This window comes from Sturnira hondurensis, unplaced genomic scaffold (genome assembly GCF_014824575.4).
Source record: "Sturnira hondurensis isolate 20B ecotype Veracruz unplaced genomic scaffold, ASM1482457v3 Scaffold0021632, whole genome shotgun sequence".
In the NCBI taxonomy this organism is placed as follows: Eukaryota; Metazoa; Chordata; class Mammalia; order Chiroptera; family Phyllostomidae; genus Sturnira; species Sturnira hondurensis.
Window position 1 is genome coordinate 4,226,117 of NW_028094263.1, and position 121,896 is coordinate 4,348,012.

The following is a 121,896-nucleotide window of genomic DNA, read 5'->3' on the forward strand; positions in this document are numbered from 1 at the left end:
CTGCTTTTTTTTGTGCTGGACAATCTTGTCATTTCATGCTTCTGAGCTTAGTTTCCACATTTCTAAAATGTTCACAAATCTGTGACACACGCGATGGGGACAAAGCTGGGACCCGGCTGGCAATCAGTACTGCTTCTATGGGTTCACTTGAGCGTAACCACGCTAGCTGTGCTAGCTCTTCGGAACAACCTGCGATCAAGGTTGCCAGCAGATGGCTGGCCGACAGCCTTGACCTCACGGGGCCTGCCACAGTTTCAGGAGATGAAAGAGACCTGGGGATCAAATGATGGGCTCAGATCCGTTACTACAACTCCCAAAAGGCATTTCTTGTATTATTATTTTTTTTCGATGGTGAAACTGGAGGCAGTGAGGTCAGAGATGCCACTTCTCTTGGCTGTTAAAGTTCCCGGGTTCACAGCTCTGCTGTCACGGTGAGGGGCTAAAGGTGTCAGTGGTCGGGGGAGGCTAGACCAGGAGAGCAGAACCCCAAAGTACAATATCAAGAGGTGCCCCATTTGCAGATCCCTCCTCGTGTTTTTCTGTCTTGGATTTTCATCCACTAGCAGACAGCTGGCATTTCCCAGCTGTCCTTGGGGTTCTGTCTACCTGGGCATATTTGCAGGCTCTGGATGGCAGGGCAGCCCTGTGAATTTTTGCAGAGGAGTATACGCTAGAAAAAGGAGAGTGAGATCACAAGGAATTCAGTAGCACCCTAGATTCTTCCTCTTCTCCCCTCTGTGCCTCTCCTCCCTACCCCCCAACTCCTACTCCAGCAATGTCATTTTTCCTCCTTAGAGTAGCTGAGGGAACCTGTCAGAGCCAGGCCAGAAGCTTGCTTTTCCTGAAGAGACAGTGAGTGCTTAGCCCTCACCAGATGGGAACCTGTCGGTGCAGCAGGCAGATAATTACCCTTTCAGGGGTGGGAGGCCTTACCCTGAATGGAAATTCAGGCGTTTGCCGCAGCTATGGCCTCACAGCCACATCTGGAGGCAGTGCACGCCACGCAAGCAAGATTTAGCTGGGTCAGTCCGCAGGAAGTGCTGGGCAGTCGAGGTGGAAGGAGCGGGGTGTCAGAAGATGGGGCTCCCTACCCCATGAGGCAGTGAGGAACTTGCTGGACCCACACCTGAGGTCTCTCCTTAGAGACCAGTGCCAGCCAGCCCAGCCTTTCCACCCGCCTCCTCTAGGAAGATCCAGAGCTCAGGGACACACTTAGGTTGGGCAGATTTCTCCTTATTTAATGGAGGAAAATCCAGATGGTTAAAAATGGAACTTGCTGCCTTGTAAGGTAATGAACTTCTCATTACTAAAGATATTCAAGCAGTTGCTAGATGGCTAGCTTCCACAGATGTTACAGAGTTAACATGGTGGGAGTGAGTGCCTGTGCCCTCCAAAACTTTTTTGCTTCTGTGGATTCTTATGAGAATAAGAACATGAACTTGGAGTTGTCATCGGTCCAGGGTTTCAGTCCTGTCTCCACAGTTAGTTGGATGACCACAGGCAAGGTACTTAATATCTCTACTTAAAATAAATTATATAAACATTTTATTTTCCTGATAATCGATGATCGCCGTTAAAAAATTTATTGTGGACACTTTCAATCACACTACGCATAGTTTTAACTTATCCTTGTTAAAAGCTATAGGCTCGAGTCTGTTAAACCGTGGCACCTTCATCGGTCAGATGGAATAATAGTGAAACCATGAAGATGATGCAAAGATGAAATAAGAAAATGCACATAAAGTGCTTAGTATTTCGTTGGGCATCAAAAATGAGGTGATGGCTGATCATTCTTCCAAACCAACACTGTCCAGAGTGAGTCACTTACGAGATTTTTAATTTTCTAGTAGTTACATTTAAAAAGTAACAATAAGCAAGCGGCTTTGATTGACTTATGTAACCCACCATATCCAAAACATTACAACTTCAACATGTAATCCATGTAACAATTATTAATAAGATACATGGGCAATGTTATTTTTGTAGTGAGGTTTTGAAGCCTGGGGTGTATGCGCCACCTACAGCCCGTCTCAGTTTGGGCCACATTTTAAGTGCCGCAGAGTCACACGCGGCTGCCGGCTCCCACACTGAACCGCGCAGCTCTACAGCCTCCGCCTCGGTTCTTCTTGGGACTGCCGCAGCTCCGAGAGTTCCTTCTGTTCAGCAGTTTAGGCCGTTCGTGATGTTCTCTGTTCCGCTCGGTTTCATCTTGTCTCACTGCTTTGCTGGGCCCGGGGTAAGGGCCCAAGAAGTGCATTTTGATTGACATCCTGGGGAATCCAACAGTGAACGAAGGTCACCTGCTTCCTTTCTACCTTCTGGCTGAAGTGATGCTTTGCACTGTGTGGACCATAAACATTAGCCGTCTGTTATTGTGGCAGGAGGCACTGAGGTTCTGATGCCATCCCCTGGCCGGGGGGTGGGGGGGGGGCTGGGAAAATCATTCAGCACTCTGAGCTTCACCTTCCTTTGTTCTTAAAATGGGGTGCTAGTTTCCACCCCGCCACCCTCAAAGGAGCACTACAGTGCTCAGGTGAGATGTTAGATTGACAGGGTTTTGAAAACTAAGATTTATACCAATATCAATATGGTTCTACTGGTACTGAACTTAGCAGCGTGCTTGAGCTGGACTTGGGGAGGGATGGCAGCAGGGCGTTCCCATGGCCCCAAGGCCTGAGCTTGGCTTGCCCTGCCTTTGAGACTTGAGCTTACGAAAGTGTTTTGTGTTCGGTTGGAGTCGTTCAAGAAACAGGACAGACGCAGTGAGCTAAGGAGAGCAGGGTCTATTAAAGGGAAATAAGAGGGAAGGTGGGGCCAAGTGAGGGAGGATAAGAGGAAAGTGGGGCCAACCAAGGCAGGTTGGGGAGCCAACCAGAGGAGGTTGGGACCCGCTCGGTTGTTCTTAAATCAGGGTTTTTAAGCGCAAAAACCTGTGGTTAGGGTATTAGAACCTGATTGGCTAGCGCTGGTTGCTGGGTGAAAGCTGCATCCTGTTACCCCGGATAAGCCGACACCAGACCCTGATCTTCCTGGACAGGGTCTTCAGGCAGCTTCCCACGGTGCCATTTTCTCGCCCGGTGATTTTCATTCCTCCTAGGCCTGCCTAGATCCAACATTTTGAAAGCTGCAAAGCCCTATGTGAGGATCCTTTTATTATACACGAGAGTGGAGGCGGCAGAGGGAGCCCTGTATTTGACAAACTAATGGGGAGTTTTGTTTTACTCTGGTGCAGGAAATGCAAGTGGTGAGACAGACCTGCACTCATGTAGGTTCCTGTTACTGCTCCATGTTGAATCTGCACAATTTCCTGAAAAGAAGGAGCTCAGACAGAAATCACAGAAACCACAGTGACGGGTATTTCTTTAACCAACTGATTCCAGCAGAAGAACCGGGAGAGACCTTGGGGAAGGTCCTGTGGGAGCTCTTCTGCTTCTCAAAGGGCCTCCTGGTAAATCTTCATCTGTGAGGATTTGGGGGAGGTGTTCCTTTGGAGCCTTTGGGTGCCTGTTTCTAACTGCCTTGGGCCATGATTCCCATGCCTCCCGCTCTCCTCCTGTTTGTGTCCCAGACGAGATTTTCCTCCAGGAACGGAGGATCCAGATTCTGAAGACCCGAGGAGGAAGGACTTCTTTCCGGAAACGCTCCCGGTGCTTCTGGCACTTTGCTCTTTATTTCTTCATTTTGTGTCCTTTGTGCCGAGGGCTGCCTATGAGTCACATGTTTGGGTGTTGAGGACTGAGAGTTAATTTGTACATTTTTGCCTAATAACTGGAAACTGGCAGTCGCAGCCCTGGGGCAGGGGGGAGGGGTGCTGGGAAATGCTTCAGTATGCTATGGTCCATTGTCCCACGTCTGAGGGCTGTCAGGACTTGGGCCTTCTCTCCTGAAGGAGAGGATGCAGGCGGCAAAGGGAGAAACAAGGAGCCTAAGTTTGGGTTTTCTGGTTGTTCTATGGGCCTAAGGCATGGGAGCTCATCCTGCCCTCCTTAGGGGCCTGTTAGCTCAAAGCCTGTCTGAATAGAGGAGAGCCACACCCAGACTTGTATTGATTGGCCTTAAGTGCCTTTGAAAGAACACAAATGCTTCTTCTTCTTTTTTTTAATTACCATAGAAATATCCTCAAGAGGCCCCTACGGGGTAGCTCAGTTGGTTAGAGCATCGTCCTGATACACCAAGATTGCGGGTTTGATCCCTAGTCTGGGCACATACAAGAATCAACCAAATGAATGCATATATAAGTGGAACAACAAATTGATGTTTCTCTCTTTCTCACACTCAAATTAATAAATAAAACATTTTAAACTATATATCCATAAGAGGGATTTCTCAGTTTAGAACATGTCTTGTTCTAAATTCATGCTTTCTGCAAATATGCCAAGTATCTGTTCTGTACCAGATTGCATTGTAGGTGCTTTATTAGTTTAACCTGTTTTTTAAAAGGCATTGCACCAATTCATCTACTTTAGGCTTAAAAGGAAGTAAAGAAGAAAGCCAATGCCTCATCTGACGTACACACAAAACAGCCACTCTTGGGTACAGAAACCTATCCTGCCCTTCTAAATTAATCACTGAGGGAAGTCCTGGGTTGGATTTCTGTCATATCTTTTCCTCATGGTCCTTTTTTCCCTTAAAGAAGATGAAAATGAGCTAGCGCTTTGCAGGTTAATGCAGAAAGCTAAGAATGAAGTGACGAGGCATGATGGTGGATGTTTCCTGCAGAGCACTGAGAGTCTTCTGCCCCCAACCCCAGGCATGCCAGTTGGTGATGGTCCCCATTCTGGGATGAGTGGGGTACTTGCTTTAAAAAATTTTTAATTAATTAATTATATTTGAGTGGGAGGCTTTCCCAGAGCAGTTGCTAACTGCCTGCTGAGCAGAGCGCCCTCTGGTGGAAAACAATGCCTACACATAAAGGCAGCAGAAAGCACCAGAAAATCCAGCCAGTGTCCGGAATAAGTAATAGGTCAGGTTGCATTCAGTAATTAACACATAAGAAAGAAGCCAAGGCTTCTGGAGCACTTACTGAGTGTACCGCTTGGCTTCAGACACTGGAATGTTTAGTCTTCCCGAAGACTGATGGGGCAAGTGGTATTATTTTCATCACTTCCGTTCAACCAGGGCTGTAGGGGAGCAGGGACACTGAGTAAGTAACTTGTGTAAGGTCACAGAGGTGGTGGGTGGCAACCCCAGCATTCAACTCAGGCCTGGTGGCCTCAGAGCCCAGTGATTACCTGCCACCCACACCTGCTGGCTCTGAGCACTGAGAGCTGGGGCTCTCCCACTTTCTGCGTGGCCATGGGCAAATCAGTCTTGGCTTTCACGGGCCTCGGTTTTCCCTTTGTAAAATTAAGGGGCTGTGGAATTGGACAAGAGAGCCATTCTTGTAGCCTGCGATCAACAGACAGGAAAACGCTAGGTAACAGCCTCTAGGATGTGTGGCCTGAAGGACTGAGAACTCACTAAGTGTGAGCTGCCCCCCCGCCCCCCCCCACACACATCGGCCCCTGTCCCCTCACGTCAGAGGACAAAGGTGAATACAGTCAGGAAGCTTTGCTAAGGCCCGTTGGTGGTTCTGCGTCCTCCCTCCCTGTGAAGAGGCCTGAGTGCTTGTCTCCAGAGGCAGAAGGAAGAGCAAAGGTAGTGGGGAAGGTTTTGCTCAGTCCGTGGAGGGCTTGGGAACAGGCAGCTCTGGAGAAGGAAGATGGTGGGCCCTGGAGCAAGCTGCCTTTTGGCCTTTGGTGGGGGGCGGGGGGCTTGGAATCACTTACTGCTCTTTGAGGAGGGTGGTCAGGGCAGAGGGCACCTGACCCACCACATCTGAGTTTACCAAGGGCAGCCTGTCTGTGAATTCGAAATAGGGTCTAAACTGAGGCCCATAGGTGTATATCAACGGAGGAGAAACTGCATCTGAGCCCTGGCTGGTGTAGCTCAGTGGATTGAAATGGGCCTGTGAAGCAAAGGGTCGCTGGCTCAATTCTCAGTCAGGGCACATGGCTGGGTTGTAGGCCAGGTCCCCCGTAGGGGACACATGAGAGGCAACCACACATTGATGTTTCTCTCCCACTTTTTCCTTCCCTTCCCTTCTCTTTAAAAATAAATAAAATATTAAAAAATAAAAATAAACAAAAGCTACCTCTTCAACATAGATTATAGAAAAAAAAGTGTATCTGTTCTTGTGTGAGCATTTCCAGACTTTTCTCAGCTGAACATGGTCTCATATTACACATATTAGACATTCCATCTGATCTCATAGTGGTGACAGTCAATTTCTGGGAAAAAAATGAACAAACAAGCCAAACAAACTTTGAAGAGGAGAGACTGAAGCTGGGAGGGAAAGTTCTAACCCAAGCAAGACCAGTACTGTATAATGAAATGTTACTGGCCTATATTGTCCCCTCTTCGGTGCTATTAGCTTTGTGGGTCACTGTAGGCACGAGTTTGCTATCTCCAGAGGCCAAATGTAAAAATGTTCTGTGAACATCAGAAAAATCGTTCCCCCCGAAATTTCTCTTTGTTTTTTGTAATTCACGTAAGAACCCTCTTCCCTTCCCGCCTCTCCTCTCTCTGGCCTCCTCGTGGCCAATGAAGTAATCAATTGTCCCTCATTCAAGAAGACAGACGGGACAGCGGCCTGGCCTCTCTGTGTTCTGTGGAGCTTGATGGAGAGGGCTCCCAAATCGTCACTGGAGCGGGGATGTGGAGACGGCAACACGGTTTCAAGCGCTTGGGGTGTGTAAATAAATAGAAGATAAGCTCCCAGTTTCAGGAGCCGAGAGTGTGTATGTGAAATCATTGCTGTGAATATTTTTGAGGCTCTCGGGCCTGAGACGCCTCTGTTTCATCTACAGTCTGTTCAAAGACCTGGGTTTGGGCATTGTCCGCACTACTGTACTTCCTAATGTGTGAAACTGGTTAAATTTTTAAAAAATGTTTTGTTTACTTTTAGAGAGGGGAAGGGAAGGAGAAAGAGAGGGAGAGAAACATCAGTGTGTGGTTGCCTTTCATGTGTCCCCTACTGGGGACCTGGCCTGCCACCCAGGCATGTGCCCTGACTGGGAATCGAACTGGCAACCCTTTGCTTCACAGGCCCGTGCTCAATCCACTGAGCTGCACCAGCCAGGGTGAAACTGCTTAATTTACTTAATGCTGCCTGGCACACAACAGTTGCTTAATGAGTATGGACCAAATGAACAAATGACCAGCAATCCACCTGTCTGAGCCTTGCCCAATACTTCTCCAACAGGCTGTGATCACGTAGATAAAATTGTTTCCCAGAGAGCGTCTCAGACTTGCTTTTACTTCCCAGGAGTTGCCTGGGGAGCTTCTCAAACGCACATTCTAACTCCAGAGGCCTGGAGTGGGTGGGCCTGAGTTCCTCGTTTCCAACTAACCCATGGGGATGGCTATATGGACCACACCTTGAATAGCCAGGTCCAAGACTCTGCGTGCCGGGAATTATTAATATTATCTCTTCAGCCAACGGGGTCCTGGTAAACTGCAAGGACGAACTGACCCAGGGTCCCACCACCGAGGGCTTCAGTGTGAGAACCAGGGAAGTCCTGGGTGAACGCAAACAAGCTGGCCACCCCGTGTCAACAGTGGCAGAGAAAGGGAGGCTTTGCTTCGGTTCGAGGAGCTGTGTGAACCGAAAACAAAACAAGACAAAAACAAATGGGCGATGCTATTTGCTAGGGAGAGGAATATATTCCCACCTTAGATCAATGGGTTCTCTCTCCCCATTTTTCCACAGAGGACCAGAGACGTTGGGTGACTTGGCTGACATCACACAGCCCCTCAGGCACAGGGCTGGGGATAGGGATCCTGCCTCCGACCCCCTGCGTAACTGGGTGCTTTCTCCACCGGTCCCCATCGCCTTCTCCAACATACTCCTCTCTATCAACATTGTATGTTTATTTAGAAATTGGCTTGTTTGGAGACTAAAATTTGACATAGCTGATTTTGGTTGTGAGAGTTCACGTTTTCCCTCTGTTTTGGTTTGCTTAACCGTGTTGGAGAGGGGAAAAAAAAAACACTGCAAAGTAATAAAAACACAATGAAGCTGCTAAAGTGGTTCAAATGCAAAGCTTCCAGAAATGCGGCAACATCAACTTACATAGATTTATTTTGTAACTCAAGATAGTAGATTAGAAACCCATGAGGCTTACTCCCAGGGATTTACAAACCCCAAATAAATAAACAGCTGGGTTCTGTCTCTTTCCAGGCTGCCTCTCCCCGAGGTGGGGCTGAGAGGCTGGGAGAAGCACCCTGTTGGGCAGATTGCTGCAGGCTGTTCCTGTGCTCCTTCGTGAAGGTGAAGGTCGTTAGAGAAGATGTCTATTGCCAGGACTGCGGTGTGTGCGGCAACTGCAGAGCGCCACTCGAAAACCTTTGTAGTTTATCTCGCACAAAACAGGTCTTAAAAGAATGTTGCCTTTTATTATTAACACTGGAGAATCCATGCAGAGAGTTCCCACTAAACACGCGAGAGCTAGGGGGCCCTCGACCTCCAGATCCTTCCAATTGTGCTGAAGATTCAGGCAGGTTTTTGTCGGGAGGGTACAGGAGGAGAAGGGGGGATGGACAGAGAGAAAGCGAGAGAGAGACTGACTGTGTGCAGCCCCAGTCAGTGCTCTGTGCAAATCTGTTACCTGTTCCAGGACCCAGAGAAGAGCAGGGTGTCTCGGCCCTGCTCACAACCAGGTGAGTGGTCAGCTCAAGTGGTGGACGCTCCGCTTTTCAACCAGCGTGGCTGGCTGGGAGCTTTTGCCTCTACCTTATTGTAACTGACCAAGCTACAGGCTGAGCGCACCACAGGTTCATCCAATGTTTTTAGCCACAAAGTGCACGTGTGTGTATGCATGTATCTGCCTGAAAATATATATATACACACCAGGATGCCTTACACAGAGGAACTATGGTAGAACAGAAACACTGAAAAAGTCGTTTCCTTGGGTCCATCGACAACCCCTAAGAGTGACAAAAGGACATTTCAACTTCAGGCTTCAGGTTGAGCGAGATCCGGGGAAGCGGCTTCCAGAGTCAGGGGTCTGCTGGGCTGACTGGGTGACACCTGATCACGGTGGGAGGGAGGCGGGCAGCCCCAAACTGCTCTCTGGGGCTTTCCTGGGTGCTCAGGTTGATGGCTGGGCTTGTGCGCACTCTCGTTCTAGAAGCAGAAACCCCTGGGTCCTCGCTGGACAGAGCCACAAACCTAAGAGCGCTGGCTGAAGAACACTGGGGTCGCGCCCACAGCCCGCTCCAGGGGCCCGTCTCACACCCGGCCTCCCCGTTCCTCTCCCTGTTCCCACATTCTTGTTGGTTCCTAAGAGTTGTAGAAAACAGAGGGTCCCTGCGTCCTTCCAATCTCTGGGCACCACACAGACGGCTCCTCAGAGCCCTATATCACAGGTGACGTTCCTGTCACGGTGACGAAGCCTCGTGGACCTACCCTCCCACCTCCCTGGGGGGATCACCGTGAGCGTGCCCAGAGACACCGTGTGGAGCAGGTGCCTGCCAGCCGCCTGTTCTCCTTGGAGACTGTATGCCTGGGGGGGGGGGAGGGGCCTGGAAATCCGCAAGCTCTGCGGTCGATCACGCACACTACGTGCGGTGCTACTCTGCCTTCTGGGACTGTCAGCCCCACTCGGAGGGCTGACCACGAGACCCCGATGTCCCCTTCCGGTCACTCTCCTCAGCCGCCCAGCCAACCTGCTCTAAGCCTTGGAGTAAAACTCCTGGGCGTATCTCCCGAGAACGGTCCCAAGGCTGGCTGGGACCCAGCCGTAACTCGGTGAGTGCCCAGCTCTGTTTCTAGGCTGCCCTGGGCTACACTTTCTGGCTCCAGGCATCCAGAGACTCTTCATGTCCCGAGGCCTCTCTTAATGACACATCTTCAGTTCTTTTTGCTGTAAACAAACCAGGCGACCTGCTGCCAGACAGCTCTACCGCCCTCCCCACTGCCATCCCAGGCTTAGCCAGGCTTCTCCGGCCCAGCCACCAAGGCACCTGGCCCTTTCCCGCCACCTGCGGGCCTCCGTGAGGCCCCACCCCTTTCTCCCACCTCCCTGTTCTTCCCGTTGGGGAATCCAGAACAGCTGGCAGAGCTCCCACTGGGAAGAGGTGTGCTGAGTTTGGGGGTGCAGCAAACAGTGCTGTGTACTGCATTTGGCCACAACAGAAACTGTCCCCCTGGCCAATTAGACGCATAAAGCTCACAGACACTGTGCTGGTCAGGCAAGAGCAAAAGGCCCCCTCCTGCCAGCCAGGAGTGCGGGGACCCGTCATTTCAGTGCCTGGCTGCGCTCCGCTCAGGAAGATGGCTCTGTCACAGACCTTTCTGTCCCTCAGAAGTTCGAAAAGAACCCTATTCTTTGGGGGGCACTCTTTTTCTCAAATTCTGACCTTCCCGTAGCTCCCCGGCTTATGAGCTCCAGCATGTTTCCAATCTGATTGTCTCTAGTGTCCTCACCACGGATGAAGCGGGGAGTGTGTCAAGTGTTTGGCTGCGTCCGGTTATTTGTGCACTCCCGAGCCCCGCCCCCCTCAGGAGGCCGGGCACTTTAACTTCCTCCTCTACGGCATCTCCAGTGACAGGCAGAAAAAGGGGTGACTGTGATTTACTGTTTATTCACTGCTGGTATTTTCACTTTGGGTGAGGGCGAGCTGTAGGTTTTCATTTTAACTGCTCTGCGGAAGCAGCCCTGACTCATCTCTGGGACAGAATTCCCTTAAAAGCAGCTTACGTTTGGGAGCCTAACAGCTCTGCCCCCCAAACTTCCAGCATCTGGGGAGACGGAAGCAATTTTCCAGGTCAAGATTTTACGTCGAGAGTCCCTCCTTCCCGTGTAGGTGTCCTCCGTCCCAGCCGTTCCAGGGGCTTTGCTTCTCAACACACTCCCACTGAAGTTCTCCGCTGGATATGTCCCCACAAACCACCCTGTTTCTCATGGCGATGGAAATCCAGCTTGGAGGAGGCAACACGGTAGTTAGGAGAGTTCTGCCTTGGGTGGTCCTTACTGGTACTGACAGAGGAAAAGGCCAGTGAGTACAATGGACACCAAATGTGCCCCTGGAATCAAGGGCCCCCAACGGCTCACCTGGCCAGGGCTGGGCCACAGCTGGGGCGAGCGGGCTGCACCCACATCTGATGCAGAAGGTACTGGTTCTCAGCAGAAAGGGCAAGTTGAGAGAGCAAAGCCTAAAGATGCAATTTCCCCCACACGATCTTTCCTCTCCTTTGGTTTGCCTCCATTTGGCAGCTTGACGAAGGGCGCAGACAGCTGCACCTGTGTCTAGCAGATGGACAGAACTCCTTCTCTGGACTTCCAGAGTCACAGAGGCAGTGGCCGAATGCACCGAATCCATAGCCATGAGGACCAGCTCTTGAGTCTATGGGCCCTGGAATGTGGCGGCCCCAACTGGGAATTCAGTTCTCTTGTGTCGTGTGCAGGGGTGTTAGGTGACCAGGGGCAGGGCATCGGGTCACTCCCAGGGGGGAGGGGCCTCTGGGACAGCTACTGAGACCATTGAGAGCCCCAGAACAGGAGACCCCTTGCATCAAAAGAAGATGAAATCAAGTTATCGTTCCTTAAAAACTCAATGTGGTTGCTTTTCTGCCCTTGCTTCAGTATTGGGGTGTGATGGCCAAACCGTAGCTCTGGCCCCTCACGCCCCTGCCCCGTCTTCTTTGCCAGGGTGTATTCAGAGGAGGCCAAGAAAAATCACTTCTCCACTTTGTTTTGATTTGTTTCTTTTGGGGTCCCTGGGTCTTCCATCCTACCCTTCCAAGGGGTGACCTGGCCGTCTCAGAACTGCTCTGCCTCCACAAAGCCCTCCTTCTCGTGGCCCGAGGGTTCGACCTCTGTGTAGGTGGAGTGGTTGGGATGGTTTCGGAATCTCATGGCCGGCCAGTGGTGAGATCTCCGCTGTGGGGACACAGACCAGAGTCAACAGGCATGGCCTCACCCACTGGGGACCTTCCCCCAGGGACAGCACTGAGACTCTCTTCACAAGGGAACTGGGGGCCCACGGAGAGCTGGGTGACGTTCAGGGCCCCTCTCTCAGAGGACTCCCTGCTCTGATCCCTCCGGTGCTGGGAAACCTGCTGGATAGCAGGGCTGCAGGACCCCAGGTGGAAGCTTTAGCAACAGACAGAGTGGAGCCCTGAGACGGTGGGAAGTGAGGAAGTAGGTGAGAGAAGGAACAAATCTGGGAGGCTCTGGGAATGCCAAGACAACAGTTCCTACATCGGGGTCAGCGGGGGAGCTTGTGAAAATGCAGATTCTTGGGCCTGCCTCAGAACCCTGGCAGCATCCCCATGAGCACACCAGATGGGCCAAGGTTTAACAATGACCAGTTAAGATTCACAAGCAACGGGGGAGCCTAAACAAAAAGGAGGAACCACCTGGCCTCTGGGTAATGAGGTCACTGGGCTCCTGCGCCCTGTAAAGGAGACTGTGGTCACAGAGGTGCTGCCACTGTGCCACGAGGAGAGGCAGTGAGAAGCCGAGAGTGGGGCTGGGACAGGAGCTGCTGGGCTCGGTGGCCCACCGCGCAGGGGGCTGGGCCTTACTGTCATGCTGGCTCTTCCAAATTCTGAGACATGCGACACTGTGGCATCCTCAGTGAAAGCTCCCCGAGAAAGCAACTCATTACTATTATGGTTTGTCAATTCTACTCTAAAAACCCCACACAGCTAAGAGGCAGAGAGACCTCTCGGTTCTATGATGGCTTTGAATAAACGCTGGGGCTGGAGTTTGGCCACGAGAGGCCACCCCGCCTCAGAGACGGGCTGCCCAGCCCCTACACAGGCACGTGTGGCACTCTCGCCTTCTTCCTTTGCCCTGGGGCCTCATTTCACAAGGGGGGGCCCAAAAGCAGGCAGGACAGGAGGGCTGGAATAGCTGAGGTGCAGAGCCCTGGGGGTTGGGGACTAAGAGGGCACTAGCCAGCGTGAGATTGCCCGGGGGGAGTCAATGACAGTCCTTCTGTGGGAGCAGGAGCCAGGCATGTGGCCGGTGAGGGATGAGATGGGGAGGAGCAGGTCCTGAGCGGCCAGGGGAACACTAACGCAGGGGCAGAGGGCAGAGCTGACCTCGATGAAGAAGAGCGCGGCGTTGGAAGTGGGGTGGCCGCTGATGTAAATCCCCACCAGGACGATGGCTGCCACGAGGAGGACCGCCAGCACGATGCCCACAATGGTGCCCAGGTGTACCGGGGGGCCCTTTGTCTTGGGGGACAGGTTGTTCTGAAGGCCTGTGAAAAGAGCGTGAGGGAAGGGCAGCTGCAGGGGAGCAGGGGGGTGGGGCCTTGGCGTCCTGGGCCCCAACGACAAAGTCCCAGAGATAAAAGCTGACAGAACCTTGGGTCTACTTATCAAATACACGACAGGGTGTAGGGGGGCTGGAGTGGGTGGGATCATGAGCCCGGCGTTAACATTCTCAGCGTGGTTCAGGCGGCCTTTCAAAATCACTTCCAGTTGCCCTGGGAGGTGGCTCCGTTGGCTGGAGCATCAGCCCAAACTCCAGGGCTGCGGGCTCCTTCCTGGCTCGTGGCTCGCAGGCGCCAGTGAATGCGTAGGTGGGCAGAGCAGCAAATCAGTGTTTCTTTCTCTCTCTCTCCAATCAGTTTTTTTTAAAAATCACTTCAAGTTGCCCAAATGTCGATTGAATAAGGATCATAAAAGTTCTCTCCCACACCCGTGCCACATACGTACTTTTAAGGAATTCACAAAGGCTGTGTGATGGTGAAAGGCTTGGAGCTAGAATCTGGCCGCCTGGGTTCAAATCCAGACGGATAATAGTAACTGCCTGCTGGGGTTACTGTGAAGGTCAAAACGAAATAATTCTCGTCAAGTACTGAGGACCATGGCTGGTATCCTAGGGCGACCTCAGTAAGTGTCAGGTATGATGATGGCAAAGTGACTGTGCCTCTACCTGTCACTGTCCATAACACCAGACCGTGACCTCCTGAAGGGCAGTGTCTAATTCATCTCTACGTCCCCAGTGCCTAGAAAACAACAGCCGACCCATCAGAGGAGTTCAATGCAGGGAAGGAACTCGGCCCTCTGCGGGCTAGTAAGCCAGCAGGCACTCTCCGAGAACACCCCGAACACTTGAAATATATCCCAAGGAGAAAACTGAGTGTCTCCATACACTGCTAAGCCGGAAGCTCATGCAGTCCCACCCTTCCTGTGTGACTGAGGTAATGGAAACTCAGAGGTGAAGTGATTTGCCCAAGGACACGGTCAGTGCCAGCCACTAAGAAGCCTAGCTTCCGTACACCACCTGGGCTGGCTGTGTGCCTCCTCTCCCTATCCGAAGGGGATGTGGAGATAATCAAACAGAGACAGAGGAGTATGCAAACAACAGGGATATCTAATCTTATTTACATGGCTAGTGGGTGGGATGGGAGTCAACGGGGATGGGGATTTTTAAAAGGGTGTTTGTTGCCTGTGCATCCAAAATCATGGCCCTCCCCAGCCCCTCCTCCCTCTTCTCTGTGAGCAGAGGAAACCCAGGAGAGAAATGACCCTGGGGGCGCGGCAGCACACAGGGTCTGTGCCTCCATCTGCCAGCAGGTGGGAGAATTGAGGTGACAGGCCTCCAAGCTGGCCTCCCCTGACCTGGCAATCAGCCAGCCAGCAGCCGGCAGTGACCCTGCGGATCTGATGGTCAGGGCTTGGCCTAACTAACGCATGGTACGGAGGAGGGACCGTGGGCCAGCTGCACCCACACTCGCCGACGCAGGCACCATCACACCTGCTGCCCACAGAACAGTAGCCCCATCTCTGTGCCGCATTCACAGCCTCTCCTCTCCTGCTGGAACCCCAGACCCCCCGGGCCCCAGGGCGGGAACCACCTCCACCTCCTCTTTGCAGTGTGCAGCGCGCGCCGGAGCCAGCTCTGGGCAACAGGCAGGAGAGGTGGGGCCCCCTCACCTCATCAGAGAGATTGGCCTCCCAGGTAATCCTGGGGCAGGGATCCCACTTTCTGGCACCCAATAAAAATGGTGGCACCCAACTTTTCTGCACTCTCTGCCAACCCAGGTGGGGACTCATAGGAAAGCTGATGTGAGATAAGCTGCCTCCACCCCTCACTGCGAGGCCCGTGGGAGCAAGAGGCCGATGGCCACTGGCCTGGCCCCAGCATGTCTGCCCACACGCAGCGCTGCCTCCTTCTCCCTCTCCCGGTTCAGGGTGGTGGATATTCAGGAGCAGAGAGGTCGGGAGGAGAACCACAGGAGGTTCCTGACTGAGATGGGAATGTCTAAATGTAGACACAAGTTCTGTCAATCCAGGGGGCCTGCGCCCTGGAAGCCCCTACCTTCCCACCCAGCAGGCGGTCTAGGAAGCTCAGGCTGCAGTTGTTTCCCCCTCCCCCACTCAGAATGAAGCAAAGAGGCCAGGTGACTGCTGCACCCTCTTCTGGGGCAGGCAGCTCTGCACTCACCGTCTCCTTCCGCATAGGGGTTCAACTTGGTGTCATCTTGGGAAAAAAAGGAAAGGAGGAAAATTAGTGGAATCGTACGGCCTTTGTCACTTTAGGTCTGGATGAGACTGGAGTTCAGTCCACACCTTCATGTCAGAGGCAAGGAAACTGAAGCACAGAGAGGGGAGGGGACTTGCCCACAGGTCACACAGCAGTGTAATGGTGGAAGGCCATGAATAAGCCAGCTTTTCCTAGTCTCATATTCATTCGCTCAACAAACACTTAGTGAGTGTCAACTATGAATTGTGCGCTGGGAGTGGGCACTGAGGACGGACACAGTCTTTGCCATCAGGGAATTAACAGGTGGCGTGGAGGGAGGGACTATTAAAATCCAGCCTAATGAAGCTCTGATTGGGGCCTCACCAGACAAAGGGAGGCAAGAAGGAGGGGAGCATTATGGGGCTGGGAAAAGGGGTCTAGGCAGTGGAAAGAGCATGGGCAAGATCCAGAGGCCGCAAGGACTTGGCCAATTGAGAAATAAAAAGCAGTTCCATGGAGCTGGAGGTGGAGGGGATGGGAGCAGGGGGTGTCGAGAGTGAGGCGGGGGGTGCGGACACGGCTGTCAGGAAACCAAGCTGAGGACCTTTCAAGTTCTCCTGAGGGGCAATGAGAAGCTGAGGCAGGTTACGTATGAGATGGGGTGAGCAGGTCACAAGGTCAGGTTGGCCCGGAACCCTCCTTTAGGGTACAACGCGGAGGGCAGACTTCCACCTCCAGGTGTGTGTCCTGAGGCTTCCTAAGTAAGATCCGGTGGTTGACCCTTCCTGGGGTTCCTCCCCGCTGTCACGTGGGGAAAGGCAGGCAAGAGTTCCATGTGGCCAGAAAGCTCTGGAGGACTGCCGGTGCCCGTTGTAAACCTCGGAACTCTGAGCAAATGGGACGAGTCACAGTGCAAGGCTGCCAACCCGCGCATCCTGTCCCCTTTCTCCTCCAGCACCTCCACCATCCATGTCATTTCAAAGGCTTTGCTGGCTCCCCTCTGTTCACAGGTGTTCAAGGCCCTTGCAATCTGCCCCCAGTGGTCTTTCCTTATGTCACTCGCCACAGCTCAAGCCTGCTTCGGTGGTTACAACCAGCCGCCCAAGGCTCTCCGACACCCTCGGCTTGCACGTCTCTGAGCTGCTGCACGTTCTGTTCCTCGCGCAGGGCATGTCCTTCCTCCCTTCCACTCTCCCTCTCTCTCAAGTCCCAGCCCTGAGCGGCCTGTGCTTGAAGGGTGAGCGCTGGGATTAGGGTGTGGCAAGTGAAGCAAGGTCTGATCCTGTCTTTACTTACGATTTGATATTTGGGAATTTGGGGCATCAGTTTTGGTTTTTACAAATATTACATGGAAGTATTATTTGTCCTGACTACTGCTTTTTTTGTGGGGGATTTCCTCCTGACTTTTAAAAAAGATTTCATTTACTTCCTTTTAGAAAGAGGGGAAGGGAGGGAGAAGGAGAAGCAGAGAAACATCAATTGGTTGAAGAGACACATCGATTGGTTGCCTCTCCCACACCCCCAACCAGGGACCCCACCCACAACAAAGGCATGTGCCCTGTCTGGGAATCGAACCTGTGACCTTTCAGGTCGCAGGCCAGTGCCCAATCCACTGAGCCACACCAGCCAGGGCTCCTGAAGTTTTTTACCTGCCTTGAGTGCCTCACCCTAGTCCTGGCCCTGTCGCTTCCCAGAAGACACATGGGTGTGTCCTCCTCGGTGTCCCATTGCATCTGGTACCTGTTTATGCCGCATCTCAGGTCCCATAGTTCCCTAGACTGTGGGCTCCTCAAGACCCCGCCCGGTCACACCCCAGCCCTGGACATGGCATCCTGCTCTGCTGTTCATTTCCAGTGAGTCTTGAAATATCAAAGTGTCACAATAGATAGTGGAAGGATAAACTGTGAGAATATTTTTTAATGGTTCCCTATAGAGGAAAAACTAAAAACTGAACTTTTTAAAATATACCTGCCTTTGTAGATTGGACTTTGGATCTATGTAAATCATCATTTAACTATTACATAATTATAAAGAAATCAAAATTTAAAAGCACTCTTAAAAACTGAGAGCAAAACAAAACAGCAAGCTATAGACATAATAGAAAGCTATGTTTTCTTCAGGAATTTCAACAAACAAGGTATTTAAACACACTCGGAGTCTATTTTGTGACTGCAAGTTGAAAATAACGAATTGGTTAATCAAAACGGACCAGAGTAACCCTAAACATCACTGGGAAAATTAAACTTAATTTGAATCAACTTGTTTCAAATCTAGAGCATTGAAAATCCATTGTAGCCCCGTCCACATCTGCCCCTGGCAGATGGAAGGACACGGCGCCACCTGCAGCCAGTCCCTCTGACAAAGTGACTAAAGGTGGCCACACCGAGCTCAGGACAGCTTCTCTCCCACTCACCCAGGGCTGGTTCCCAGCTCCCATCTCGTCGGGGTCCGTGGAGCACAGATTGGTTCCCTAACTGGTGGGGAGTGGCAGAGGCCCATGGAAACTCACAGAGTGAAGAACACGACCCGTGTTTATCGGACAGTTGATCGTTTTTCTGCAGTTAGTTCTCACCTCTCGTTGCTATCCAACTATTCTGTTCAGCAGCTCACCAGGTAAGCAGCTTTTCCACGGCAGCTTTTCCAGGTGAGGGCCTGTCTCTCCCTGTAGGCTTTGCGGCGTGGGCTTTGTGGCAGCTGGTTGCCACTCAGAGGTCGTGCTGGTTCACTTGAGTGGGTGGCCTTCGATGTCGAGCGAATGGCTGTTAAAACCCAGCCCCACACCTGCCAGCGGCCGGAGCCCGCTGACTTCCGTGCTGCCTGACTCAGGCCTGCAGAGGCAGTCCCTCTGGCTGGAGCGCCACGTCCCCTTCCTTCAGAGCATCCTCCTGTCCCCTGAGAAGAGACGGTCCTTCACCCGCCCCCCGCAAGCCTCCGTGTGCGGGTTGTAATCACACAGGCAGGAGGGCAACTGAAACCCATCCTGCCAAGATGTCCTGAGAGTTGGGTGTGCAGAGAGTCATCATCAAAATGTTTTCTCCTACACATGCAACTTGGTCACCTTTGCCACCCCGCCCAGGACGGGGATGGCAGGAAGCCACAGCTGCCTTCACTCTCACGCTTTCTTCTGGGGACCGTTACACGGCACACAGAAGCGAGACGCACTCCTGGCCCCCAGGAGACACACACACACACCATCACACCGGCCAGCAGAATGCAGTGCCTGTGTGTGGGGACCACCCAGCCTGGCAGGAGCCGCGTAATTCAAATCAGATTGGGAGCTGGTCCCCAGATGTCCTGTGCTGGGCTCTCCACTGGCCGCAGCCGGCTTCTGGCCTCTGGTGCTCTGTGGCTCACCTGAAGGGCTGGGCAACCCCTAAGCACCAAGCTCTGAGGGCGTCCTCAATGAACATGTAGAGTTAACTTGGGGGTGACCGGCCAGGGGGCTCTTCCTTTTCACTGACGTTTCCTTTCATTGGAAGGTCACCTGGACTCAATTATTAACTCCCTGAGGGCAAGGTCTCCTCCTGCTCCTCTTTCATGTAATTTATTTAGTGCCCCACTGCACCGCGGGGGAGCCCTGCTCTCACTTGCTGGGGCCCTAACACCCTCCTCGCTATTCCTGAGCAGCTTTGGACTAATGGGAACCATCTGACTCTGCCTTGCTTGTTCGGCCTTCCCAATTTTTCCCTGTGCCCCGAGTCCACGAAGACCTTTTTCAGTTCCTTTCAGCCCTGAGAAGAGCAGCAGGATCGAGGGGCAAAATGGCTGCTTTGGGGGCCAGATGAGACCTGACTCTATCTCTTCCCCGGGCTGTGTGACCTTGGGCAAGTCATCAACCTCTCTGAACCTTAGCAGCTCCTCTACAAAATGGGGATAAAAGAGAATCACCATACAGGACCGTTAGGAAGATGAAGTGAGCATTAAGGCGTGCACAACGATAGCACCCTGCCCGGCACGTGGTCAGGCCCCCACAGGTGTTAGCTCTTCCACGGCTTTGCCTTCCTCTGATTACCCTCTGGGCTGCTGCCCCAGTCCTCCAGGCTGCGTTGGAAAGGTGAGGGCTCCACCACTTACCTCCCTCATGTGACCCTGAGTAACCTTTGTTGCCCTCTGAGCCGGTTTTTGTATCTACAAAATGGGACTACGGCTGAATAGTCTTTTAAAATAGTAACTTCTTTCTCTGCTCCTTTCCTCCTTTCCCTTTGCCCCTTTCAAGCAGGTGTCTGGCTCAGGGGAGGTGGTAAGAGCCCACAAGTCTCTGTCTTGGCCTGAAGGCAAGGCGCTGAAGCTTAGATTGGATGCACTGAAAATGGATAAGAGAGGAATTTCTTACACACAGCCAGAGCCCCAAAAGGGCCTGCACAGGCTTCTGGAGACAGTGCGTGGTGCCATCAGCTCGATGGACCGCTGGTGAGATCCGCCCCTCGGCCCACCCCAGCCTCAGGATGGCAGAGGAGCCTCTGGGGACAGCCAGGCCTGGAGAGGCAGGGACGGGTCAGCGGCAACCAAGATGCACACAGCTGCCCTACTCTGACCCCTGTGCACAAGGTCACAGGGCAGGGAGCTCTGCCCCAGAAGTTCTGGGGGCGGGCTCTCTGCCCTCCAGCTGGATGTGGGTGGAGAGAAGTTACAGAAAAACAAGGCAATCTTTCTGCCATGTCTGAGTGTTGACACCGAGTCTGTTCCTTCTGCAGGAATGATAAGACCTCACAGGTTCTGTAAGGGTTGCTGGGAAGATTAACTGAGATGTTATATGAACTACCTGGCCCTGGGCTGGATATTCCTGGCTCCCCTCACCACAGTGAACTTCACCCTGGGCTGGTGCGGCTGTTAGAGTCTGGGTGTGGAGTCCACTCGTTCCAAACCCGGTTCTGCCTCTCACCGGCAGGTGAGTCCCACTCTCTGAGCCTCTGGTCCCTCATCCGGGGCAGGACAGGGCAATTCTCATTCCCTGAGGTGACCCCTGTCAGAGGTGGTAGTGCTGCAGGGCCACAGCCCTTCCCCATGGCTTCTCTCCCATCCCCCCACGGCTACCTTCCGTGGTGAGGCTGTCCAGGAAGAGGGAGGAGGAGGTGGTGCTGAGGTCTCCCCCCGAGGGGCTGAAGGTGCTGTCAGGGGAGGATGCGTAGTGGTCTTCATCCTGGAAGTCCTCACACGTCCGGCCCTCTGCCTGTGAGAGAGACCCGGCTGCCCTGGATGGAGGCCCCGCCACTGGGCACGCCGCACAGAGGAGTTTGGCGGGGGCACGTCCATTCCTCGGCGGCCAGAAAATTTAAGATTCCGTTGCATGGTCCAGGCAGGGTGATCTAACCAAAGCTGTGCCTTGAACACCTTTACGCCTAACACGTTATCCTGGAAGCATCTTATCTTACAAGGCAATTTATCTTTCTACTGCTTCACACCTTTCCCAAGGAAGGAGCCGAGACACCAGTTTTAAATAAATAGGGCAGATCTGTACACTCGCCAATGGCCAATGTCAAGAGTGGGCTGCTGGGCAAGATTCTTTTGAGGCCAGAAAAAGACAGCTCACCCAGCCTTACTAATAAAACAGACAGGGAGGGGTGCTGGGGAGCAGAGTCTGGGAGTGTACGTTTAAACACTGGCACCAGGCACCTTCTCCATCTCACCAACTGTGAGATTCAGGCCAAGTCATGAACCCTCTCTGACCCGGGGGGCACCGGCCCCAGCTCCTGGGGCCATGTTAGGGTTAAATCAGAGCGGGTGTAGGGCAGCCATTAAGTAGCCAGAGCTGCAGGAAGAGATGGAGAGGGGAAGGGAGGGGACAAGGACGTGGCACATGGGTGACAGGTGTGTTAAAATCAGGTGTGACGATAGGACACTCCCGCCCAAGATCAAAGTGCGGGACATTCTGAAAAATGTCTGCAGTGAGAAGGAACCTGTGTGGGATTCTAAGTGGGAGGCGCCTGAAACAGTCCTCCTTCCTTCTAGAAGGACTGCCACCCTCAGAAGCCTGAAAGCTGGAGTCGCAACCGCTTCACAAACATCACCAGGGACACAGCCGCCCAGAGGATCCCAGCCCCAGGTGGAGGGGACGATGTCACCAAGAGCCAGAGACGCCTTGAGGAGAGCTACCAGAGAAGGGCCTGGCTGTCCCCGCGAGCTGGCTCACAAGCCTCTCACCTCCTGGGCGCAGCCGTAGAACAGCCACTCCTGGCGGTGGCGGTCAAAGCCACTGGAGCATCTGTGGGGGGAACCAAGGGCAGAGGTGTTGTGGCAGCGGCGGGGAGTGATGGAGAAGCCCTCCCCATCACTTCCCCCGTGCAGCCACAGCTCTCCCATGATGGCAAGGAGGGGGCTAGCTCCCAGGGCTCGGGCGGCCAAGCCCCCCAAGACCACTGGGCAGGTGCCCTCAGAGCCAGGAAGCTGTGGAATCGGAGGCATAACCTCCTGCCCCATCTAGTCCTTCTCCAGAAGGAGGGGAAGGAGTCTGTGAAATCCCTCCCTTCCTTCTGGCCCAGCTCCCATGGACCAAGGCCTCAGCTGCCCAGATGGTTTGTGTAGGGGGCTAGATAGAGACTGCCTGATGTGTAATGACCTTTCAGGCCTCCTTGACTTGGGACTGTTCTGAAATTGCTAAAAATCCAGGGAATTCACATACACGTTCTCATCTGGGGAAGACTTGTTCATTCACAGAGACCCCCTTTTTTGGTGGAAGGGCCTGAGCTTGGCCAGGAGAGGCTGGGGGAGGGTGGCCATCAGCAGCTTTGGCCAGCACCCCTGCATGATCAGCGGGGGGCAGGAGTGAGGGTCCTGCCACAGGCTGGGAGAGATCAAGAACGGGCTGACCAGGGTTTCCTGGGACGTGGTGCGGCTCAGCTGGGCTGGGAGACGCCAAGCCCTCCCCTAGGGAAGGGGTGGGGGCTCGAGAAGGAAGCAGAGGAGGCCCTCCCTGGCACCACACTCAAATTTCCAGTCTTCGGTCTTTGGCGCCAAAGGAATCCATCAAGCCCTGCTCCAGTGCAGGGACATCTGCATGGGAAAAACAGCATCACGCGCCACCAGTAGGGAGAGAATTCATGGCTAGTTAACTTAAGTTCACTCTCTGCACCAGCAACCGCCTGCCCATCTGCCCGAGGCCAGCCTTTCCCTCTGGAGATGTCCCGGAGCTGCTCCTGCAGCAGACAATGTACGCTGCTCTCTCTCAGGTCCTCTGTGCCCGTTACTGTGGGGGATAGAGGATTAGGGGCCCTATGGGGGGGGGGTGGAAATTAAAGTTTCTTTTAGGCCACAATGATTCTTTCAAGGACTGAGGTTTCAATATAGGTGTAGGAGCATCACATTCCAAGCGCTGAGCCAACAAACCCAGATTCAAGGGAGAAAGGCATGAGAAGTGCCATTTGCTGAGTGCTCCTGAGTGCCAGGGGCTGCCCCAGCCACAGGCCGAGCCTGCGCCTTCTCACGGGACCCTCATGATGGCGCAGCAAGGCAAGGGTTAGGCCCCTTTTATTCTGAGCCGAATCCTGGAGTTACGGTCACCCTCAGACTCCTGAGTGGGAGGCAATGTGGGATGACAGGAAAACACCTGTCCTGGTAAGTGAAGCTGCCTAAGTCAGATCCAGCCCTAGGGCAGGGAGGGGAAGCCATGCGTGGCCTCAGAGGGCAGAGCGGGCAGAGGGTTAGCCAAGAGCCCACGTGGCGATCGCTGCAGCTGTTGGTGGGAGGGGGCNGCTGAACCAACAAACCCAGATTCAAGGGAGAAAGGCATGAGAAGTGCCATTTGCTGAGTGCCCCTGAGTGCCAGGGGCTGCCCCAGCCACAGGCCGAGCCTGCGCCTTCTCACGGGACCCTCACGATGGCGCAGCAAGGCAAGGGTTAGGCCCCTTTTATTCTGAGCCGAATCCTGGAGTTACGGTCACCCTCAGACTCCTGAGTGGGAGGCAATGTGGGATGACAGGAAAACACCTGTCCTGGTAAGTGAAGCTGCCTAAGTCAGATCCAGCCCTAGGGCAGGGAGGGGAAGCCATGCGTGTCCTCAGAGGGCAGAGCGGGCAGAGGGTTAGCCAAGAGCCCACGTGGTGATCGCTGCAGCTGTTGGTGGGAGGGGGCACGGTGGCCGCCCCAGTACACCAGCCCTGCCCTCTGACATTTTAGAGACCTGGATCAGCTCTTGGTTGGAGATGAGGCTCCAGAGAGCTGGCGAGGAGGGTCCTGCACTGGGGTGAGCCCGGGCCCATGGGCATCTGAGGACCAGAGGTTTCCAGAACCACATCAGCCTGGCATACTCTGATGAAGCCCCTCTGTCCTGTAGCTGACATTGCCCCAGCTAAGACAGAGTCCACGCCTGAGGCCCTGGCCCCCCTTAACCTGGCCAACCCGCAGTGAACGGGCACAGTCTCTGGGGTTGGGGACACGCATTACACGGGCTGCGTCAGTGCGAGGGTTTGCTTCCATCTGACTCACTGTGCAGCTGTGTGCACGGCTCAGCTGTTGCTGGGTGCTGAGTCATGCAATGACTGCCAGGCCCCGGGCTCCAGGGCTCATCTGAGGTCGTCTGGCTGATCTCCCCTCACGGAGATAGTGGCTGTCAAACTCAAAAGCACACACGAGGGACCACGCTGCAGGCCACCACTCCCAAAAGAACCAACCTGGGGGTGGCCCTATGTGTATTCTCTCTGAGGCTCTGCGCCTTTCACGTGATGGGCTCTGAACCCTTTGCAAAAAATGCCATTTGGTATTTGAGGAGTGACCATAACAGCGTGTGGCTCACCCACCTTTCTCTGAACCACATGACCCCAGCCCATTTTACCGGGAAAGCAAACTGAGTGAGTAAAAGCTGTGGGAGGAACAGCTGGGAAGCCCAGTGAGGCCCCCTCTCTCCTCCCAGCCTGGAGCTGTGTCCTGTGTGCTAGGCAGGCTGCCTGTAAAGGCGATGGCTCCCATCTCAACCCCGGGATGTTGGAAAGGGGCGCGGGCAACACTGACAGCTGCGTGACAGCTGCACGGAACTCGGGGACTCCGTAGTTTCCATTTTTTACGATTGCCTTAAAGGCTCTTGGAGGTCACAGAGCAGCCCACTCTCATGAGGGACCTGGTCCCCAAAGAAGTTATTGTTTCCTTCCTTCCGCCATTTACTTATCTTGGACCTGAGAACAGGGCTCAGCTTCTGAGTCGGATCTGTGAGGAGATGATTTCAGAACAAGGAGTGGAGGATGAGCTGGATTTAAGAACTTTATCCCTGAACCTGCATCTCATCCAGAATTTTCTCTGCTTCTAAAACCAAGTAAACACAGCTTTGTTTGCCCCCACTTTCCTCAGACGCCCGGCATTTCCACGCCCCCAGGTTTCAGGAAACCCCGCGGCAGTCTCAGAAAGATCTGGAGGTGGCGTTTGGGGGTCACGGGGCTGTTACCCAACAGCCATGGGTCTTTGGGTCATCCCCAGTCTCTGAGCTGGCAGACGGCATGCTTGTGTGCAGATGAGGCACCGTGTTGAAATGCAGGACTCTGGGCTTCTCTCCCAGAGATTCTGATGCCGGGGCCTGGGCACGTCCCAGGAATCTGTGAGCCTTAGCTGATTCTGGAAGGCTTGCAAACTATGGACCTCTCTGAGAAGCCCTGCCCTGGGACGAACTAACCCGTTCCAGGTGTGAGGAGGGAGCTGCAGTAGCCGGAATCTCCGGGAGCCTAATGTCATAGGGACCCTGCCATGCAGGCACCTTGATTGGCCACAAGCCTCAGGGAGTAGCTCACTTCTGTGGCCTTCTTGTCCTAAGGGTCAGAGCAGACCCTTGGCCAGAGATACCCTCATCTTGGCAATGAGGCCTGAGTCAAGGAGTGGGGCCGTGCTACCCTCTGCCCCTCCCCCACAGTCTGCCTGCAGGAACCAGAGGGTCAGTCTGGGCACAAACCTCTGGAGGACATGGCACCAGCTGCAGTTGAAGGTCAGGTCTGAGGACACGCAGGCGTCGCAGCTCCGATGCTGCAGGCAGGCTGCAAGAGAGAAGATAGTGGCCCCTTTAGCACCAGGCTTTCCACGGGCCTCCAATAGGTGCAACTTTCCTGAACGCCGAGTCCTTACTGAACCATGCAGTCTCTGACTAGCAGGGGCCCTAGAGGTCACTGGTCCCGCCCTCTTCCTTTCCCCCTCCCTCCTTCCTTCTTTCTATCTCCTGGGAGTTCAGACCCTGAGCTGGTGCTAGGGATTGAACAGTAAGGCCTTTTTTTAAAAAATTTTTATTTAACTCTTGTTCAAGTACAGTTTTCTTTCTTGTATTCCCAGCCCTGCCCCCCCACCCCAAACAGTAAGGCCTTGTCCCTGCCTTCTCGGGCCTTGCAGTTATATGAGGAGACAGACACTAAACAGATAATCAAACAAAGATAACCACATGATTATTATTTTGATGAGGTTTATGAAGGAGATAAACATGGACAAAGAAATGTCACCTAGTCTGGGAAGTTATACTCCAGGCCATTACCTACAATTACAGGGCTAAAAGGGAGTTTTTAAAAAATTGAGCCCTGGCTGGTGTGGCTCAGTGGGTTGAGTGCTAGCCTGTGAACAAAAGGGTCACTGGTTCGATTCCTGGTCAGGGCACATGTCTGGGTTGCGGGCCAGGTCCCCAGTGGGGGCATGTGACAGGCAACTGCGTATTGATGTTTCTCTCTCTCTCTTTCTCCCTCCCTTCCCTTCTCTCTAAAAATAAATAAATAAAAGTTTAAAAAAAACAAAAAATTGAGATATATTTAACAGATATTGAGTAGGTTTAAGGTGTCCAACATATTGATTTGATACATTTATATTGTATATGATTGTTGTTGCAGCTAACACCTTTATTATGTCACAGAATTATCATTTTTTCATGGGGTGGGAACAACTAAAATCTAGCCTCTTAGCAAGTTTAATGTTTATAATACAGTTTGGTGTCTATAATCACCGAAATGACTTTTTAAGATGTCCTGGTTTGACCCCAGGCAGAGCCGGCCAGGGGCGCTTTGGCCGAGTGAAGGGGCGGCCTCGGGGGCCTGCTCCTGGCCTCCGTCCACCTCCTCACTGGCCTCCTCCCAGGGAGGTCTGAGTGTCCCTCTGCGAGGGCAAACCAGACACGGACTTCCATTTCTTCTTTGTCCTCTCCTTGGATGTGGGCCACCCTAGGGGCCATATGGGCATCTCTGGGTGCCCAGGCTCACATCTTACTTGGGAAGTTACTTAACCTCTTGGTGCCTCAGCACCTCATTTATACAGGAGGGGTCACGATGCTAGGTGTCCGGCAGATCTGCTGAGAGGGTGACAGGAGATGACACCTAGAGAGGGTCTAGCCTGGTGCCGGCCACGTGATGAGCCCAGTGAGTGCTCCTTGTGACTGACTGTGGCCTTCTTCGCTCCTCTCAACATTCCTATCAGGTATTCATTCACTCACTCATCCAGCCCTCGGGTCGTTCTTTCCATAAATATTTACTGAGTGTCTGACATGGGCCGGGCACCGTTTCTGGCGCTGGAGCTACACTGGTGAACAGGAAAAGACAGAAGCGCCACCTACACGGAGCCTGCCGAGTCGCAGAGCAGACGGCTCGTGCACACACACAGCACATCCACACTAGGTTCCTGGTGGTGAGAAGGGCTGTGAAAAAAATGGAGCAGAACAGGGAGGCTGTATGACCTGGGGGGTGGGTTCTATTCAGGGAAGTTGGGGAAGGCCTCTGAGGAGAGAGGGCTGGGGCAGAGACAGGGAGAAGGGAGGAAGCGAGCCCGCAGAACTCCTAGGGGAGAGAGCCAGGCAGAAGGGCGCCTGGGCGGAGGGCTGGGAGGAACGTGCCCCAGGCGTGTTCTCAACAGCAGCCAGACCACAAACTGCCTGGGCCGAGTGGGGAGGCGGGACCCCCTGGGCAGGGCAGAGTTGGGGAGCAGAGAAGTTAGTGGCCAAACGGTGCTAGAGGGAGTGTGGACCCTCCTGGCACCAGCCAGGCAGAGAAGCAGACACGGCCAGGGGGGCGTGAGGCACAGGGCCTGGGTTTTCAGAGTTGTTCACTTGCCAGCGAAGGCCACCCACTTAAGTGAACCAGCACCACCTCTGAGTGGCAACCAGCTGCCACAAAGCCCATGTGTTTCACTGCAAGGAGAGACAGCCCCTCGCCCGGAAAAGCTGCAGTGGAAGGCCTCACCTGACCAGCAGACTGGCTGATGGCAGCAAGAGGTGAGAACGAACTACAGAAAAATGATCAACCATTCAATAAACATCACACGCATTTCTTCACTATATGAGTTTCCTGGAACAGTGCCCGGCATGGGGGAGGCGGTGAACGTGTTTACTGAATTGCTATATAGATGCTTTGTTACCCTCACCGTACCAAAGAGGGAACTGAGGTTTACAGAGTCACTGAGCTAGTCAAGTCTGGGTGGGAACCAAGGTCTGTCTGAACAAAGGGCCTGAGCTCTTAGCCTCTGTGGGGTCCCTCTGCCCAGCACCCACTCTCACTCCACACTACCTTCTCACGAGCCTCTTCTAGCCGTAGAGGGCGATGGCTTGGAGATGGCCCACCCACACCTCTGGAAGAACCCTGAGTGAGACCTCCCTCACCCCATGGTAAGGTAGCGCGCCTGGGTTGGGGGATGCAGAGTTGGCCCAGGACAAAGCTCATTGACCTCCTAGAGGCTCCAACCACAGCCTTGGGAGCACTGTCCCCTCCCCTACCAGCTGTACCCACCTGGGAGCCCATGGCCCGGTCATCCCCAGTGATTCTGGAGGCCCCTAAATGGCTCTAGTTAAACTGAAATCAAACCCTGGGAATCTCCTGGGATGTTCATAAGACCCGCTGACCTTTATCTCTCATCTGCATTTCAGATGTCCTGCATGCCATCAAATGCTCTCAAAATTCACTGGAGGGGTGGGAATTGGCTTAGATGTACAAACGGTGTCCCAGAAATGCATTCCCAGGACAGTTCGCTTCTTCCGCCCGGGGAAGCTTGCCCTGTCCTTGGATGTCCTTGCTGCTATGTGAAGTTTTATTCAAGTCCTTGGTTTGCACTCACCAGTTCTTGAGAGACCACTGGTTCTGGGGTCCAGGCCTCTCTTGCCTGGAGGGAGGGCAGCTGGGCTGGGGGTGGGGCTGAGACCTGCAAGTTGTCCTAACTCTGTGACCCTATGATGTCTGGGGTCTGTCTTCTTTTGAGGGGGTGGGGAGGACACCTGCTGAGAGCTCAGACTAAGACACGTGGCCTCACATTTGGGAAGCCTCCTCCACTTCTTTTCCCAGCCCCTGCTCCCAGAACCTCCAGGGAAGAGGAAGAGGTGGGGGTGGGGGGAAGCAGGCAAGAATGTCCCAAAGGGCAGGGAAAGGGCCATGGCTTCAGAAGCTGGGAGCCACCGTGAGACAGAAGATGAAATTAAAACTCTTTTAAAAAATACAAGAATCGGAGTGCGGTCCCCCTTCCCCTCAGTCTCCCCAGCTGCTCTGACCAGACTCTGGAGAGCGTCCAGCCCTGATCCTGTGGAGTCCACAGCAGCAGGAGGGCCCTTGCCACGGTGGGCCTTCCACTGTGGGTGAGAGGGGTCCAGAGAAGGGAGAGAGGGCCAGGGCCCTGTGGTTCTCGGAGAGGGACTGGCTAAACCCTTTCATGGCCTTCTGCCTGTGGGGTCCAGCCCCCCCCCTCGCCCCCGCCCTGCAACTAAGGAAAACACAGTGATAAACTGTGGATCACTCAGTTCCGTTCCTGGTTATTTTTTCTGGGGCTCAGTCTAAGTTCTCAGAGGCACATGATTCCTGGGCTTCAGTTACGTGTTAGTGACAAGGGCTGCCATTTGTCAGACACAAACCACACCCCAGGCCTGAGAAATGCCAGTTAGCACCAGGGCCGACACTTATGTCCTCAGTGCTCCTTACTGTGGTTCTGATGCTGACCTAAGCCCTGGGAGGGAGGTGGTGTTAGGCCCAGGGGACAAATGGGAAATGGAGGCCCAGAGGTGTGAGGTGGCCGCACCCACACAGGGACCAGTGCGTGGGCCTGGGAATGGCACCCAGTCTGTTTGACTCCAGAGCTCTTTCTAGGATGCTACGGTCCCAGGCTGCCTTCCCCCGTCAGGGGGAACCACTCCTGCTTACTTGGCAAGGGGGTGAACTCCACGGCCGACCTGCTGGTGACCTTGCTGGGGTCCAGCTCCACACGGTGGTATTCAAAGATGGCCCTCCGCCGGGATTCTGAAACAGAGGCAGAGCTGACAGGTCAGGGCTTCGGGGCCTGTACCAGGAGTCTGCAGGTGGGCAAGAGATCGTAGTGAGCGGAGCTGGTGGCAAGAAGTGAACCCGTCAGCCTTGGGTAACGACACCAGTGCTGCGGGGAGACAGGAGAGCAGGAGCTGACCTTGGGAGAGCTCTGTGTTATGAGCAGGTTTAACTACTCAGTGCAGAGGCCTGGCTGCTCCTGGGGTCAGGACATGGGCAATCCCACACTCAGTGTGGTTCTGTGTCTACACAGCTGCTGCTCCCTTGACCCAGAATGCACTTCCATCCCTTCTCTGCCTGTCAAGCTCATCCGACTCCTAGTTCAAGGGCCGCTTCCTCTGACAACCCCCCTTGACCATGCCCTCCTCTTACCAACTCAGGCCAGGTGCACTCTTCCCACTGCATTCCCCGACGTAAGTGGTCATTAGATTTTACTTGGAGGGTGGGTGAGGGGCATTAGGCCGTGAGCATCTGGTTCCGAACCGAACCCAGAGGGAGCACTCTGCACATGTCTATGGGTAGACCGGCTGACCTTGGGGAAGCTCTTCCCTCCTGGACGGAGGCCAGAGTGAGGTTCGGGGCCTAGAGCCTGGCTCATGGCCTGCCTCGGACCCTACAGAAACTTCCTACAGGGCCTCAGAGCCAGGAAAGCCCAGTTCTGATTGGAGTTCTATTCCCGACTCACTGCACAACCTTTAGACTTTGGTTTCTTTCTTTCCTTTCTTTTTCTCTCTTTCTTTTCAAAGATTTCATTTATTCATTTTTAGAGACAGGGGAAGGGAGAGTGAAGGAGAGGGAGAGAAACATTGATGTGAGAAAAATCCATCAATCAGTTGCCTCTTGCACACCCCCAACGGGGGAACCAGCCCACAACCCAGGCATATGCCCTGACTGGGATTCGAACCTGGGACCTTTTGGTTCTCAGGTTGTCACCCAGTCTACTGAGACGTACCAGCCAGGGCAGCTTCAGTATCTCGTCCATGAAGTGGAAAGACAAAAACACCTGCTACAACATGCTTTGGAGGAAAAAACTGGAATTGTAGATGAAAGGACTTTTGCTAAAATGGCAATTCCTGAGATGCTCTGCTATCTCCCACCACACCCCCATTCCCACCCAAGAACTGCGACTAGGGGTTGGTTTTGTTTGGCTCTGAAAAGCAAGCAGCCAGCCACTGAGCTTCTTGAATGAGTCCCTTATGAGGGGAAAGGGCCACTTAGTGCCTGGTTGGCCCAGCACCCCTTCTTATGGATCGCTCCCTCAAACCCCTTTGGGGGTAATTCCCCCAGCCCCTTCCTACAGGTGGTTTGCAGGAGCTGCCATCTTCCATCTTCCTCCATGACCCTGCCTCCCTGGCCACACGATGATTGGTCCAGGGCTGAGCATCTGATGGAAGCTGGACCAATCACAGGCCTTCCCCAGGACTTTTCAACTGGGGGAGGATGACCACGCCAGCCCCACGGCACCCTTCCACCTGGACCCCTGGACTGCAGCTGAACAGTTTATCATGAGATCCAGGCCTCCTTCTGATTTTTCCTCTCTTCTTTCCATTGCAGGCAGATCAGGGGCCTTGCTGCCTCTCTCAGGAGCCTGGCTGGAAAGGGCAGGGGTGGAGGAGGGAGGAGGGGGCCGGGCACTCCTGGAGGATGCCCAGAGGGAAGCACCGCCCAGTGCGGGCTGTATGAGTGAGGAGATGGGGGTATCAGGTTGAGAGCTGCAATGGCAAGTTGTCTTGCCATTCATTTCATGAGTGGGGAAACTGAGGCCCAGGGAGATTAGCCCATGGACTGTAAAAGTTCCTATGACACTTTACAATTTTCCAAGCCTATCCACAGCCTTAAATGGAAAAAGAGCTACTTAATGGGAAAACGCACACAGCACCACCACACACCACGCTCATTCACCCCTTTAGCACGCAGAGCGACCTGCTGGGGGCCAGGGGTGGGGCTAAGTTCCTAGCACCAGGGTCACACCTCACCCTGTAGGAGGGCCCCTGGATCTGACTTCTCTCCTTTGCTCTCACAACTTTCTGAGGTACACAGACAGACATCACTGTTCTCCCCTTTTCACGAAGGAAGGAAGTGAGATCCTACACGGGACTCGTTTGCCCAAAGCCACACAGTTTTTGTTTGTTTGTTTGTGTGTTTTTGCAGAGCCCAGACTTAAAACTCAAGCCTCGATGCCAGGACAGCTCCAGAAAGTCACCGAGGTGTGTGTGTAGAAAAATATTTATCAACTCCTGGCTCCTGGAAGGGGGTGTGGGAGAGGCGGAGGCAGGGCGGGGGGCTCACACGTAGCATCTGCTGACTCTTGTGGCAAAATGGCTGATTTCAAGCTGCCGGTCTGGAGTCAAATGTACAGAACTTCCACCAGCATCCCCCACACACCACTGTTTACAGCTGTGTTTTAATTTAAGAGTCCAAAGGAAACGTTTCTAAGTTTTTTAAAAATCATTAAGCCAATGTCCCGAAGACTTAGTAATCAGGTGTTTATCTTCTCCCCAAGACCGCAAGTCCGAGAAAGAAGAAGCCCCATAGGCAAACCTCACGCCTGTCAGACAGTAACTGCCTAATGTTCGCGGGGCTACCAGGGTCCCGGGGAGGGCAGAACCACCCCTCATCAAAAGGTGAGCGAGGCTCACAGAGCCCTGTATCATGTGTGCACACACACACCAGACTTTTTTCTGATACAAGAAAGGCCCCTTGCCGAGAGGGAATGGGGTCTGAGACTGGGGTGAGGAGGGGCGCCTTGCTATAATTCATCTGCCCAGAGGAGGCGCCAACACTCAGGGCTCACAGAGGCCCTTCTCGTGTGACACACCAGCTGCTGTGAGAAGGTGGCCTAGGCTTTAAGTGACCTGGGGGATGCGGGACAGGTAGGTGGAGGATGAGGAAGCTCCAGGCAGCCTTTCACAACTCTGTCCCAGGGGCCATCTCTCCTGAAAAACCACCCCTTTCCGCACCAGAAATCTTACATATTTCTATGTAATAGAAAAAATAAATGTGAAACTTCATGTCTGCTGAGGTGCCCGAGGCCAAGGTGCCCGAGGCCATGGGGTCTAGAGACCATGTAAGCTTTTCTTCCTTTATCTGCCCATCCTTCAGGGCTCAGCTCAAAGGACATGCCCTCCTGAAAGACTCCCGCCACGCTCGGGAGCAGTTAGTGGTCCCTCCCCTGAGCGCCACTGCTTCCTGTGCAATGTCCCGGGTCACCTGTGACACCGCCCCATCAATATTTACTTTGCGGGCCACCTGCCCCACCAGGCTACAAGCTCTCCAGGGGCAGAACCAGCAAGTTCTTTGTTTCTGTCCCCCACCCTCAAGCACCAGGCCCTGCACATAACAGGGCCTCTGTGAATGAATGAATGGGTTACAAATGGTTGTGAAAACCTCAGCAGCATAGTATACGTCAGCCCGCAGCCCAAGGGAAGAACGCCCTTCCTCCCTAGCCCATGACGGATTACGGCCTTTCTCAAAAGGGCCACTCCCTGTGGACCAGAGACAGCCAGACAAGTTAGAGCTTGAAGCAGAAGAATCGGCTGGCAGGATTTCTGCACCTGTGGGGACAGCCACTCTTGGTCAGAAGGAAAGTGAAATAGGAGGAACAAAGGGGGTCAGACTTGGGGCACGAGGGAGCCAAGTTCAGGGACAGAGACATATAAGCAGCGACCAGGGAAAGTGGGGCTCCAAGCAGAATTGGGAGGGTTCTCTCCACCAGCCGGGCTCAGAGCGCAGCTGGGGCTGCGCCTGAAGGAGAGGCGGCCAGAGGTGGCCAGATGTCTGCCCCAACCCGCCACGGCCCTCCCAGCAGGGTGGGGGACCAGTGCGGTAGGAAGGAGGAGGCGGGCGGGTGTGCCGAAACACATCCTGATTTAAGGTATTTGCTCAGTTCCACTGCTAATTTGTCCTTATTTGAGTATGCGGCTTTGGTAATACTTTTATTTCTGTATAAACAGAACCCTTACTATCCCTGCCTGAGTTATATTTGCTTTTGATCATCCTGCCAACATCTGGGGCTTGCCCAAGGACAACGTCTGTCTAAATGACCAACAGATCCCTTCTGGCACTGAGACCGAGGCCGCCCCAAAGCCACATATCTGGCCATTCAAGACGTTCTGTTTTATCTCTGCTTCCACTCATCAAAGACTCAGCAACACAAAGGTCCAGACACGGAAAGCCCCGTCACCCGATTGAGAAACGTTCGTGGTTCCGAACAGAGGTTTACATGTGCTGTTTTGTTTCAATACAGACGCCAGTGGGGAAGAACTGGGTTGTTCAGGAAAATCAGACTGATGGGTCCTGCTACGAGACTCCCTTCAGAATGGGTGGTTATGGTATAAAAAATATCAGATGGTGGTTTAGGAAAAAGTGTTCATTCACTCATTCACATGTTCCTCTGATCACCTGGTTATTCCTTCAACAATTCTGAATCAAGCCCCAGCGAGGGGCCCCAGCGATAAACACAATGAGGGTCCTGTACCCGAGGAGGAGTCCTCCTCATTAGGCAGTTACTCTACGAAAGCAAAGTAGAAAGGGGGCAGGGAGAGGAGAGGAGGCAAAGCGCCCTGGCCCAGTGGCTCAGCTGGTCGGAGCATCGTTCCGTACCTTAAAAGGCGCAGGTTGGACCCCCAGTCAGGGCACACGCCTAGGTTGCGGGCTTGAGCCCTCAGTCAGGGTGTGTATGAGAGGCAACCGACTGATGCTTTCATATATATATGATACCTATATACATATATCCCTTCTTCCCTCTCAAAAACCAGCAGATTAAAGGGAAAAAATGGCAAAGCTCAGGGAGCAAAATAAGAGGAAAAAATGGAAAAGTGAAAACAGGGGAGAAAGGGCCCCCAGACGGACAAAAGGCTCCGATGGAGAGGCCGTAAAGGACACTTTGTCCAGAGAGGCCGGAAGCAGAACGGCCCGATCTGGCGGTGACACGTGTCCGCCCTCCACGCCCTCACTTGGCTGGCTCTTCCCTCTCTTCCGCAGCCAGTTCCGGGGCCTCCCACTCGGCAGCCTGGCGCAGAGGTACAGCTCAGGCCTCTGACATATTCCTGGACTCACATCTGCCTTTGAAAGGAAAGGAAGGTTCTCGTAAAGGAGAAGGCCCAAGCGTCAAGGCCATCGAGGCCACTCTGGGGCCAGCCAAGGGGCAGTTTATGCTTTGGAGCCTTTAATAATGAAATCTGCATTAATCGATCCCACTAACTCAGAATCCATCAGCTGTGACGTGGGCCACACTAAGGCTGCTTTTCCACTGTCCACAAAAGGAAAGGTTTCTTAAACGAATGAATAGAGGCAATTATATTGACTGCAAGTAAAGAGTGTATCAGCTACTGTGCGTTTTGTGTGCCGTGTGCCTCTGCAGGGGGTGCTGCTAAGCGCACATGAATCTGCATCGAAGCGCATTCTGCAGACTCCGCTCTGAAGCCCGGGTTCCCGGGGGGGGGGGGGAAGTAATGGTAGAAAAACCTCCCCCTCCCTCAGCCCAGGAGTCAGGCTGTGGATTCCCTCCACCCTCAAGCATGTCTGGGAGGAACGTGGAGGCCGGGAAATAAGAAAGTCCCCGGATAGGGTTCAGTCATGTCCGGATTTTTGAATGGTAGGGAATCCAACTCCACCCCTCACAGTGCCCCAGGCAGGGAGGAGCCAAGCTGGGGTACAAGGACAGGGATGCCACCTGTTCTGTAGGACTGGCTGGGCTTGGACAGTGGGAATGTCCATGGTGGTAACGGGGTCTGCGGATCACAGTGCTCTCCCTGAACCTCTATCCTGTTTCAGCCCTGCTTGTGTGGGATTTACTGTTACCTGTGGCTCCACCTAATCCCAGCGAATTCCCTACTTCCTGGGCTGAATATCAGATCCAGAGGAACCTGACCACCGAACCACCTAAGAGCCATCCTTCCCCAAAGCGGAGCTTACGGCCTATTTTAAAATGCAGCGATGGCCATGGAGACTGTCCCAGAAAGATGCACGCATGAGACTATGCTCCGCCCACACCTCAATATTCTTCCTGAGGTCTAGGCCCAGATGACCAAGAAGAAAACCTTGACGAGAAAGATGCAGTTACCAAAGCACCCACCCCCAACTCAAGCGGTGTCAGGCAGTCCCTGCTCTCACTGGGGGTCAGCAGAGGGCAGGGGACAGCGGCTGGGGTCTCGGGGGTCTCTGCTACCCCCACCCCACCTGCTTCGTTGTCACGCCACTTGCTCTTGAGCTGTTGCTCATTGTTTGAGCTGCAGGCACTGGGCAAAGGGCTGGGGCCACGGTGAGCCGCTGGGTTGCTCAGAGCTACCTGGACAGAAGGCAGGTGAGCAGGGCAGCGTGATGGGTTTGCTATTAGAGGTACCGGCAAAGGCTAGAGGAGTGGAAGAGAAAACCACGAATTCCACTGCATGGAGGAAGCCACAGTTTGCTATTAGAGGTACCGGCAAAGGCTAGAGGAGTGGAAGAGAAAACCACGAATTCCACTGCATGGAGGAAGCCACATTGAGTTTTGCAAATTGGTAAAAAGGGGGTAGTTCTTACAAGAAACCGTGCCACAGAAGTCCGGGTTGCCCTTGGCATGTTTGGGGGACAGAGGGCACACACACCAGTGCCATGGACAGAGTGGTGGGGGATGGGAGGGTCTGGAGAGGAGCCTATGAAGCAGGCCATGCACAGCCAAACGGGGCCTCGAATGCATTCTGAGGATTCTGACTCAATGCTGCAGGCAACAGAGAGCCAGAGAATGACGCGATCGGATCTGTCTGGCAGTGACAGGAAGGAACAGGGGACAAAGGAGTGGGAGACTGGAGTCTGGGAGCCCTCGGGCAGTGACTGGGGGTCAGGTGCAGTCTTTGACCTGGTCGGTGGACACGATGCCTCGGCAAACAGCACCTGCAGTCACCGAAGCCAGAAGTTCCCACAGCTAAGCCCTTGCATCTCCTCTGGGCCTCTCAGAGCAGGCAAAGCTGCCCGCCTGTTTTTTCAGGTGCGCTGTGCTTCCTCCCCCCACCCTCTACCCCGCCTCCCTCTATCTCCAGGGCTGGCTCTAACACAGCCTTGCATTCCGGAATCACAGAGGAGCCTCAGATGCAGACACTCCCAGGGGACCCGACTTCCTCTAATTCACCCTCATTCAACAGCTGGATCCAACAGATGTTTCCTGAGACTCTGCCATGCCCAGTGTGAGGGAGACACAGAGGAGACGGGCCAGACCCTGCCCCAGTGGGTCAGTGATGCATGGGGAGGCGGGAGTGTGGGTCAGCCCAGGGTGTGTGCACAGGAGGCGGTGGGTGTTTGGGGAACCGAGGAGGAAAGGATTCACTTCTCTGGGTGGAGGGGAAATGGGTCAGACTTAATCTTCATGGTGGACCCTGAGGTTTAAACCCCCCCGGAAGATCCGGTTTTCAGTTCTCCCTTTCCTAGCTGTGTGACCACAAGCAAATCCCTCCACCTCTCTGAACCTCTGTCCTCATTGAGAGAGGTACAAAGTAGAGTAATTCTCCGTTATCTGCAGGGTGTTTGTTCCAGGACCCCCTAGTGGGTGCCTGAAACCAAAGATAATACAAAACCCTGTACACGCTGTATTTTCCTGCACACAATACTTGCCTGTGGTGGAGTTTCATTTATAAATTAGGCACAGGAAGAGATGAACAACAGTAATTAATAATAAAATAGAAGAATTATAACAATACACTATGACAAAAGTTATGTGACTGTGCTCTCTCTAAATGTCTTATTGTCCTGCACTCCCCCTTCCTCTCAGGATGGTTGGAGGGGACACAACGCCACATGACAGGGTGAGGGGCACAGGCATCACTGCAGCGTAGCGCCAGGCTGCTGCTCACCTTCTGATGAGACGGCTATGGACTGACGGGCAGGGGGTGCGGAGAGAGGGATGACTCACGTTCCTGGAGGGGACGGAGCAGGATGGCGAGAGATTTCATTAAGCTACTCAGAAGAACAGCGTGCAATTTAAAACTTATGAGTTGTGCCCTGGCTGGTGTAGCTCAGTGGATTGAGTGCGGGCCTGCGAACCAAAGGATCACGATTCGATTCCCAGTCAGGACTCATGCCTGGGTTGCAGGCCAGTTCCCAGCGGGGGACACACAAGAGGCAACCATACTCTGATATTTCTCTCCCTCTCGCCTTCCCTTCCCCTCTAAAGATAAATGAATAACACTTTTTAAAAACTTATGAGTTGTATATTTCTAGATTTTCCATTTAATATTTCTGGACCTCAGTTGACTGTGAGTTACCGAAACCACGAAAAGCGAAGCCACGGATACAGGCGGACTGCTGTACCCCCACTCACATCGTTGGGAGGACGACTGGCAGCTGTCCTGTGGTGAGGTCCACAAGGAGGACCTGAGTAGGGCGCTGCATTCTGCCAACAGCATCGTGAAAGCTCTCAGAAGTGTCTCTCTCCCCCAACAACTGTTGCCTCGATTGCAACCCTGGCAAACCCCTCGAGAGCAGCCTGGGAACAGCCCTGAACCAGAGGACCCAGGTACTTGGCTTCCCAACCAACAGATACTCTGAGGTGATGTGTTTGTCCCTTTCAGCCACCAAGTTTCAGGGTGATTTGTTACGCAGCAGTAGCTCACTAATACAATCGGGCTGGCACTGAGACATCCAGCTCAGTACCAGCATCAGGCAGATGCAGCGATGCTGAGAGCAGCACTGGGCAGGTCTGGCAGGTCCCTGCTGAGCCCCTCGTTAGAGCTCTGGGGGAAGGGGGTCTGGGGAGGGGCCGGGGGAGGTGGTGGGAATTCATCCTACGGAAAGCTCACACGCGGGGCACGGAAGGACCTGCCTGCAAGGACATTCACTGCAGCATCATGTGTGAAATCAAACTATTGGAAACAGCTGAAAAGCCTGCACCCAGGGGGACTGGTAAAATCAGGGGCGTCCATGCAATGGGCTGTCACTCGGCCGTGAGAAGGAAGGAGGTACGTGCCGCTCCAAGTGGCGGGCGGGACGCACTTCGCTCTCTGGGGAACCGCGGCAGCGTACACGCTCGTCAGTGAGCAGTGCACCGTGCTTTGCCATGTAGAATGTGTTTTGGGCCCAAACGTTCAGAAACAAAAATCTTTTGTTTAAATTTTTAAATTCAATTATTTATTTATTTATTTATTTGTATTTAGATACTTGTGGGGTTTTTTTGTATTATAAGGGAATTTTAGCACTTATTTTTGAACATACAGATATCATTATTGCTTTCTAGAGTTATGCTTTTAACACATAAGTGTAAATAGATTTAAAAACACTTACACAGATATGGAATTAGTACTGCCCATGTATAATGCGCATCCTTATTTTTCCCTCAAAAATTTGGGCAAAAAGTATGCATTATAAGCAGCAAATATGGCATGTGCAGAAACCTATCTGAAGGCTTGTAGCCGTAGAAACAGCCTGGCAGCCTGGTTGCCTCAGAAAGGGGAACTGGGGCGGGGGCGGGGCAGGGATGGGAGAGAAGCCTACTTTTCCTGTCTCCTGGAGCCCCCCACGATGCTCTTCCTCCACCTGGGGTGGGGAGGCAGTTAGGACTGTGCCCTGGGAGGGCTCGCAAACCCTCACGTGGTGTCTGGAGATTTTCTAAGTTGGGGGTGGCTGAGGGGAAGACCCCGCTCACCTGCCCATTGACCGCCAGAGCAGTGCCTCCCGCTGGAGATCTCATGGGATAAAACGGCTCCCCACTTTAAGGAAGAGAAGGTGGACCTCGACAGGCCTCCTTTATTCCCTTAGTTCCCACTCAACTCCCCACCGTCCATCCAGGCCCCCTCACCGCTGCCCCCTGCCCCCTCGAGCCTGAGCTGAGTCCAGCCCAGCCGGGGTCTCTGCGGAATCCCTGGGGACTCACCTGGCACATCCGGGGACGTGTTGACAGTCATGAAGGCGTCCGACAGGCCTGTTTTGACGGGGTGCTGGGAGGAGCTGATTTCCAGGACGGACATAGGGATCTGCAGCAGGGAGGAGAAGCTCCATCTGACCCCCAAACACTCAAGGGCCAGCCTAGACTCCCCCTCTGCGCTCCGGGCCCATCTGCCTGCTTAGCACCGCTTCTCAAAGGATGTGAAGACATCCCACAGCCAAGGGACCCCGTTCGAATTCCAAGTCTGGCCCCTACCACCTTCAAGCACATTTCCATGTTCTATGTTCTGTCTTCGTGAATGGCACCTCCATGCAGGCCAGAGGCGTGAAAGTCACCCAGCCCCTCACTTTTCTTCATTTCCGCCTCCTCCATCTAAATCCTGTCCATTAACCAGCTAACTGGCTCTCAAATCTGTCCAGTTCTCTCCATTGCCCCCTAGACTAGACTCCAGGCTGGCAACACCTCTCTCTTCATTCATCTCCCAGCATTCCCTCTGAGCCACCAACGATCTGTCAGAGTGACCTTTGTCAAAAGCAAATCTGGTGTGCCCCCCCGGCCCTGATTTGCCCCTCATGCTCTCCCCTCCAGCCATGCTGCCTTCTTTCTGTGCTTTGTACCAGCCATAGTCTATCCTGCCACAGGACCTTTGCATATGCATTTCTCTCTCCTGGAACACACTCCATTGTCCTCTTTGCTTCCTTAACTCCTATGCCTCCTGCAAACATCAACTCTTCTTCTCCTTAGGGAAGCCTCTCCTGACCCTTTACTGAGGTAGACAGCCCCGTGACAGGCTCTGGTGACACAAGGCACCTCTACTTAGGAGCACTTTTTACAGTGGCAATTCTGCACTCATCTCTGCAATTATTGTCTGTTGTCTCAACCAGACTTCATCTCTGCAAAGGCAGGGCCCACAGCCACCTTAGTAACTGCCGTGTCTCTAGCACTGAGCCCTATGCCAGGCTAGAGACAGGTTTTTTCAGGTTCTCTGCAAATATTTGCTAAATGGGAAAACAAGGGGCCACAAGCCCCAGCCACCTCTGCAGGTGGGCTCTCTCACCTCTTTGTAGCCGAATACGATGCGGCCGTCGCGGTGCAGGGCTGCCTGGAAGGTGAAGCTGCCCTTGTCCTCCCGGCCTTGGAGGTAGACACGGTCCCACTGGACAACAAAGACTGTCCCTGTGGAGAACAGCATAGACCTGGCTGGATGGGGAGGGAGTTCAGGGAGCAGGGTGTTGCAGAAACAGTGGCCAAAGCAAACTGGCCCCAGGTCGGGGCCTCTTAGGGACAATGGAGGCAGTTTGCCAATTTGACTGAAGGCAGGAGCTGGGTGAGCCACAAACCGGCCTGGCCTCCAAGCTGGAGAGGAGCTGGGAGATGCCACTTCAGCCCCCACATACCACGCTCAAGCCTTTCTTACTCCAAACATGCCCCTTCCTCCCTGCCCATCCCAACATGAGATAAAAAGGAGGAGAAATGGGAGAAATGCCTCTTCTCCTGGGGTGGGAGGTTGGGTGTTCAGGGACAAGCTGGTCTGAGTAAGAAACAGTAAAGGTCCCTAGTGTTTATTTCACCTCTACTAAGAGCCAAGCCCTTTATTTCGTCATCATGTCACATCCCGCCAGGCAGCAGGTATCTCGTCACCATCTTGCCGAGGAGGAAATAATGCAGAAAAGTGGGGCGGCTGCCTTACTGTGTGACTCTGGCAGGTCCCTTGCCCTCTCTGGACCCTGCATTCCTCTAAAGGGGCTGGGCCGGGGGAATCCTAGTACTAGGTGACTTAGACTCCGAGATCTGGCCTCACCGTTGTCAAAGTAAGCAACTGTGGAATTTTCAGAGTAGCCGGGGTTGAAATTGGCCATCAGAGGGGCCACGTACTGAGTCGCTGTGAGCATCCGATGGGTCACGTCACCCGTAAAGATGAAGCCTGGGATGGGGAGAAGTGCAGCGGAATCACCAGAGGAGGCCCAGAGGGGCTGTTCCCTTATGTTCCCCCAACAAGGACAGGAGGGAGCCATGCAGACAGAGCTAAAAGCAAGCCTTGAGCCTCTCTTCTCTACACCCAACTGGTTGGCTCAGGAGTGTGTAGAGGAAAGGAGTCCCAGGAAAGGCCGGAGACACTTCTCCCTGCCCCTCTAGGTGGGCACAAACTCCCACCTCTCCCTCTCCCTGGGAACGCACACAGGAATCAAAGATGGGCCCCTGTATCAACAGGGAGCCTGGTCCAGGAACCAAGCTCTCAACTCGGCCTCCCTTTCCCTCTCTGTCACAGATGCAGAAACACGGGGACCACAGGACTGGCCTGAGCGGGCCCAGAAGGACACACACACACACAGACACACACACAAAGGTGCAAGTCAGCCATGTGAGGGCGGTATTGGATACCATCAGTGACCTCTCTCCCAACAGGGGGCTCCCAGAACAGTCTCACATGGATGCCTCCCCAGTCCATCTAGCCAACCCTATCTCTGGGGAGCCTCTCCTGCCCAGTGGGTCCCCAAGTTCTGGCTGAGAGCTCCAAATCCTCCCCCATCCCTACTGACCGGACCTTACCTCCGGTTGCTATGGTGATCTGCCGCAGAGGATGCCCGTAGAAAGGGAAATCGAAGGACAAGACCACTCTCTGTGGGGGATGGGAGAGAGTCAGCATGGGCCAAGCTTCAGGCCAGGGGGCTGGACATCTACACTGCTCCACGCTTGTCTGGACAGGGCCAGGGGCAGGCACGTACAGGGCAGGCTCACAGGTGGGCACCTCAAGTCTGGCCAAGCCATCCAGGATCCCCTGGGCAGCACCTCCCAGATCACATGCCACAGGCCATCAGCCACGCCCAGTGACCAGGTTGGGGGGTGGAGGTTGGCTCCCAGCCTCCCAGCCCAGGGCAGCACAGCCGGGAGCGGGGGGAGCGGGGGCACTCACCGAAGCCTGCCGGTGGGTGTTGGAGAGGATTCTGTGGACCTTCACGTGGCTCCGGTTGGCCTCAGCCACATCCACCCACAGCTCCCGGCTGCGGGGTTCGCTGGGGCCGTACAGACGGGACACATAGTAACTGTGGTTGTCCTCCTGCCACCACCCAAGACAGAGCCCACAGGAGGCGTGAGGTGTCGTCAGGCATGCCAGGAACCCCCCTCTGCACCTCCCCCTCCCAGACCTCTGGACACAAGAAGTCATGGCCCTCCCAGGTAGCTTGGATTTGTAGCCCAGGTGGCTGATTTAGTCCTAGTAGTTCCTGGGCCTCCCGTGGCCCCAGACAGCTCCGTACCTGGCCCCTAGCCACGTCCGTACAGACCTGTATAGCTCTGGCCAAATCCAGACCTGCTGTATCCATGCTCAGCCCAGCCATTCCGGAGAGGCCAGAAGGCCTTCCCTGCAGCCCTTGAGTCCCCATGAAGCACACCAAGGTGGAGCTTGGCTTGAGGCATCAAAAAGAAATAGAGCAGCCCCAAGCAGAGCCCTTGTTTTCAGGGAGCTCCCACACTGAGGGGGAGCCCCCCTGCTCCAGGGAATACCCTTTGTAAGGCAGAAGGGGGAAACTGGATCTTAGAAGCTGCCAGTCTAAAGAGGGAAGCAGACCCTTGACCTTGGGGAGTTGCTGGTCTGATGGAGGAGGCAGGGTTTACGCAAACAGAAAACACAGGCACAGACCCTCAGGCAGGGAGGTGGTACAGAGCCCAAACGAAGGTCACTGGAGTGTTTAGAAAGGGGAAGGAAGCAGCAAAGATTTCTTAAAGATGTGTTTCTAACCTCTGCTGTGTGCCCAGTGGGGACAAAATACAGAACAAGCCAGAGCACAGCAGGCGGGTGTTAATTCCGTCAAGCCTGTGCTGCACAGGAGCATTTAGGACCAGGACGGAGAGGAGGTTGTTGGCAGAAAGGGTGGAAGAGCTGGGACAGGAAGCACTGTCACAGCATGTCAGCCCATGCTGGGGGGGGGGGCAGCCACAGGAGAGACGGCAGCCAAGGAGGCCAAGCGGGCAGCTTCCCTTGGCTGCAGCCGCGGAGACGGGGCTGCTGACCCGTGAGAAGACCTGGCCGCCGTGGGCCATCAATCGGGCTGTCCGGAGGCAGTGGCTGCAGACACAGCAGAGCAGACGGCACTCTCTGTGCCAGCCGTCCGGCCGCCCCGCCAGCCCTGGCCCCGGGCCCAGCCCAGGCAGGCACAGGGCGCCTGTTCTCCCCACCCACCGGGAGGAAGATTCTGCTCCTCCAGCAAGTGACACACTGGGGTCGGGAGGAGCTGGGGGAAGATGAGCAGAAGAAACGTGTGGACAGGGGGTAGATGTTGACTGCCGTCACTTGGCTGTACGTCCATCAAATAAAACTAAAACACATCTGAGGCCGTACGGCTGAGCTCACAAGCCATTTGGGGCGCCCGTTGCCCTTGTGACAAAACCCGAACCTCTCAGCTTGGCACCAGAAGTCCTACCACGATCCAGGCCCACCCTCTCTCAAGCTTTACTTCTCTCCCCTTCTCTCCTTCCCCTGTACGTCCTTGTGCCCCTACGCACCAGACCAGATGCCTCCAGCATCTCACTTGTGCCTTTGCACACGCCGAGCCTCCTGCCCGGAATGACCTTCCCTGCCTTCTCCCCATGGCTGATACCTGCTCCTTCGATGCTCAGCTCACTCCTCACCTTGTTATTGACCTTCTCTCCCTACGTTCCCAGTGAGGTCCACCATCCCTTGCCAACAATGGCCCCCACCTTCCATGGGAGCCCTCAAGAGGTATGTGTCCCATTTATGAGAGTCACACAAGCACCCCCTTGCTTGATTTCTGGTTCTACTCATGAAATCACCTGAAGGGGCCAACCTACCCCTGCGGTGAGGACCAGTGCTCACGCTGAGGATGTTACCACAGTCACCCACCCTGGGGCTCTAAAAGGTGCCGGCGGCCAGAGCGCTCAGCCTTCCTCCACCAAGAAGCAGTACCTTCCATTTCTGCCTCTCATCTGGCTCCCACGGGGTCAGACGCCATATCTTTCCCTCCTGGGTCTCCAGCCCTTCCACCTCCACCCATCTCTGCCGGGGATCCTGACCTTGATCAACACACAAACAAACAAACAAGCAAAATACTCGAAACATGCCCCCTCCCGGAAAAATCACCTGCCCAGAAAGAGCTCCAGGCACACCGACTCACGCAGACAGGTACGTACGAAGGTGTCCCCAGCCTGCTTCCTCGGCTTCACGTGCTGAGTGGCTTGTATTACACCACAAAGCGAAAAATGGGGGCCCCCCGAGGACACTGTATATCTGATGGTCTGCAGGACCCTAACTCTGACCCCCACTCAGTTGTGACGTAAAAGTGGTTTACTGCCCTGGCCAGCGTGGCTCAGTGGATTGAGCGCTGGCCTGCTGACCAAAGGCTGCCCTTCCGGATTCCTGGTCAGGGGGCACATGCCTGGGTTGCAGGCCAGGTCCCCAGTTGTGGGTATGAGAGAGGCAACCACACTTCAATGTTTCTCTTGCACATCGCTGTTTCTCTCTCTCTCTCTCTTTTTCTCTCGTTTCCCCCCTCTCTAAAAATAAAAATAAATAAAATCTTTAAAAGTGGTTTTAAGATTCTAACTTTTGAGGCTGGAAAAAAGGGGGTTTATTAAAGGGCACAGGTCAGCCCACAATTTTGCCTGAAGAAAGGAAAACAAGTTAGATGCTGTTGAGGCTACCAGCTGCCCTCCCTTCCCTTGCCACCCACCTGCCCAATCTCTAATCCCCTGATAAGTGGGGACAGGCGAGGCCACCTCTGCACCCATGGCTCGAGGTCCTCACATCCTCAGAGCTGGAGAAGTGTTTGCCGAAGTGAATGAAGAGGTAACCCAGACCCTCCTTCTTGCCCTTTTGCAAGAGAAGAAGGAAGGATCAATGCCTGGCATTGGTTGAAACTTTGGAAATAAACCTGGGCAGCCCTGGCTGCTATGGCTCAGTGGATTGAGAGCCAATCTGTAAACCAAAGGGTCACTGGTTCTATTCCCAGTCAGGGCACATGCCTGGGTTGCAGGCCAGGTCCTCAGTGTGGGGCATGTAAGAGGCAATCACACATCGATGTTTCTCTTTCTCTTTCCCTTACCCTCTCTCTAAAAGTAAATACATAATTTTTTTTATCTCTTGCTCCCTCTAAATAAATAATTAAAAAAATAACAAAGCAGGGCGGCAGGTAACAGAAACAGGCGTCGCTGTACTGCAGGAGTCAGCTGAACACAGCTCCCCGCCAGGAACCTGCGCAGGCCTGTGTTTACAACGGCTGTTTGCAGGCTGGGAGAAGGGCCCTGTTTCCACCGCCTGCGTCCTGGGACTCGCCTGGGGATAGCGTTCACTGAACCTCCACGCATTGGAAATGAGGGCCCTGGACGGAATCCACACTCTGCAGTAGTGAAGCCAAACATGCTGACGGGTCTCTTGCTGCCTCACCTAAGAGGCAAAGGGGGGCGTGACTAGGGACTTGTCCCACCAGCCAACGCTCCGACTCCTGTTTCCCGTGAAAGAACGCGGTGCACTGCCCCAGCAGGCGCTGCTCCAACCGAGGAATCGGGCTGGCTGCTGCTGGGGGATCTTTGGACAGACAGAGTCACCTCACTCCTAGAGTTCCCAAGGAGCCTCCCAGTGGCACCTCTTCAGTGACCAGAGGTCTTTGTCTGTCTGACCCAAGGAGAGTCAGAAACTGAGAGCTGCTGCCTCTAGCTCCTAGGCAGAGCTTCTCTCCAGTGAGTTAGCAATCCCTGGGAGACTGAGGGGCTCGACACACACGGAGCACGCTTAGGCCAAGTGGGCAAGGCCGAGGCTCTGCTTCAGGCCTCGGAAATGCCAAGTGCAGCCCTGGATTGACTGCCAGCCTGTGAATCAAAACGTCATCGGTTTGATTCCCGGTTGGGGCACATGCCTGGGTTGTGGGTCAGGTACCCCACTGGGTGTGTGTGAGAGGCAACTGATCGATGTATCTCACACACATGGCTGTTTCTCTTCCTCTCTCTCCTTCCCTGTCCCTCTCTCTAAAAAAAATAAATAAAATATTTTTTTTAAAAAGAAGAATGCCAAGTGCAGACAGCCAGTCTACCAGGGGAAGATGCTTCGGGGGGTAGCACCATGCAGTTTGCCGTAAGTCCCAAACGAGCCCCGGCAGACTACCTGTCCCGGCACAGGACAACTTTGATTATCCCCCGGACAGTGGGGCCGGAAGCCGCATCGATTTAGAGCCCTGGCCTGGGGAGGCTCCCTGGTGACGGCTGAGGCCAAACTGCAGCCTCGAGAGAAGGGGCCACTGGAGCTGGGGTCATTCCTGGACAGAGCCAAGGACACCGTGGGGTGGGGAGGTGCCTGGGAGCGCCAGAGGAGAGAGAAGGCAGCTGGCGTTGGCAGGGCCATGACAGCTGCGCTGGGCGTTTCAGGAGCATCCCCACAGGACAGCCTGGGATGTGAGCACCAAACTTGGCCTTGTTTTATAAGTGGGGAAACTGAGGCCGGCTTATCTACCCGCATCCATGTCAGTCTCCCTGAAAGACCGTGCCTTCTCCTCTGTCTACCGTTTCTTAGGTCTTCACGTCACTACCTCACTGGAAGGCGACTTGGGCCACCTGCCTGCCACTGGTTAAAATCTCTCATATCAGAAAAACCAGTGTGGTCCTTTAAGGCAGCGGTCCCCAACCTTTTTGCCACTGGGGACTGGTTTCGTGGAAGACAATTTTTCCATGGACCGGGGGTGGGGAGATGGTGTCGGGATGATTGGAGCACATGACATTCAAGCTCACCTCCTGTTGTGTGGCCTGGTTCCTAACAGGTCCGATGGGTGCAGGTCTGCAGCCCACATGTTGGGGACCTCTGCTTTAGGGAGCACAGAGCTCAGGGACTGTGTCGCATTCATCCCCTCACCCCTGGCAGCACCTAGCGCAGGGCTTGGCACCTGGCACACTGCAGGCGTCAGGGGTCAGAGGTGTTCTTGCTGAATGAGCTCCATCCGCAAGGACCCACGGCTGCTGGTGCCAGAGGCTGTGTGGTGTGGCTCCCATGAGGGTGGCATCCTCCCCCACCGCTGGCGTCCAGTGACACAAAACTGCGCAGGGAGGACCCCGCGGCCTCCACTGGGGATCCCAGTCCACGGAAAGCATTCCCACCTCGGGGACATCCCACACGCAGGAGGGCGTCTCCTGATTCTCAAGCTCTTCTCTGAGGAACTGAAGCTAAAAAGGGAGGTGTTTTCAGGGCAAGGGAGAGAAAGCGGGCCCCGCCCGGCTCACACCTGGAAGAAAGGTATTAGGGCGAGTGGCTGGCCGGCCAGCAGGCCAGCATGCACCGGAGATTCTGATGTCAACAGGGTGTGGTCCTAAGCGTGACCACCGGTCCGTGGCCAAGGGAAGGAAGACCTTCCTTGTGGCTTCGACCAACACATGCCGCGCGAGTGAAAAAGAGACAGGAATTGAGGCAGAAGGAGCCGTGCTCATTTCCGACAGCTTTCCAGCTCCCTGAGGTCCCATGGTCCTTCACCTCCACCCTCACTATGAACCTTCCCCCTGAGACAGAATGTGTGCTCCTTGGAACCAAAAGGGCCCTGACTAGAGTCTTGCTCGTGGCAAGACTAGAGGAAGGACTTCCAGGGACACCCCAGAGAGTCCGTCACCAGCACAGACTGTGAGAATCCAAATGGGAAGGCAGACGTGAGAAACCACAGTTCCGAGAGCCCTTCTCCCCGGCAGCACGGGCCCTTCTCCCCGGCAGCACGGGCTGCTGTGTGCTTTTGCTTCTACAAAGTCAACCACTGCTGGCTTCCTGACTGACCACTGCAAAAAGAGTCTCGTGGATTGGAATTCTCTAAACTTGGCGGAGCTTCCTGACTACCCCTGCAGGTCCCCGGTCACGCTGCCACTGGCACCAGCCGTTCTGAGGGTGGAAGTCCACTCATGGCGGAGACTGACACATGCCTCCTAACGACCATTCTCTCCTTCTTCCTTGAGTAGCAGAACCTCCCAGTTTTAGTGAAATGTGCCGCCACACAGTTACACTGCTTCCCAGCCCTCCTTACAGCTGCGTGTGGCTACATGACCACGTCTGGCCCATGGAAGAGGAGCAGAATGACTGCCCTCAGTAGGCGTGGGGGCCCTCGCCTTGCTTGGTAACCATTGGCTGGGATGCAGATGTGATGGTGGGAGCCGAGACAGCCATGTTGGACCATGACACAGAAAGGCACTTAGTGTGGAGGAAACCTGGGTCCCCAACAGCAGGGAGACACAACATCCACCCCTGCTTACTTCTATTACATACGAGAGAATAAATTTCCCTCAGGTCCAAGCGCCTTGTCAGCTGGGCACTTGTAACAGGAGCTGAATTTGTATCTAAGTAATACAAGGTCCTGAGCGGCCTCCTCTGGCCATCAACCTGCAGGCTTCTTCACTATACTCCATACAGACATCTCTTAAAAAGGGTTTAGAGGCCTTGCTTGGCAGTTAACTTGCCTAAGAAATTCACCCAAATCAAAGCCTGCCACTGAGTTTGACCTGTCCCGCTATCTGTGGGTCAGTCCCGTTACCCCAGAGGGCAGCCCCCCAGGCACCGTGGCCTGGAGACAAGGAGCTAGATGGGGCGGCCGGACACTGCAGAGGGCCAGGGAGCAAAGCACAAGCCACAGCGCTCTGGAAGTCCCCCGAAGGGAACCACGTTTCCGAGAAATGCAGGCAAGAAGCCCTCGTCCATAACCCCATTTGTCTGGGGAAGCAACATGAGGCAGATTTCAAACACTTTTGACAATGAAATCCTTTCCTCCAATTAACCATCCATGGAAGCTCAATACATAAATTACCTCAAAGCAAGGCCACCCTGGGAGGAGGAAAGAGAAGGGCCCGGGGCCGGGCGAGCTCCTTGCCCTTCCCCACCTGCTCCATGCACAGGAGCCCAGGAAGCAGCTGTGGGAACCTCGAATTCTGTGAAGCACCGTCAGAAAACCACGGCTCCAGGCCCAAGGGCAGGCGCCGGGGCAGCAGACAGGCTGGTGCCCAAACACGGGCCACACTTGCTAACAGTTGGTGCCCAGCGCTGCTCCCCGCTCTGAGGGTCTGTTCCTTCAGCGCCCTCTCTCGCAGAGTTTGCGGAAGGATTACACAAAACAGATGGACAGAAAGCTCTCAGCCCAGTGCCTGGTCCACAGCGGGTGTTTGATGAATGGGAGCTATGAAGCCGACTTTGTCGGGCCTTTCTAGGAAAAGGTTGCCGGTGGAGGCTGCCTCCTCCAAGCCATCCCCGGCTCCGCCCTAAATGTCTGCTGTTACAGTGTCTCCTCTGTCTCGATTATTCATGCCCAGAACCTGCCAGCACCACACTTGTGACAGCGGGGCAGCATTTACCTTGGCTGAGCTCACAATGGTTCTGGACAGGAATTCCGGCTGAGCTGTCACCATCGGCCCGTCACCTGCCAGCCAACTGGCAGGTGGAAATGCCAGGGCAGGCAACCAAGGGCACCCCGCGGGGCCTGCTGGAGAGGCCCGGCCGGCCAGGCATGTCGGGCTGGGGCTCCGGGCAGCTGGGTCCAACCCAGCAGGTACTAGTGGGATGACCAGGGTGGGGGCACCGGGGCCCCTGCCTCCACCAGTCCATAAGGCCATACACGACCAACGGGAGTGTGTTCTGGATCTCGGCTACTCCACGTATGCCCCCCACACCAGCGGCTCCTGTGCTACCTGGGAAATGCAGAATCCTGGGCCTAACCCCAAACTTGCTGGGTCAAAATTGCTTTGGAACTAGTTCCCCAAGAGAATCCCTTGCACAATAAAGTGGGTAAGGCACTGGTCTAGAAGCACCCTCACTCATTTTTGCTCCTGAGGAGACAGTGGTTAAATGCTCAGACACAAAAGACAGAAAGACCTAGGTTCTTGTGCTGACTTTGCCACTCACTCGCTGTGCAACCTTGGGTTCTGGGACAGTACTGGCAAGACCTGCCTCCCGAGGTAGTTGGGTAGATTCACTGCAAGGTCATACAATGAGGCCGGCATTTGGGAAGAGTTCCTTTAACATTACCTGTTATTACTTTCCCTTTGCTCACGTATCCACACAACCACCTCCATCTCCCCACGGAAGAGTTCAGGCATCAAACTGAAACAAACCCACAAACCCACAGACAACACTTATCATCACAGAAGCGCAGAAAGTGGGTCCCGCCCAGGAAGGGAAGGACCCAGGCCAGATAAAGGGCACTGACATCAGTGCCGAGGGCTGGCCTACTGAGGGGTCAGGGTGGGTGGGGCTGACCGAAGAAGGCCCTGGGAGTCGAGGGGCTGGGTGTCCAGCCCCACTGAGGTCCTGGAGCTGGGAGGAGCCAGGGCCAATTCCGGGGCCAACATGGTCAGACTCTCTCCACCTCCCTGGGCACCCTTTCTTCCCCAAAACTCTCTCATCTTCTCTCTCCTCAAAATTCAGCTCACAACCTTCCTGTCCTTCGACCGCCCCCTGCCCCACTCTACTCCCAGGCGCCCTCCCACACTGGCCTCCTCGCTTCTTCGCTTCCACAGGGCACTGGCCTGGTGGGGTGCTTCAGTGAGCACCCCTTGCTCTTTGTGTGCCTGTGCTATGAATCTGTCCCCCTGTCCTGTCTCCCCTCGGCCCTTAGGCCTGGAGAGGGGGCCTTCTGGAGGTCTCCTTTGGGGAACTGCCTGCTTTGGAAGGTTGTAGAAACCAGGCAGAAATTGCTCTCACTTGTCCATCTTGCTGTTCAGCCATCTTGGAGGACATGGTACCCGCCCCCATGCAGGGTCCTCGGTGTTTCTGGGCCTGTCACGGTGCTGCATGAGCTGGGAGCTTTTGCTTGGGCTGGAAAGGAGAACAATGCATGGAGCCTGGGCCTGGGGAAGGCTGGGGTGGCAGGATGGATTCTTTCTCTTATGGAGAGAACCTATTGTACTGCAGGGGAACCTCCAAATCCCAATGTCCTTAAACTTGGTTCCTCCCAAACTCCGGCTCCAGACCTAAACCACAGAACCAAGACTGGAAAACCCCCGAGGTGGAAGAGAACCTTTGTCCAAGGCCTCCCCCTTCCAGCCTCTCAGAGGAGGAACCGTGGCACGTCCCAAGGTCTCTGACTTAGCACCCGGCTCCCCCAGCCCCTCCCCCTCCAGAGAAATCCCAGTGCTCCAGGGCCTCATGGTTGGTCTCGGTGGGAAAACCTCTGGAAAACTGCAGCTCAGACGCGAGTCCCTTTCCCACCAGGATGTAGTTTCCGAGTGGGCGTGAGAATACAGTCCAAGGAAATGGCCCTGACCGGGGGCCTTGGAGTCATCAGTTCACCCCGGGACTGCGGGCTGGATCCCTCAAGGCCTCAAACAAGAGGGTCTGAGTTGGAAGAAGCGTTGTGGTGGGTGGCAGGGCAGAGGTGCTGAGCAGAAGGGGCTGATCAGAGGGGATGGACAAGAGGGGATAAGCAGGGGGGCAGGGCAGAGAGGTACAGAGAAGAAGGGGCTGAGCCTGAGGGGGTGAGAAGGAGAGGTGGCCAGAGGCAGTGGGCCGAAGGCCTGGGATGGAGGCTGGGCAGCGGGGCTGAACTGAGAGAGCTGGACCAGGGGGCCTAGCCCAGAGGGAAGCCACAGCCAGAGGATGTGCTGAGGAACGACGAAGGAAGTTAAGGGGCCAAAGGGAAGGGCAGCTCACCCCCAGGGCCCTCGGCCCCTCATTACGGCCCCGGAGCACGGGCACAGACAGGCTGTGATACGGCGAAACGGTGGAGGTGATTTCCTGTCGACACTCAAGAAATCTTTCCGAAACAAACCAAATCAAACTTGCCAACATGTCCTCTTCTCACTGCTCCCCTCTTGCCCAGGCCCCTGCCACCAAGCTATTGTCCAGATTGGGTTTCCTTCCGCCAAAGAGACCCCAGCTCTCAGAAATGTTTGCGAGATGTGGGAGAAGCAGGTGTTTCGGGGCCCTTTGCTGGGCTCCTGCAGGGGCGAGGCTGCCCACTGCCCAGGTCAGGGTGGGCACATAGCCGAGGGGGTGGGATGTGAGATCTGGCTACAAGGATGGGTGGTGCTCATCAGCGCCCCCCCCAGGACCACTACTCAGCGCAAGGCCCCACAGGTTCACTGGAAGGGAGAGTGGGGTGCCCAGGCGGCTCTGAGGATTCAGGCACCAAACCAGACCAGACACGGGTGTGCATTTGCGTGTGTGTGTGTGTGTGTGTGTGTGTGTGTGTAAGCACTGATGTTCTTGTCTGTGTATGAGACCCCAAAAGTTGGCAGAGTCGGGGTCCCTGGAGGTCACTGATTCTGACAACCTGCCCCGGACACAATCGCTTCTCATCAATAACCCTCTTTCGAGGTCTCGGGGGATGAACAAACCCTTACTTCTTCTGTTCCTACAAAGGAGGCGCTCCCCCCATGTGCCAGGCCCTGGCGATGGAGTGATAGAACAGTCTCAGGTCCCACGGTGCTTCGGTCCCAGCAGGAGGACAGGCAATACAAGCAAATAGGCAGGGAATTCAGTGCAGGACAGGATAAGTGCTGCGGGAGAAAAACCAGCTATTTCCTCTGCCGGAGCTGCAGCCCTGCAGCTACTGGAGAACAGCCACCTCTAGAGCCGTATCTGTGCTAAACTAACTACCCCCAATCCCTGCAACCATTCTGCATTACTCTGGTTTCTAGATAACCATCGAAAAGGAAGGCGAGAGCCCCTCAGCCGTGGTCAGGCTAAGAAATACCCCGCAGGATCCCCAGGGCCCCAGCCCCAGTCCCAGGGCTTTCTATGGGTTTCCATGAACACTGCTGGCTTAGCCCCTCCATCCTTGGTAGCCACTTCCCCCTCCTGACTCACCCTCAGCCCACAGGCATTACGGAGCCTCAAGTTTCCTTCCCAAACTTCAGCTAAAGCACATCTCTCCCACCTTATTTTAAACATAAGTGCCAGGATGTATATTTACCCCAGTAGTCTCATCCAGCGGGACTCTGGCTATCATTCAGCCCAGTGAGGATGGCTGCCGGGTCCCGCCCTGAAGTCTGAACTTCCTTCCAGCTGAGGTGGAGGCCTGATCTGGGAAATACTGGGCACGGACTCTCACAGTCAGAGGGACCTCCTGCCAGGGTGGCCCTGTTCCTCTACCTGGACTCCTGACGCTGGGCTCCTGATGCATGGCTGTTGAGGGAGCCACGAAGCCACAAAACCCAGAGATTATGGGAGTCTTGTGGTCAAGTACACAGCCACATGGTGCCCGAGAAAGCGTCACATTCTGGTGATCAGTCTGGAAACCAATTTTGAAATTGGTTTGAAGTGTTACCTGTCAGAAATTCCCAGCCCAGGTCACCATGACAGTCAATGGGGTTGGGGGGGGGGACTTTAATTTCTTAGAGATAGGGGCAGGGAGGGAGAAAGACAGGGAGAGAAACATCAATGTATGGTTACCTTTCACGCATCCACTACTGGGCACCTGACCCCACAACCCAGGCATGTGCCCTGACTGGGAATTGAACCAGCAACCCTTTGGTTCACGAGCCAGCAATCAATCCACTGAGCCACACCAGGCAGGGCCCAGGGCGACTTTTAAAGAAACAAGTTCCCAGGCTCCAGCTGCGGAGTTTCTCAACCAGTCAGTCCAGGGTGGGACCCAAGTGCTTGTGCTGTGTTTTCGGCTCTGGGATTACGGACTCCACGCTGTCTTTGCAGATCCCACTGCCCTTTCAAATGCCTACAGACAAATGCTCCTGGAAGTCTGCATCTCTGCAGCTCTCTCCCACAAGGTGCTCTCCGCAAACTGGGACATGGCCCTCTGGCCCAAAGCAAATATCAGTTCTGTAACTGATGGCCCAATTAAGCTGGGCACAGGGAAGGGTGAGCCTCCAGGTGCCCCCTCACTCAGGGGTCCTCTCCTGAAGGGCCATGGCCTTCCGCTCCATCCCCCTGCCAGAGTGCCTGGTTCTGAAGGCCGGAGAAGGGGGGGCAGGACAGAAGTGAGGGGGGCTTCGTGGATGAGTGTGTGGTGGGCTTCTGCCTCGGGGCCGAAATCCGGTCGAGGAGAGTGAGGCACTCGCTTCGGGGGTCAACATTTAATGACCCAAAACTCAGTCATCAAGATGGAGAATATTTGAATGCTGTATTTTTTGAACAAATCAAGAGTAATGCCAAAAAACGGAAGAGGAAGACTTGCCAGAACTGGTGAATCCAGCCACAGCAGGACCCTCACTCTCAGAGGTCACAGAGGACACCCCAAAAGCTTTTGGAGGTGGCGGGAGGGGACGGGTGTATACAGAAATGGGGCATAAGAATGACACCAAACGATGTCACCCAACAGTGACATCGAAGGCAGAGGACAATGGTGAGGTGCCTGCAAACTTTGGGAGGAAAATTATTTTTAATCTAGAATGCTATATTCAGCCAAACCATCAATCAAGGATGAGATAGAATAAAGGCATTTGTCGACATGAAGCTCACAAAAGAACTTTTTCTTCCACGTAACCTTTCTCAGGAAGCTAAACAAGGAGGAAAGAGCAGACACAGGGTCAGGGACGAGGACACCCAACACAGGAGAGAGACCAGGGGTCCCACCGATGAAGGGAGGTCCCAGGACGGCCATGGGGCAGGCAGGGGACAGCCAGCCCAGAACGGAGCAGGACTGTAGGGGAGAGGTTTTGGGGCAGGTGGCCAGGGGAGAACTGACAAGTTTGTCTCCCCCCAAAATTATATTTGAGGCTGTAAGCAACAAAATTCAACTAAGTAAATTTTAAAGAGCGTATTGGCTTTATTAAATGATTCATGAGCCAGGCAGTGTCTTCTCCAGCACAGAGAAGGAAGTCCACAGTGAGGAGGAGATGGTGTCAAGGTCGCCCTCTTTCAGGGGTGACAGAGGCCTGTCAGGAGGTGACGTCACTAGGGCTGACCAGTAATCTCAGGCTGACTGGTTTAGGTTCCACTCCGGGGAGAGGGGGAGACTGAGATGAAGTTAGGCAATAAGTGTTGGCTTTTGTGCTGTGGGTTTAGCACAAGTGACTCCATTTTGGGCCTGTGGTCTCTTCTTTAACACGGCCAAAGGATGTGTGAGAATACATAGCTATGGTAAATACAGAAAACCAAGCAAGTAGAGGAGGCAGGGATCCAGGAAAAATAAAAATATTTGAGAAGGCAAACAGTGCTATCGCCTTACTTGGATTAGTGGGGAACGATATTTACAGGATTATAATATATAAAGCAGAGCATGTGGATGTAACAGAAAAATTGTGAGTGAAAGGATGCTCGGGAGAGCATGTAAAAGGCAAACCTTCATACACACAACAGGCAGGCAACAGACAATGTCTGAATGGATTGATCAAGAGGCAGCAGAATAAGCCAATTACTTAGAAATATGGAGGTAACCATCGGCAGAAATGCCTGAAGCCGTGGGGGCGGGGCTCGCTACTGTTTTGTTTCCCAATTTTAGCATTATTTGACCTTTTTGACTATTTGTAAAACACGTCTTTGATTTTAAAAAGAGTTATGAAAACACAAAATAAAGAAATATGTTCTGGGGAGCATGTCCTGTTTCTCCTTCTTGTTTCATACATAGTTCTTCGGCATCCTGAGAAACCACCCTCTTCACTCTCCGCCATAGGCACACACACTCACACACACACTCACACACTCACACACACTCACACACTCATAGCAGACACTCAGAAACAGCTCCTGGTGACAGGCACACAGGAAGACATACATGATACACCCAAACCCTCAGACTCCAGTGCAAACACGGTCCTGCTAACACACACACAATTGTAGGTTCACCCACACGCATGCAGAGGCCCCCCCAACAGCATCCCAGGAGGCCAGCTGGAGAGCAGAGGCACCAAGGGGCCAGCCTCGTCGACCCCGCTGGCCTTCCTGAACCACCCCCAGGCTGAGGAGGGTCTCTCCCGGGCCTCCACCCTCATTGCTTCCCCTGCTCAGAGTTCCCTGCCATGAGGCCAAGCAGCCTGAGCCTCTGCCACCATGAACTCCTTGGAGATACATAGAGACATAGATGACACAAAAATGAGGTGGTGGGGGGCCAGAGCTGACCGCTGGACCTGACTGAGAATGCCACCCTCATTCAGTTTTTAGTGGAGGCCCTTAGCAGTGGGACAGTGTTAGGGACTCTGTGGACTCACTGTGGGTCCCTGAGCAAATCACTTTCCCTCTTGGCGTCCACGAGAAGGAAGGCAGCCAGTGAAACTCCTGAGATGCCAAGATGTTATGACCCAGACTGGGCCCTGCTTCCATCCCCCTCGAGATTCCCATCTTCACACTGACCTCCAGGGCCAACACCAAAGGACATGTGTGCGTGCAGCACTGGTGGGCCCCCCAGTGCCATCTCCCTCCCCCCACGGCCCTCCAGCACTCACCACTACCCTGGTCCTGTTCTCCGGCAGTGTGTCGATGGCCAGGGTGCCCCCACCCAGGTCCTGGCTCAGCTGGGTCCTGTCTGGCTCCGACACTTGCCCAGGGCTCTCTCGGGTTCTCCGATGCCAGCCAGGTACAGTCCCCTTGGCAGCCCATCCAAAACCTCGGCCTGCATCCTGACCTGGGAGAAGGGGACAGAAAGCTGAGTCCTGAGGTTCCAGAGTAAAGGTCTGAGAGGGGAGCCAGCCCTCCTACTCGCAGAGGCCCCGCCCCATGCCAGCACTGCCCACCAGGGCAGGAGACATCCTGCATGCCCTGAGAGACATGCACCCGGCTTTACATCATGGGCTTTGCACACCTGGAGTCCTCACGCCAGCCCTCCGCAGCAGACAGGATACTTTCCCTTTCACAGACAGGGGTCAGCGGCTCACAGAGGTTAAAGAAGGTCGTGCAGCAGGTTAAGGATGGAGACGAGTTTCAAACCCAGGGAGATCAGCCTCCCAAACAGTGGTTACTCTGAGCCTCAGTCACACAGTGGAATCATCCAAGGAGCTTTAAAAGGCCCCGGTGTCTGGGTCCCACCCCAGAGAGGTGGACGTACACAGTACACAGTGGAGCCTGAGGGATGGGGTTCTCACATGATCCCCGGGGCGGGGGGGGGGGCTATTAAGAAGCCCTGGATCTAACACTGCAGACGAGGGTGAGAAGCACCACTCTGGAACCTTCCAAACCAGTCCCTCATTTCTCTGCCAGAAATGCTGCGTCATCTCACCTTCCAGGAGACTCCAGGCACTAGAAGCCAGAGAGCAGAATCCTTTTAGTTCGGGGCTTCTCGACCTTCGCATTACTGACATTGTGGACTGGACAGTCCCTTGTTGGCAGGGGCGGCGAGCAGTTCCTGAGCACGGTGACATGTCTACCAGTGTCCCTGGCCTCTTGCACTAGATGCCACTGCTTCCCAGGCTGTGATAGCCCAAGGTGTCTCCATAGCGGGGGCTGCTGTTTGATCCTCCCACTACCTGCCAACACCTTGGGCAAGTCATTTTCCCCGTCAAATAAGGAGCACAGATGCCGTCAAGGAGAGCGAATAGCTTTCATCTCCAAATGCATCTCTCGTTGGTGACAGCCAGGAGCAGTGTATCCGAAGAACCCTGAGGCTCCATTCGTGTGCAGCAGGAGAGATCACTGCGGGCCATTAGCACTGTCTGCCCCCGCACAGGGCCACTCAGCAGCTCCTCCCAGATTCACATGCTCTCCCATTCCCGCATTAAATTTTTCTACATGACGCAGAAACTGCGCGGGTCTGTTTCAGGGAGATGTGTGCCCTCAAAGACGCGTTTTGTATTGTCATTCCCATTGTCGCACCTACCAGGCGTGTGCGTGTGGGACACAGGCCACCGAACCTCGGGGGGGGGGTCCCATGGTCCCCAAGATCTTCATCAGTTTCAGGCCCACCTGGGTCAGAGGCCCTTCGTTGGCAACTCCTTCCTGTGCCCACCGGCTCCCCGGAGCTCCCGGATGCAGCCCCCTTTCCGGGAGCTCGCCCTGGTGCTGTGACTGCGCCTGCCTCCCCGGCGCCCCCGGGACTCTCCCACCTGCTGCTGCTGTGCACCCTCAGTGCCTAGCAAACAGTAGGTGCTCAGCCACTGCATAATCGAGCACATGTTCCCGGAGGTAACTCGGGAGCCAGCAAGCACAGAGGCTGAGACAAGGCTTGGCCAGGCCCAGGCCTGGGGCTGGGGCCAGGACTCTCTGCTGTGAGGCTCTGGTTTGTCATTAGACATTGTATCCAATTAAGTCATTCTTGGCAGCTGGCACCTGCTGGCCCCTTGCCGGCCCCTTCTCACTTCTCTGCCCCTAATCGCAACCAGATGCTCTCCAGAAGACGGAGAGGGGTGGTCTCCAGACCCCACCCCCAAGAAGCCCACTGGCTGGGAGGGACCTGGGCCCAGTCCTGGGAAGACAGCTGCCCTTGGTCCATACCTCCAGCCAGCCCTGCTTTGCCCTTCTCGGGTGAGGCCCACAGCTGCCTCTAGAAATAGGACTGTTTGTGCTGGGCTCGTCTGTCCTGCTCCCCAGGTCCTTCTGGAAGCTGCCCTTGGGCCTGCACAGGAGCCAGGACAGGAAAGGAGCATGTGCAGAGCAAGATGAGGGGTTTGACTGTCCGGGACGGGGGTGCTGGGGATGTGCAGACACCACAGTCCTGTGACTGGGACTGGCAGGCGTGGGGAGGGTGGGTGCCCAGGGCCTGAGGAGAGGGCAGGGAGGGGTGCCCTGCTACAGGCAAGGGTGGGGGCACACACCTGTACCCACAAGCTGTTCCACCTTGGACCCGTTGTTCACCTCTCTAAGCCCCAGCTTCCTCATCTCTAAAATGGGACAACAATCATTAATGCCTATGGCCCAGGTTGCTGTCAGCATCCAATGAGAAACAGAAATTAGAAGGCTTTATAAATAGAGGGCTCAGGGGCAGGGCCAGGGCCAGGGCCAGAGGCACAGTCCTGGGAGAGCGTTAGGGAACGGAGAGCGAGGAGTCTGCCCTACCCTGGCCTGGTCCCGAATCTTGCCCTCCCAAACCACACCACTCCATCTCACCGCCACTCTCCCCCTCCCAGCTGGCCCAGTCCGGACCTCACTGCTCCGCCCAAGCAGGGAGCCAACACAGCTGGCTGCTCACGTGTGTGTGTGCAAGGGCCCACGTGCCGTGCATACTCGCACATGCACACACACACAGACTCGCCTGAAGGCCCTGGCCTCCTCCCTGCATGCTCACACATGTGTTACACACCTATCCAAACCTCGGCTGCTCCCTGCTCTACCTCCCGCCTTGCACTGTAGAGCCCCTGCCTGTGAGTGAGGGCAAGAAGCTTCCAGAACACACTATTCGTTTTTCATCCACTCATTCACCCATGGCCTCCCGTCTGGTGGGACGTCACAATAGTAACAGTAATAACAACGGTCACTAGTGGCGAGAGCGATGCTTACTCTGCTCTGGTAGCACTTCAGGTTCTTTAAACAAATTAACTCAAATTTTAATCGCCACAGTAACCCCACGAGACCCGTGCCAGCTTAGTTAGATCTGTTTTATGAATTTGGAAACTGAGGCACAAAGCTGTTAAGGAATGTCCCGTGGTCACACAGCTAGTCTGTGGCAGGTGGGCTCCAGGGTCTGCTGCAAGATGTGACCAGCAACCCTGGGCTGTCTCCCAAGGTGCAGGGGCAGCTCCAGGGCAGGACTGGCATGTAGGTGGGGCTCCTGGATGCCCTGCTCTGAGAGCCATTGGACCTGAACCTGGGAGCTGCCCTGGGAGACTGTCCCCTGCCCTGCAGGGGGCCGTCCAGTGGTAGTGCCCTAACCCCTTCCACATGCCACCACCCTGCTGCAGGGCAAGAAGCAATGGGCTGATTTCGAGAGGCCGGGTCACGCCACCGTAGTGCCTGGTCCAAGCCATCCTCTCCCCACACATCACCCGAGCTTCACACTCCAGCCCCACAACCACCACTCGGTCCGGCAGCTACTTCAGCCTCCACCGTGGATGCCCTTCGGCTAGTTTTTCACATGCCAACCAGAGAATCTGGAGGAGAAACTTGATTCCAACTTGCCTGTGTCCCACTCACCACCTCTCCCCAGCACTTGAGGACCCCTGAGACCGAATTCCTGCTCTCTGCTCCAGCTTCCTGTCTCCTCAAAGCCCCTCCAGGACCCAGCCCTGCTCTGTGTGGCCACGGGCGTCACACCTGCAGCTTCTGAGCCAGGATCACTCTGCTCCATAAACAAATCCTTCTCCCCATGAGCTCTTGCTCATCCTCCAAGTCTCCCCAGACGTCACTTCTTCCCAGCACATCCTCTGACATCTCTCCCCTGGTCCCAAATGCTACACATGCCACCGCAGCCCCGATCCCAACACATCGCTGCTGCCTGTGCATCCGCGGGCTCTCAGTACCCAACACAAAGCAATACTCAGTGGGCTCACATGTATAACTGAAGGGAAGGAGGGAGGCAGGGGAGGAGGGAGGAAGGAGGGGAGGAGGATCTCTAAGTGCCCTGAGTACCGGAGACCTCGGGGCTGAGAAGACCTCCCCTGGGGCACAGCCCTGCTGGATCCCCTCACCGTAATGTCACAGCAGTAAAAGAACACAGCTGTGGCATCAGACAAGCTCGAGAATGAAGCCTGAATCTACTACTTACTAACCGTGATGCTGGACAAATTGCAAAATCTCTCCGAGCTCCAGTTTGCTCATCTGTAAAATGGGCATGATGAAACCTACACTTCGTAGGTCATTTTGAGTCTTTCACAAAATGATGTACCCAAAGCACCCGGCAGGGCCTAGCCTTCCCTGGGTTTCACAAGAGGACCCACTTTCCGAGGGGCTTGGGAAGGACTCCAAACGTTGAGCTGAAATCCTGCCTCCTAGATACAGAGCCCCCGACTGCATGCACTCTCTCCCCTCCTGCGGGCGGGCAGGTCCCACCGCCGACCCCCATCTCCAGATAGGGAAGGAGGCACAAGGAATTGGCAGGAAGGGACCACCAAGCAGCTCCAAAGAAAAGAGAAGAGGAGAGGAGAGTTTGGCTCCCTGTGAGTTTTTCTGGATGGAAGAAGAGTCTGGTGTCTGAGACCGCCTCTAGTTCACTTACTCATTCAACACACACTTATTGAGGCTCTGCTGTGTGCTGGGTGCCATGCTGGCTGCTGGGGTGGCAACAGAGAGGGGGCAGGTACAGCCCCTGTGCCCATGCAGATTCTGGGTGGATGAGACATACATGAAATCAATAACGCGGCAAAGAAAACAATGGGAGGCGGTGACGCGTGCTCTGAAGAAAAGCAGACAGACGGGAGGGTCAGAGGTGGCTGGCGCTCTGGACAGAGCCTTCAAGGAGGGGCTCCCTGAGGAGGGGGCCCTTGGGCTGACGGAGACCTGGGTGAGAAGCAGTTACCTGAAGGTCAGAAGGGAGGCAGCCTGATGTGCTGAGGGAGAGAATGGGGACAGGGAGGCAGGTGTGAGGATGGGGACAGACTGTTTGATGGCCATGTTAAGAAGTTCAGATCTCAGCCCCGACTTGTTTGGGAGCTCCCGGTGCTGAGGAGGAGGCTGGACACAGAACATGGCTGACAGGGCCTTGGACAATCTAGTCCATGTTCCATTTAACAGAAGAAGGGGAGACCGCAGCTCAGAGGAAGAAGGACGTCGCCACGGCCACCCGGGGCTGGTGCTGGGCCCGGTCTCCGGGCTCCCAGGCTGCACCACCACCTCCAGCTGCCTCTTCCTTCTCTGTCTGCTTCAGACATCTCTGGTTCTACCTGGGCCAGGCCCTCAGTGTCCCCTGCTCCCACCAGGCACCCCGAGGCCATCTTCCTGTCTGTCCATCTGTCTGTCTGCCAGCCTCTCCTGGCCTCCCCCTTCACCAGACTCTACCTTCCGGCCACTCTTCTCTCACCTGCCCCCACTCCAACACCGGGAGAAATGGCCAGGTTCCGCCAAGCCCGCCAGCCCCTCAGGAGGGAGAGATGTGCAGATACAGAGGTAAGCAGAACGAACCCGTCTCTGTGTCCCAGATTTAAGTCTCACGCTGTGACCTTTGACCGACTTCATTGCCCCCAGCACCTATTTCAAACTTCCTAGTGCGTGGTTATCTGTGCTGCTTAAAACGTGCCCACAAAGGGTTTTTTCGTAACAGCCAGATCCCATGACGACTGAGCTAAATATCAAGCTGGCGATAACACTGATTATAAACAATTGTCTATCTCAAGGCCACCAGGAGGCATGGTCCCTGGCGCTACTGCCTTCTCTGTCCCTTTGTCCTGTCAGTCATTAATACCCGAGTTACACTATTTAAAAAGCAAGAGGGTCTGTCAGAGAATAATTTGGGCAAAGCTGCTGGGCCGTTTCCCCCCAGGTCTGATCTTCCCGTAAGTAAGCTGCCATATAATACGTTCTCTTATATTCCGTGTAGTCGCCAGCTTCGTCTTTCAGTGTGAAGACGCCACTTCTTGTTAAGATGGCTGGAACACCCTGGACTGATCACAGCCCCCTCCTGAGCCGCCCCCTCCCTGCCCAGAGGGCTCAGGAGCCTTCGAGCAGAACCGAGGCACCCCTTCAGGTCCAGCTCCCAGCTGCCCCTTCGCTAGTCACTAGTCACAGGGTCCCCACCACCCACCAAAGTTAGGCTGTGTCTCCCTAGTGGCCCTCCCACAGATTGTCCCACCCCCACACCTGTCCTATCCCAAAGGTGCCCCCTAACAGCTACCCCTCAGGCTTCCTGAAGCTTCCTGAGGTCTAACCCATCTCTCCAGCTGCAGACAAAGCCCATCGCCTCTGGCTGAATCTCTGTCTAAGCAGAGAAGACAGAGCGTCCTCCGCTTAGAGATGTGATTCATGCCTCTGCCTGCCCTGCTCTCGCTGGCCATCCCAGCCGCCTGCTCCCTCAACCCAGCTCTGAGGAGGTGGCCTTCAGCCAGGCCTGGGTCTGGCCACATCCCCCTCGTTACCTCCTAGCTCCCCTTCCCCAACCCTCTGCACGGTTCTTCCAGTTCTGCAGAGGTTCTGAGCCCTCCCTCATCAACCCAGTCACACACATCCTGAGTTCAGAAAATTCCACCAGCTTCGTTGGGGCTGCAAAGGACCTCAAAAACTGACTTATCCAACCTCTTCGTTCTTAAACTATTATTTTTAATTATCACCCATACATCTCATAACAAATCAGAAAAGGAAAGACAATCATAAAAAAAAGAAGAAATCTCCCATAATTCCACCACCAAGAGCCAAAGACTTTACCCACAGTCTCACTGTATAATGAGGCAACAGCCCCAGAGAAGGAAAATCACTTGCTCGGGGTCACACAGCACGTGAGATGCTGGGACTAGAAGCACGTCTCTGGCAGTTCCCTGTGTGGTCTCCCTGAAAACCGGTGGGGTGGCCCCGCACCCGCAGCCTCTTGCCACATCAGCTTCCGCTGCTCTCTGCCCACATCTCCACCACCAGCAGCCTCCCTACCCCCTCCACAGGGACCCAGGCCTGTGTCAGCCACATACATGGACCAGTAAAGCCAAGAATGCTGGCGCTGACACTGTACCTGGTGCTAGCATACCCCTGAGAACCGCCAGCCCACCTGCGTGCACGCGCACGCACACACGCACACACGCACGCTGCTCCGTTCCATCTGAGGGACGTGGATGCTGGTGAGGCTGAGAACTCTCTCCCCCAATTGACAAGAGACTTGACTGCAAATTACCCACCTCCCCAGCCCTACAGCAGGACTGGTTACATGATAATGTAAAATTACCTGCTGAAAAATGTTTCTTTTATAACATTTGAGACTCAAGGTAGATCTCAGAAAGGACTTCCAGGTGGGAGAGATGGTTGTGGAAAATTGGTGTAAGGGGAAGAGGAGTGTGCAGACATGTGGCGCCTGCCCCAATCTACAGCCAGAGCAACTAAAGGCTAAAAGGTCACAGGGCAGGGCAGGGCAGAGCAGAGCAGGAGTGAGAGGAGGACCCTGGAGGAAGCGAGATGGAGGATGGGGGAGCAGCAAGTTGCTTCTTCCTGGGCCCAGAGCGGCCCTCCAGGTACCAGACTGTCGTCCAGGCCACCGATGCCCTTCCTCTGGGAGAGATGCTGGTCTCCACCATCCCCCTGTCTGCTCCCACCCAGCCCCCAAATGACTCGGACCCAACCTGGGTCAGCTTGGGGATGGAGACAGGGGAGAGAAAGAAGAGGCAAAGCTTGGCGGACTCCCCATCTCGTCAGAATTCAGCCTTGCCCCATATGGTCAGGGGTCCCTATAACCCGCCCACTGTTTCCTTTGGGACCACAGCCCACTGCCTCATGGAGCCCCCTCTACAGGGGCACCTTCAGTGTCCTTCCAAGAGGACAATTTCTGATGCCTGCACCCTCTCTTACACACCCTACGTTTAGGAAAGTGGGGTCCCTGTCCACCTGCCACAGACAGGGCTCCTGGCCTCCCGCGGACAATACCCCCACCCCACCCCCACCCACCCGCGACAACACCAGCCTGTCCGTACTTGCCCCTGCCCACGCCCGCCTACGTGCCCCCTCCCCGCCCCCGGCCCACCCGGCAAACTCCGGCCAGTCCTACCTGCTCCGGGCTGGGGGCTCAACGCCCGGGCAGCCTCCTGGAGCACCAGCACCAGGAGCCAGAGCTCTCCCCGCATGGTGGGTCCAGGACCCGCCCCCGGCCCGCTGCAGCCGAGGAGGGGACCCGGCGGTGCGGTCCGCGAGGCTGGCGGGCGCAGGGGTGGGTGGCGAGGCGGCGGCGGAGCGCGGGGCCAGACGAGGCAGCGGGAGCGGCGAGCGCGCGAGCTCGAGGGAAGCGAGCAGAGCGGCGGCCGGGAGCTGGGACCGCGAGGGGGCGGGGCGGGGCGGGGGGCGCGGCGCCTCGGAGCTCACCCCGGTCTTCCCCCGGCCCTCCACGCCCTCCCCGGCACTCTCGGAGGGCTCCCGCAGCCGCTCCCGCAGCCGCTCCTGCCCCTGGGGGAGGAGGGGTCCGGGAAGGGGCGGAGACCGACCGGGCGGGAGACCTCGGGCGGAGAGAATCCCGAGGAGCGTCGGCGGCCCCCCACCCCCACCCCAACCCCGCACCTTAGTTCCCGCCTCCCTTCCCCTCCCTCCCTGCCCCGGGGAAAGCAGCAAAGAGAAGATCCGAGGGATCAAACTGCAGGAAGGGACAGGCGCCCCTTCCTCTGGTCCTGGCCCCTGCCATCCCACCACACCCCCAGTTCCACCAGGTTTCCCGACTTTCTGGGCTCTTCCTCGGAGTTCTGTGGATGCCCACTCCACCCCGGAATTTCTCCTTGCAGCAAAGACACCCCCCACCCCCGGCCAGCTCCTCTCCCCAGCAGATGCCTGAATTCCACCCCTTCCCAGGGCTGTCTCCACAACTCCCCGTTTCCAGCACCCTGTGGCCCCCCAGCCCCGCAGACTTGGAAGTGGAGAGGGCCTGGCTCAGCTCACTTTGAAATAGACTGGACCTCTCCCCACCCCGCGAAGGCAGCCCGCCCTTCTCCGGGGACCCCAGGCCTGCTCTGGGCCCGACTCATCGATCCTCACGCCCAGCCCCAGAGCAAGAAGATGGTTCACCCCCCGTCCCCACCGTACGAGAGGCTCTTGGGGATACATTTTTTTCCTTTTAGGACAGAATAAAAATACCAGCAATTTAGGAAATTTAATAGACGGCAGGGAATCAGGTCAGGACTCGGAGGTGCCTCTTCCCGCCCCTGACCTACTTCGTGCGATAACAAAGACCTGGAGCGCCGGAAGGTGGGAGATGAGGCGTAGGGGGCACCGTGGCTTCTAAGGGCCTGGGGCCTAGGAAATGAAAATCGCGGAGAGAGGTGTGGACGCTGAGTGCCATGGGAGTAATTTCCCAGGAGGAGCGGGGACAGGCGTGGGGACGGAAGAGGGAACAGGGTGAGCCTGAATGAAAAAAGAACTAAAGACTAATTTCTCAGAATCCCAGGTCCCCCTTCCTCAAGACCCAGGGTCCCAGAAACGAGCTCCTCCGGCCCCAAACCCTCTATTCCCTTACAATGTGGGAAGGCAAGACATGTCTGTAAATCCTTTTCTAATTTAAATCCGGATTCTGCAGACTCAAACAGGTTCAAATGGGTCCGGCAGAAGTAAGGCCTACTTGAGTGTGGTTGTTAGGGTAATAATAATATGGGTGTAATAATTTATAGTTTTAATTTGAACATTGCACCCAAAATGGCATATGGTGTGCTTGAGTGTGATATTGTTATGTTACAGAATTACATACTTATTATTTTGTAATAAAAGATGTAATTAAACGGGGACGTTATTTTTGCCGGACCCCTGTAGACTGCTTCCTCCAGCTGCGGCTTCTTGCTGACCTCTAGTGGCCATGTGGCAACCCTCAACGCGCGTGTTTTGCGGTTTCCCTCCCTTTCCCGGACCTGCCCAGGCGCTGTCCACCTGGCTCTGTCTCTGGCTCTGGCCCAGCTGGTCCACATCTCCTCGCCCCTACCTTCTGGGAGGGCAAGGTGAGAAGTCCCAAGACGATATCACCGCTCCAGCCCAGGCCTCTTTGTACATTCGCCAGTTCGGGGTGCCTCGAAGCCTGTTTTATAAGGCCTTCTACAAGGGCTCAGGCTGAATCAGCAACTTGGAAATAATTAGAAGCCAATGACATGTAAATTTTTTTAATGCAAGCCTCTAGAACTTGAGCGTGAATCAGAACCACCTGGAGGGCTTATTAAAAAACAGATTTCTTGGCACCACTCACAAGTTTCTAATTCAGTAGTTCTGTGATGGGCCGAGAGCCTGCCTGCATTACTAACACGCTCCCAGGTGGTGGTGCTGGTTCCCGGGACCGTGTTTGAAAGCCACTGCTGTAGAATTCTCTTTTGCATTCTCTCACCGTTTCTCTTCTGCCCAAAAGAGACGTAACGAAGGAGACGTCAATGCAGAATTGTAAAAAGACATACTTTATGAAAAGTTGTTACTTAATCGACGGCGGGGGTCTTAAAATGATACCCAAGGGGGCACCCGGATTTGAACCGGGGACCTCTTGATCTGCAGTCAAATGCTCTACCACTGAGCTATACCCCCGTGTCTGCAATGCCCGCGCTGAAAGCCTCTTAGCTTTCATTATATTCAGGTGCCGTGGGGAGCTCAGGAAGAGTAGAGTCCAAGGTTTAAAAGGACATACATTTCGAGTGATTATATATCTGAATGCAGTGTTTGTTTTGAAACACTGAGCTAAAGGCTTCTACTGACGGTGTAAAAATATGCAATTTGGAGGTGTGGGAGGGTAAGTCCCTCGAGATCTTTGAGATCCCTCATTTTCGGGCGTTCCTTTGGGCCGGGGTCCCCTTCTTCTGCCCTGCTAGAGCCCCCTTGCTGCCGCTCGGCGCCCCTCTCTCCTTCCTACTCTGTCGTGAGGGCTTCTCCGGCCTTCCTTCCCCAGCCGCACTGCCCTTAGAAACTCAGCCTCCTTCCTTCCCTGAGAACTACCATCGGGTCGCTGGCCAGGCAGACCGGGAGCGCGCCCGCCTCCCCCCTTCCTAGGGTAGCGGGCCCTGGGTACAGTCCCCCTGGGTCAACCCGAAAGTCCTCGCCCCCGGTCTCCATGCATTCCACTATTTGGATACACACAGACAAACTGAGCCCGTGGAATGACGGGACCCGGGCCTCTGTCCTCACCGATTACAAAAGAGGTTGGCAAGGTCCTGAGGCCGCATCTCCCGTCACCTGCAAGGGAAACTGAGAAGAGGCGGACCGCGGGGCCAAAAGGGTAGTTGAAGAGGCCTGAACGCTGAGAGGGGGCACCCGGATTTGAACCGGGGACCTCTTGATCTGCAGTCAAATGCTCTACCACTGAGCTATACCCCCGCCTCCGCAAGCTGTTCTCATTAGGATAAATTTCTGTGGAATAAAGAACTAGTATCAATTTATATTTTAATCTTAGGTTTGTGGTAAAATAAATTCATGGGAAAGAAAAACGGAATCCGAGTAACGACAGCTAGAACTCCTGAGTCCTTCCTTCACAATCACGCCCCGGAAAAACCATGAAGTTAAAGAATTCTAGAGCCTTCTTATCTGTGTCTAGACTTTCGCCAAGATATCCACCCCCTAACTTGGAGTAGGCACCCTGACCCCAAGACTACCCGGGGTCTGCTGGGGTAACGGCACCGCTCCCCGTATGCAGGGCAGCCTGCGTCTCCAACCCGTCTCCAGCCGGACCTAGGTAGGACTCCCGGGCTTTCTCAACCCCTAAGGGCCCCTACTCCAGCAGACGGAAATAAGAGGCGAGTACCTTTCAATGGCATTTATTGCACCTTTGTAAAAACCTTGATCCCACGTGAAAAAAAATTACAAAAAGGCAGATAGCCGGACACTTGGCAGGAGCGGGATTTATATCGGAAGGACACTGGGAGTGAAGGGCGTGGGTGGGGTGGCTCAAAGCTCCAAAGCCGCGGGCGCCTCCCTGGGAGGCGGGGAGGGGTGGGACTCCCTGCAGCGCCAAGGACTGTTCCTGTCGGGCAAGTCCTGTCCCACTCGCTGTCCCCTCCCAGGGTTTGGATCTGCCCTCTCCCTCCCCCGAGCCCACCCCCTTCACCTTTCTAGGATATCCTTTGCCCAAAGTTGGCTGAGGGGCCAGAAAGTTGGGGTGGTGGTCAGGGGGTTGAGGATGGGGTTCTAGGAAATAGAGTCTCTCACTCCGCCTGCCCCACCCCCACCCAATTTTTCCTACAGAGAGGCTGAGAGCTGAGGGGAGGAGGCTCCAATTCTCAGGCCTCCCAACAGCTTCCCTGGGGTCTCCAAGAAGGACACCACTTCTGTGGGGCGAGGGGCAGCTTTTGCTTCTGTCTCCGCCGCAGCAATCGAAGGTGTACAGTCCAGTTCCTCTGTGGGGCGGTGGGTGGGCAGCAGCAATCTCACCGTCCACAGCTGGCCCTGCTCCCACCAGAGAATGGTAGAAAAGTAATAAAGAGTCACTCGGTTCTTCCACCCATGGAGTCCATGCAAAACTCCAAAGTTTCTGGTGGGCCTCAGGCTAGGACATCAGTTGGCAGTGGCCTGAGACTGTATCCACTGGAGCCCAGCGAGCAGCCTGCAGGAAGGGAAGAACCAGGCAAGGGTTAGCACATCTCCTGAGGACGATGACCTTCAAGCCCCCAGCCCCTGCCCAAAGCCGACTGAGGGGGCAACTGAAGTTACACCCTATCTTGCAGTCGACAAATGTGGACAGACTGAGTACTATGATGCCCCTGTACTCAGTACTAAGCCCCTAGGCGCTGCCCTCTGGGGCTTACATCTAGCAGAAGAGATGGGTATTAAACAAATGACTAAATAATTCCATAACTACATACCTTAATAAAGGTTAGGAAGGAAACTTACAGAGAGAGGCCTCTGGTGATCTAGGGGTCAGCGGGCGCTTCTCTGAGGAAGCAACCTGGAGACCCACCTTCGTAATATCTCGGGACAAATCTCTAATTCCCCCTTCCCACCCACTGCCTTGCAGGAGGCAGTGCCAGGGAGACTTCGAAGGCCTGGGAAGAGACCTCATAAACAAGTTCTCCCATGAGACTGTTAGCAATGCCAGGTCAAGGGGCAGCGGGCAGGGTTGTCTCGGTCATATCTTTATTACCTGGTACAATGCATGGTACATGGGAGCATTTAGGAAATGCTGCTTAAATTGCACTGACTGTGGGTTGGAGGAGAATAGGGTCCTCTTGACTCAAGGGATAGCAAGACGCTAGACCAGAAATGTGTGCTTCTTTGGGCTGACTTGCCTAAAGCCTCCCCTTCTTCAACCAGCCTCCTAGGTCCCCAGCATGCTGCGATTCCACTGGAGAAGAAAGAGGAAAGGGAACTCTCCAGACCTGATACAAGGCCCCTTCTACATGTCCATGAACTAACCCTTCATATCCTTCAGGAGTTCACTCCGTAGCTACCTTCTCAGCAGTCCCTGCCTGGATGGCTTACCTACAGCTGCAACATTCTGCCTGCACTTCTGGTCTCCTTTCCTACCTGAATCTTCCCTTGAGCACTTAGCACTTTCTAACTTACTACATATACATGTGTGTGTATAACTGTGTATGTGTGTGTGCATATATAACTGTTTATTGTCCTTCCCCTCCTCCAACACTGCAAAGTAAGCTCCGTGAGGGCAGGTATTTTTGTCTGTTTGGTTCAGTGCTGTTTGTCTGTTTTCTCCAGTGCCCAGGACAGTGCCCAGCACAAGTGGATGCTGATACAGTTTCTCTACAGAAACGCTAGGAGGTAGTAGGTATGATCGCCTCCTCTTTACAGATCAGGCAACTCAAGGCCAGGAGTCAGTGATTTCCGCCTGGAAGATTTGTCCCTGGTGTTCCCATGGCTATCTCCTCTTCCCTCAGGTCTCAGCTCAAAAGACATCTAGCAGAGGCTGTCCCCAACCACCAGAGCTAACCAAGACTATCACTGAGATCCAATTTCACTTTCTTCGTAGCACTCGGTCAGCACCTGAAACATTTGTGTTTGGGCGGGTTGTCATGTCTATCCCCACTGGAACAAGCCCTCCCGCTCACTGCCTCCCTACAGCACCTCAACTGTGGGAAGGTGCTCAACTGTCTTGACCGACTGAGAACCAGATTCTGACAGGAGAGGCAGGAGAATGTTCTGGTGGTCAGTTATTCGCTGGTCTGGCTGGGCCCTGGAGGTCCAGGTGGGGCAGCCACTAACCCTTCCCCAGTGAGGGCACAGCAGCCCTGTATGTGCCACGGGTGGTCTTTGATGGCACTAAGGGTGAGGAATCGGGAGATCTCCACAGTGCTCATAGAGTCCTTCAGATCCTGCTTGTTGGCAAAGATCAGGATGGAAGCGTCTTGCAGAGCCTGTGGACAGAGGGGCTCCGGTCAGTCTGCCAGGGCCCGGCCTCTCCTCCCAATGCCTCGTGAGTGTACTCCGGTCCCCCTTACTAGCCTGGCAAAAGTGGCCTGTGTCCAAGTCAGGTGGAGATGGGGTCCTGTCCCAACACAGCAACCCCAGCAAATGACAATGACAGCTCACAGAATGCCTCCAAAGCAGCTCATGTAATCCTTATGACAGTCCCCGACATAGGAATTTGATGACTCTACCCAGTTTATAGGTGGGGACACTGTAGGATTAGAGAGGCAGGGTGACTTGTCTGGGGCCCTACAGTGAGTGGGAAGTGGTGTTAGGACCCTGAGCCAGCAGCTTTGGCTTCCATGGTCCACTATGCTGAGGGCATTATGGTCCTGCATCTGAGATAAACTAGTCCTGCCCAAGCTGCTGAGCTAGAGACTCTCAGAGACTGGGCCATTTGGAATGAAGCTCGGAGAGGCTAGGTGAGAGGCTAGGTGTGGACTCCCTCCCCCAACCGCAGGGAGCTCACCTCATGGGCCAGCATCTTATACAGCTCCTCCCGAGTGGTCAGCAGCCGATCCCGGTCTGTGCTGTCAATCACAAGGATGATGAACTGGCCAGCAGAGGGGAACCATGAGTGGTGAGCATTCTCTTTGCCGAAAGTGCCTCCTGTCCAGCAGCACTTCCCACTGGCCTCATACTGCCATGACCCAAGTCCCACAGGCGACACACTGTCCAGGTTCCAGATCTCACTGCCCTAGTCCCACTTTTAATTTCCCTTCCCAACCAGACACAGGGAGTCCACAGCACAACCTCAGGTTTCATGCCAGAGGCCATGCTGAGCCCTGGCCATTCAGGACTCCAGTTAGCCATTTGAAACTGAAACTGCAGTTGACCCTTGGACAACAGGAGGAATAGGGTCGCCATCTCCTGCACATCTGAAAATCCACGTATAACTTTTGACTCCCCCCAAATTTCAGCCCTCTCCAGGTATCCGCAGGGGGCTGGTTCCAGGGCCCCCATGGACACCAAAATCCTCAGATGCTCAAGTCCCTTATGTAAAACGGCACAGAACAATGCATACAATTGGCCTTCCACATTTTCAGACTACTAATATCAAAAAATATTTTTTGGATCCGTGGTTGGTTGAATCTGCGGGTATGAACCCCAGGAATCCAGAGGACTGACTGTACATAGATTGAAAAAAATCCACATATAAGTGGACCCCAGCAGTTCAAACCCACATTGTTCAAAGGTCAATTGTATTATTATCCCCATTCACAAATGAGGAGACTGAGGTTCTGCAAGGTGAGGTATCTTGCCCTCAGCCACATGACTGGTGAGTGGCAGTGCTGGAATTTGAACTTGGCTGTCTCATTCCCAGAATGAAACCACTGAATCCCACTGCTGCCAGAGTAAGTGAGGGGCCCAGAGACAAGGAGTCGACCATCCGGCTCATCAAAGAGAAAGCTGCCAGCAAGCAGACAAGGCTGCTAGGAAATACTCAAACATTTTAACAGGCACTGTGCTGTAGAAGTATTTGACACACACGCAAAAACTATTGTTTTATTGTTTAATTTTCACAACAGCTCAGGGAGGTCATTATTATGATCTCCACCGCACAAGTGAGAGAGCCGAGGCTCAGAGAGGTTAAATAGCTGGCTAATGTCACACAGCCCCGCCACCCCCAGGGCCGCCTCACCTCAGTGTTGGAGTAGTAGGTGTTCCAGGTGGAGCGCACAGCCTCCTGTCCCCCTATGTCCCACATGAGGAAGTGGGTCTTCTTCAGGACAATCTCCTCCACGTTGCTACCGATGGTGGGACTCGTATGGACCACCTCATTCATCAGGCTGGGGAGGTAGGAGAAGGTACCAAGATCTCAGCCCAGCCCACTCCCAGCTCTGGCCTCCTCCCGCTCTGCTCCCAAGTCAGGCTGACTCTAACTCAGAACGAATCAGCCCAGGTGGAACGAGCCTCTGCTGAACACAGAAATGCAGACGGGAGTGAGGCCAAGCCCTGCCCTGGCTTGGACCCCAGAGAGGAGAGACATAATAGAGCCGTCTCCCCAGACTTTAATACGCAGTCGAACACCTGGAAGTCTTGTTAAAAACCAGATTCTGATCCAATGCGTCTGGGCTGGCACCCAGCATTTTGTGCTTCTAACAAGCTTCCAGAGTATGCCAATGTTGCTGGCCTGTGGACCACACTTTCAACAGTGAGGGATTAGAAAAATGAGACAGACACAAGACAGGCCATCAGAAAGCTGCTACGTTTACAGAGATGTAGAAAACACACACCCGTTTACATGGAAGGGATTCCTCTGGAAAGTCTGGGAAGTAAAACTGGGAGTTAAAGGTGAGAGAGAACCTTCCTTTTCACTACATATTTTTGTATTGTTTGGAAAATTTTCTTTCTTTTTAAAAAAGATTTTATTTATTTATTTATTTTTAGACAGGGGAAGGGAGGAAGAGAGGGAGAGAAACATCAGTGTGTGGTCGCTTCTCGTGGGCCCCCTACTGGGGACCTGGCCTGTAACCCAGGCATGTGCTCTCACTGGGAATCAAACTGAGGACCCCTTGGTTTGCAGGCCAGCACTCAGTCCACTGAGCCACACCAGCCAGAATTTTTTCTTCTAATAATAAAATTTAAAAAAAACATTTTACACATATCACTTTTTCTGGGGAAAATTTGTCCTAAGTAAATACTCTGGAGGCTCCAGAACGGGAAAGGTGCCATCTGGGGAGTTAATTTAGTGGGGGGGAAACTCCGATGGGTAATTATTCGCCACATGTGCCAGACTCTGCCAGACTGGGAGCTACGGAGCCCGGCGGACCCACAACTGGCTGGCCCTCCGCTCCGGGTCTGCAGAAAGGGGAGAGAGATGCAAAGGTGGAGTGCAGGAGTTAGAAAGGAAGGACCTGCCGCTAGGGGGGAGCGAAGAGCAGGGAGGCAGGAAGAACCTGCCTGCCCACCAGCGTCAAGCCAGCAGCGGGTTTTGGCAGGGGCCAGGGGTAGATGGCAGGGCGCAGTGGGGTTGCCCCTACGGATCAGCATTCGAATGCCAGGCTGGGGGGCCACTGACCGGTGGGCCCTACCAGGAAGGTCCCACTAGCGTTCCCCACAGCACAGCACTCCTCCCGGGAACCCGGGAAAGGGCTCCGGTGATTGGTCCAAATGTCTGTCAGTCTGGTGGGAAAGCGCAAAGCCCCTCTACCCCAACCCGAGTCACTTACAACTGGTAGAGAATGGTGGACTTTCCTGCATTGTCCAGTCCCACGATGATAACCTTGTGCTCTGGAGGTATCCGGGGGAAGGGCAAGGTCAGGGCCAAACGCGGTGACCAAGGGACTGTGTGACCCACTAGGCCTCCCATATTGGAAACAAGTGTTCCCAGCATCCTGGTGCCATTTCTGCTCCCCCGCCCCCGCCTCCCACCAAAGAAAGAAAGAAAAGAGAAACGACAGGACAGGTTTTTTCCCACCGGGTCCCGAGCACCTGCGCCACTCCCGGACAGTGGCAGTGAGAGCAGACCCCATCTCCCTGGCTCCACATTCCCAGAACAGCGACTGTCCGAGCGGTCCGGGGAGCTCCGGGCTTGCCCAGAGGAAGGGTCCGGGGAGAGAGCCGAGAGCGAAGTCAAGCTCGGAGGCAATCGGCAGCGGCGTTCACCTCCCAGAGGAGGGAGGCTCGCTCGCCCAGCCCTGCGCCCTGGTGGGCACAGACGCCCGCAACCCGCGAGGAGCGGGCAAGGGACAAGGGAGACCGGGCAGCAGGCGAGGAGTGCCCACGCGGGACCCTCCCAGTCTTAGGTTCCCCAGTGCACCCACCCGACAACTCCAGTCTGGGAAGCCTCAGGTTGAAACCGGATCAAAGCGGGCGCTTGGATGCCCTGTACACCCCTTCCTTACCCTGTTTCCCGAAGATGCCCATCATCTTGGTGACCAGCTGTCCCATGGCGCGTTCCAAGCCAGGCAGAAGCAGGACTAGGCGGCCTTGACGGCCTTGGGGGCCCAAGTAGAGCCCCGGAGCTTGGAGCCCCGCCCCTGCAGGAGGGTCGGGCGGGGTCTATGAGGTCACGGAAGCCTCACGAGTCTCCTCGGGGCCTGGGAATTCCCGGGGATGCTGACCCCTCACACGTGTTATGGACCTTGTGGTGACGACAAACTACGTGTCCAGAGCCCTGGCAGTGCAGGAAAAATGAGGTCCAGACTCCACGTCTTCTCTTCAACCTGAGAAAAGCCCAGAGTTTTCTGGGGGCACTGCTCCCCGAGCTGCAAATCCAGGAGACTCGGGCGGTGTCCTATGACTGATCCCAGCTCTCCCTCCTCCTAGCGCTACCTGTAGAGCAGGAGACTGACGCAAAACCCTCGGCCATCCTCCCCCTGCACCTACCAGCCGCGTGGGGCAGACAGGGCTCACGGGTCCTCTCTGTCTGGGGGAATGAATATTCTTGATCTCGACAGATCTCTCGTTCACCCATGGGGGTTTTGTGGGTCCACTCAAAATGAGTTCCCTTGGAGGAAGGGCAGGGTCTCCCTCCTTTTGCAGGTCCTTTGGTGATAGACAAGCTCTAGGATGATTTCCTGACAAGCCAACTGCTCCGGGCACCGCTGGCTCCCTGGTCCCAGGGGGCGGGCATCTGAAGACTGTGCTGGAGCAAAACAGCGTTCTTTCCGCTGGAGGCCCTACGGAGGGGCCCCAGGTACTAAGACCCAGCGGAGGAGAACTTGGGACAAGAGCGCCAGGCTGGAGCTGCTGGTTGTTTGTGAATTTCCTCCTTTGCTTAAACTGGGAAAAACCAGAAAACAGAAACAGAAGCAGGGGAGGCAAACCAAGCTCAGGCTGCAGCGGGGGTTGGGAGACACCAGCCCTCCCGGGAGAGAATGGGCTCCTTCCACCCCACCGCCCCTGCTGGTCTCCCACCCTCTGTCTCCCCGTCTCTGTCTCCCCTTATCAAGGCATCTCCCTCACAGCCCTACTAAGCCTTAGAGTCGTGAGTTACTCCACAGCTAATAAACCCTCAGTGGCTCCCTACTGACCACTGGATTCAGATTGGTCTCCTCACCTGAAATTCAAGAGCCTCCCATCGGCCTTTGCAGCTTATCTGCTGTTTCCATCCACTGGCCCTTGCTCACACAAGCATGGCTCTTTCCAACTGTGCTTTCGCTTCTGCATTTCCTCCACCTGAGCGCCTTACCCTCAGAATGGAAGATTCCTCAGACCCATTAGCTGCCTGCCGTAAAAGCCACCTATTTCCCAAGCCCTGGCCTGGTTCGCCAACCAAATGGGGCTTCTCTCCACAATGAGATCGCAGACTGGCATGCCTATTGCTTCCAATCGCCAGTGAGTCCTAGAGGGTGAGGTCATGTCTTGCCCAGCTGCATACTCTGGCCCCCTGCCCGCTCCCCTCCTGGTCCGGTGCCTGACACACAGTAGGGATGCATCCCTATTGGACCAAAGTACAGTGAGTTAAGCCACAGCCTGAGAAGTGTTGTTTGGAGACGAGGAGGAGGAGGAGGAGGAGGAGAGTGAATGCAAGTTGAAGAGGATTGAGAAAAGCTGGGAAATTTGTGGAGAGAAAACAGTTCACTAAATACAGAGTTTTCACCCCAGCCAGCTTGGTAGCAGTGTTAGAAGGAAGGAGAATTGGCTAGCAGAGCCCATCTGGCTGATTCCATTTCAGCCCTAGCAGAGGAGCCGGGCCTTCCTTCGACTGGGTGCAGGAGGGCAGAGGCGCAGAGGGCGCTGAGAGAAGCGGCAATGTGCTAAGCACTTTTGCCATCTGTTTCCTGGGTGGGGAGAAGGAACCTCCCCCCTCCGCCCTGCCCCCTTCACCACCACCACCACCACCATTTAATTGCAGAATTGAAAGTGGCATTCTGCTAGCAGCGGCACATTCAGTAAACAGACAAGAGTGGCCTCTGCTGTGAGACCCAGAGCCTGGACCTCAGGGGCATCTCATTCACTTTTCATTCATTTGACAAATATGAGTCAGGGGTTAGGAAACACGCCAAGGACACAAAACAGACCCAGTCTGTGTTACACACACCAAACACAAAAACACAAAACAAACAAACAAACACCCCGAGGGCCAGCAGGTAGGAAGGCCCAAGGGAGCCAAGGCACACTTCTCCGAGGATGTGATCGCTGGAGCTAAAAGGAGATTTTTTTCTAGGGTACTGGACTGGAACACCCCCTCGCTTCTGGGCCGTGATAGTCTCGGATCAGCTCATTTTATTTTTGACTGGTGGGAACCTTCAGCCACACCTAGGACTGAGGCTCACTCTGGTATACAACCTACTGCAAAAACAGAAGCAGCTAGTCAGGTAGGGGGGTCCGCAGCGCCTCAGCCCCCGAGGTGGCTGTGGTAGTCGAACCTGAACTACCACAAGCCCTGGCCTGGACTCCAATAGGGATGCGTCCCTCTCTGGGCCTGGTCCCAGCTGACGTTCATGGTTGTTGACATCCTTGCATGTGGACAACCACTGACGTGCTGGCTGTGTGACAGTTGAGGGCTTGTGGTTACCAAGAGACAAGAATCTCTCTCTCCTCTCAATACTTTCAAGCCACCTAGAAATACCCCTGCCTGTAAGCTACGGGCAAATGCAATTTCAGGCAGAAGGCACACGGGGAGGAGGCAGAAACATATTCAAACACCTGCTTCCTCCTCTCTAACCCCCTCTCCTCACAGAAGCTGGGCCATCTTGGGGCAGGGGAATTAGCCCTAGACTTGGGCATCGGGGACAAACAGAACTTGAAATCCCAAAACCTGAGTCCCCAGTTCTTGCTCCATGGCCGTGTAACTATGCACAAGTTGTTTTATCTCCCTGAGCTTTATCTGTAAACTGGAGTTCATGATAACCTTTGTCCTCGATTCAAAATATCAGGGTCCAGGCAGGGTGGAGCTCTCTCTGCCGAGCTCCTGACCAAGCACCCAGAGGCCTTCTGCTCTCCTCCTCTCGGATGTCCTCCCACGGCACCATAAACCCTGTCCGAAGCCAGACATCATTTCTGCCTCTAACCTGCTTCCTTTCTGTGACCCACACTCTCCCGACACCTCCCTCTCTCTCACTGGCCACCTCTAATCAATCGCTCTCCAAGGGCTCGCGATTCCAACTACTAGATGTCTCTGGCAGCCACAGCCTAATTTCCCATTGTACCCCTGAGCCTAACGCAGCCTCATCTCTCACCTGCAGTATGGCAGGTTTCCAGGCTGGACCAGCCCCCATCTATGCTCCAAACTGCAACCTATGCAACCTTGTCATCACTGCTTACAATCGTTCGATTTCTGCACACCAGCCTCAGGACAAAGCGCAAACTCCTTAACAGGACTCAAGGCCCCTGACCTGCTCCTACCCACACCCCTCTGACCATGGCCTTGGAGCACGCTTTTTGGGTGAAGCCCAAGAACATGTTCTGCATGTCACCTGTTTTCTCTGTCTTGGAAATTTACCCCCAGAGTTCTCTGCTTCTCATCTCCCCCACAGTCTTACTTCCTCCAGGAAGCATCCCCTGATCTGCTTAGGTTAAGGGAGTGACGTTCCTTCTGGGTTCCCCAGGACCCGGTGCTTTCCACATCAGAGCTCGCTATGCTGTCCTGAATTGCCTGAACATAGTAGGTGCTCAGCAAATGCTGGTTCAATGAGTCAACCTGGGAACGAAAGGCTGCACTGAAAGGCCAGCGCAGAGAGCACAACCCAGGGAGGCAGAAACTGGGCTCCAGTCCCAGCAGTGCGAGCTTTGCCATCCACTCCCGGAGACCTGGAGCCAGCCCCTGTACCTGGGGGCCCGCCCGGTTCCTCTTTCCCTGGGGCTGCTAACCCCTCATTGCGGGGATCTGGATGTCTGTTGCCCCCTATACACATGCAGACACACAGGACATAGAGGGGCACTCAGGGTAGAGACCCAAGAGCTCTAGTTCTTCGGGTCCACCACCACCACCCCAGAACCAAGAACCAGCAAAGTGGAAGAATGGTTTGTGGGTGCTACGTGAGAAAAGATACAGGTGACAGCAATAACAACTTTTAGAAGTCCACTTCCTGCCAGCTGCTGGTGGCAGGAACAGGCAGTCACCTGCTTTCTTGATCTTTCAGGCTGGGACTGGGGTAGTCCCTATTCTCTCCACCCCTCCCCCAACTCGGGGTCTGGAAGTGGGTAGTGAAGGGCCTTCAGTGAAGAAAGCCAGGAACTCAGTCCCTCTCTCTCCTGAGGAGTGGGGAGCAGCTGACACCACAGGAGCAGAAAAACAAGCACAAACCTGTAAGACATTGTGCCAGTGGGCCTGGATCTCACCTATTGTACAACACCCAGGACAGCCCATTTCTGACTTTACCTGTGGGGAGGCAGGTTAGCTGTGGGGCTTGGGGGCTGAGACTGGCCACACAGCTCCTGTCAGGCTCAAAAGTGTGCATCAGAGCCACCTGTGGAGTGAACAACTCCACACACAGCTTATTTCTGCACCCCTCCCACCCCCCTGCATGTCGGCAGACCCCACCCCCACCCCACCCCCACCCAGGCTGGCAACTCTGTGGTGGCAACAAAGCAGGCTTGGGAGGCTGCTGCAAAGGACAGGATGGCGGTTTTATATGTGGCAAAATACTTCTCCTAGGGGAGTACAGAGGAATAGACGGAGGGGGGCATGGGGTACGACAGGAGTGGTCTCTTCTAACCAGTAAGTGGAAGCTGCACCCCAGCCCCTGGTGGGGGGGTGGGGCAACATTGGCACAGGAGGTGGCGAGACAGGCATGAGGCACCCATCCCTGAGGTGGGCAGCCGGGCAGGGCCCAGTCCTCATTGGCACAGTCGGCTCTCTCTGGCCCAGCTGGGATGCTGGGGAGGGGCAGGGCTGCTGGGCTGTGGGGATGCTAGGCAGAGGGACACTCCAGGTCAGAGGGGGTGTGAAGGCCTCTCCTGGGGGCCGTGGAGTGGACAGGGGTAAAGAAGAGGATCACAAGAGGCAGATACAGAGCAGCAGCAGCAGCAGCCAGGCCCCCCAGGGGAGATCCGTGGTCCCAAGGTAACCCCTGGGGTGGTGATCATTTCTTGAGCACCAACCCGAAGGGCCTCTCTCCTGGGTTTTCAGGGTGAGAGTGAACGAGCAGTTTTTGGTTTCAAAATGAGGTGGACCAAAGTGTTCCAAGGGCTCCACACCCAGGTGACAGGGGTGGGAGGCTCAGACACAGAGAACAGAGAGCCCCCCTTCTGGTGGCAGCAGACATGGGGTGTTGTGGGCAAAGCTCATTCCTGGGGCAGGTGAAGGCTGAGGCATGGGGGGGGGGCAGGTAGCAGCATCTAGGGTTGCCCACTCCTCAGGGTTAGGTCCTCCTCGGGCAGAAAGCTCTGCATCTGACGCCCTTCGGTTTCTACCCAGATCCCTCCCCCAGGGAGTTCCATCCTGTGGCTTTCTACCAGAGAATGTTGCCAGAAAGCTGGGGGGAGGGGGCATGAGGAGGGGCCCTGGATCTGGAGCTGGGGAAGGGAAACCTCCTGGGAAAGTCGGTGGTCTCCTTCTCCTGGAAAAGCCTCCTGCCTTTACTAAATACTCCAGGTTGGAGAAGAAAGGGCGGCCCCATTAAGGACCCTCATTTAGAGCCCCAGGTAGAAAGAGTTAAGGAAGTGCACCTTTTCTCTGGGAGAGGGGAGAGAGACCCCTGAGGTGGGGAAAAGGGGACACTGCAGACAGGTGGGCATCCCCCCATCCATTCACCGCAGGTAGATAAAAACCTACAGCTGGGGCTTAAAGGACTCCCAGGAGCTGGGCATCTACCAACGAACAAACCCGAAACGTTGAGCAAAGGCATATGAAATGAGACAGCGCCCCCTGGAGGCCAGATACACCCCCAGTGGTGAGCCTGCTGTCCCTCCCCTCCTCTGGTCTCAGAGCCCTTCCTCCGACTGAGTAGCCCCTACCTCTTAGCGGATGTAAACACCCCGCCCCCAGCCCTCCAGCTCATTCTTGTTGCGTCCCAGCACCGGACCCCCGCCCTCTGCGCAGTAGCGGGCCTTATTCCTGCCGCGATTCCGGTTGTCAGTCAGCTCCTCTTCATAGTCTTCCTCATCCTCCCAGGAACCCTGACGAGCTGGTGGGGTGCCGCCCCCAGCAGGGTCTCCAAGCCCTGGCCCCTCTGAGGGGTCAGTCTCCATGTCCACACACGAGTCTCCCAGCTCCGTGTAGGAAGAGTTTCGGTTGCCAGAGGTGTCGGCATCAAACGTGTCTTGGCGGGACAGTGCCCGCACAGTGCCCACTCGGCCTGGCGGGTGGCTGCTGGGGTAAAGGCCTGGGGGCTGGCCCAGCTCCCCGGGGTACTCGTGCACGCTGGCGTGCTCCCCGGCGGCCCGATCCAGCGACTGGTCCCCAGATGCAAGGTAGGGTCCCTGGTTAGCAGACAGACGGCACAAACCATGCAGATCAGGCAGGGGTGAGAGAAACACAACAAAGCAAGGCAGGTTAGTGACTGCACCAAGGCACCAGCCCCAAGGCACCAGCCCGGCTGAGGGAGCAGGGGGCTGGCTCTAGGGAACGGCGCCCAGCAAAGGGCTCCAGAGCCCAGCCAGAGGGACCTCAGGGCATTGCTCCTCAGTTGGGGCTGGGGTGCCCAATCTTCCTAAGGCCGAGGAAGCGTGAACTCTCCTGGTAACTAGGGTACAGAGCCCATGAAAAATGAGTCACGGCTTCCTCAACCCACATCATTAACGCTGTCTTGGGGTAAATCATCATTAACAGCTCATTAGTATTGGCACTTGTTAGTGGTTGATTGGGTCAGTCAGTGCCCCAGCTTTCCAAATATACTAAGGATATTTCAGCTCAAGCTCACCAACCCCGGCTCCTTCAGCCCAAACCAGACCCTATTCAGAGGCTTCTGGAACCGGGAACTCTCCTGCCCCCAGTCAGATGATAGAATTCCTACTCCGCCCCAGCAAAAACTCAAAGCATCGGGATAGGGAAGGCTGATGGGTCTCCATTCCCCACAGGAGACAATGAGGTGACCCAATGTCCTCATTACCAAATGCCACATGAAGGTGACCTGATGGCCACTTCCACTGCAGAGGCTGCTGGGTGGGTGCAAAGAGGCCTGGGCCCTAGTCCCGCCCCTTTAAGTTGTGTGACCCTAAGTGAACGGCTCCCCTTGCTATGGCCCAGTTTCTCTGTGGCGGTGTGATGGAGACTGGAGCGGCGGTCTCCAAACTGTTTCCCAGAGATCTGGGGTGGAGTGGGGAGGGCACAGAAGTGCTTCAGGGGTCCCCATGGATGAAGTGGCAGCCAAGCCACTGGCATCCTCTGAGCAGAGCAAGAACTTCCACATAAGATTCAGTGAACAAAGGGACTCTGTGGCTGAAAACAAATTTGAAAGGCAATGGTCCAGAATGGTTTTCTTCTGGCTCTAATTGAGAACCGAATGCATACTTAATGATGTGTTCTCAGAGATGGGCCAGGGCTCCCCCGGGAGGAGGGAGAGGTAGGGCAGGGCCCCCACAGGAGGGCCTTTCCTGGAACCAGTTTGACTGGGAGAAGAATGGAAGGTTGAGCATCGCTCACAGAAGATGCTACATTCTAGGTCCCTTCTGAGGGGCCTCCTGAGGTAAGGGGCCGAGGGGAGGGGACAGTCTCTCCAGATTTAAAGGCTCCTTGCTTTGCAGGATTCCTTCCACTGCTGGGTTTATGGTGCTGTGATCACTATTGGGTCCAGAATGGGGGTGGAGTCCCTCGAAGGAATCTAGCTGTTGTCCCCATGTTTCCTTTCTTCCTCGTCACTTGTCTTACAGGGCCCCCAATCAGACCTCATACCCCCAAATCAGCCCAGGCGGCGGACACAGTGCTATGGGACTAGGCCCAAGGAGCACCACTGGCCAGTCCCAAACCCATCAAAAACCACAGACACCAGAAGCTGCTGGTCGCCACATTTTTTTACAAAATAAAGTTCTTGTCTTCCTTCTCCCAGTTCCCTGCACTCCAGTTCCAGGCCCTGGGCAAAAGGGGAGATGGGCAGGGCACCTACATGGTGTGCTCCTGCTGCGGGGGCACTGCCCTGGCCTGCTGGGAGGCCTCCAGCCCACCCCAGAAGCTGAGATTTCTCCGGAGTGAGGTGAGCACCTGTACCTGGAGGTTGGAGACCGGGGCAGGGCTGGCGGCCAGGGCTGCAGTAGCCATGGTTCGGTTCAGCAGCGGGTTAGGTGGGGTGCTGCTGGGCGGGTGTGTGGCCTTCCAATAGGCTTCCAAGTACTCAGCCAAGTGCTCGCAGGCATCCTCCAATTGGTTCTCGTCCAGGATGATGTCAAACATTTCCTGTGGAGGTGGGGTTAGGAGCAGGGCTAGGATGAGCCAGGCAAGACCTAGGGGGTGAGGGTATGGCCTGGGCACAGTGGGTGGAGAGTCAAGGGGTTGAAGGACAAAGTTAAAAGAGACTTCTGGATTGTCCAGGAAGAGAAGGAGGGCTCTCAGATACGTGCATTGGCAGAACTATAACAGGCCCTGGTGCCCGCATAGACCAGCTCCCTCATTCTAGAGTTAAGGCACCCAAGGCTTAGATTCCACACAGAGAGGTTGTACTTCTGGGGCTTGAAGCCAGCCTCTGACTGTCTGTCCAACCCCCTTTCCTGGAAAACCAGTCTGCACATTCGGGCCCGGCCCAGGTGCTCTTGTCCCTGTGGTCTCCCACACAGGCCAGAGGAAACCAGAATCCAAATGCTCCCCCCCGCTCCTGGGTCTGAGCACTCACGGGGGGACACTGTGCCAGCTTCTCCGAGGCCGCTATTTGCACATTGAGGTGTTTGGACTGAGACTTCCCTCGAGACTTGATGAGCCTCTGAAGTACCTGGTTTGGGGGGAGAAGAAGAGCTAGAAGGACCCCTGTAGCACACCAGTCGGAGCAGCAGGTCCTGGTTGAAGCCAGCGCGGCAGCCAGTGTCAGGGCAGGCGGGATGTTTGATGACTTTCATCCCTGGCCACCTCCTTAGAGATCACTGCTCCAGCTCTCTTTCCACCCTACACAATGCTCAGGCTCTCTCCCGGGCCTCACACCAGCCTGCCCTGGAAAGCTCTCCCAGCAGTGGCTGTAGGAAGGGCACTCGGCCCACCTGCTCCAACCTCCTTCACAGGCCTCACTGTCTGGGCCAACCCCCCTCCATGCTAATGCTCGCCACGCTGCCTGGGCACTTGCTATGTACCCGCACTATTTGGTACTTTTTAAACGATCAGTCCATTCAGTCCCGACAATAACCCCATTAGGGGAACACTGTTATTATTCCCACCCAGTAACGATAATGACAGTATCTACAACAGAGCCGCGACCTTAACTAAGTGACTGCAGTTCACATCACCAACGACGCACCAAACCACCATCATCTGCCCCCTGACGCACTGCACTCAGGACGACACATCGCGTGGGTGACATTCCAACCAAAATTGCAAAACCTAAATCTAGTCATGAGGAAAACATCAGACAAACCCACGCGGAAGAGCATTCTACAAAATCAGTGATCTGCACTCTTCAAAAATGTCAGAGTCATGAAAACCCAAGAAAGTCTGAGGACCAAACGGCCAGTTCGGTTGAATTCCTGGTCCGGGGCAACTGATCGATGTTTCTCTTCCTCTTTCTCCCTCCCCTCCCCTCCCCTCTGTCTAAAATAAATAGATAAGTTAGCAAGGCCTTGACTGTCAGTTACAGTATCATCCTGATACGCCAAGGCTGCAGGTTTGAGCCTTGGATGGGCGCATACAAGAATCAACCAGTGAATACATGAACGAGTAGAACACCAGTCTTCTCTTCCCTTCCCTTCTTTCTCTCTCTCTCTCTCTCTCTCTCCAAAATCAGTTAATAATTTTTTTTAATTAGTGAATCTGAGTAAAGGGTATTCAAAGGATGAGAACTCTTTGAACTATTCTTGCAACTTTTCTAAAATAAAAAATCTTTAAAAAAAAGAATATACTGCTTAGTAGGTACCAGCCACTTTATATGGTTAGTCCATTTATTTGACAACCCAACCATTTGAGGATCCCTATTTTACAGATGAGGAAACTGAGGCCTAGAGATGTCGAGTGCTTGCCAAAGGAGCACATCCCTGGGACGGAAACCGGAGTAGTCTGGACTCTCAAAGAGTCCCCACCATTGACCTCAGCCAGTGCTCGTCCGTGGGGAAAATGGACATACTGTTGCTTTCTAGTTCACCAGCTGTTTTTGCATCCATTATCATATTTGATCCTTTCAGCCACCCCAGGAAGTACGTAGATCCTATCATCCCCTTTGTGCTCATTAGAAACTTAGGACTCAGAGGTTACGGTTACGTAGCTGGGTGCTCAGCTCATGGGTCTATCCTGAGGTAGTGACAGTCACCACCCCCGGTTGCCATTATAAACTCTGGGCTCTTTCACATCATTACCTCAAACCCTCTCCTCACTGATGCAGGGAGGGATTATAATCCCTACTCTGTAGCGGAAGAAATTGAGGCTTTAACAACCAAAAAGCCAACAAAACCTCACTAATAAGCCAACCAGAGCTAGAATCGGAACCCCATGCTGTTTGCTCACTTCAAATCCTCGCCCTACACTTGTCCTCCGTGTTTCTCAAGCCCCCACTTCCCCTACACCCGCCCTCTGTGTCCCTCCCCCATTCACGTCTAGGAGGGAAAACTAACGGAGCTGCAATATGACAAAGTGAATCAGCCTTCCTACTGAGTTCATCTCTATCAAGGTCCGCATAAGGACAGCGCAGCAAACCGGGCTGAAATCAAAAGACAGGAAGGACCTCCCAACTGTCAAGCAGCTGGTGGCACCTGGGAGAACGAGCACAGGATTCTCTGTTTTCCGGATCGAGAATGGGAGGTCAACCAGAGCGGAGATGGGGACTGGCCCACAGGACCCTAATAACAATACTTATATTAATATTTATACACTATTAATACTTATACAATATGAATAGCCAATACATGATGAGGTACATTATCCCAGACCCTTTGTTAAGTACAAAGTGTTCAAATCAGGTTGAATCTTCACGATGCCCACATGCCGGAGTTTTACAGAGAAGGAAAGCAAACCTGCAGCTAGTAAGGCACGTAGTTAGTGAGCAGTGGCCGGGATTCACATAGGCAGCCAGACTCCCAAGCGCCCTGTCCCGTCCAGGGTCAGGCTGCTGCACCCACCTTGGGAGAGGTGATCTTGATGTAAACAACGATGGGGGCCAGTGAGGTCTTACAGAGCTGGGCCGGGTGGTTGATGGTGTCGGCATCCAGGGCGACCAGCTGGAGGGTCCGGGCCAGCTCGAAGATCCGCTCAATCTCGCTCTGAACCTCAGCTGAGGAAACATGGGGTCGCGGAGAAGAGAGAACGGAAGTGAGCACCGGCCCGAGTTGAGTCAGTGGGTAGACAGAACACTTCTGGGGATGCCCCCCACGCCCACCCCTCCCAGGCCTGGCCCGGGGGAGGGCAATTAAGGGGCGGGCTCACCCAGGCTGGAGCGCGTGTTGGAGCGCTCAATGATGATGTGTTTGCTGGGGTTGTTAAGGACGGAGCGCTTTGCCAGGGAGATGTCCGCTGTCACACGGGTGATGGAGATCCTGGGGGAAAGGGCAAAGGGCGTCAGGGGTCAGGTGGGCTGGATGGCCCCGCCCACTCCCCAAGCTCCAGGCCTCCTTCTGTTCCTCTGTCCAAGAATCCCAAAATTGTCATTCAAGCCACCTGCCCATCACCAGCAGCAGAGGACTGCAACGGGGGTGGGCAGCTAGCTCCCAGGGTCTTACCTGCCATCGAACCGATGTTTCAGGAAGTCAAATAAAGCTTTCTGCATCATGTCTGTAACCTGAGGGTGAGGAGCAGGGTAGGGGGAGAAGTCAGGCTTTTAAACCCCCACAGCATCAGTGGGCTGCTGGGTATTTGCATCCTCACATTACATTTTCTTCTTCAGTTCCTGGGATGACTGGGAGCTTGGGGCTGGGGAATCCTTCTGAGTCTGAGGAGCTTCCAATGAGCTCTGATTCCAAAGGTCCTTCTACGTGGTACCTCTGGGAAGACTCTTCTGGGGATTTGGGGGGAAGGAATTAGACCCTCTGAGTGGGTCTCCCTGTGGGTTAGGTCCTTCTGGGAAATTGCTTTCAGGTCTGTACCCTCTGGAGAGGTCACCCGGGAACCTGGCCCCTTCGAAGGAATCTCTCTGGTGTCTGAACCTTTGGCGTCTCTCTGGAGGTTTGGGCCCCTCTGGGTCCGCTCCCCTCTGTGGGGTCCTACCTCATAGCCTTTGAGCGACGGTCCCACCAGGATGATGGGCCTCATGGAAGGCACCACGTCATAGGGGGGCACATGCTCTGTCTGGAGGGGAAGCAGGGAAGGGAAACCCCAGAGTGGAGATGGCATTAGCCCCTCTTCCCCAGCCTTCAGGCTTCCCCATGCATTCTCTCCTCCCCCTGGTCCCAGAGCCCGGATGTGGGGATCAGGATGAGGGAGGGAGGGATGGCCAAGGAGAACCAGGAAGGGTGGGGGAAATGGGGCAGATATGGGAATGGGTGTTAGAAGGTTCCCCTAGCTCATCCCAGGGGGTAGGGAGGGGGACACAGAAAGCTGTGATACTCACCGACTTCTGCTTCTGTTTGGCTGGGTCCAGGGATTGCCAAGAGGGGGGAAGGAGGAAGAGAAGGGAGGGCACCCAGGCAGGGGCAGAGGGCAAGGAAGGAGCCAGGACAAGAGAGGGAGGGAGAGCGGGCAGACGAAGAGAGATAACAGGGCATGCGTGTTAGTGACAGACAGAGCCAGAGAGAGGGGACGGGACCCCATGCCAGGGGGAGCCAGAGACGGCCCTGGATCAGGGCGGGGAGTGGGCCTGTCAGTCAGTCCAGGGGTCTGGAGGATATTCAGACACACCGAGCCCCCCTTTCTGGGTCTTGGAAAAGAGCTGGGGAAGGTGACAGCCCCTAATTTGGTCCCTACCTCTTCCGCCCAGTACAGGCTGACCTGTCCATTTTAAGAGTTCCCTTAGCTGTCCTGCCCGTAGCCAGCGGACCCTCACATGCCCACCCCAGACCCCTGGAGTTTGAAAAGGGCAAGGAAGGGACACTGTCCAGCTCCCCGCTTCACGTTCCAGGGTGGGGGGCAAATGTGGACTACCCCACTGCAGTGGGGGAAAGGTCAGGTCTCATCACCACCAGACCCTACTTCCGGTGGGAGAGCGGGGAACCCTCCCCAGAGAAGGGGTGCTTCAGCGATAAGAACCATCCCTTCTTGCCGAGTGGCCAGGGCAGAGTTGTGTGGGGACGGATGTGCCCGTTCCCTGTGCCGTCCCATCCCTCCCACAGCCTTGGCAGATGCCCACGGAATCAGGCTGCTACCAAATCTGAGTCCATTCTGGCTCCCTCCCCTGCCAAAGGTCTGGGCCCTGACCCCCTCCCCTCTAACAAGAACCCAGCAAGAATTACCTTCTTAAAGAAGGGGATGCGTTTGCCATGGGGCGGCGGGGTGGTGACACTGCTAACACTAGTCTTGGCAGAGCCGCTGTGCTCCCCAAGCTCGGCCTCCTCGTCCTCTAACTCTAGGGGGTCTAGTTCAAACGCTAAGTTAGTCATTTCATTACCTGGACCGCAGAGGCAGGAGAGAGGGAGGAGGGAGGCGAGGTGGGGAGGAGTGAGATGGACATGGAGACACAAATACAGAACGCAGGGATGGGATGGGGAAAAAAGAAAGAAGAAGAGGTGAATGGAACAGGGCTGGGAGAAATGAATGGGGGGTCGGGGGAGGGAGTCAGGCAGAGAGATGGAGCTACCAAAGAGATGGGAGAGGAGAGACATGAGAGGATGGGCGTCGACAGGCCCAGCTTGTGGGGCATCCTACTCTTCGCGGAGAGGGGACCACTGGATGTGTGTGGAGGACTCAGGACAGGGGTGCCCACTACTGCAGGGGAAGGAGGGGAAAGGAAGTGGGGAGACCATCCCACCCAGGAGCTTCCCCCGACACCCTGGGGAGGCAGTGGCTCTTACCGCTGGCAGGGGGTGTGGGGCGGCGGGTGCCAGTCACCACATCTCCCAAACTGGAGCTGGAGTTGTCACCTGACTTGCTGTGTGGGCAGAGAGAAAAACGGAGCTGTGAGCCAAGGGGTGGGTGTGAGGGTGGGGGAGTCTTGTTCTCTCACATGCTGTCCTGCCCCCACAATTCTCCCACCCCACTGGTGCTGTCACAGGCAGCTCTGTGCCCTCAGGGCAATGGTGAACCCTTGAGGCCTCTCCCGGGGTTGGCAGGGCCCAGCCCCCGCCAGACACCTGGAGCTGAGGCGGTTCTGGCGCAGCTTCTGTTCCTGCAGCAGACGCAGGCTGTCCAGTTTGACAGGGCTGGGGATGAAGCCAACCTCACAGCCCTCCTTCACAAGGCGCCCGATCCACCAGTCATTATTGTATTTCTGCAAACAATGGCAGGTGGGGTGGGAGAGACCAAGAGGGAGATTGGAGGTGTGAGCTGGCCGACGTCCTGCAGGAGAAACCACCCCTGGACTTGCCTGCCCTCCCCAGGGGTAGCACCCTCAAAGAACCCCATCCCCAGCATCTGAGTACAGCCCCCTTTTCAGGACCACTCCAGGACCAGCATCCTCTGGGGCCATGGATCTCCCCCCGCCCCCAGCACACCCCTGTTCTGAGAGTCCTTCCTTCCCACATGTGGGTGCCCTGCCCCGGAAAGGCAGGGAGAGAGGTGACTGCTGACACATACACGTGCCTGGTAAACTGCCACTCCACTTACAGGCCTTGTCACAAACCCGCCCAACAACCTGGTGACATAGGCACCACCACTCCGTTTTACCAATGAAAAATTAGAGGCTCAGAGAGGTGGAGAGACTTGTCCAAGGCAGCACAGCAGACTCAGCCCAGCTCTGCTTGGCTTAGAATTCTTTTCCCACTACAGTTGCAGACGCCCCCTCTCCCAGCACCCACGGCCCTGCCCTCCCTCCAGATGCCACGTGCTCCCTCCACCTCTTTGATGTGCAGGAAGTCCTTGGGCTCGAAGGTGATGGCCATTCCCTGCACAGGCACCTCGTCGCCTGGAGACGGGTTGTAGCCGACGTTTGTCCGAACAGCAAATGCCACCGGCTTAGTCTAGAGGAGGCGCCCAGGGAGGATGACAACCAGAGGGTTAAACCACAATGCGGGGGACAACTTCTCGACTGCAGTGGTGATCATACGCAGGTTTGATAAACTGTTTATTAAAAGGTATACTGAACGGTGTATGTCATTTTTTGTATTTATGTGAAATTTACAATGAAAAAGAAAGCAAAAAATAGAACTCAGCCCTCTCAGAGTGGAGGGGCCAGTGGGGAATGAGAAGTATTAGGAGTGGGGGAGCCCAGAACGACACCCAGAGGGGATCATCAGCATCTACTATTGCGTGTGCCAGGAAGGTACCACGTCACGTATTTCACTGGCATTTATTGACCACAAAAACCCTCTGAAGTATCACTGTCTTCATTTCAATCAATGAGGAGACTAAATTTCAGAAAGGTTAAATGACTTGCCTAAGATTACACAGCTAGTAAGAGCAGCCCAGAAATTTCACCTCCAAAAGGAAGTGTTAAGTAAGGGTTTTGCCCTTCTCAAGCTCTTATTATATGTGGAAATAGGATTAGACTGCAGTGGACACTTACCACGCTGTAGAAGGAGGCAGGTGTCACAGTCCACCTTTTACAGGTGAAAGGCAAAGGCACAATCACACTGAGGCCCGGAGGTATACGGACTAGGAAGTGGCTGGGCCTCGACTCGACCTGGGACTGTCCAGGCTGTCTCCCAGGCCCGGGGGTGGGTGGAATAACACAGCACCATCCCTCCCTCCTTTCTCACCTTGGCTTTCTCAAGCTGGGCTAATGCCTGGCGCTCCGCCTCCTTCCTTAAGGCTTCCCGGTCCTCTTCCAGAGACACATCAGAGTCCGATGGGCGGCTGGTATAGGACTCTGCTGAGCCCTGAAAACAGACAGAGCTAGCTGAGGGCCAGCGCAGGGCCGAAGCTGCCTCCCCAGTTCCTGGGCCTTGGAAGGCATGGGGGCGCCACCCATCATGGAGGCCTCAAGTCCCAGGCAGCCCAGCAGGAAGCCACAAGGCGTGGAAGATGGTGTTTGATGGGAGGGACCTGGCACTGATGTCTGCGGCCCACAGGAAGAGTGTGGCCCTAGAAAGGGTGGCAGCAGCGAGCCAGGGGTTAAGGCAGGTCCAAGGACAGCTGCTTGGGGCCCAGGGAGGGGCAGGAATCTGATAGGGGCACAGCGCAGGAGAGGAGTGCCAGGGGACAAGTCTCCCCTCCCTGCTCCTCATTCTCTCCCCTGCCCCCAGCACTAGCTGGGACAGACTCAGCAGAAGCCCGGTGGGTATTTCCAGGGACTGCAGCCACCAGCATACGTCTGAGCTTTCTGCACTGTTGGCAGTGGGCAGCCTGCATGGCATGGTAGGGCCACCAAAAAGTCTGCTATCTTGTTCTCAAGGGTGAGGGAAGACAGGATCCTACCGTCTCCAACAGAATCAAGGGAGCCCCAACCCTCAGGCTCTCCTTAGGTACAAAAGAGAGTCCCATATTCCTGAGGCAGTACAGGCAGGAGGCAAGTTAAGAGTAGAACATGGGGCAGGCCTTTCCTTAACACTAGGGCTGCAGCTGCCAGGGTCAGAAGTCAGAAGTCAGGGTGTGCCAGGAAGCCTGTTGTGAACCCACTGACCGTCCCAGGGCACAGCTTTTTCAGTGATGGAAGACACACGCAGCTGGTCCAGGCCCGAGGTGTGAATGACCACACTTACTCATGGGTGTGCTTGGGTGTGTGACTCCAGGTCTGCCTAGGAGGGTGTGCTCTATGCTATGCGCTGGGTGTCGTGACTGGACGCAGACAGGTCCACATGAGCCCACAGCCCCGCAGGGTGTGCAGCACGTGCGGGCGGGAGCCAGGAAGTGTGGATGTGTGTGACTGTGCTGCAGTGCTGTTGCCGCAAAGGGTGGGAGGTGACGTGGGGAAAGAACAGAACTGCAGAGATTTTTTTTTCCCTGAGGGCATAAAGGGGTCACTTGGCCAGAAATGCCCATTGGCTTGGTATGGAGGGAACCTGAGAAATAGAGAAGACAAAGTCCCACCTCCCCCGGAGGGCCCTGGTCATTAGCTGTGCAACTGTCTATCCTTTTCCCAGCCAAGTCACGAAAATGGGAGACTCTCGAGGGGAAAGGGTGGCAGTGGGTGGGTGGGGGGGGAGTCACTAACAGAAACTGGGAAACGGAAGGAAGGAAGGAGAGTGGAAACCAGCTTAACTACCACTCTCCACCCCTTCTGATGGGAGCACCCCGAGTCGGGGAGACAGATGCACAAAGAGCTAGAGAAACAGACCCAGAGACAGACAGACAGAGAGGCATCTACTGACCCAACACACACATGTGCACATGCACACACATGCACACACAGAGACATATCAGGAATGGCAGGAGACAGGAAAACAGTGAGGAGGCAAAGAGACAGGCCAGAAGCCCCTCACAAGCTTTCTTGAGGGGCTACTCCCAACCCGCCCCCCATCCCCAGCTCACCACCACGAGGGTCCGGCTGGGCACCTCCATCACAGCACCCTCAGTGCCTGGCCCTGCTGGCCTAGAAGGTGGCCCAAACTGCCCGTCCCCCCAGGGGGCTCAGGTTACAGGCAGAGTTGCTACATATGCAAACTGGGAGGGTATATTTAGCTCAGAGATGGAGCAAGGACTGCCCCCCCCACTCCCCACCACCTACTGGGGGTAAGAGCCAGCGAGGGAGCTGAGGAGGGATTAGAGGCTGGGGTCTTACACCCTGGGTGGCTGAAGGCCAAGGCCTTTTTCTGTCAAGGGGTGTTGCACTTGAGTGCACAGCATCATTTTTCCCAGGCCCAGGCCCGGCCCAATCCCACAACAGGAGGAATGCGAGAGACTAAAGAAAGGACTTCCTATTTGTGGACTTAGGAGATGCTGGGATGAAGGGCCCCTTTCCTGGGCTCATATGTGCCAAGTGCTGTGGAAACAGGAATCAAACAGAAGGAGCTCAAACTCCAGTGTGTGGTAGGATCTGCCTGGCACTGTCCCCTCTGTTCTGACCCGAGGGGGGCTTGAGCTCCGCAGGCGCCCTCCTCCCTGCTATCCTCTGCCCTCGCATGCTTTGCCCATTTCCTCTTCAACGTACTCCTTTCCCTTGTCTGATCCCAAGCCCCTCTCATCTTTTTTGGGTACCAGGCTTTGTTGAGATGCTCCGTAGTCATAGCAACCACATGCTTCTCCCTGAGCCTGAGATGGCCTGGGGTTGAGAATTAGAACAGAGATGAGAATGGCATCTTCCTGACTGAGTACAGACGACCCCATAAAGCTATTCAGTGACACTGCCTTCAGTGAGGGGTGCTGGGACAAAGTCCTTTCTAAAATCTATTCTCTCCTGCCAATCCCCCACCTCCCTCAACACACTTGCTCTCCACTTGTCAGGGAACAGCCATACGTGGACGTAAGGAGGGTATTTCCCTGACCCATACCTAACCAGGGCTCCGGGGACTCAAATGTCCTGACTCCTCATTTCTTAGGACTTGGCTAGACCCCTTGCTGTCACAGATTCTGGGGGAGGACATGGAAGCAGACAGCCGGCAGGGGGAGTGGGTGACAGCCCGAAGCAAGCTAGAAGGAGGCAGGCCAGGCTGTCCCTGAATGAGATGACGCAGGCAGGCAACAGGGGCTGGTGCCGGGTGCTGGGGGCGGGGTGCTGGGCGGGGGTTGAGGGAGTGGGTGCAGCTGACAGTATATGCAGGAGAGGTCATGGGATGTCAGTGTAATGGGTGGTTCCAGGCAGGTGACAAGTGACATGGGGGAGGGTGTCTGGAGAAAGCCTCAGACCCAGCTCACCAATGCTGGGCTCCACCAACCAGCGGCCACCCTCCTCGAAGCCCAGCCTCCCTGTTACCTGGCGGACAAAGCTGTTAGATGTGGTATCCGAGGACGTGCTTCCGTCTGACCTTTTGAACCGCCCTTTCCTCTTGCTGTATTTGCCCTAGAGAAGCCAGGAAGGGACAAGAGCGGAATCAGAAAGGCCCTTTCCCAACCGTTACTCCATCAGGCCCAGAGCTACAACTAAGCCTGGAGACACCATTCTCCGATCTGACAGCACCCCTATTTTCCTTCTGAGATGGTACCGCCCAAGAGGGAGGGGGACCCAGACCACAGTCATGGGGTGCAGGATAGTGCAAGAGAGCCCTAGGAAGAGCACACAGAAACCCCCAAACCAAGCCAGAGAGGCTGGGAAGGAGGAGGCGCTAAGTAGCTGGAGGCTCATTAGGCAACAAAGCTAATTAAGATGCTGGGCAGGCTGCAGAGGCCTCAAGGGAAGGGAAAGGCTGCCTGCAGTGCTGGGGGGCTGGAGGGGGCAGGTAAAGAGATCTGGAGAAAGTCCCCCTTCCTCTCCCCTCCAGCTAGAGCGGGGGGTGGCGGAGTGTGCTTGTGGCCCCCAGAGAGAAGAGGAATTGCCAACTGCCAACTGCCAACAGGGCCCAGCTTGGCTTTTCTCATGCCCAACTCTTGCTTTCCTTTTTTGCAGACTGGGGAGGGTAGTTACAGCTCTCAGCTCTTGGAGACGCAAAACTAGATTTCCTGGGAGGGGGTGAGGGGCGTGAAAAGGTGTTTGGAAAGGGAATGTGGAACCCAGCCCAGCGCCACGGAGTAGCTTGTGCTCAGCATCCGCCACCCTGGCCAGACTTTTTCTCAGGCCTCTCTTCACAATAACGGTGGCCACGCCTCTCTCAAGGGGGCCAAGAGGGATCAAGCCTCCACCTACTAACCCCCAGCAGCCACTGCCTACATCCTGTCCCCATGGTACCCACCAGGCTGCATCCATCTAAATGCCCCTTGGCCCTGCCCCAAGATGAGCCTGGGACACAGCCCCCACAAATCCCTGGGGTAGGCTGGCTCAGTCTCGCTGGCTAGGCTTCCGACTTGGCTGGAGTGGACAACAGCCTCATCACTCCAGCAGCCACACATTCAGGTATTTCCAGGCCTCCCGAAAGGGGGCTGCTTTTTTTGGCCTCCCCAACTCACACACACTCTTGGGCCCCAGACCAGTCCAGAATAGAGGGTGACGACTGAGGGTTCAGGCCCTCCAAGCCCCTGCCCCCAGCCTGCATCCTTGAGTGTCTTCACCAAAGAAGGTAGATAAGCCATGACCAGACTGGGCTCTCTGGTCCCTTGGGCCTGAGTACAAGAAGGGGGATGGACAGATGGGAGAGAAGGGCACCTGGGAACCCCAGAATCCTCCCTCCCACCCGCCTCTTAAAACCAAATATATACCCAACCTCTGGGATTCAGGATCTCTCCAAATTTAAGAGGATCCCCCAGTAAACCCCAGACTCTTTCACACCACCACCACCACCCTAAGCTGGTGGGAAAAGGGAGTGGCACCCAGAGGGACAAGGGACAGCTGAAAGGAAGGCCCCAGCCAGCTGCCTTCCAGGCTCCAAGGGGCCTGGGGTGGAGGAGGGAGGTATTTTTAGGTCTGACCTGACCCTGGCCACACACACACATACCCATCAACCACATTATCATGGCCGTTACAGTTGCTACAGGCTGGCTACAGCAAGAAAAGAGTTAATGCTATCCTCGATTTGGGGTAGTGCCAGATTAGACAAGGGCATGTTCCAGAGAAATCCCCCGCATGACACGACCATGCCAGACCTTGCTGGTCACTCCAGAGGCAACCAGCACATCCAAGAATGAATGCCCCTTCCTTGGGCACTGGAAAAGTGTGAATGGGGGTGGGGCAGCGACCTCCACCCCCAGGTAACTCAGCTTCTTCCCCTCCAGGGCAGGGAGTTGGAATCCATCCAACTTTCCAAACTTTGGAGGCATTTTTCCGGGGCTGAGGGTAGGAGGGGAGGATGGGCAGGCAGAGATAACGTGGGTGTTGAGGAGGAGAAGCTGTTCCAATATAGGGGTGTAGCGAATGTGGCTGGAATGGGGGCCTGGCCCCTTCCCCACCCTCGAGGGCCACTGTCTGCGGCTCCGAAGGCCTGCTGGCGCCGCCCTCTGACTATCGCCTCGGCGGTCTCCAAAGCCACCCCCGCCCCACCCACCCCCGCCCAGCGCCCATGAGTGTGTTCTGCGTCGCCCACATTGCCCGGGTTTGCTCTCTAGCCTCTCTCAACCCCGGGATCCCCCCGCCAGTACCCCCACTCTCAGCCCTCTGGAGCCGGTACCCGAGTAGCAGGTACCCTAATCGCGGGGGGAGACGAGGAGATGAGGGTGACAGGCGGCCTGACCGCCCCCTCCGGCTCCGCAAAACCGCAGCCCAATTCCGGGCCAAGCGCCCATCAATCATTAACCCGCAGAGACTGGGGGCGCTCAGGCGCCCCTCTCCCCTCTGCGCCGAGCACATAACCCCTTCCTCCCCAGAGCCCTTCGAGCCGACCCCACAAAGTCCGCGGAAGGGGTCTCCCTTCCCTCCGCCCGGCCACCACGCCTCACCTGTGGGCTGGGGTCGAAGACCTCCATGGGAATCTCCTGGGAGGGTGGGTAAGGGGCCCGGGACATGCTGGTCTTCTGGACCATGGAGAGGAGCCTCCCCTTCGGCCGCCCGCCCGGCCCAGCCGGGCGCCCTCAGCGCATGAGACAGGCCGTCGGAACCGAGAGCGGCGCAGCGCAGCCCGCACCCGCTTCAGCCCCCTGGCCCGGCTGGTGGTTGCCTTCTTCCTGCCTTCCCTCCCTCCTCCCGCTCTCTCTTCTGCCTTCCCCGCCGCCGCCGCCGCCTCCTACCCCGCCCCTGAAGGCTCAGCATCTCCCCCCGCCCGCTCCGCTTCCCCCCGCCCCTCCTCCCGCCCTCTGCCCGCCCCGGCCCCGCCCCTCGCAGCCCCTCCGCGGGCTCCGCACAGACAATGGAGGGGCGGGCGGCGGGAGGGAAGTACGCCGCTCCTGCCTCGGGAGCTGGGTGCGCGCTGGCCTCCGACTGGCGTGGGGTGAGGGCGGCCCACTCTGCGGCGATGGGGGGTAGAAACTCTCTTGGGGGCGGGGGGCAGTTTACCAGGGGATGCCAAGCGCTAATGGAGGTGTAAGACGGAGTAGCATGGCTGGCACCGCGCCCCACTTCCAAACCGCTCTTTCTAGCTGGTTTCTTTCACCTCCAGTTTGGGCCACCAGAACTTCCCACCCATTCATCCCGGGACCTGGCTTTAACTCCTTTCTCACCTGTGTAGGCCCAGGTTGCCTTGAACCAACCAGAAAGGCCCTTTCCCCTCTAATATGGTGCTGGCTGCGGCGAGTCTGAGGCTGGCGTGGGGACGGTGTCCAAAGGAAGTCCCAACATAGAGCAACAAGAAATCTCAGGGACCCAGGAGTCCTTGTGTCCTAGTCGCTAGTATCCTCAGACTAGCCTTCCAAAAGGCCGGGATGGGGCTGGTTGAGGTCCATGTACCTTGGAAGGGAGAAGGAAGAGAAGGAAGACGTGGAAACCGAATGAGAGACTGGCTAAAATCCAATCTAATAACCTTTGACCTAGAATTGCGCCCCCTTCATCCTTATTTGGGGACTAATATCCAAGGCCTGGACTCCGCTTACCATGATCTGTGGAAAGACGTAGGGGATTCTAGCAAGAAACCTTAGTGCCAATTTGGCTCAGACTCTTTCTGATCGTGTGGCCCTGGACAAACAATCTTTTTATAGAAATGGTGTTTCAGGTACTGTGGTGTCTCTATCACCTGGGATTATTGGGAGGATGAGGGAAAATGAAATTAAACGATAGATTACTAGGGCCTTTGGAGATGTCGTAAGGTGCTGTGCAGGAGTCAGTCATGAAGATGGATGTTACCCCTCTAATCTGCCCTTTACCTTGTTCCCCAAAGAGGAGAGACACGAAGTAGAATGGAGCTTTGCCCAGGGTCAGTGACCCTATTATAAGGCCTGCTGTGTTCTGCTGCAGGGGAGACTGAAGTACACTGCCTCCTCCTCCCCACCCTGGGTTCTGCAACATGAGGATAGCCAGCCTAAATTGTTTCTCTGAAGCCCATTAGCATTGTTCCTGAGCAGATCCAGTCCTGAGCAGGGTTCCCATCTGCCCCTTGGGCACAAGAGATCCTGGCTTGACCGAGAAGGCACGGGATTTGCAGTCAGGAAGACCTGGATTTTCAATTTCTGTTACCTCACTTAGCCATAAAAATGACATCAATTATATGTAAGGAAATGGCATAAATTTTACTCCCCTTTCTCTTTTTGACCTGACCTCTGTTTAGCATTCAGGAAAGATGAGAGATTCAGTGATAAGCTGGAGCCAGAACTCAGATCTAGGTTTCTTGGACCCCAGAATATGCTTCCTGGGTTTTTGCATTGGGTACTCCAGACCAGGAGGAGAGAACTGTAGGTTGTGAGGTCAAAATTTTTTTTCAGCCCTGGCTGGTGTAGCTCAGTGGATTGAGCATGGGCTGTAAACCAAAGGGTTGCGGTTCGATTCCCAGTCAGGGCCCATGCCTGGGTTGCGGGCCAGGGCCCCAGTAGGGGCCATGTAAGAGGCAACCACACATTGGTGTTTCTCTCCATTTCTTCCTCCTTCCCTTCCTTTCTCTCTAAAAATTAAAATAAGAATTAAAATATTAAAAAATTTGTTCAACTTCACAACTATGCATTCACTCAGCCCATACACTATTTCTCAAGCGGTTCTTACTATGTTCTTATCCAGCAATTTTCAACTGGTGTGCCCCAAAATGTTTAAAACATGCAATATCTGACTGTTTAGTCAGGAGCACTGACCTACCTTAGATTGTCCAAAAATGATAGTAGCCAACATAACAATAGCCATCTGGTATGAATGAGTCAAAATTATATCTATTTTTTTGTCAGATCAGCAAAAGATACATTTTTTGGTGTGCTTTTGAATTTTAGTAATTAGTTTATGTACCATGAGATAAGAAAAGGTTGACAATCGCTATTCTAAACTCGAAGCCTGCCACAGGACAGAATGAACCCACAAACGCTGTTTCCACCAAGGAGTTTGTTGTCTTAACGCCTTCTCTTGCAAGTTGCAAACGTTAACTCATGTGATTTTCACAACTGGATTACGGAAATACTGGGATTAGATACACTTTGCAGAACGGAACATTGAAGCACTAAGAGATGAAGAACCCAGGGATGCAAAAACAAACTAAAGTGTTTGGTGACCTACTCTGCATTTCAGGGGCTCGCAATCAACGGAGAGAATAAATAAGAGATGGCTCTCGCCCGACATCCGCCCTATTATTCTTTCGCTTCATTCACTATTTTTACCCCCCAACTAATAAAACCCCCTTGCAGAAAATACCCGACGCCCGCAAGGCCTGGGCCACTCTAATAAACCGGCCCACCCTATCCCGCCTGCGCAATGCAGCTGACTTCCGGCTTCCACTGCCCACGTGATCAAGCACCCTTACTGCGCTTGCCTGATAGGAAGTCGGACTGTACCACTTTGCCTTAAAAAGAGATATATTTTCTATGTTTTTTAATTTAAAACGATTTCCAATATTAGGTTTCTACTATTTCTGCTCGCTACACAGGATGGAAGTAAAGTTTAGGGTGGCGGAAAATGAAAGAACAAGAGGGGAATACGGATGAAAAGCAGAGCGGGGCATGGGCTGTCCCCTTTACAGATAATGGGAGGTGCCTGAGCAAAGGGAGCTCCTTCCTTTCGCCGCTGCGGCAGCAGCCATGAGGTGAGGACTGGCGGGTCTCCGGCTTGGGTTCGTCCGGGCTCCGGGTGGATGGCGAGACTCCATACCGGGGCCTCGGGTAGGAGAGATGAGACGGAGGCAGCCCTGAGGCGGCCAGTCCCAGAACCTGAGGTTGGCCACAGCACACTAGGCCCCGGCCCCGGCCTCGGCCTCTCCTACACTAGGGGTAGAGTAGGGGAACCGTTCCGAGAACTTTAGGCCGCGGAAAATTCGGGCACCGGCGGCGCCGCACACGTGTCCCAGGCGACCCACTCGGGCAGAGGAAAGGTAGCGGCCCTGATTAGGTTTAGGCCGCGCACCTGGATCCAGGCCGCTCCCTGCCGAGGGTGAGGCGATCCCTAGCACCCCAGTGGACCGCTCATAGTAAACTCCTAAGGTCGGCCCTGGTCCGGTGGCTCATCATTCCCTGCGATTTCGGTCTGCCGTGCGTTGGGAGGCAACCGATCAGTGTTTGGCTTCTCACATCAATGCTTCTCTCTCTCTCCCCCAAATAAATAAAAATACCCATGGATGAGGATTTTAAAGAGGAAACTCTAAGGCTGCCTGAAATTAGTTTATTAATGTGATAAGACGTGGAAAAAAAAAGAGCCCAGGAAGCAAAAGACTGAACTAGCACAGATATGAGGTCTACTGGCCTCGGGATTTTGTTAAACACTTGTTTTTAGACTGAATACCGAAACAGGCATAAGCCTCCACATTTTCCTAATCTTTCGATATAGGAAAGATTTTTAACCTGGAGGTGTCAATGGCAAAAGTCTCCGTGGAGGGGGACGTGTTGGCCCTGATCACCAAGTGCACATTCACATCTGCTTTCCCATGTGTGATTTTTCACAACTTTATGAGACTTTGAGGGGCAGGTCTTCCTGGGGGGTGCTCATTTTTGTGCCGGTATGGGTTCCAGGGCCTGATGGTATTTTCTGTTTGTCACAGTATGCTCAGGCTTCAGAAGAGGCTTGCCTCCAGTGTCCTCCGCTGTGGCAAAAAGAAGGTCTGGTTGGACCCCAATGAGACCAATGAAATCGCCAATGCCAACTCCCGTGAGTTCCTGGGTTCTTCCAAAGATGAGAGTTGTGTTGGCTCTTAACAAACCTAGGAAAGTTCAGTGGGGGGTGGGGGTGGGAGGCTTATAAAATGGGAGCATTACAGAAAGAATGGGGACGCCAGAGGTTTTATTCCTGCCATTTGCCAAAATGGAACCATCCAGTGTTAATATTAAGGAGTATTCCTAGAGCGGATGTTCTGTTTGATGGCTATGTGAAGGATTTCTGAAGAGATGGTGCAGGGACAGGAAGTAGAGGTGGCCAAGAAGAAGATGAGGTGGGAAGGCCTGGGGCCTCAGACCATAGTAGAGCCTGTTGGCATATTCAAGACAAACAAATGTCAGTCCCACAGAACGCATCGGCATACTCACAATGCTTCCATATGATGTGGAGAAAAATGTATTCAGTGACGTTTGTGAAAGATGCAAAGACATTTTATTTGGGATCATTGCAGTAGGTACAGCAATAGGGTTTTACAGTGGCGTAAAGAGAGTGGGCTGAAATCTGGTGGTAGTGTGGGCAAGTAAGAATTTATATCCAGGGCATATGGTGCAAGGGTCAGTAGGTGGAAAGTTAGGAAGAGGAAATGGAGGTAATGGGGACTCTGGCTGAATGAACCTAACCAGGTTCTTGCTGAAGACAGGCCAGGGTGATCGGGCATCACGTGGGAAATGCTGATGGATGTAGAACCTAGTTGGACATCAAGGGCAGGTGCTACTGCTTAAACTGACCGAAGCAGAAAGGTTGGTTAAGTGCTCTGACAGTATCAGGGAAGTTCTTGACCGCCTTGGGTTTTGCCATTGTGATGTGAGCTCAGAAAAACCCTAATCTAGTTGTAGACAAGTAGCTACTAGGTAGAACAGACAGGATCTGAAGGACTAGGCTGTTTCTATACACAAGATTGATTATACGTCCTAAGTGTATATTTTGAGTACTCTATAAACACCTAAAAGTAGAGGGAATTTTTCTTTATTTTCCCTGTGAAAAACAAATTGTTGTTTCCAACCATTTTTGAGACCACTGGGTGGGGGATGTGAATCAAGTCTGTGGCCTCTCCTATTGAAACTCTAGGCTGTGTCTGGTGTTGTTGTGGACAGGCCCCACCTGACTGACCAGGTACATCACGTTTTTCTAGGTCAGCAGATTCGGAAGCTGATCAAAGATGGGCTGATCATCCGGAAGCCTGTGACTGTCCACTCCCGGGCTCGATGCCGGAAAAACACCTTGGCCCGCAGGAAGGGCAGGCATATGGGCATAGGTGAGTGTATTCTTCCTCTGAGACCTAAGAAGTAATAACTGCTTAAGTCTAAACTGAAGTATATTCAGGATCTTCTTCCCATTCTGTCTAATCTTGAGCCCTTTCTTACTCTGATACTTGATGTATTTTCTGTTCTGTGCTCAAGTCAAAAAGTTGGCATTATTGTCAGAATTGGAAATATTGGTAGACCGAAGTCACATGGAGCACCTACACTATGCCAAGGGCTCTACTGGTACTTCCAGCTTACCATACTGCCTTGGTGCATGCCCTCTTGAACCCACATTCTACGAGAAGCAAAGGGGAAAGAATGGCCTTGTTCGTGCTTCCTTAAAAATTGAGTAAAATGGACATGGTGTTACTTAAAATGAGATAAAGCACTTGGCACCCGACCCAGTGAATTACAAAGTGTTTCAGAGGTTGGTTGCTGTCATGAGCAATCGGCTGGCTTTAATAACTCACTTGAGAACTGAGTGCAGTAGAATGGACCTAACTTGTGTTCCCGTAGGTAAGCGGAAGGGTACTGCCAATGCTCGAATGCCTGAGAAAGTGACCTGGATGAGGAGGATGAGAATCCTCCGCCGGCTACTCAGGAGATACCGTGAATCGAAGAAGATTGACCGCCACATGTAAGCACACCCCCCTCCTGAGCCCACCAAGACCCACCTGCTGCTTTGACGGCTTGCTCTTGGCATAGGCGCAGCAGTCTCATTGGCCTCGGGGAGGGAGCTGTGTGTGTTAAGTAAGCTTAGAAAATTCTTGCATTTTGTCCTGTTTTTGTGTCGTTCTCCACCTCCCACCCCCTCAGTACATCATCAAGGTGGTTGAAGAACTTACCTGCCAGACAAGCTCTTCTGTTTAGAAAGTCTTGGTTTGGGGGAAAGTAGTTCATGCAGCAATAAAAGAGAGGAAAGGAACCCTACATGCTTTAGGGACCTGGTCTGGAGGGGCCAACCTCTGGCCCCATCTCTGGCTAGAACCTCTGCTCCTTATGTCCTGCAGGTACCACAGCCTGTACCTGAAAGTAAAGGGGAACGTGTTCAAAAACAAGCGGATTCTCATGGAACACATCCACAAGCTGAAGGCAGACAAGGCTCGCAAGAAGCTCCTGGCGTAAGTTTCTTCAGGACTTGGCCCCTGTATCATGCGGGCGGGTTCTTTGTCCTTTATTATAAGGATTCTCTTGAGACATTTCAAACGTGCGAATGCTTAATCTTGACTAAGGCAGTCTGTCAGAAATACATGTTCCTTTGTCCTGTGCATACCCCACACCACCTACCAGTGTCGTCGGGGTTGGGGCTGTAGGTTAGTTGAAGTCGAAGCTCTTGGTAGCAGAGGCAGCTCCTGTCTCAAGCTGACTGCACGGGGCCGCCGGGGGGTGGGGTGGGGGGGTGGCGTAGCGTGTGCGTCCATCTCCCAGCAGCTCATCTGTCCTCTGACTCACCCATCTTTTCCCTTCTGTTACCCAGTGACCAGGCTGAGGCCCGCAGGTCTAAGACCAAGGAAGCTCGCAAGCGCCGGGAAGAGAGACTCCAGGCCAAGAAGGAGGAAATCATCAAAACTCTGTCCAAGGAGGAAGAGACCAAGAAATAGAGCTCCCCCTCTCTTACCTGTACATAGTGGCCTTGGCAGTTACATGGATCAGCCGTTGAATAAAGTAGCCTCACCTGCCTATTCTCTCTTCCACAGTTTCTGGCTGTCAGTGGGCCTTCACTAGTTAAAGGACCAGAGCTGACCGCACTGAGGTGCAAGGCCCTTTCCGGGGAGTCTGTTTCATTTCTAACTTCTTTCCCAATGTCTAATCGGGCTCACGACTCCTCCATCTGTGAGAGGGAGGGTTTTTGTTTGTTTTTCATCTTGTGTCAGTGGTCTCTGGGGTTTACTTTGAAGGGAGGGAAGGAGTAGCTTCCACCCAAGCCTCCAAAACTGCACTTTAGTACAGCTTTTACGTGAGTGGCCGCTTGGGAGTGATCTCAGATGTTGGTTGGGAATCAGTGGTTGTGATATCAGTTGTTACATTGTAGTAAAACAACACGAAATGGGATGCTTACACTTACCGACTGGGCACCGAGGTCCGAGGTCGAAATCTACAGCCCTAGAACTTCAGGACAGTGGGGCTTTCCATTACCGCTAGTCCAGGAAATCTGACACCTTCCAACTGCTGACCACCAGCTAAGGTACCTGTGAACGGTGTTACTGAGATGTAACTGATGGTGTCATTCTGAGCATCCCAATTTCTTTTTTTAAAGATTTTATTTATCTTTTGGAAGGGAAGGGGAGAGGGAGAGAAACATCATTGTATGGTTGCCCCAGGTGAGTCCCCTGCTGGGAACTGGCCTGCAACCCAGGCGTGTGCCCTGACTGGGAATTAAACTGCGATTGCCTGGTTCGTAGGCCCACGCTCAATCCACTGAGCTACACCAGCCAGGGCTCAAATTGGAAAAAGGGCACATAACTTTAAAAAGTTTGTCAGCCATTGTGACCAACTGAAGTAACCCCTTTTACAAGTAGGAAGTAGGTTTTTATTTTGCAACTATTACTGGTAGTAATTACCAGTTTTACAATAAAGTATCTTCTGTGAGGTGAGTACTTGGATTCTAGACTTAAATGTTAGTTTTGCAGAAGAGAAAATGTGATGTTGGGTTCACATGACTTGAAACGCAGCCTTGGGGTGGGAAACCTTGATTCAAGATATTTGGGAAGTAGAAGGATTTTGTAGACCTTGTGGAGCTGAGGAAGAAGTCGAACTCGGTCCCCCGGCCTTGACCTGCAGAGGACATGCCTGCAGTGAGGAGGTGGTTGAGGTGGAGGGCAGGACGAGCAATTTGAGGGCCAGATGTCCAGGTGGGAGGGGTCAGCCAACCAGTTACCTACAGAAACGTTAACTGCAGTGGGATTCGAGTTGGAAGTTTGTACAGAAGGAGCCACCTCTACATTCAACACAGCCAGGACTTAGGCGCCCATCCTGGCTTCCTCCCTGCCCTCACCCCTCTCCTGAGGGATTCTTATTTATTTTGGGGGAGTAATAGAAGGCCAAACAGCCTTCAGGGGATGTTCTTTGGCAGATGTTCTCATCTGCGTCTTTGTGGGAAAAACAGGACTAAAGTGGTCTTGAGGGCAGCAGACCCTTCCCCCACCTCTGGCTTGATTGTTGTCCAGTCGACGTGGTGGGGAGGTGAGAGATGTCCAGAAAAGGCCACCATCCACCTGCATCAGTCTGGGACACGGGCACTGATTTGTGGGTTCCCTGTTGCCACAGCTCTTGCTCTAATCCTTTGCCATTCCAAGTGGAGAAGCTGTGGTCTAGAAGGGGAAGGGCCTTGGCCAAGAACTCAGCCTGCAGAACGGACGTCTCCTTCCCAGTCCCCGACCAGAGGGGGAAGGGCACTGGAGGCCACTCCACCTCCAAGGGACGACGGAGTAAGGTGCCACACAGAAACTGGTTTCCACTCTGGACCAGGAGATGGTGCTGTTCTCTCACAGGTTGCTGCAGAAAACTTGACTTTGATTTTGAGGGGATATTGGGGGTGGGGGGAGGGAAGGGTCATGGGTTGTGGGACCGTATCTCTTGGGAAGCTTTGGGTTTAGTTACTGCTTTCTGAAGCTCACCCCAGACCTTGAGGATACCTCTTTCCACCATGGGCCTCCAACGCCTCCCCAGGGCAGTGCCTATAAGGCCCTCCCAAACCCCTTTCTCCGTCCAGCAAAGAGATTGCCTATCTTCCAGGTCCTGGAAACTTGTGAAATTCTTTTTTCTTTAATTATTTTATTTTCTTTAATATTTTCTTTATATATTTTTAGAGATAGGGGAAGGGAAGGAGAAAGAGTGTGAGAGAAACATCAATGTGTGGTTGCCTCTCGTGCACCCCCTACTGGGAACCTGGCCTGCAACCCAGGCATGTGACCCGACTGGGAATCGAACAGGCAACCCTTTGCTTCATAGGCTGTGCTCAATCCACTGAGCTACACCAGCCAGGGCTACTTTATTTTCTTTTTAGAGAGAGGACAAAGGAGGGAGAAAGAGAGGCAGAGAAACATTGATGTGGGAAAGAAACATCCATCAGTTGCCTCTTGCATGCACCCCAACTGGGGACCGAACCTGCAGCGTAGGCATGTGCTCTGCCCTGGAATCAAACCAACAAGCTTTTGCTTTGCTAGGCAACACCCAACCAATTGAGCCACATGGGTCAGGGCAAAACTTGTGAAATTATGATGAAAAGATATGTCTATTCTCTGAAGAGCACACAACTGGTCCCATTATGTTATTTTGCATACCCTTTAAAGGGGTTCACAGCTCCCAGGAAAAGACTCCCTGAGCAAGTCCAGCTTCATGTTTGGAGGAGGACACTGAGGCCCAGAGAGGCCAACGACTCTCCAGAACCTCAGCGTTGCATGAACACATGAACACATGAACACGAGCACCCACCTTTGACTCCTCTGGATGCGGGTGGGTGTGACTCAGGGTGGGCGGCAGCAGAAGGACTGCGCACAGCGGCTGCTGCACGGCCACAAGCTGGAAAAGGAGTACAGGATCCCTGAGCCCCTTCCCTGTGCTCTCTGCATCGCTGAGAGAGGGACCACCTAGGCTGGCTCCTGGCACACACCGGGAGGGCTGAGTCTGTGACTCCATCCTCCCCCACCTCTGGTACCCATCTCTCTGCCCTTTTATGCCTCCTGTATCCGGCTCCCAGACTTTTCGCATCTCTCCTAGATCCAGGTTACCTTTATCCCCAGCAGTTAAACACAGGCTGAGGTGGGAGGATGGAGGGCACATGGGGGTCAGACAACAGCGCCCAGTGGTGGGTTGGCACCACCAGCAGGTTCCTGGGCACCCTCTGCCTTGGGCCAGTGGTGTGGCTGGCCCAGCCCCACCCCTGAGTGGGCACAGAGGCGGGCAGAGTCTCCAGTGGGGGCACCAGCTGTTCCCAGCTCTCCGGCTGCGAGCAGGCTGTCAGTGGTTCAGCCACCCGAAAAAGCTGTTGTGCTCAGCGGTGCAGCAAATGGGCTGCGAAGGGGGCGGGTTCCAGGCCAGCTGCTGGCTGGTGGCAGATGCAAGTGGGGTGTGCAGAAGGCTTCGTCGGAAGGCTCTCGCTGTCTCCATTGGGGCAGGGGCTTGATCCCTGGAGCCCCTGGCCCAGGGTCTCAGGGTGTCTCCCTTTCCATCTTGCTCGTCTAAGTCACTGAAAGACCCAGGGTCCAGTGGGAGAAGAGCTGAACTGCCAGAGATACATCTGAGCCTGGATGGACCATTATTTTGCTGGCTGTCCTTGGGCAAGTTACTTGTCCATCTGGGCCTCAGTTTCCCCACGTGTAAAAGGGGCCAGGTTGGACAGGATAATCTCTACCAGCTGGTATATCCAGGCCTGTTTCTCTACCTGTGAAAAGGGACACCACCACTTTCCTCACTGGGTCATTGAGAAGATTAAATAAAATTAAATTCTCGTGTTGGTTTTGAGACACAGTAGTGCCCGTATATGTGAGTTTCCCCCTTTGTCAGCTTTTGGACAGGGTCTCTGACCCCTTTTTTCACTCCCACCATCAGGGGTCCTGGGAAGGGGGGTCATCCTCCTCCTTCTCCTTCACCAGCTCTATGGCCTTCCTTGGGCAGAGGGGCCCAAAGAAAGCTCAGGGCCTGGTCCCACCCGGCCTACCTTTGGGCATGGGGGGCTGGAAAGCAGAGCCGGGTGAGTGCCCATCCCGAGGAGCGGTCCCGCCCACTGCGTTGTCGAAGCACCACGTTGTCCTGGCACCCCCACAGCCCGCCTCTTGCTCTCTCGCGGCTCCCCTCCGCCTATAAATAGCACGGGACGCGCTCTGAGTGACGCTGACGCGGACTGGGCGGGCGGAGGGGAGGAAGGCGGTTCTGCTCCGAGCAGGTGGGCGGCAAGCACCGCTGCGGGAGGGGTGCGGTCCCAGCCTCACTTTCTGCCAGGCTCCGGATGACGGGCAGATTGAGTCATCTCAGGGCCCCTCTGTCCCCGACTGTCCCCGCTGCCAACGATTGTGCTTCGGGGTTGGGAGTTTGCAGAGGCGGGGCTGACCTCGGGTGGGTATTGAGCCCCCAGATCCTGGACCCCGCTGGCCTGTGAGGGCACCGCTGCGTGAGCAGGAGCCGGCTTGGTGCACAGAGGTGTGTGCCCACCCCCTGCGCAACGCAGGTGCGCGTGGAACCAGAAAGTGGCCGCAGCCCCACCCTGCCTCGCTCCAGCATCCCCCAAACCCTTGTCCCTCCTTTATTCAGGTCCTTTCCACGTTCTTCTTTCTTTCCCCAGAGCCTTCTCTCAAACACCTCCCAGATTCCGTGTCTCAGGCTGCTTCAATGAAACGGAGTGAGGCGGCTTGGGGACCCCTTCTGTGACAACAGTCTTTCAGAGGCCAACATGTTCTTCCACCTTCAGGCCTGCCCCTCTCAGTGCCCGCAGCCCCCACCCCGCCTTTGCCCGTTTACTTCCTCTATCCCAGGCAGATAACACGGAGCAGATAGGTTGGGACAAGAAACATTTAATTGGGGGTCTGGGGGCTCAGCAGTGCCCCAGCACACCCATCATGCAGCCTTATGTACAGTGGGCACTGGGCCGCCCCTGGGGTATTGCTGAGGGGGGCTCATGGCAGCAAACAGGGCAGTGTGGCTTGAGTCTCCCTCTGCGCCGGTGGGAGGGAGAAGAGGGGTGGGGGCTAGTGGGTAAGATGATGTTCCTCCCACTGCATGAAAGAGCACGACTGTACCCAGGATGGGGGGGTGGCATCAGCTGGCACGGTCAAGGGCACAAGAGGAAGCTCTGAGCTGAGGGGGGAAGAGGGAGGTTGGTACCAGAGAAAAGCAACCTGCACGGGAGGGGTTCTCTTTGCATGTGCTCGCCCTTCCCCCAGGGTGCCTCCTCCCCTCCTTTCCTGGTGGCCAGACAGTGGTCCACCTTCCTTGTCTCTCACTTCCTCCTCCTCCCAGGGCTCTCTGTCCCGGGCAAAGCAGCAAATACAGCCAGAAAAGGGACCTCTGCAACCGTGGCCTGGTCACCCACAGAGCTCAGAGAGAGGGGTGAGAAAAGGCCATTTGGAGGTCAGCTCTGAGGGCGGGATTCCTGGGGCCACCTGTGAAGGCTCCCCTAGCTGGTTGGTCCTGCTCTTGGGGCTTTTAGAGTTCTTATGATGAAATGGGGGTGTTTTGACCAAGCATGGGCCAGTTTTCTGTCTTCAGTCGGGTTTCTGTGTTCAGGTTGCTCTTGGGTGTCCTTTTCCAGTGGGCAAGGGTCAGGTGGGGCTGCTCTGGGGTGATCGCTCTGTTCAGGGGGACAGTCTCTGACCTGCCACACACCCTCCCAGACCTGAGCCCTCCCCTCCTCTGTCCGCCCGGGTTTCAAGTAATGGGAGAGATTCCTGCGGAACTTTCCTGAGAACTGATGGAGTGACAGAGGCAGTGAGACTGGGAGGTGGACTCAGGGCCCTCCCACAGCCCCAAGTCCCCTCCTGACCAGGGCGGAGGGCTGAGACCGGGAAGGCACCTTCCTGAGGCCCCACTTGCAGGGGGCCAGTGTGGCCACACACACATAGACCCAAGCAGAGGCTCTATGGGGTCAAAGCAAGAGCAAGGTCAGAGGGTTGGCTAGGGCAGGTGGCTGGAGGAGGAGAGGTCTTCGGGGCCTGAAGAGAAGGCCAGTCATGCAAAGCTGGTGTGGTCACAGAAGGCTTTCTGGAAGCGGCAGCAGGGAAGCTCCCCCAAGAATGCCCGTCAGGGCTGGACTTGGCCCGCAACTGGACTGGGGGTGCCTGCGCACTTGCCAGGCCTACCTGAGGCTTCCCCTTTCCCACCCACTTTCTTCTCCTCCCCCACCCCCAGGTCCCAGAGGAGTGGGTCTCTCGGGACACCCTGAGAACCAAGAAATTAAACCTTCCTCAGCGTAGAAGGCTCCCAAGCCAGAGTGTGTGGCCTCTAGAAGAAAGGCAGAGCGGGGAGAAATATGCGTGGATGCCTGCTCCCCAGCTGGGACCGGAAGCAAGGGCCAGGCATGGGCAGGGGTGGCATCTGGGTTCTCTTGGCTCCTCTCAGATCTCGGTCAGGGCGTCAGCTGGCACCAGGCCCCGCTTCTTGCCGCTGCTGACGCGGATGAAACCGTCAGCATCCTTGCTCCTGCCCACGCCCACACAGATCTGAGCCAGAGAGACACGGAGCTGAGGCCTGGCACTGCCTGCGGCCCCAGCCCCTGAGTCCTGCTATGGCTCCCAGGGGGCCCGCTCCAGGGAATGATGAAACCAGCATCAGATGTAATTGGAGACCTCAGCTGGGGTGATGGGAGCAGATCCCGTGAAGGTACAGGATACAGCGGCAAGACTAGCACATCAGCAGACACAGAGCAGCCCTTCGGGGCTGACCCTCGAGATCGGCTGGTCTAACGTGGCCCAACTCCCAGATCACAGAGGGAAAAGAACCTGTCGAAGTTACGTAACAGGCGAGAGGCACAGCCAACATTCAAACCCAAGCCTCCAGACTCCTAATCCGGTGCTCCTCCGCTCCCAGGCTGTCTCTCATGCAATCAAGCCCTCTGCCTGTGGTTACCAACCCCAAATGCCAGCAGGAGAGACTACAGGCAGCCGCTTACAGGCAGCCGCACTGCTGCCGTGTGGCCCGGGCACTCACCTGGTTCTCCTTGAGGCTCATGTAGCCCTGTTCCTTATTCCCAGAAAAGGGTTGGCAGCAGCGCCAAACATTCTCGCCTGGCCTCACCCGCTGCACAAAATTGGCTGGAAAGAAGCCAACTCGGTCGCCAATCTTGCCCTGGGGATGAGGCTGGCATGAGGCTGGCCCTCACCAGTGCCGCCACCCACCCCGCCACGGCTTTCTCTAGACCCAGTGCCCACTCAGAGCCAGTGATAGATCCTCAGCTCCCTGTATTCAAGCCCCCCAGTCAGGTGGCTTCAGTGATGGGAAGGGCATTAGATGGATGGAGGGACAGGGCTGAAGCAGCGGGGGTCAAGGCAAGAGCAAGGACTGAGGGTTGGTCCTAGGCTTGGCGAGGGCCGGTGGCTGGGGGAGAAGCGGTCTTTGGGGCCTGAGGAGGAGGTGGGGCAGTGCCCACTGAAGGCAGAGGTTGGTGAGATGCCTCCCAGGGTCCCTTTGCTTCCCACCCCACGAGTCACCTTCCACCAGTCCTCGTTCGAGTCATCCACCAGCATGATCCGGTCTCCAGGCCTGGGAGGAGAGAGCCAGGGCAGCAGGTGGGGCGGCAGGGGGGGGGTGCTATCTCACATCCCAATAGTCTTGGGCCCCCACATCCCCGGTGTGCCCCCCTCAGCTGAAGGGGGACTCTTGATGCCCTCAGAAAGAGGACACCTGTGGCTGCAGGGACAGGAGACATTCTCCAGGACAGAGCTGGGGCAGGCGGCAGGGGCCGTGCCATCAGCACCAAATCCCTCTTGGGCTCTGGGCCGCTCTGCCTCTCTCTGGGCCTCAGCTCTGCCGGGAGAAGCGTCCTGAAGGCCCCTCAAGCTCATGTCCCAGGGTCTGGGAGTGATGGGCCTTGAGGGTGAAGTCGGGGCGGGGGGCTGCCTGGCAGGGCTGGGCGCCAGGAAGACTCACTGCAGGGCCAGGTCGTTGTTCTCTTGCGGCAAGAACTTGTAGAGTGCCACGTAGGAGTACATGGGCCCTGCGTCCCTCCGCAGGGGCGGTCTGGGGGGCTGCGGCTGTGGGAGACCTCTGGGTCAGTGAGGGGAGCCTGACACCCTCCTCATTCCGCCCACTTGCCTGACCTTGCTACCTGGGGGTTAGGAGGTGGGACATAAGGCTCCTGGGTCAAGCACAGGGAGATGTCAGCCTCGCCTGTTGGCTGCACTCACACACCCCAGGGGGGACTGGGCCCATGGAGAAGGGAGATGCTTCTTCGATGCCTGCTGCACCCTGGAACTGCCCACCCTTGGGGGAACAGGAGCGGGCACAGTAGTCATTGGGTCAGTCGTGGGAGGTATCGTACCGCCTGCCTCCTGTGCCCACTCACCCTAGCATTGCCCATCCCTGCAGACCGAGGGTAGAGGATGGAAAAGTAGTACTCCCATTCACCCTGCTCTCAGCCACCTATGGGTCAGTGACAAGGATAAGTGACACCCCCTTCCCACCTGGCCCGCTGGGGCCGGTACCAGTATCACACCTCACCTGAGGTCCAGGGCTCTTCTCCTCTGGTCCTGACCCCTCAGTCTCTGTAGGAGCTGTGAATACTGCAGATGCCAGGGGAGGCCAGGGCGTGAGGCAGCAGGGAGCAGCTGCACTGTGTCCCCTCCCTGCCCCTGGTCCCTACCCCTACTCACCACTGTCACCAGGGCCCTCCTCAGAGCTGCGGGTGCTGCTTTCCCCATCCTCAGTCAGTTCATCCCGCTCACTCTGGGGACAGAGGGGGGAGGGTTCGGCCCCTAGACCTTCACTTTCAAAAGACCCTTCCCCCAAGGTTCCCCACTGAGGCCCACCCTACCAGGCTCCGTGTGGGGGACTCAGAGGTGCTGCTGAAGCTGGATCGGTTCATCAGCGCCAAGGAGGTGCCATAGCGCAGTGTCTCGTAGATGGGGTCCACCTTGCCGCTGGCTCCTGCCAAGGATCCACCCTCAGGGCCGGGCGCCCAGCTGCCAGCCTCGCTCAGCCCCGGATCCCCGTAGCTCGGCCCTGGCTGCCCCACCAGCTCCAGCTCAGCATGGCCAAGGCTGAGCCCCTGTCTCCCCTCCGCTGCCTCACCCACTCTCCCTCATCACAGGGAGAGAGAGCTCCATGTCCTCCAGCGGAGCCCGTGCAGAAACCTGGGGCGTCTCTGCCCCTCACTGTCCTCACTGCCCGCATCACTCCATCACTTAGTCCCGCCTCCCACACGTTTCTGGGATCTGTCCACGCCTCTCCACCTCCACTGCTACCAGGCTGGTCCGAGCTACCAAACTCGCTCGGCCATCCTTGCGACCTTCCAGCTACTCTCCATGCTTCCGTTCCAGCCCCTCCAATCCATAAAGCAGCCAGAATGCTCTTACAAAAATACGAAAATTGCCTTTAGAATAAGGTCAAAAGAACAATCTTGAAATGGACCCTAAGGCCCTGTACCCAGGGCCCTGTCACACCTTCTCACTCCCTCTCCCTCAGTCTCAGCCCTGTCCTGACTCGGGTCACACTCTGTGCCCCAGCAGTCCTCTGCAGGCCCTCTGCGCACTCACTCCCCATCCCTGACATCCCAGATGCCTCCCCGGCCCCAGTGGTCGAGGACAGGGCCTGGCCTATCCTCTCTTTTGTCGCCATCCTTGTTTTAGGCATCATCTGAATGGCGATTGATTGATGACTGGTATAGTTACCCATTTCATGTCTAGCTTCCTTACAGACTACGAGCTTCACCTTCTTCAGTGCTGTGACCCAGTGCCTGGCATGGTGTCTGGCACTTAGTAGGTGCTCAATAAAGTTTTTGTTGAAGAACCAATGAGTGAATGAATGAACCCCACACTCAGGACAGGCAGCATCCAGAGAAGGGACGCGGTAGCAGTGCTCAGAACTGCAGTGCCAGTGTGACTCGGGTGCCCCTGTGAGGGAGGCATGGCTTTTTCACCACACCAGAGGGATCAGGTGGGATCAGGACCAGAGGGATACTCACCAGTGGGTGGGGACTCTCTGCTTGTGGTACAGGCTGGTGGGGGGTCATGCACCAGGAGCGGGGAGCTGAAGTTGCGGCGGAAGGAGGAGGACTGTGGCAAGGAAGGCCAGAGAGAGGGCACGAGGATGTCACAGCCCACCGAGCACCTGGCCTTCCCCAAGCCCAGGAACCACCGCACATGGGGAACCAGCACTTTCTGCCCCACAGGCCACTCCCGGGAGCTCTCAGCCGGCCGTCTCTGCAGGGTGCCCACTCACCGTCTTGACAGGGCACTGCTGATGGGAGATCTCCTCAGAGCACCAGAGGTGGACACTGACTTTGCATGTCTTACACCGCAAGCCCTGCTTGGAGTTTCCTGGGAAGAATTCGAATTTGGAAGGAGAGGTTAGTCAAGAGAGGACATGTCGCCCTGGCTCAGTGGATTGAGCACAGGCCTGTGAAGCAAAGGGTCGCTGGTTCGATTCCCAGTCAGGGCACATTCCTGGGCTGCAGGCCAGGACCCCAGTAGGGGACACATGAGAGGCATCCCCACACTGATGTTTCTCTCCCACTCTTTCTCCTTCCCTTCCCCTCTCTCTAAATAAATAAATAAATAAAATATTAAAAACAAAAGAGAGGACATGTCTACGGGCCATGAGCAACGGAGGCAGGCTAGGGAGAGAACAGGGGCTGGGCATCCTCACACCAGCCTCAGGGACTAGCCCCTACCTCTAGAACAGCCAGGGTGTGGGCTGGCACTGAAGCCTGAGTTGCCAGTAAACACAGCAACACGGGGCAACCACGCTCCTCCCACGGTGCTCATTTGCCATAGGGCTGGGAGGCCTGAACGACAGGAAGCTCCACGGGCCCACTCTCCGCACCCACCCTGGCCCATCCCCTCGCTCGCTTCAGGCACCTACCCACGATCAGCTGGTGGCACAGCTCGCAGGGGCTGGCTCGCTTGAAGACATGTTCCTGGAAGCTGTGAAGCCTCACTGGTTTGAGTGATGCCAGGGGGCGTGGGACCGGGCACGGGGAGGGTGCTGGGGTGGGCAGGCCCCTATCTGTGGATGCCAGCGGTGTGGAGGGAGTGGGCAGAGGGGTTGGGGGTGTCAGCAGCACCTCCGTGGGACACTTGAGCTCAGAGCCCGAGCGAAGGAAGAAGTTCTCTACACTCTTACTCCGGAGGATGGTCTTGAGAGAAAGTGAGCGCTTGAACCGCTGGAGCTGAGAGAGGAAGAGGGGCCGTGAGTAGAAGGCTGAGAGGGGCTGGCTCCCCTCCAGGGTGTCTGTGTTGGTCAGCAACTCTGCAGAGAGGGCCACAACCCCAGATGCCTACAGTAACCTCTATGAGCCGAGGAGTCTGGCTGAGCAGGCATCGTTAGGAGGAGTGGGGACTGTGGCAAACTGCACAGCCAGCAAGCAGCTGCTGGTCGCCTAGCTCACCGAGCTTAGTCCGTATGGCCAGCCCAGTGTTATCGGGTGTTCCAACTTTTCAAAAGGAATCGAAACTTTTATGGGAAATTGAACAGAAACAAATTTAAGAGGTTTCATTTCCTTTTCTTATTGCAGAAATGGTAGTATACTATTTTTCTTGTGCCTTGCTTTTTTTACTTAATAGTAAATCTTGAAAATCATTCCATACCAATACATAAAGTGTTCCATCATTCTTTTTTATGGCTACACAAAGTTTCTTTGTAGGAGTACACCATTTACTCAAGTTAAATAAAGTACTTTGGACCCTGGCCAGCGTGGCTCAGTTGGTCGAGCGTCCTCCTGCAAAGCGAAAGGTCACTGGTTCGATTCCCAGTGGGGGCACATGCCTGGGTTGCAGGTTCAGTCCCTGGGTGGGGTGCATATGAGAGGTTTCTCTCCCTCCCCTTTCCCTTTTTATAAAAATACATAAAAGACTTTGGGCCCTGGCTAGTGTAGCTCAGTGGATTGAGCACGGGCCTGCGAACTACATGATCGCGGTTCGATTCCCAGTCAGGGCACATGCCTGGGTTGCAGGCCAGTTCCCAGCAGGGGACTCACGAGAGGCAACCATACATTGATATTTCTCGCCTTCTCTCCTTCCCTTCCCCTCTAAAGATAAATAAATAAAATCTTAACAAAAAAAGACTTTGGGAGTCACATCCCCAGTTTTCCACCTGTGTTCTTGAACAGTGGGGGAGTGGCCATCCTGGACCCTTGTCCTCAGGGTTCATTTCCCCCCCAAACACCTCGTCAGCCCCTCTGCTATCACCGCCTCATCACCTGCACAGCCTGGCCTCGGTTCCCAGCCCAGCGCCCCGAGTCTGAGTCAGGGCCACAACCCCTCGCCTTCTCCTGTTCCCCACACAGCTGCCAGGGAAGGGATCCCTGACCCCACTAAAAACATTTCACAGCCCCCCAGGACCCAACCAAGGCCCTCCCCCAGGCACAAGTCTCTGCAACTTGGCCAGACCTGCCTTTCCAACCCTGCCTTCCGCCTGCAGCTCGGCCCTGGGGACTCCAGCTTACCCGTGTTTCAAGCCTGTAAGCTATTGACTCCGTTTGTCTTCTTCTCTGCCTTGTCCAGTGAATACCCTCTTTATCCTTCAGGATTTCCAGTGACTCTTCTTCTTCTGGGAAGCTGTCTCTTCTGCACCTTCTATTTAGTGGAACCCACTCCCACTCCCACCCCCGGGGCCCGTGGCACCCAGTACTGACTTCCATTATAGCTCCAGTCAGGTTTATGTTATCGTTCACTTTGTACTTTCCCAAGAGACTGTGAGCTCAGAGCAGGGACAGCTGCCTCAAATCCTGACACAGGGCCTCGACACAAAGTAGGTGCTCAGTCAACACGTGTTTAATAATTAATTGATGAGCCAGTGGCTGGAGTCCTAAATCCTAAATGTAGCCCATGTTGTGGAGTGCGGGGTGGATTCTGCAATGAGGCCAGCATTATTTCCACCGCTCACCCAAACACACCACTCTTGAGTCTGCCCAGAGCGAGGCCTGGAAAACTCTCTACCCAGATCCTTGCCCTACTCCCCTCCTGTTGAGACCCCTGCTTTTTCCTTTCCACCAGCAATAGAAAAAGGGTGCCAGAGGCCTGGCTTCAGACAGGGATACTTGGCCAGGCTTCCCAGCTGGCACACGGGGCAGCCTGTGTGCCATGGATGCCAGCCTGGCAACCCTGCCAAGAGGATGGAAGTGGGGGCCCCTCTAGCCCCGGGGAGGTCAGCAGCCAGCAAGACAGAGTGGGGAGCAGAGAGGGAGATGTTTGGGCACAAGGCGGGCCCAGTGTGCCAGCTGGGAAGCCAGAGCCCTGGGGTGTCTGGCACACTGTGCCACCTAACTCCTTCCAAATGTAGCTTCCTGGACAGCACTGTGGGCTTCTTTGTGTGTGTGAGATTCAGGGCCCCAGGCCCCAGATGCCTGAATGCTGGGGCAGAGGTGGAGGGCCAGGGGGACAATCATTAGAACACGAATGTGTTCTATGGACCAAATACGGCTCTGGAGGCTCTCACAGGGGGGTGAGCGAGTGAACCACCACTGCCCTGGGGCCATGGACACAGAGCACACAAGGTCTCTGGAAGGATGTGCTGGGGTAGGGGGAAAACTGACCCTGCTGTCTAAAGGCAAGTCACTTCACTCCCTCTCGCCGAGACTCAGTTTCCCCACATTCTAGGGGAAGGACGCAGGACTATGTGCTGTCTGAGCAATGCAAGGTTCTGGGTCCCGGAACCAAAAACTTGAACTTGTAATTAGGGGCTGTCCCTGTCAGCGGACTGGAAATGAGCTAGCCCTTTAAGTGCTGTGCCTCATTAACCCTGGCACTGCCCTCAGCGGTGGTGACAATGATCCCACCTTCCAGATGAGGGACCGAGGCTCACAGGCGTGGTCACTTACTCATCATGAGTCCTAAGCTGCTAAGCAGCAGAGCCAGGACTTGAACCAGTGGCTTTTGCTGTTGAACCCACGGGATCAGGAGCATCCTGCTGCTCTGTGCCCTCACCTCTGCCCCTCAGTTGCTCCATGGGCTTGTTACCAGGTCCATAATGAAATTCAGGGTTAGAAGGGACTTGGAAAACTGGCCGTCTAGAGCGGTCCCTCCTCCATCGTCCTGCACGTCCCCACAGGACGGTTGTCTGACTGCCCTCTCTTGGGACGGCCGGTCTATCTTCGGGCAGCTGCCATCACTGGGCAGTGCTTTCCTCTATAGAGCTGAAACCCGCAGTTTTTGCCTATCAGTTCCTGTTCCCCGCTCAGCTCCAGAAAGGGCTCCTCCCTCTCACGCATCAGTCCTTCAGATATTTTAAGCTATCAGTCCTGTTCCCCATTCCCGAGCCGTTATTTTCATAGTAACCCTCAAGGGACGTAATAGTCCTCACTCTCTGGCCTGTGCCCTTTCCTGTGGCGCCCTGGCCTCAGTGCCACGAGCCACCTCTGCACGGCTCCAGAGGTCTCCGGAAACAAATGTTCCCCGGCACCAGGGCAGCCCCGACTCTGTCTGAGATTCCCTGGCTCAGCTGTGGGCCCCGGATACCACCTGCGGTGGCTGGCAGATGTCAAGAGCTGTGGCTGGAGGGCAGGAAGGGGACACTCCTGCCAAATGGCTTGCTTGATACCTGCCCACTCCAGAGACACCTGGCTTGGCTACGCAAAGCTCGTTTTGGCTCAGCCTGGCCAGGCATTCCCTTTCCTGGGACTTCTAGTTCCCAGAAATGATCTTTCCCCGTCCCCCCTCCAGCTATCTTTTTGGTGTGCCCACTATCCCAGGACTCACTCCCTGGCATGGGGAGAAGTCTCCATGTACCCTGGGGAGCTGTACCACCTGGATCCTATTCCATCCCAATGTACCAGGGGCTCGTGTGGCTTGGAGCCCGAACCCCCTCCCAGAGTCAGGGCCTGGCCTGCCCGCCCCCTTCTCACTCCCCCACAGCCTAGATGGTTCCCTCTTTCCTCGGTTCTCCACGGTACCTCCTCCCTTCCCACCAGTGCCTAAGGGCACCGAGGCGGAGGCGGTGGGTGGTGGCAGTCTTGGCACAAGCTGACTCAGTTGGCAGAGCCTCCCAACGATGGCAGCAGAGGAGGTGATGGCAAGCCTATGTGATAATATGGGATGGGGACCCAGCAAAGGTGATATGACACGAGGAAGGTCGTTGAGTAGCTTGGATGCTGGGGTGAGACCTGAACTTAGGGTGGGCAGAAGGCTGGATTTGGGCCCCAAACACTGATCTAGAAACCTGGGGTGTTGGCTTCACTGCCTGATGGGAAGGGGTACCTGCCCCTTCTGTTGTACCTGCCTCAAACTGAACTGGGTGGGCAGCAACCAACCCTCTTCCTTCCCTCTCCCCCATTTCTAGAGCCTGGAGACAGAAGTTTCTTTGAGACTGGAAGGAGGCTGGCAAGGGTCCTGAATTATTCTCCCTCTGCCCACCTCTGCCCTCCTGACCCTGTTGCTATTGCTGAGCCCTTCACAAGGGAGGGGCACAGAGAGGGGAGCTAAGGGGCAGGGCTCCGACTGGCCCTGCACAGAGGGGCCGGGTCAGATGTGCACCCCTGCTCTCCTGCTCCTGGGACATCCATGGCTCACACCTGGGGGTGATGGCATTGGAGGGCCCTTGGGCTGGGAGGAGGGCAGTACACACCTGCCAGGCCCAGACCTCCCTGTCTCCACACAGCTGAGCTTGCAGCTTGCTGATTGCTGAGGCAGCACTGCTGAGGGCTCCTGCCTGCGTTCTCTCCTGCATGCTCATGTGGGGAGCTCTTCAGGAAGGAGCAGAACTGTCGGGCCTTGGTGTGGGAAGCAGGGCAGGGCCTGGGAGGCCCCTAAGTCCCTGGGAGCACCGAGGGGGATGTCTGTCCAGGGTGACCAGAGGCAACTGAGTTCAGGACCTTGGAACTCAAGATGGACTCAGCCCGGTTCCCTCTGCTTGAAAGCAGCTGTCCCAAAGATCCCAAGCAATATCCTCCCACCCCAGCACCTCTTTCCCTTCCCAGTAGACACTTGACTGACTGAAGGGGAGTTACCTCTGTGGTCTGAGAGTCCACAGAAGGGGTCAGGAGAAGGTCAAGTATATATCTGAAGAATTGGATGTGGAGACCTACTGAGTCCCTCTGGTCTAGGGATGAGAAGCCTCCTGGGCTGTCTCAGCTAGACTCCACCCTGGTCCTACTCAGCTCCCCCTGGTCACTCCCCTGATGACCTTGACCTTGAATCACCTTTATATCCTGGGGAGATGGGCACTGGAGAGAACTATAGCTAAGCTAAGGATACGAGGCGAGGGGAGCCAAAGACCCCATCCATTTCTGGTTCTCTCTGCCTCCCTCCTCATCTGGATAATAGGAGCAGAGTGGAAACAAAATACCAGGTGGAAGGGGGAGGGAAGGGGGCCTTGGCCTGTCGTCTGGGGAGAGGGTAGGGAGCACCCTTGACACAGCTGTTTCTTCTCTCCACATCCCCAGGCAGGCTCAGGTTGCTTCCCGCAGAACTTCTTGCGGGTCAGTTGTAAGCACTTAGAACTTGGGGAAGGAGCAGACTGGGTTGGGGGGCGGGGTGGGGGGAGAGGTGCCCCGTAGAATGTGAGAGGCTTCTGTCCCTCATCCCCTTCAACGCCAGGAATCTGGGCTCAGCCAGACTTCACCAGGGAATAATTTATTCATTGTGACTCCCGCAGGAGCAACAATCATACATAATTAGGGTTAATTATGACATTCATTAATTACGATGACTTCTCTTTTTGCTTTTACCCTCCCCATCCCACCCCACTCCCGTCCCGCTCCCGGGGTGGGGGTGGGGCTGGGGCTGCCTGTCTTTCTGGTCTGGAGCCGCAACAGCAGTCCCCCAGTCTCCGCCCGCGGTGGCCTGCACTGCCGCAGCCCCCAGCGTGGACTCGGAAGCTGCGCACCCCTGGGCCGCGGCCTCACGTCCCCCAGCTTAACCCGGCTGGGAGCGGGGAACGCAGGACTGCGGCGGGTCAGAGAGAGACAGCCGAAGAGACTCAGAGATAAACACGCGGAGACGCCGAGAGAGCCCGGGAGGGACGCACACAGAAAGATACCAAGAAAGAGACAAACAGGTTGTAGAGACATGTTCAGAGAGACATAGAGAGAGGGACAGGCTGAGCTACCCCCAGAGACCTGGCGGACACCAGAGGGGTGCGCCTCGCACGTACACACGGGCGCGTACACCGGCCCACACTCGCTACACAGGGATACGCTCTGCCTCCGCCTTTGCTGCCCCCATTCCCTCCAACGAAGCCGGGTTACAACCTCCCTGGAGGGTCGTGGGAGTGCGTCCGCTCAGCACGCGCGCAAGGGCGTGTCGTGCCTATATGACGGGGGTTCCTGGTGGCCCGTTCTCGCGAACCCACTCCCCCCGGGTCTCAGCCCGGAGCCTTAACAATCACGCCCGCCCCGATACCGTGACCCCAGGGCACCCAAGCCCACAGTGGCGACTGCGCCCGGAGGAGGGCGCCCGGGCCGCGGGCGCACCGGACAGGGGTCCAGGCCTGTGCCTCCCGAGTTACCTTGGTTTCCTGGAGGACAGAGACGGTCCCCGGGGGTGTGTGGGTGGCCGCGTCATCAGGTTCATTCTCCTTCTCGCTCATTTCGGTCATGGTTGGGGTGGAGGGGGAGAGAAGGTCCGGAGACCCGACGGCCGGCCCGCTGGGGGGCGGGCTGAGGGTGCCGGCGTCTCTCTGGGACCCTGAAGCCCTTCTCCGCAGACTGCTGCCCAGCGAACCCCGGCAGAAACCCGCCCAGACAAAGCAACCCCTCACTCCCGGGAGCGGGTGGAGAAAGTTCCGGGTTCGACCGGCGAGGGGTAGTAACTGCACGGAGCGGCGGAAGCGGGACGACACCGGGAGCGAGGACCCAGGGTCTGCAGAGGATGCTGCTCCGAGCCACGGAAGGAGGGAAGTGGAGACGCGGGACTGAGCTGAGGGAGGGAGCAGTGGAGCTGTCAGTGTCCGGCAGTCTCTGCCGTCCTCTGCGCCCGCCCCCCATCCTCCTCCCCCTCCCCCACGGGTCCCAGCCCCACACCCGGCAGCCCCCTCCGCCCAGTCCTCGCCTCCCAACTTTGATTTAGGAGGTCGCCGCGTCCCTCCCCCGTCCCTCCGCTCCTCCCTGGAGCCGCTATGCAAATTAGGTGCTCAGCTATTGGCTGTTTCTGAGGGCGAACTGGGCGGAGCCTGAGGGGTTCGACAAGATGGGGCGGGGCTTGGAAGGTAAAGAGGTGGAG

General features: G+C 55.2%; 5 protein-coding genes and 2 non-coding genes across 17 annotated transcripts; 1 reads left to right on the top strand and 6 right to left on the bottom strand.

Annotated features, from left to right (window-relative positions):
• Positions 1-8,099: 8,099 nt before the first annotated feature.
• PLXDC1 (plexin domain containing 1) lies at positions 8,100-65,062 on the bottom strand. Of its 2 annotated transcripts, XM_037033463.1 has the most exons (14): positions 64,895-65,062; positions 56,799-56,977; positions 42,412-42,555; positions 42,048-42,117; positions 41,299-41,421; positions 40,555-40,673; positions 39,486-39,585; positions 29,525-29,620; positions 25,336-25,417; positions 21,609-21,669; positions 20,502-20,637; positions 15,450-15,485; positions 13,094-13,254; positions 8,100-11,924 (listed from the first exon to the last, which is right to left on the bottom strand). In XM_037033463.1, exons 1-14 carry the CDS (start codon positions 64,968-64,970, stop codon positions 11,805-11,807), a joined length of 1,503 nt encoding a protein of 500 aa, XP_036889358.1. In that variant the 5' UTR covers positions 64,971-65,062; the 3' UTR covers positions 8,100-11,804. The 2 variants fall into 2 exon arrangements, with proteins under 2 accessions (XP_036889358.1, XP_036889359.1); XM_037033464.1 differs by lacking the exon at positions 15,450-15,485.
• Positions 65,063-67,311: 2,249 nt separating this feature from the next.
• Positions 67,312-67,383, bottom strand: TRNAC-GCA (transfer RNA cysteine (anticodon GCA)). Its single transcript has one exon. It is a non-coding gene; the product is annotated as a tRNA-Cys (tRNA).
• Positions 67,384-68,094: 711 nt separating this feature from the next.
• TRNAC-GCA (transfer RNA cysteine (anticodon GCA)) lies at positions 68,095-68,166 on the bottom strand. The gene has a single exon. It is a non-coding gene; the product is annotated as a tRNA-Cys (tRNA).
• A 421-nt stretch (positions 68,167-68,587) lies between these two features.
• On the bottom strand, positions 68,588-75,478 carry ARL5C (ARF like GTPase 5C). 5 transcript variants are annotated; one of them, XM_037033255.1, is made up of 6 exons: positions 75,054-75,478; positions 74,379-74,439; positions 72,848-72,995; positions 71,675-71,758; positions 71,002-71,153; positions 68,588-69,388 (listed from the first exon to the last, which is right to left on the bottom strand). In XM_037033255.1, the coding sequence occupies exons 1-6, from the start codon at positions 75,097-75,099 to the stop codon at positions 69,340-69,342; spliced, it is 540 nt and encodes a 179-aa protein (XP_036889150.1). In that variant the 5' UTR covers positions 75,100-75,478; the 3' UTR covers positions 68,588-69,339. The 5 variants fall into 5 exon arrangements, with proteins under 5 accessions (XP_036889150.1, XP_036889154.1, XP_036889153.1 ...); XM_037033259.1 differs by lacking the exon at positions 75,054-75,478 and adding an exon at positions 74,641-74,948; XM_037033258.1 differs by lacking the exon at positions 75,054-75,478 and adding an exon at positions 73,237-73,351 and having other exon boundaries at positions 74,379-74,632.
• Positions 75,479-79,704: 4,226 nt separating this feature from the next.
• Positions 79,705-96,826, bottom strand: CACNB1 (calcium voltage-gated channel auxiliary subunit beta 1). Of its 5 annotated transcripts, none has more exons than XM_037033250.1 (14): positions 96,584-96,826; positions 94,035-94,121; positions 90,943-91,062; positions 90,082-90,204; positions 89,380-89,516; positions 89,101-89,177; positions 87,705-87,724; positions 87,362-87,442; positions 86,878-86,936; positions 86,585-86,694; positions 86,281-86,432; positions 83,862-83,957; positions 83,243-83,428; positions 79,705-81,519 (listed from the first exon to the last, which is right to left on the bottom strand). In XM_037033250.1, the coding sequence occupies exons 1-14, from the start codon at positions 96,665-96,667 to the stop codon at positions 81,058-81,060; spliced, it is 1,794 nt and encodes a 597-aa protein (XP_036889145.1). In that variant the 5' UTR covers positions 96,668-96,826; the 3' UTR covers positions 79,705-81,057. The 5 variants fall into 5 exon arrangements, with proteins under 5 accessions (XP_036889145.1, XP_036889144.1, XP_036889146.1 ...); XM_037033249.1 differs by lacking the exon at positions 87,705-87,724 and adding an exon at positions 88,543-88,697; XM_037033251.1 differs by lacking the exons at positions 87,705-87,724; positions 94,035-94,121; positions 96,584-96,826 and adding exons at positions 88,543-88,697; positions 92,654-92,740.
• A 2,881-nt stretch (positions 96,827-99,707) lies between these two features.
• On the top strand, positions 99,708-103,775 carry RPL19 (ribosomal protein L19). Its single transcript, XM_037033447.1, has 6 exons — positions 99,708-99,789; positions 100,738-100,844; positions 101,983-102,105; positions 102,611-102,731; positions 103,105-103,215; positions 103,572-103,775. The coding sequence occupies exons 1-6, from the start codon at positions 99,785-99,787 to the stop codon at positions 103,693-103,695; spliced, it is 591 nt and encodes a 196-aa protein (XP_036889342.1). The 5' UTR covers positions 99,708-99,784; the 3' UTR covers positions 103,696-103,775.
• A 4,812-nt stretch (positions 103,776-108,587) lies between these two features.
• Positions 108,588-121,653, bottom strand: STAC2 (SH3 and cysteine rich domain 2). 2 transcript variants are annotated; one of them, XM_037033445.1, is made up of 11 exons: positions 121,184-121,653; positions 114,605-114,911; positions 113,963-114,060; positions 113,706-113,796; positions 112,557-112,669; positions 112,396-112,468; positions 112,244-112,305; positions 111,674-111,777; positions 111,235-111,286; positions 110,735-110,872; positions 108,588-110,247 (listed from the first exon to the last, which is right to left on the bottom strand). In XM_037033445.1, exons 1-11 carry the CDS (start codon positions 121,271-121,273, stop codon positions 110,143-110,145), a joined length of 1,233 nt encoding a protein of 410 aa, XP_036889340.1. In that variant the 5' UTR covers positions 121,274-121,653; the 3' UTR covers positions 108,588-110,142. The 2 variants fall into 2 exon arrangements, with proteins under 2 accessions (XP_036889340.1, XP_036889339.1); XM_037033444.1 differs by having other exon boundaries at positions 112,557-112,666; positions 121,184-121,362.
• Positions 121,654-121,896: the final 243 nt, after the last annotated feature.

Coding starts and splice junctions, on each gene's coding strand:
- RPL19 (XM_037033447.1), top strand. Junction 102,106..102,610: donor GGGCAGGCATATGGGCATAG/GTGAGTGTATTC, acceptor GTGTTCCCGTAG/GTAAGCGGAAGGGTACTGCC. Junction 102,732..103,104: donor AAGAAGATTGACCGCCACAT/GTAAGCACACCC, acceptor TATGTCCTGCAG/GTACCACAGCCTGTACCTGA.
- PLXDC1 (XM_037033463.1), bottom strand. CDS start 64,970: ATGCGGGGAGAGCTCTGGCTCCTGGTGCTGGTGCTCCAGGAGGCTGCC. Junction 42,118..42,411: donor ACACCCACCGGCAGGCTTCG/GTGAGTGCCCCC, acceptor CATCCCCCACAG/AGAGTGGTCTTGTCCTTCGA. Junction 25,418..29,524: donor GGAGTTCACCCCCTTGCCAA/GTAAGCAGGAGT, acceptor TCTCTCTTGCAG/CCTGCCTGCAGCATCGGAGC.
- CACNB1 (XM_037033249.1), bottom strand. CDS start 96,667: ATGGTCCAGAAGACCAGCATGTCCCGGGCCCCTTACCCACCCTCCCAG. Junction 94,122..96,583: donor TCTTCGACCCCAGCCCACAG/GTGAGGCGTGGT, acceptor TGGCTTCTCTAG/GGCAAATACAGCAAGAGGAA. Junction 86,695..86,877: donor AAACATCGGTTCGATGGCAG/GTAAGACCCTGG, acceptor CCTTTCCCCCAG/GATCTCCATCACCCGTGTGA.
- ARL5C (XM_037033254.1), bottom strand. CDS start 74,542: ATGCTGGGAACACTTGTTTCCAATATGGGAGGCCTAGTGGGTCACACA. Junction 71,759..72,847: donor CCTACTACTCCAACACTGAG/GTGAGGCGGCCC, acceptor TCTGCTGGCCAG/TTCATCATCCTTGTGATTGA. Junction 71,154..71,674: donor ATAAGATGCTGGCCCATGAG/GTGAGCTCCCTG, acceptor CTCTGTCCACAG/GCTCTGCAAGACGCTTCCAT.
- STAC2 (XM_037033445.1), bottom strand. CDS start 121,273: ATGACCGAAATGAGCGAGAAGGAGAATGAACCTGATGACGCGGCCACC. Junction 114,061..114,604: donor GTGCCACCAGCTGATCGTGG/GTAGGTGCCTGA, acceptor AATTCTTCCCAG/GAAACTCCAAGCAGGGCTTG. Junction 110,873..111,234: donor CGAACGAGGACTGGTGGAAG/GTGACTCGTGGG, acceptor CCTCATCCCCAG/GGCAAGATTGGCGACCGAGT.